General features: G+C 40.3%; 2 protein-coding genes, 1 long non-coding RNA gene and 4 other non-coding genes across 8 annotated transcripts in view; 6 read left to right on the forward strand and 1 right to left on the reverse strand.

The window, feature by feature from the left end:
- SLC18B1 (solute carrier family 18 member B1) overlaps window positions 1-842 on the reverse strand; it is a 22,656-nt gene extending 21,814 nt beyond the window's left edge. The window contains exon 1 of the mRNA XM_042016337.1: window positions 744-842. Within this exon, the coding sequence (XP_041872271.1) occupies window positions 744-759 (16 nt within the window). The 5' untranslated portion in view covers window positions 760-842. The remainder of the gene's footprint in view (window positions 1-743) is intronic.
- Window positions 843-909: 67 nt separating this feature from the next.
- Window positions 910-4,903, forward strand: RPS12 (ribosomal protein S12). Its single transcript, XM_042016341.1, has 6 exons — window positions 910-969; window positions 1,109-1,160; window positions 1,575-1,691; window positions 3,389-3,491; window positions 3,956-4,057; window positions 4,814-4,903. The coding sequence occupies exons 2-6, from the start codon at window positions 1,147-1,149 to the stop codon at window positions 4,874-4,876; spliced, it is 399 nt and encodes a 132-aa protein (XP_041872275.1). The 5' UTR covers window positions 910-969; window positions 1,109-1,146; the 3' UTR covers window positions 4,877-4,903.
- On the forward strand, window positions 2,421-2,493 carry LOC121659410. The gene has a single exon (XR_006014311.1). It is a non-coding gene; the product is annotated as a small nucleolar RNA SNORD101 (small nucleolar RNA).
- LOC121659411 lies at window positions 3,802-3,888 on the forward strand. The gene has a single exon (XR_006014312.1). It is a non-coding gene; the product is annotated as a small nucleolar RNA SNORD100 (small nucleolar RNA).
- LOC121659416 lies at window positions 4,356-4,490 on the forward strand. The gene has a single exon (XR_006014317.1). It is a non-coding gene; the product is annotated as a small nucleolar RNA SNORA33 (small nucleolar RNA).
- Window positions 4,904-5,224: 321 nt separating the features above from the next.
- On the forward strand, window positions 5,225-5,309 carry LOC121659412. Its single transcript, XR_006014313.1, has one exon. It is a non-coding gene; the product is annotated as a small nucleolar RNA SNORD100 (small nucleolar RNA).
- Window positions 5,310-12,870: 7,561 nt separating this feature from the next.
- LOC121658879 lies at window positions 12,871-68,654 on the forward strand. 2 transcript variants are annotated; one of them, XR_006014074.1, is made up of 5 exons: window positions 12,871-14,222; window positions 32,347-32,979; window positions 34,302-34,448; window positions 62,727-62,897; window positions 68,065-68,654. It is a non-coding gene; the product is annotated as an uncharacterized LOC121658879 (long non-coding RNA). The 2 variants fall into 2 exon arrangements; XR_006014073.1 differs by lacking the exon at window positions 12,871-14,222 and having other exon boundaries at window positions 24,233-32,979.
- Window positions 68,655-144,179: the final 75,525 nt, after the last annotated feature.

Consider the following 144,179-nt stretch of genomic DNA (forward strand, 5'->3'; position numbering starts at 1 on the left):
ACCTATTTCTCTTATACTTTGTCACTCTGTACTTTTTACAAAGATGGTGACATGTAGCGTCCCCAACAGTCAAGTCATCCAGTCTGAGGCAGCTGGGATGGACAGAGCCCCGTGTCAGACTGACAGCACCCACACAAGGAACACGTTTCAACGCGGTGGCTGTGATGACCTCTCAATCAGCTGAATCACCCGTGTGTGTGAGCCCCTGGCAGGAACAGGGGTGAGCAGTCGTACTTGTGAGCTTTCCGAGCTACAGCTCAGTGCTGCGACCCGCTGGCAGAGGAGGGAATTAAGGTGTGTTCCCCATGCTCCTCCCCATCTCTTGGCCATCAGCGACAGAGGAACAGTGCCAGGCGAGGCCGGACTGCTTTGGCAGCACCAGGTGTACTTCCTTCTCTAAGGAAGCAGCCCAGGTGACCCCTGTCCAGCTGTCGCAGTTAGTTTTCCCCCCGGAGGCTGCTCCCCCAAATCAAATGGATGCTTTAAGCACTTAAAAGTGGTTTTTTCATTAAAAGAACAATGTTCCTTTTTAAGGAGCCTCTTGGGTGATAGTTTTCCTTCGGAGACTTAACCTGCACCACTCTTTCCCTGCAAAATAACAAACCGACTTTCTTGCGAAGCTTTACTTAATCCTGATTGAAGATCCTGCTGTGGCTGCAGGCTGGGGTCAAGTCATTGATAACAGCAGAGGTACCTCCCATAGAGTATTTGTTTGACAAAGCCAATTTGCAGTTGTTGCTTACAGCGATTCACTTTCATCCGCTAATTGCTGTTGCACACCACTTCCCAATTCGCGGTTCCAAACGCGCACAAATCTCCCAGGCACACGGGACGAGCACGCTGATGATCAGGCACCGCGGCGGGCAGCCCCGGCGCGCGCAGGCGCGCAGGTCGGGGTCCTGTCGCAGTATAAGAGCGCGCGGCGGTGGGCACGCCCCCTCTCTGTGCAGCGGCGCGCGGCGGTGCCGGGTGAGTGTCCGCGATGGCGCCGGGGCCCGGCCGGGCGGGATCCCCCCGGCCCTCGGGCCATCGCGGCGGGAGCGGGCCGGGCGGGGGCCCCGGGGCGGCCGGCGCCACTCACCGGGGCGGCCTGTGTCTGTATTTGCAGCAGGAACCCGGGCGGGGACCGTACCCACCGAGAGCGCCATGGCCGAGGAAAGGTGAGCAGGGCCTGGGCCGTCGGGGGCGGCGGGCGGAGGGGCCGGGTCGCTCCGTTGCGCGTCGGGCTTGGGAGCTCCGGCTGTGCCATGTACACAGGCCCCGGCGTGGTGCTGCTGCATGCTTCTTGCAGGCCGGGAGATGGGCGCTGGGTCCGCCAGGCAGGGCCTCTGGGCGCCTGGCGCCCTCGTGTCCCTTAAAGGAGCATGGAGATAGCACGGCCCGGTGGTTCGCCAGGAGGATTTAATGCTTTAGCTTCTTTCCCGTTCATCCTTTGTCACTTACCCCTTTGGCTTTGTTCTTTAACTTGCTTATCTGTACTTTTTAATGGCTGGATGCTTGCGGGTGAACGGGAAGCTTTTGCTTTTAGTTGTAATGTGTTGGCGCGATCAGAACATTATGTGTCTTCTCTTTAGCATTACTGCTGGAGGTGTAATGGATGTTAACACTGCTCTGCAAGAAGTGCTGAAGACCGCACTTATCCATGATGGCCTTGCTCGCGGTATCCGTGAAGCAGCCAAAGCCTTGGACAAGTAAGTGTGGTGTCACCAGTTTCTATGCTGTGAATAGTAAAACTGTGTGAGACCTTGTGATGGGGTATATTGAACACCTGCAGTGGTGTCCAGGTGCTCAGCTTAAAACTTACTTAAGATTATAGTTTTCTGGCAGTAACTTTTGTCTTTTGTAACCTCTGTTTTGGGGTCTTAAAGTGGGATCTTAAAATATAGGAACTAAACTCGATGATTCAAGAACAGCAGCATCTGGTGTATTACATTCTGTCATTTTGTGGCCCCAGTGCCATCGAGTGTTTGTGTGGGTGTATGGGTTTTGTGAAGAAAATGGAATGGTGTTCGCTGTTTGTAGCTATGAAAATCTGGGGCTCAGGAACCTTACGTTTTAAGAAGTGATAAAGTCGTCTCAAAGCTTTGTAAAATTTGAATGGGGTTAATATGTATTTCACACTTAACCTGGAAGAGTTGATTATGTTTTTATGAAAAAGCCTTAAATTCATAGCTTTCTTATACTTTTAAAGTTTTTTTTTTAATTTTTTTTGATATGTTGCAACAGTAAGTAATTGTCAAGGTGCAGTATCGAAACAGTATTGAGCTTCTTAGGTGTCAGCCATGGGGTAATTAGTTATGGTCTTTTAAAGGGCAAAGTATATCTTTATATATATAGGCATACATGCACACCTCTGTGTGTTTATGTGCAAATCTATACTTTCCTTGAGAGAAAAAGCTACTTAAATGTAAAGCTGCAGTGTTTGGGTGATGACTTCAGTATGTCGGATACCCCTGCACTCGTCCTATGAGTGATAACTGCTGTCTGACAAACCTGTATGCAGAAACCTCTGAGACAAGGCACTAAACAAGGGCAGAGAAATACAACTTGTGTGTCTGACAACCAGTTTGTATGAGTTCTTCTGAGTTCAGCTACAGCTTCATAAGTGACATTGTGTTAAAAAGGATGATGTATGTATGAGGTTGTACACGTTTGTGTGTGATGGTTCTTGCTTGAGAACGTTTCTGGCATTCTGGTGACACTCCTGATAAAGAAGGTCTTTTTAGGGAAAACTGACTTTGCAGAGGTCACATTGCATTAGGTTAAGCATAGAAGACCTACTCAGCTCTCTCTGTTGTCAGGTATCCCTTTGGTATCTTAAGATTGTACCACAGTGTACAAAGATCCTAATTAGAATTGGGGCCCTGTCATAACAGCTTCTTTGAACGTAAGTAGAAAAGGTTGTTCTGAAGAACTTATAACACCTTGACATGGAAATTCAAGCTTTTAGTTTTTACAATTCTAATGTTAAATTACTGTAACCTGTGGTAATAAGAAAAAGCAGCTTGTAACTTGGTTGCTTTGTAGCAATGACACCAGTTCTCTAGGGGACCTGGTGTTTATCCAGTCATTAGATCTTTTTTCAGTGGCTGAGAATTTATTTAGTGGGATTTTTAGAAGCTCTCAAAATGAGAATAGAATCGGAGGATAAAGCTAACAATGTATGGATAACCTGTTAGATATGTATGACAAACATAAAAAGTGACAAATCACATCAAAAGTATATTTAGTATTTCAGAAGCTTATGGTGTCTTGTAACCAAAAATTAAAACTTAGGAAGTGGTTCTCTAGAAATGCATGTGCTGAATTCAATTATTTTCAGTTTTGATGATCAGGAAACTTCAGGTAGTATCTGAAGTAACATCTGTCAGTTCTCATTTTGTTTTAGACGCCAAGCCCATCTCTGTGTTCTGGCTTCAAATTGTGATGAACCCACATATGTAAAATTAGTTGAAGCACTCTGTGCAGAACATCAGATCAACTTAATAAAGGTGAGTGGCAACTTAAGACACAAGTTTGGAACAGTTATGCTTATTTCAGTATGTAGAGAGCTGAACCTTTAGAACACTGCTGTAATTCTGCGTATGGCTTACCTAGGCAGAATTTCCCTTAGCAGCAGATTGTTCTAGTTCTGTGTGATTGCCATTTTGGCACAGTAAAAACCTGTGGATGTAAATGGCAAGGGGTATAGACTGGTTATTTTGCACAGTTAAAAATGAATTCTGGTGTCCTGTTGAATAAGAAATAGAATTGTTGCTGGGAGTGTGGGAGGAGGGTCCCTGTGACTCCAGGGAGGCTCACGCTGTACGATGATGATACTTTGGCTCCCTCTGCTGATGCCTGTGAGGAAAGCAGCCATCCGTTACCCAATGCTTCTGACAGTACAGCAGCTGCTGGGCTGGACCCTGGTATGCCAGAAATGGCAAGTTCTCATGTGATGTGATGCCCTGCACAGGTTGATGACAACAAGAAGCTGGGCGAATGGGTGGGTCTCTGCAAGATCGACAGAGAAGGAAAGCCTCGCAAAGTGGTGGGCTGCAGCTGTGTGGTTGTCAAGGTAAGATTGCTAATTATGTCTTATTTCTTGGCTTCTGAAATACGTAGTGTACTCAAGGTTGCTTTACATAAGGAACCGTTAAATACAGCTCCTAAATCTTTTTTTTTAAACAGTTGCTTTATATTGTTGATAGTGAACATAAGCTACTTTCATGTTTTATATTCCCTGTTGTGTTTATACACTCATATACATTTTGTGAGTTAATGGTTGAGTCCTCAAAGTATCTATGCCTACCTGCCAATAATCATTAAAAGCAAAGTCCTACCTTAGAGGATAGGAAGCTTTGCTTCAGAAAAAAATGCCAGTTCAGCACGTCCGCTCAACTTGAAAATGTTTTGCGGAGCTTATTTCACAATAACACTGGCAAAATAAAGCCACAGTACGAGCCTTGAAGACTTTGTGGTCTCTGAGGTCCCAAGAGATGGCTACATCTTCACAATCAAGACTAGTGTCTTCTGCATGCATTTTCATAATTATGCTACTTTTTCACATACTTGGCTTGAGTTTCTTTAAGCCGAAAAGGTTTTGTTTGCATCCCTGTCAATGGGTGTTATATTTGAATGAAATAGAACAGTGCTTTATCTGAGTAGCCTTACTAAAGAACAAGGGAAAAACTGGCAGATTGCTTGAGCTTACTTGTGTGGAATTTTGGAAATTCCTTGTGATAAAGTGTCAGAATCCCATTTGTCCTTGTAAAAAATCAGTTGGTAAAATTTAGGATGGGTCTGTATGTTAATGGGTTATTTTGTGTTACAGGACTATGGCAAGGAATCTCAGGCCAAAGATGTCATCGAAGAGTACTTCAAGTGCAAGAAATGAATGACAAATAAATTTTGAACCAGTCTAGTGTATGTGTGATTAATGATTCGGTGTTTGTGGAACAGTTCTTTTGAGTTGCAAAGGATAGCATCAGAAGATGCAAGAACTTAGCAAATGTTGGTGTAGTTTATTAGTATTTTAACTCTGTCAGTTAGCTGAAAAGATTGTGGGGATCCCTGCCATTCTTATTTTAGGGTAATTCTGTTTGCTGTTCCTACCCCAGAAGTTACCAGCTAGAGCATGGCACAGATTCAAGTTGCAATAATGCAGGCATTTGATTACTGTCCTTGCTTGGTAATGCTTTGGTCTGTATTTCTAGGATTCTGAGTAACTTGTCTAAAGTATTGCTGCATCTGTGATAAAAATTTGGCTCCCTCTGCTGAGACAAATGAAGATAATGGCCTTAACTGTCACCCAAATCTTCTGAGATGTTGCAGGATTTCTATAAATGCTTTCTTAATTTATTTAGGGAACTTAATGGACACAGGATGTGTTCTACTTGTTCCTCTGCCTTGAACTGTGAGTGATAGCATCTTCTAACTAGTATTGTCATGTAGATTGATTCTGTAGTTCTCTGTAGGTAGGGTAGCCAAGTAGTTAAGTTCTCACTTGCTCAGATGAGGCAGCGTTGAGCTCCTAACTTGCCCAGTGTTGGTTTCTGTAGTAGTTAATTGATGTTCAAAACTTGTTTCTGTCAGTTTTTTGTTTTTTAGAAACAAGGGATTTAGACTGGAAGGTATGGTTTGTTTCTCTCCTGCAAGTTCTTTTATATGTCTTAAATTTTCTGCAGAGCAGCTCTTAAGTGAAGTGAGTCATAAGGAGTTGCTCTGTTGTGCTGATGTGTAAGATATGAATGTGAGTTATTGCGGGGCTGAGCGCCTGTGGCTGAGCAGATGGGAATGTTTATCTGTTTTCAGGCACTTCAACTTAAATTTTCATTGTGGTTTGTAACCCCTTGTGATATCCCTGGTCATAAGTGTGAGAGTGAAGACAGGCGTGTTTTCCAGCTGGGCTCAGATGCACTTCTCTTACAGCACTTCTTTAGGCTCTTGAAGGGTCTCTTAGTTTTTGCCCTGTCCCAGCTTTATAGTAACTAGATCTTGGTGACTTGGGTTGTTGGAGAGGTTTCTCTAATAACATTTTCAGGTGTACTCAATGAAAGTCACCTGTTCAAGTCTGCAAGGTCTATATCCTTTTGCTAAGCTGTGTGTTCAGTCTCATCTCTGAAATTCTCCATTAAGGTAGTTTTTACAACTAATGTCGAGCTAGTATTGCAAATTAAGAGAAGTTAGCTCAAATGTACACATGTTTCTTGAATGCTGAATCTATCTATAGTTGTTTAAATGTTTAGTTGAAGTTACAGGAGTAATCTCTAGAGAGGAGCCTTAGTTGCAGATCCTGTTTCATTAAACTACTGGAGGCTTCTCAATACTGAGAATAGGGATAATTTTAAGAATATTTCTTGACTAGAGTTAAAAGACAAATATTGAAAGAACTTTTTCAGGTGAGTTTGGTTAATAATTTTGAATATATGGTTCATATAAAGAAGCACACCAAAGCATGCTTCATCTTTTGTCTGGTCTTAAAAACTGCATCTTCCAAAGATTTTTAGATAAAATAGTTTTGCAATTTGTTCTTCATATTTTTACAATGCTTGTATCTACGTTCTGTAGAAAGAATTGTCTGAAGGTGTGGTAGGAGTCTCATGGGATTTATAGTTTGCTTTTCCTTGTCTGGCTTTTACATTCAGTTTAATTCACAAAGGGAATTGGGATCTAAAAGTGGAGCTCAGTACTTGAGTTCAGTGGCATGTGTGTTGCTGAGGTTAAAATTTGTTTACCTGAAAATGCTTCTACTAGAACATTTTTTACCTGTTGAGAGTAGTTTTAATTCCTTGCATCTCTGGATGCAGTGTAATAAATGTGTGATTCAATAAGCCTCTCCTGAATAGTGGGTAAAAAGATGCAAGCAAATGGCTTTTTGAAATGCTTGGCTTTTTGGCAAAAATATATGGCTTTTCATTGTTATTTTTGACAAAAAAAATTACCTAGTGGAATGGAGAAGGCACATCTCTTTTCTCACACACCTACTATTGATGTCTTGTAATGTGAAGCACTTCATACCAACACATAGGGGACTATTTTATGATTTGCTACTGAAAAAATTAGGATATTGGAAGGTATGTATACGTTCTGGTGAATTGTAATTCTAGGATGATGATCTTGGAGTGAAGAGACAAGGAACTGCCACTGAAATGGATGAGTAAACAGCGGATAGCCTTCAGTAAAAGTTCTGAAGAAGGTGTCTGGCTGTTAGTATTTTACTTAGAGCATGTGGAATGTTCTATGCCTACTGTAATACCTGAGGTAGTTACCTTTTTCATTTCCCCAATATTTATGGAGAAATCTGATTCAAAATACACATTTTGGTACCATTACTAGCTTTCCTATCCACCTCTTAGCGCTCTGGAGAGGCAGGATATGCTGGGTAAGCAAAAAGATGTTCTGTGAACATTCACATGAAGTTCACTTTTGGGGCCCTCAGATGACAGACCGTAAGGTGCTGGAGTGTGTCCAGAGGAGGATGGCAAATCTTGTGAAGGGTCTGGAGCCACTGAGGAAGCTGGGGTTTGGCCTGGAGGAGGCTTAGGAGACCTTGCCACTCTCTGCAACCATCTGAAATGTTGCAATGAGGTGGGGGTCTTTTCTCCTAAGTAGCAAGTTACAGTTTAAGAGAAAATGGCCAGGGAGGTTTAGACTAGGTATTAAGTATGGTCAGGCATTGGAGCTGGCTGCCCAGGGAAGTAGTGGAATAACCAGTCCTGGAGGCAGTTTAAAGACTTGAAGATGTAACACTTAGGAACATGGTTTTGTGGTGGGCTTGGCAGTGTTTGGTTTGCAGTTGACTCCATGATCTCTTTCAACCTAATTTATTCCATGATTTAATTCATGCATGTTAAGCCTGCAAGTAAATTGAGTCCAGCTCACACAAACTGTGTAGGTTTACAAAATAGCCATTTAACACATTTTAGCTTGGTGTGAGAAAAATAACATCATCAAAATGTTTTTTGTGCTTGATTTATGCCAGTGGAATGGCAATGTTCCTCTGAATTACTATGAAGTATGACCAGTTAACTCCTAGGAATTTTTCAAGTAGGGTTCAAGTAGGGAGAGCTGTAGTTTGCAAGCAAGTTTGTTAGGCAGTGTTTCTTTTGCTGCAGTGGAATGATACCTCATTAAATGTGCAGTAAATGTTCAGGAATGTTTCTTGTGTTTAAATGTCACCATTTTACATAGCAATGAATATTAATACTAGGGAATGACATCTTTTCATGCAAAGTTATTTTCATTGGAATAGAATCAACACTTCCTAAACATTTTTTGTCAGAAGGAATTAGGTTGAAATCTAAATTTTCTTATCAAAATGCTTAAGTATCAAGTTAGGGCTTTTCCAGGAAATGAAACATTACAGGAAGTGACCGTGGAACCTCTGCAGGGTAAGCATTGGAGAACTGATTAAATTTGCTTTAGGCTTTTTACTTAAGATTATCCCAAGTGTTTGATTTATTTTCAAAAACTTCCTGAGAACCAAATTCCACCCAAGCCTCGGTTCACCTTGGTATTTGGTAAAAGTTTATTTTATTTTTAAATTGGCTGAGGCAAAGGAGTGATTGCTGGTGGTTCTTCATACTGCATCACTCAGCGAATGCTTCTCTGAGGCCTCTGATTTGTAGACTAAAGAGATCCAGTACCTCCATGCTTTCTTGATCAAGGATGTTTAACTGTAGAAGACTTACTGATTTTGATATGTCCTGCAGGATTTTAGATAAGATTTTGGAGATGTAGGCTTTGGGATTCTGCTTGAGGTTGCAGCCCCCCTGCCTAAAAGGTACATTACTGATCTCCTGAGTTGGTGTGGTTAGACAGCATTAACATGGGAATGGAAATTAGAGACTTTGGAGTTAGTGGTGCAGGACTGACCCTGACTTTTCCTCTGCTGTTGATCATATTTAATGTCACTTGCATGTTTTCCTTTTGAAAGTGGGATAATACAGAATGGTTTGCTCAATGATGTATGTTTTGTGGCTTTTGGTTAGCAGAAGCATCAGAATTAGGGTTTTTTTTGAACTAAAATAGCGGGCTTGGGTGGTTTTGTATGGAAGGGTAGTTATTTTCAGACCTAAATTATGTTTCACCATGAAGTAGAATGCAAATGAAGGCTTTTGAAGAAATTCTGGGAAGTCAATTGTGAAGGTGTCAAGTAGAGACTTCCAGAGAGCATTGGAGAACATCCTATGTGATAATTTAAAAAAGTCTTGAAAACATTTAAGCTCATTTTGTTTTAGAACCACCTGTGTGTCATCTGGGCCACTGCTGGTTTTCTGTCTGTTACAGATTTTGCTGTGGGTCACAAAGCTTGAGTATCTGAACAGCAGCAGCACCACCACATTTGCACAGCTCCTACTTTGATGGAGTCATGGGCCTGACTGTGGCTCCTGTAGGGGAGTTGGTTATACCTGACCCCCCCCTCTTTCCCATGACAGTGCATATTTTACTGTGTCAGCCCCTTGGAGTCTGCTCTGTGCTGGTTCTGGTTAAAAGAGGGTGTGTTTCTGATGTGTGAGCCTGAGAGCTCACTTGAAGGTCATTTCATTTTAGGACAGCTCGCTCACAGTGGGGTCCTGTTGTAACATGCTGGTGTGTTTTGCAGTAGCACAAGTGTTGGGTGATCAGGGCTTGTCAGCAGCAAATCTCCACGCTGCACAAGCACTTTTGTGGGCTTCAGCCATTAATTTGGAGACCATTGTTTACTTTGCCTGCTTTGCTAAGAGAAGAGTATATCTTCCTGTTTTATTCAATGCATTAAGTACTTTATGAAGGGTGAGAACTAATCCCACATATAGAAAAAATACGTTTAATATTAAACCACACAATATCCTGTAAAAAGTTAGGCATAGGCCCCAATATTTTCTGTTTAATAATGTTTCTGGTTTAGGATTGCCTCTACCTGTCTGGTTTTGTTCCTTGTTTGTTTTGGAAAACCTGGCTATGTCAGCTGCACCCCAGTGTTCCTCATGTGTCTGTGTTCCTGAAGCTGGTGCAAGCATTATCCCTGAAACCTGCTCCCTTTCCTGGAGACTTTGAAAAGGTCTCTCATCCAGTGGTGTGAAGGAACTGAACATACATCAGTTTGTCAGCCTTGAAGACCTCTTTTGGAGATGTGTTTGGAATGTGAAGCCTTAGTAGGATTTGTAATTTCTGTTAGACTGTTGTCTGGAAAATAGAACTGATCTTTCCAAATGGTGTTAGAGTGATAATATAAAAGTGAACTTTTACTTGAAAGCTTTCATGTACACAATATGGTGAAAACTGCACATAGAACAGTAATTCTACAATTTTTATAAGGTTAGTTGATTAGTATACCTATCATATTATCCAATTAAAAGGTTAGTTGGTTGGGTAATAATTCCTGGGGTCCTGCCCCACTGGAAGCAGCCCGGGGGCTTCTTTTTCCCACTTTTGTTATGTCTAGTGCAGATTCTGGTTGGAAAACAGAACATCCTTGTAGTTGGTTCTCTTCTTGGAATAAGACTAAACAATATTTTAGGAATGTGTTTAGAAGGTTAGCTTACTGTTCCTAAATGTAGGGAAAGAAGATAGGAAAAGTACTAGGAGCTACAGCCATGCATTAGTAATCTACAAAGTTACAAATATATGAAAAATATAAAAAGCTAAAAATCTTAGGCATCAAGACCATTGAACCAGATAGCAGATGTTAGGTGAGCACAGATGTGGTTTGTTTTTTTTAGCCTTAAGGAAAGCAGAAGTAATGGCAAATTATTTTTTCAATGGTTTTAGACATTTAAGTAAATAGAAATGTTTTTAGCCATTGGTCAGCAAGCAAATGTTTGTTTTGAGATTCTCTTTAATAAATTGAGCAGATGGAGTGGTTAGTATGTGTTGTATGTAATGATCCCACATACCTTCATAATTTTTTGGTGCACTGGCATTATTTTTGTATGAAAGCCCACTACAAAAATCTCTAAGTGCGCATCAACTGCTTCATGTACCTGATCTAATCTAAATTATGATACAATCTTTTATGGACGTAAATCACTATACAAATATCTGATACACCAATCAGCCATTGGTTACCATGCTTCCTCTTTTTCATTCTGAAAGTGTCCAAGTTGTGTTATATGAACTAATGGAAACTAATCTGAAAATCACTTTGTCTTGAGGAGCTTTTCCCCTCTTCCAATCCAAAAGCAATTGGGGGTACTTTTTATAGTACCTAAGCAGAAGTATTTAAAATATTTTCACTGAGACCTCTGAGCAACACAATTTCCCTCCTACAAGGGGGAAAATGTTTAGGTACAAATCAACCTAGCTTGTCCTCTAGCTCAGTCAGTGTCAGGAATCTGTCTTTGCTGTAGTCTGACTAAGGCTAGTGTCTAAGATAAGCTAAGTTTTACTCTTTAAAGCAGAACGGTAGAGTTTGTATGTTGATGTTCTAAAATATACTAATGTGTAAGCAGACAGATATTATTTTTCAAAAGTGATGAAATAGGCATTTATGTCACTGCCTGGCATGCCAGGTTCCTGCCCTATAAAATTTTACAATCAAGTTGTGAAACTGAAAAAATGTATTTTATGTAGATGCGCAGAAAAATGTTTATTAAATTACCTTTTTTCATACTAAAAAAAAAAAATCGTAATTCCAGTATGCTTTTTTTTTCTTCTCACCTGAGTGGTTTGAAGACATTTTCTTCAGTGAAAAAGTTCAAATCCCTGTTAAAATAAGCTTTGTATTTCAAGGACAGAAAAAAAGCTGTGACCCCTAAATAACCTTTTGTATTGATTGTATTGTTAGCAGCCAGAGTGTTGGATAACATAATACAGATGCTTAGGACAGGTTTAGGAAGGCAAATGGGGTGGAGGGGGGGTACAAAAAGGTTTCTAGTTTTAAGACTATGTGTTTAAGGGAATTGAGGTCATGTTTTGTAGAACCTCTCCACAAAAAAATGAAACACCCTCAGATACCCATATATATAGAAGTGTACATATGTCACTAGAGCTATGGTATATATTCTTTTTCATCCATTTATTTGAATGGACAAAATTCAAGTAACACCCTTCATCTTTGCTGTTTTCAGAGCAGCAAAATAGAATGTTTGTCAGCACGTGTACAAGAACTGCCTTTACATGCATGGAACTTAGCAAGCTACTGTACTTGAAAAAAACATGTAAATTCAAATCCTGTTTCTGCAGAGACTGACTTCCACTGCTCTAAATAAAAATCTCAGCTGGTTCTGACTCTTCCCTCATGGTTATCTACCCCCTTGTTTTAAACTTGGCATGACAGCTTTTAACATTTTCTGTTAAAAACAGCATGTTTTGATCCTTTTTTGATCATTGTGAACAGCACTATCATTCTATCTGACCCCCAAGCCCATATACATGTCCTTTTCAGATAAAAGCTATTGGCAATATGTATGCCTCATCTACCTGTAATTGTGTGGAAACACCCTTAAAACTATTGTTTGGACATGAACTTTGAGTGATTTTTCTTCTATTAAGAAGAGAAGAAAAACTTTTAGTCAAACTAGCCTACAACCAAGGAACAGGGCTGAAATTGCAATGCCCTCTGGATGTCATTATGATGAATCCCATCATGCCATTGACGACTGAGCTGGTGTGGTTGTGGGTGTAGATACTGTTAGCCAGCCCTTCCCATAAGATCCCAATTACATTGTTGAGAAGTTTGCTAAGCTTTTTTTCCATGTCCTGAAATTGTTCCTTGTAGAGTGTCCATCTCAATTTTTTTTAAACTTTAGCTAAAGCAACGTAATTATTTCTGAGACTTGTTGAGGTGTTTGATAGGGGTTTATTTACTACTTTTCTTTTTTTTAAACCTTAGCCAACTTCTTGTAGTATTTTCATTGGGATGTTTGTGTGTTTCCATTCATGGACTTGTGATATAATAGGAAAGTGGTGGAAGAGAAAAAGGAGCACTTCCAGATGAAGGTGAAAGGAGAGGATTGGTTGTGTGGGAAAGTAGAGGCAGGCTGGTCACCATGGTTAATAGCAGGTAGAGGGAGAGAAACAATTGCAAGAGGCTGAGTCAGTGACACAGAGACAATCTGGTAGTGAGCCTCGAGATGACCCTCTCTCACCCTTGATTTCTTGCCAATAATAATCCATAAAATGAGTGGCAAAGTACAGGTAGAACAACTATCAAGGGACAAGAGTGGAAGAAACAAGATATATGCACTCATACACATCCATGTGCCATTTTAAAGGTAGGTTACAAAGCTCAAGATAGTATTAGGGGGAAAAGTTGTGTAGGCCATCCTATTCAAGTCTCTTGGCAAGTGTGTTTGATTTAAGCATGCAGTCATATGTTGTTGTTTCTACAGTTGTCTGAGGAAATTCAAAGGCAAACCAGCAGAACCTAAGAATATCTACAGAATGTTCTACTGGGCTGAAGCTTGCTGTGTATAAAACAAACCAAACAACCAACCCACCCTCCCCCTCAAAACAAACCCCAATAAACCAAGAGGAAGACTGTGGCTTTATAGTTAAAATTGGTGACGAAGATTTGTCTGTGCCACCAAGTTCCTGTGTGGAGGTTGGTAAGTTCCTTGGAAATGTTCACTGATGATTTGTTTTCAGTCCCTGGATGCACCACCTTGCTAGTGCTTTGCTCTTTGGGAATGATTAATGCTCTCACACATACGGACGTTTTGGTTTAGGCGTACAAAGCTACCAAGCGTGCTGTCGTCCTGAAAAATACAGTTTAGAAGGGTCTCAGATTGGCAGGACTTCATGGGTGCCTGTAGTTTATGAGCTGTAATTTCCAGAAGTGTAGAATGGGGAAATAGTCCCGTTTGGGAGTTCGGGGACCCCAAACTCCCTTCTGCTTGTCTCGGGTACCGTGCTGGGGCTGGCTGGCGTGCCGGTGTCGGGCACATTCCCAGGGAGCCGGCGGCGCTTCCCCGGCGAGGCAGGAGGTGGCAGCCGAGCCCCGGCCGGGAGCCCACGCCGGCGGCAGCAGGTGCCGCGCTGATCCCGGCGGGCTCGCAGCGCCGGAAGCAAATGTGGAATTGACTCTTTAATGCCTTTGAATGCTTTCGGTTTCTATGCCCACTTTCCAGCATTGCAGCCTTGTAAAACCCCAGCACGTCAGATGTTGGGGCTTTTACGGCGTGTAGAAATGTGTTTGCTAAACCCATGGACTTTGTTGTACAGCTGCGACACCTTTAATCTGTTTTTTTCTGGGAGCTGTATCGCACAGGGCAAGCACTCTCGTCTGCTTTCCTTCACAGAGATACTTAATGAACAAGGTAACGGGTTTGGGGATGTGGTCAAGGATCCAGTTGTTTGGAAGTTCACTTTATACGTTGTAAGTAGCGCCATCCATCAGACCAAAGAACATCGTTGTCAAACATATAAAGGATAGCACAGACTTAAGATAAGAGCCAAGATAGGTGAAGGCTTTTTTTTTTTTTCCCTCGCTGACTCAAGTCAGCGTTCAAAGCATTTCAGTATGCTTGTATTGTATTCACACATATGCAATGTATTTGAAACATTCCTACCAAGGAGATTGTGGTAAAAACTGTAATGTGCAGCTTGCTGGGTTTCATTGTAAAGTAATATAATCTCCACATGTGTGAAGGCCAATGCAATATTTTATTTTTTGCTTACCCCAGGGAATGTGATATTAAATTTATCAGCTGAAGTATTTGAACGAGAACTCATAAATATTTTCTGGGGTACATCAGTGGCATACACAGGGAGGGAGAAGACGTGTGGCACTGGGCGAAGAGGAAGTAGTTCATACTTTCCATCCTCTGCTGTCACATAACAGCTATGCCTTCCCCTTCAGACAGGACACTGGTAAATTTTCTTGGTGACTGAAAACAAGTCTTAAATTGTGGAGAATTTGTTAGTCACTTATTTTTTCTGGTAATTATTAGCTCTGTAGTACATGGGCTGCAGATGTTGTTCACATCAGATACAGAGCTTGGGGAGAGAGGACAGGGCTCCTAAAAAGAGAGGTGCTGTTCTGAAGACATTTCAAATGCACAGGAAGGCTGTTGGCCTGCCTTCTTTATCTGATGCACCATGATTGTAGGCATCCTAGATAGACAAGCTGCTGCCAAATCTAGGAGGAGTTTGCACACTGCCTTCATGTAGTTATAAATCCTCCAGGGCTTAAGCAAGCATCTCTGCATGGCATTATCCTGTGTTGTTGTGTGATCTAGCTTCTTGTTTGGAGTTAATTTAAGCATCTCCAAAACCATTATGTGGTGCTTTAGAATAGCCCAATCCATGCTGAGTTACCAGTTCTTTATCAGCACTGATTCCATGTGTACCTGCAGCTAAAATTGCCCATATGAGGAACCAAAGATGATATTTTGCCACTGTAGAAAAATCTTTGTGCCTCCACACCTTGAGTATCACATACAATTGGTCTCCGCATCTCAGGAAGAGCATATTTTTTTCTAAAAAAACCCATAAAATTATGGAAAAGGACATGTAAATTTGCTAAAAGAAGGTAAGAGTAGGCTTATGGTTTCACTTCAGTTTGGAGAGAAAGCTGAAGAGGGATGAAGCTGATTTATGGCATCAAGAAGGCAGTGCAGAAGATGAGTGCTAAACTTGTTTACCAAATCCTACAGTACTAGATCAGAGAACATGTATTGAAACTGATCAGATGTAATTTAAAACAGGTTTTTAAAAGTGCCTTTCTTCAAAGCCTGTAATAAACTCCTACAACTGGCTGTTGCAAGAAAGTGTGAAGTCAGAACACATCAAGAGTTTCAAAATGGATTAGACAAATTAATGGGTAAAAGGTGCGAACCAGATCCTATTGGGAAAGCAGTTGTATTCCCTCCAACATCTGAAATCTAACAGCAGGATGCAGGAGGAGCATGAGGATTAGATTTCAGATAGTGGCTTGTTTCATGTGTTCTCCCTAAGCCACTTCTGCAACAGCCACTGTGGGAGACAGAAGCTTGGGGGATGGGCATTGGTCTCGCCACATGGGGCATTTCTGATAGACAAAGATTAGATGGGCATGCTCTCAGGAGTGCTGAAAGAGCTCAAATTGCTGCCTAAAGCCTCTTGCTCAAGGTCACAGACTTAAAAAGGTATGAAAGAAATCAGCACTTCAAGAGAAAGCAAGTCAAGAGAAGGTAGCTGCTTCAAACCTTTGGAAGTCAGGAAGTTAGACTTTTTTAGGAATCTGGTTGATTAGCAGCCAGCTCAAAGGTGAAGACTAGCAGAGACTGAAGATGGCTCAGAAGTGAAAGAAGCAAAAAAGCTTTTTTTATTATCATTTGAGCTGAGAATATGAGAACCATGAAGATACTTATCCAGTTAGCTTTCTGGGTACTTGTAGGAAATTGTATTAAAATGTTCTTGAGGCTCTTTCTTTCTGAGGTTGCTCTGTTTTTGCAGTGGACGTACCTTCTGTGCCATTGTCGTCCTGGGAATTACGTTGCTCTTCACTTGGATCTACCTATCTACTACTGGCTGAAGTCGGTCCAGGGCTGAAGCTGGCACATGAAGCTATTGCCCTGCAAGTATATCACCTTTGTGTGCCAGGATGGGCTATTTCCAAAGGGAGCTGAAAGTTGTGTTTGTCCAGTCCATAATGTCTTTAATCACCCAGCTCTGCCCTTATTAGACACACCCTCTCTCCATAATATTTAATCCATCTGAAAAGATGAGCTGGCACTTTTTTGGTATAGGAGTGAGGAAGCTCTTGGCACTTCAGAAGGCATTTCTCCTTTTGATCTAAAATAGCCTGTGTGCACTGACTTCTCTGGCACACTGCAGTGTTCACCAGTTCTCTCAAGTTTTTCTGAGAGGAACAGAATTTTGAAGGTGGTGAAAGGGTGAATGGGGCAAGGATTTATTTTTTTTTTTTTTTCTTTTAGATGTTGTTGGCTTGAGATCTGAGGAGTGAAGCTAAATTTGTAAGGACCGTATTTTAAAATATTTGCCAGTTGTCCCAGATAATAAAATAGGGATTTTTCTCCAGAGGAGAAGAAATGAAAATAAATAAACATGGATCTTTTTCACCTAATTTATGACCTGCAAATAGGGTTCCTCCTCAACCTGCATGATTAAATCTCTCCAGTCAAAAGGGACCATTTTGATTACATCTTCTATCAATAAAAAGTCATGAAAACTCACTTTCTTTTATAAGAGAAAAGAAATCCAACAATATCAGGTGACTGTGGTTTAGATTGTTTTGCCATTTCTTCCAGGAATTTGCCCATATTACAGGTAATGTATAAATTATAGTTCCTCACCTTTAACATAGCTGTCAAATTTAGTTTAATGGACATTGCCTTTACTCATACCAACTTTAAACATGGTCGAGCTGGAAAGCTTTTTTGTATGGGCTGGATGTTACTTGTTCCAACAGATGCTGGTTATGGCACAGCCTTGGTTTTTGACCATTTAGATGTGTCAAGAGGGGTTAGAAAGATTTGTTTAGAAGTTTGTATTTGATTAACATTTTTGAAGTCCAATCTTCTTTTCAAAATAGTTTGTGACATAAGTGCTTTTGGAGGATAGTTGATTCCCAAAGGAAAAGGTGCAGCAGTTCTGTGTTAAGATCTCTGTTCAAACTTATTGTCCCAGCCTCAGAAATGTGTTTTCACTAACCTAAGAGCGTGATAAGCTGAAGGAGAAGGTGCACAGCTTAGGCATTTGGCAGTGCTTCCACTGTAGGTGCTGTGTAGGGGTAGTAATGGAGGATCGTGCAGTGAGGTGATCTTTCAAGTCTTATCATGTCTCAGCTACTTTACAATCCCTGGAGGGTCCCAGGCAGAGTTTCTACAAGCTGTGCCTTAGTGTTCACCAAATAGTACATGTACTGCAGATGTTTTAGGCTACCACCTGAAGTTTGTGATAACTACAACACATGCTGTTTTGGATGATCTCAACAGGGCATCTAGTATCTTATTTCTGAAGCATTTTTACAGCAAGAAGCAATAAATTCAGTTCTGTCATCATTAGGCAGGTGTTTATAAGTACTGCAAGATTTTAATCTCTCTCCAGGGAGAAAAATACTTCAGGGGCCCATTCTACAGCTTGGCATTTGCTTTGCATCTCTGGCATGTTCCCATTTCTCTCTATGCCAGGAGAGCAAGCATGGTTTTATGGCTAGGACACAGGTCTTGAATAGTTTCCCAGCTTTGCCAGTGACTGCTGTGAAGTGTAGAGCAAATCTGTTCCTCAAATTGCCAGCTACAAAGAGTGAGGGTAGTGTGGCTTTTTATTTCTCTGGTGTGTTTCTTCTACACAACTTAAGGACGCAGACTACATTGTGTTAGATTTATCTGTCATGGATCCAAAATTTGTACACAAACTCACCATCTACTGGTAATAATAGAGCAGAAGTTTAATCTATTTTAATCAGAATATTTGATAAAGCAACCTCCAAATGACTTTGCCATCATCCTCTACTTTGAGAGTCATATGATTTACCAACAGAGATTCATGGTTTTGATGTGACTACTGCAATTTTTGGGTTTGGGAGTGTCAGTGTGTACCAACTCTGGTTTCCTAAAACGGGTTTATGTAGAAAGTGAGCTAATTTATAACTGGATCATGAATTAATTTTCTTCAGACCTACCAAGGTTTATCCATGCAATGTCTCCCTGCTCCCTGTAGGAAGCCTTGTGGTCTTGCACATTCTCCATCTCCAAGGAGCCAGCTTTTTCTTGCTGCAGTGGTTGCTGGATCTGAAGGCAGTTTGCAGCATCTGAGAGGCCTGGAAAACCTGGAGTCCACTCACTGATAGTTGTTGAGCAACCACTAGTGAACCTTTGTGCTGAAACTTGTTGAAAATTATTTGGGTGGCTATGAAAAAACTCATAAAGAACACAGTGAAAGAAAATGCCTTGAAGAAGCTTTGCGTAGATTGCATAGAAGCCCAGTAGCTCTCATTGCTGGAAAATTACCCCAGGGAAGAAAAGAACAGCATTTTTAAAGTTTTGGGTCCTGGGAGAAAAGTCACCAAAAAATTCAGCAGGTTCTCTCAAGATAATTTTGATGTGCCACATTGACTTGGAACAGCCCACCCACAAAGACAATGTTAAAACAATTATCTCAAGGAATTGTGCTGAACTGAAAAAAATAAATAGAAGTTCCCAAGTAAACTTCCCATATTTAGAAGATAATATGGTAGGATAACATTAGGGCAAACAGGAAGACTATGAGAAATATGAACAAATCCTCAAAGCTTTAAATATGAGCTAATTTGCTGTATGCGTAAAGTCAAGACAACAGCTGCCATTTTCATCTAGCAATTAATGTTTGCTTTTAGCTGTATTTAAAAAGAAATTCCATTAGATTAAGATAATAGTCTTTGTTTTAGTCATGAAAACATTTACAAATTCATCATATTATAAAATATATTATAGCCTATCACTTCAGAAATCTGCGCTGATACAAAGAAGAAATTTCTACATTGTTATTTTGCAACTTTTAATTTGTTTATTTCAGGAAAAATACGCCATGACCTATTTTTCTTTTTTCCTGGTGAGTTTAAGAAAATAAAATTATTTCCTTTTCCAATTCCTCCACTGCATGTTTTTGCACACATATAAGTGCACATGTGTATACACAAGAAGGTAATGTACTTGCAAACATTCAGGTTATCTCTACCCATTTGTTTTTTGACTTTAATAATAATGATGTCAGAGTTTCTCACTCCCTTGTGCTTAAAAATCTGAAGTCCTTAAGAACTTTTAAATGTGGAATGCCTTAATTTGGTATATTTTTATTCTGGCAAAGAAATATCCATACTATTAGTTTTTTCCTGTGTTAGGAAGTTTCTGTAATAGTGATTTTAACCTGATTTATCTTCTGAACTAATCCAGCCTTTTCTGTTCATCTGTGTAGGCAGTGTCTCCCCAGTCCTACTGAAATTGGACCTGTGCAGCGTAAATATTGAAATCTTGAAGCAAGAAGGAGGGGAGGCAAGAAGATCTGTAGTTCAGTGTGTACAATCCTGAACTGGCAATGGGGAGAAAGAAATTTGGTCCTTTATGTCCAAGTAATTTCTTGAGACTTTGTTTGCATTTTTTTTTCAATGACTCTCTAAAGTAAAATGCAGAAGCAGTCCATGGGACAAAATACTAGGAAGGCTGTTGAGTTTTTTCTGATAAGGACCCTCATCTCTCCCTTGCTGTCTCTGTTTATGACTTCAGGACTGATTTATCAAATCTATTTGTCTACAAGGTACAGTAAGCACTCCTGACTCTCCTTATGGTCAATAGAAAACACAAATGGGATCACTTAATCTCATCATAAAGCAGATATTTAAATGATGAGTGAAATGAAGCACCTATTCCTCCAGAACTGGAAGGGGAGCCTTTGATGACTGGTCCAGGGGCCAGCATAGACCCTCATGGTACTGTGAACAAAGACACCTCAGGCCAGTGCTAAGTCAGGGTACCCCAGTTAAGTAGGCCTGACTTAACATTTTACAGGAAAAGCCTGAGTTGAACAACCTTTTGTTTCCTTGCTCCGTGGTTTTGTCTGCTGGAATCTAACTAGAAGCCACTAGTATTTGTCTGTTCTCCAAATTTGGTAAGAATAGGGAGAATCTCCCTTCCAAAAAAACTCCAAAAACCCAACAAACCAACAACAAAACCTCTGGAACTGCCACATAGAAAGAAGTGGATTGTGCTTGGTTTGTGAGCTGTATGTGGGGGAAGGCATTGGAAGGAAATCAAAGGCAAGGTCAGTGCTTAAAAATAGTGTGTACGCAGTACCAAATGGCTGCTTTAGCCTTAGCACAGACACCTAAAAACTGTCCAAAGCTGCAGTTTTGCTCTCAGTGTGCAAGCTGAATATATCCCAAAGCTCACATTGCAATCCATGAGACTGCTGTTCCACATGGCCAGTAGGTAATGCTGAAAGTCAGTTAAATAAATGTCATTAAGAGTGAGCACACTGTAGCTGCCCCTACTTTTAAAGAAAGAACTAGCAAGTAGATGTACACCGTTGGGCCCTTCATTCTTATTGGCTTCAGTGGAAGGTGATATGGAAACTCTTAAATCAGGCCTGGACATTATTTAGTCCTAGAAATAAAATTATTTGGAATGAAAGCATCTAATACAACAAAATATCCTTGCCATCTCTTCCACAGCATGTCTATTCAGAATAGTACATTTTAAAAAAGTTATTGTTTAGGTGTTTCCTTCCCTCTGAATAACTCTGAAAGACATAGAGACACACTTCTTCCCTCCTTCATAAAAAGGAATCAGAATCATATAACCAGCATTTGTAAAAACTAGCTGCTAGGAATTGGCATTGTATCTAGCCATAGCAACCTATAATATGGGCAAACACACCAATGTGTCTAACCCAAAGAAAGATGCACAATTTTGTTTTCACTAAATGTAGGTAACAAAGCGATTCTATAAAATGTCTAACAGATAAGGCCTAAACTCTTTTCACTCCAGATCAGTGCCAAGATCAGCACGGTATGGGGAAGATGCAGCTCTGATCATGAGGGAAAGGAGGAAGGAGCTAAAGGGGGTTTGCTGTACCTCTTCCAGAACACCACCTTCTAGTTGTTCTTGGCAGCTCCAGCTGCAAATTGCTCAGCAGTTCTGGTAGTGCTGTACTGTGCCTGCCCTGCCATCTGAATTACCCAGTCTTAACTTTCTGCCTCCTGATTAATTTTTTCTGAATTATTTAATTTGTGACTCCTGAAGTAAAGAAATTATTAGTAGCTTCATTACCCATAGTGATGCTACCAATAAAGTTTGGAGCATTCCTGGTTCAGCTATTGTAAAAATGCTTAGGCTTCCTCATCCTAGGATAAAACTAAGCTTCAAAAACAAATACCAAAACTCTTCTCTATAGCCTTTTCTCTAAACCCACTGAAATTAACTGCAGGGCTGTGTTCCCCCTTAGAGCAGGAAATCACTCAGCTGGCAGTATTATGAAACATTACATAGTTATTAAGTGTTTTTCCAGGATTTTTTCAGTACTCATCAGAAAATTGTATAATAACTTATATACACTAATTTTCACTATTTTATGTGTGTATGTAGTGTAACTTCCATTAATGTGTGTCGTGGTTTAACCCCAGCTGGCAACTAAGTGCCCCAATGACACTTGCTGCTCTTTGACTTAGAGTGAGCACTGCTCAGCAACAACTAAAACATCAGTGTGTTACCAACATTTTTCTCATCCTAAATCCAAAACACAGCACTGCATCAGCCACCGAGAAGAAAATTAACTCTATCCCATCCTAACCCAAGGCAAAGTGCCATTACATTTACAAAAGGGATTCTGTGAAAATGACCTGGTGGTCTCCCAAATTTCTTCTTTCAATGGCTTCAGATCAGATTTGCCTACTTTAAACATTATTTTAAAAAATTGATGGTTTTGTCCACTGATTCCACCTTGAATCACATTGTGTTCTTTCTCTGTTGCGTTTATAATGAGGATGACTTCATTATTTCACTGACAGTGTTATTAATGATGTGCAAGAGGGAAGAGAGATTGGCCCTTCAAGCCTTCTTCCCTTTCTGTCTTGCCCTCACAGGAATTGTTGTAATTGTAGAGTGTTAACAGAGGAAAAACCTGTATTGTTTAGTCAAATGAGAAGGTATACATGGATGAGAAAGACAGAATCTGGTGGGAAGGTACCATATACTGAAGCTTTTTTGATCATTAAAGTGTTTTAAGGCTAATGAGAATTTAGTACACATGTTGAGTGAAAGGATTTAGGCATCTTAAATCACTGCAAAACTAGATTCATTAGTGGCTGTCTTCTGTTTCCTTCCACCTTGGCTCCAGAGAACTTCTGTAGGAGCAGCCTGCAACCCTAAATCCCACCCCAGATACTTGTATGTTGCTGTTGGATGTTGCCCAGGATCCATGAGAATGGATCAGCATGTCATGGCTGTATTGCTTCAGCCCCCTCCACTCCCCCATCAATGCTGCAACCATTTGCTGGCCACTGTGTGGCTTCCCGAGAAGTAGTAGATTTGTCTGCATTCAGACATTTTGCATGTGCAGCTTTGTCAGCTACGAGCACCAGAAGAGAAGAAAGGAAATGTGCCACTAATTAAACCATCAGTTCTGGTCAATGTCCTCATAGCAGCAAAAAGCTGTGTTGAGAGGTATAACTTCTATAATGTGGGTAGCTGGTATAAACACTGCTAGCAAACACCTCTTGCCAGTATGCACCACATCTCCACTTGGAGAGTTTGTTGTGAATGCTGTGCCTGCAAAGATTTTGTACTATGGAGAAGGTCCTAGCCACAGGGTGGGAGTGCCATTATGTTGAATGCGAAATTTCAGTTTTCCTAGTCTATAGTGGAGTCTGAAACTGCATGAAATGGGGATAAGCAGGCAAATGCACCCCAGTATCTCCTAATACTTTAAATGGTAGCTTGGCCTTTAGAGCAGTTGCTTTGTGAATATTGCCTCTGCTTGGAAGCTTCTCATCACCTGTGGAGCCTCCAGACAATGATCCAGTGTGTAGGCTTCAGCAGAATAACTTCCACTGACTCTTTGGGCAGCTTTATCCTCTAGTTTCTTTCCCTAATTTTGCTGCCTGGAGATGGTGTGAGTGCCCCTGCTCTCTCACAGTGTTCAAGAGTTCCTGTGTGTGAACAGAGCAAACACCTGGGAGCAGCAGAGAGGCACCTGAGACTGATGTTTGGGTGCTGGGTGAGCAGCAGCTCTCTAAAGCCAGCAGTGGGAAGGGAAAGAATTATAGAATAGTTTGTGTTGGAAGGGACTTTTAAAGTTCCCCATGTCCAATAAATGTAGCTGCATTGCATCCGATGAGCCCTGTGCCTGTGGGTTACTGTGATCCATTGTACTAGTTTGAAAGCAAGCCAGTGGGAGGCACAAAGTCAGAAAAACGATTTAATAGGGAAATTAAAAAAAAGGTAGAAAACACTGGTTTAAACTGGTGGAGTCAGGATACAACCTGACACCCCAATAAAATGGTGGCTGCAGTCCTCCTGAAGTGGTGGATGTGGTTCTGTTGAAGCACTGATCCTGTAGAAAGGGTCTGCTCTTCCTTGGAAGGTCCAGTGGTGGCTATGTACCTCCTGCCCTCTGGGAATCCAGTGGAAAGGGCGTTGGTGGTGTTTGGAATCTCAGATTATATCCAGGATGGAATGCTTGGTTCCTCCTTCTGGGTGGAGCATCTCACAATGGGATGATGAGTCATGAGGCCAGGCGCTGATCAGGCTCATTAACAGAAGATAGTCTGGAGGGAAGAGGCAAGGAAACACTGCCCCACCTGGTTCCAATAGCTCATGAGGATGGTAGTAGAATACAGTGCAACCCAGGACACCATCTCTGTGATTTTCCTGCTGCTGGTGCTTGGTGTAAAAAGCAAAATCTGAAAATCCAGTACAGCAGGTGTTACACATGCTGTTACACATTTCCACAGAGAACAGTGGGCAGAGCCACACAGCAGGACATCAGATGTAACAGTGCCTCCAGTTATCTGTCAGGCAGTGTTGCCCATTCCAGTGGTTTGTGTAAGTGGAAGAGTTCATATCAGAAATATTTCCCTTCCATCCAACCTAGAACATCTGGGCTTTGCTGAATTCATTAAGTGCAGTTATTATAACTAAATGCAATTAGCAGAGTGCTGAATTCATTAAGTGCAGTTATTATAACTAAATGCAATTAGCAGAGTGAAGCCATGCTAGAAACAGTCTGCATGACTGAAATTTTTAAAACCCATGGTGATCTAGACAAACTGGGAGTAAAGTGCAGAAGAATGAAAGCTCTTGTTCACACAGGTTTCACACATTTAGTTGTGGACAAGAGGGAAATGTGTCTTAACATAAGCTTCATTTTCAGGCAAATGCATACATGGATTGGCCGATCTATTAATTATAATCGAATTGGAGGGAAATGTTACTACAGATTTTAAACCACCCTTAGCACTGCCACTGCTATCACTGCTAGTGACTGAAAATTATAGAAAAAAGTAATCCTGCAGTTTTCTCTATTTGTATCTGTTTGACTCGGTTTAAACTATGAAATTACTAGACTTGTCTGGTTCACTTTTCTTCATGGGCAGTGCAGTGTTCTGGCTTTCATATCCTATGAAACTAGTGATGCCACAGAATTGCAAGGGAAATGCTTTGGTCCCGCAGCATAGATATAATTAAATCCAAATAAAGTATTTTCATTGCCTGAGATGAAGAATCTTAGAAAAAAAAACTAAACCAGCCACTCAGGTAATAACATGAATATAATTTTTAATGCCATATTATCAGACCATTGATGAGAATTTTCAATTGCATTTTTAAATTCTTTCTTTAATAAAACATATAATCATTATCATATGGTATAATGCCTATAACCAGCTATATCTAACAGGATTGTAATCCTGTTGAGCTGCTGTAATGGCATGAACCACAAAAGCAAAACCCAAGTGGTTTATCAATGTCAACAAACTCCCAGATGGAATTACAGTCTTATACGCACCATTTAGCTGTATGCTATTCATTACAACATATGACAAAAATTATGCTTCTATTAAAAATGCACAGATGAGAATATGTGTTGTTGAAGAGGGATTGTTTAAAGAGCAGAAGGCATCTTTTGCTGAAAAGCAGTCTCATTTTCCGTGCACTGCCTTTTCAGGCATATTTGCAGAATGATGGGGAATTAGGTTCAAATCCTGAAAGAAATACAGTGCCTTGGGGTCAGCAGAATATTTCTGGTTTTGTCTTTTCATATGCACTTTTCTTGTGCAGTCCACATTTGGGGAAATGTGGCCACCTTCAGAGAAAGCATGGGCTGGATGGAGCATGGCAATGAGAATCTTTGAGAAATAAACCACGAGGTTCTGGCCTTGGAAGTCCTTTGGAACCCACTGGGACTTTGTAACAGAGAGGGGGCAGTCCCTGGACATTATTTTGTAAAAGTTCAAAACTAGTCAAACAGTACAGATTCCAAAGTTCAATGTGCGGTTTTGTGCAGTGATGTTTGTCATTTTTTTAGAAAAGCCTCAGTATAAAAAAAAAAAATTCCCAGCTTAAAATGAAATTGCAACTGGAAAGCAGTGCAATGAGACAAAAATGAAGCTAAATTATACCAAGTAAAAGTGTTTTCTGACTTGGAGCTAGCTTGGAAACCCCCAAAGTATTTGAAGAGATCCTCAGTGCTTCAAGCAACACAAGGTTCTCTCATCTATAATTGAAGTAGATGGACTCTCCAGTATTTACCACTATAATGGCTGTGTGGGCAAAGAGGAGAGGTAAAAGCAGAAAAGGCTGAACTGAAGCAGTGGTTTGCTATGTCCCAGGACCCTCCAGAGAGATGCTAACACTGTGGTTGACCAATCCACCAAGAGAGATGGCAGCTCTGGGGCTGACCAGGAGAGTTCAGTGGGTCACTCCTGGGAAGCAAGAAGGCAGGCTCTGTGAGAACAATGGGCTCTTGTGGGTTTAATTCCCTGCTGCAATACCAGAAGTAGGATGATAGCATTGTAGGATGGTGCCTTCTGTAGCTCTGAGTTATTTAATTCCCCCATCCTAGGGAACTGAGACACTTATGCCTGCATGGAGCTGGCTTCTCCAGGTGTGCTTTATGCAGGAACAACAATGGTGAAAAAACAGGATACATGTGTAGGCTGGAGAAGGAAAACACATCTGCTAGCTGAGGCATGGAAAAAATTCCATGCCTCAGCTAGCAGATGCTCAGTGCAGATTTCTGCAGCATGCTTAGTGTGGAAGACGTGTGTCTGGGGACATAAATCCTGTCCCCATGGCCCGTGTGACACATGCATGGTGTGGTTTAAACCCAGATGACAACTAGACACCGCCCAGCTTCTCACTCGATCCCCTGCCAGTGGAATAGGGGAAAGTAAAAGTGAGAAAACTTGTGGGTTGAGATAAAGACAGTTTAAGAAGAGAAAAAAGGAAGAATGTAATAACAATAACAGTAGTAAAAAATACAAAGCAAGTGATGCACAATGCAATAGATGCTCAGCCAGTTCCTAAGCAGCAGCCCCTGCCCAGTTTCCCCCCAGTTTATGTACCAAGCTTGATGCCATATGGTATGGAATATCCCTTTGGCCAGTTGGGGTCAGCTGTCCTGTTTGTATCCCCTCACACCTTCTTGTGCCCCTCCAGCATTATTGCTGGCAGAGCATAGGAAGCTGGAAAGTCCTTGACTTAGCATAAACAGTACTTAGAAACAAGTAAAAATATTAGTTTATTATCAACATTATTCTTATGCTAAATCCAAAACACATCTCTGTACCAGCTACTAGGAAAAGAATAACTCCATCCCAGCCCAAACCAGGATAATGCACATTTCCAGCTTGCCATGAATGTATGTCCACAAATGCAAGGAGTTGCCATCATTGGCCAGGGCAGCTTCTCTGAATTGTTGACAGAGCATCAGCCTCATAATTTACTTTTCTTCTGAGCTGGGCATGCATGGAGGTTTCTTTCAAACATACTGAACCTGGCTTAGCAGAGGGAAAGCAGTGAATGCCTTGGGTTGCCACTTATGGGTGACAGCAGCTGGGTAGCATCAGCCACATCAAGGACAAGCTCCAGATGCCTACAAATGGACAGGGTGGAAATTAAGTTTGTTTGCAAGATAGCAAGAGATTTTAAGGGCAAAGACTAGGAAATTAGCTTGAGCTGGGCAGAAATATTTTCTTTAGTTTAATCTTGGGTTTTCTTTGTTTTAGTAAAGCAGATTTCATCCCAGTGTCTCCTCAGGGCTACACCCCTGCATCATTCATGTTTTCCTCATGTACAAATCCAAATTTAAAGCTTTGTTTTCAGAAAAAAAAATTAGAAATGGGAAAGTTTTCCTGTAAGGTTTATATTTTGTATTTTTCATTGTTGTTTGTATTCTGTAATTCCATGAGGTGTCAATAGAAACATGTTTCAAGATAGTTGAAATACCACCATAACATGTAATCGTTGAAATATTTCACATTCTGTTTTCATAATAGAAAGAGCCTGCTTTGTACTGACTGTCGTATCAAATCTGCTTTTCCATAACAAAATGCCTCTTCATCTTCTAATGAAACCATTCTATACCCTTTCATAACAGGCATGCTTATGGCTAAGAGGAACAAGCACAAAAATATAAAACCACAAATGAAGTTTAGAATGAAATCTCAATTTGCTGAACAACATTACCTGCTTTTCAAGACAAATGCCAGAAAAGCTGAGAATTTTTAGAGAATTGTTGTTACTAAATTCGGAAACCAATTGGTGGAAAAGAGAGAACTTTAAAATCTTTGTGCAGACTTCATTTTGCTGTCCTTAACAATTTTCACAAGGGGACTAAAAGCAAGAAAAAACAGGCATGACACAACCCCTGACGCCTTCCCAAATCTCTTGATGCTGCAACTCCTGCAATCTCCTCTCTGTCTGCAACGGGGTGGTGGGGATTCCTGAGTGAGCTAGAAGTAGCAGGTGAGAGGGTTAAATAAGCTCCTTAAACAATTTCCATCCTGCCAGTGCCCTGTCTTAAAATCCCTGAATTACTCACCAGCACAACTGTTTATTTCATTATTAAAATGAGGCTACAGGGCTCTCCCTTCTCCCACCCACACATGATGTTCACGGAAGGAGAACTACTCCCACACGATTACAAGGTCTACTATTAAGTGTGAACTTCATATTTAATTGTAATTGCTAGCAAAATATAATTTAACAGCAAAATATGCTGAATTTGTAACAAAGTAACCCTTTTATTTGAGCAGGAATATGGATGCTGCCCAAATGTGTCCGCATGGTTCCAATTAAGTTGGGGAATGTTTAATGTAAAACTCAACTTGATGAAAATAACCAAAGTTTCTGACAAACCAATAAATTTGAGTCTAGAAAGCCCTGCATATACAGTACAGTCAGGGAGGGGCAACACCCACTGGGTCATCAATTTTGGTGCAGTCTTCCTGTTCGTTTATGCTAAAATAATACTATGTAGTTAATTCAATTTCTTCCCAGCTGTAAACATAGAGAGGAATGCTGGATGCAGATCTAGCTGAGGATGGAGGGGGGCCTGGGCTGATTCATCAGCCTCTGTGCAATTTCCAGGCTGAAATGTTAAGAAACTTTAAACTCAGCATTGCTTTTCCTTCTTTTCCTTCTTTTCCTTCTTTTCCTTCTTTTTTTCCCTTCCCTTGTTTTCCTTCCTTTTTTTTCTTCTCCTCCTCCTCCTCCTCCTCCTCCTCCTCTTTGGTGGCTACCTCACCAACAATTCAGAAAATCTAAGTGTTTGTTGATGGAAATCTGAGCACATGGTTACCTGCAGGGACATTTTCAGCAGATCTCTCAGTGAGTTCTGTTCTTCTCAGCCCTCTTGTTACTGGCAGGTCCCACCTCAAGGTTTTTTGAAGCTCATGTGTTGAAATCACAGTTTGATATTGGACACAGCTATGTAAAACCATCTGAGTTCAGAGTCTGACCTACATTACACAGGTTTTGTGTTGGGTTGTTTGTTTTTTTTCTTTTCAGCAGAATTTCTGAATTATAAAAATAAAGCTGCTGTGGTTAATGAGTTTGCAAACATGCAGGAGGAAATTGCTGGTGGACTGCTTTATCAGTGTTGATGCTGGGTATAAGACATGCAGTTCTTGGGAGTCCTGCCTTCTGAAAGAGGAGAGCTTCAGGGCTCTGAAGCAGCACAAATCCCCAGAGAACTGGAGTCAAGGGATGCTGGTTATATCCCTGCAATGAGAGCTGCTGTGTGTGGTGAACAAAATAATCATAAGTTATTTAGCTATCACATATAAATCTTCCTCAAGAACCAGGGAAGGTCGTTTAGCTGGGGTGAGTTCAAAAATAAGGCAATAGATAAGAAATGTTTACCTTTTCACTGCTGCTGTCACTAGGCTGTACCTCATTTTCTTCACAGCTGCATCTGCAGACAGCACAGGCTCAGGTTTCCAGAGGTGGCTGCATGCCCAGAGGGTTTCACCAGTGACTAGAACAGGGTCTGATACCCCAGGTGACCCCATTGTGCCCAAACAATGCGAGAGGAAAATGTGCTGGGAAACCACCTGTACCTGTGTCTCATCATCCTCTGAACCACCCATCTCTGTTCTGCCTAATCCTCTATTTTTCATTGCAAAATTCATCTTATATACTCACTTCCTTCCTCATTCTCTGTCTTTCTACTGAAACTCTAACCTCCTCAGCAGTGTTTTCAATGCCTACCAGGATACTGCCTGTTCCATGTTCTAAACCAGGCCATGACATGCTCCTCTGAAATGCTTTCAAAATTATCTCAGTTAACATGAATTGCTCTCTAATTCTGCTCAGTATTTGTGTGCAGACTACTTCTCTGAATTCATCTGGCATCTTTTCTTACTCAGGTGTGTTTCTAAAGGATCTTATGCAAGGGAAGTTTTGTTTCTCCATCCCCTTCCTCCTCCCCACCAACTTTGTAGGACAAAAGAAAAGCTGGCTAATTAATTTGCCCTTTCCTCTCTAGCTACTGAGAAATCTGTTTACACTTTAAATGGGGTGGGCCAAGTTGCTCTTGCCCTCCCAAGGCCAAAATAAGAGCACACTTCAAAAGAAGACTTTGTAAGTACCTGTGTTTGCTAGAAATATTTACCTTCTGAGTCTTGTGACCAAAGCAAATCATTCATTTGAGCAGAATACAATGGACTTTTATTTCCTGTTATGGGAAATACATTCACTGAGATCCTGAGAGCATCATTTGGTAGCTGAGGCTTGAGGGTCAGTTCAAAGTTATCACTAGCTGTCTCCTGCTCCTGCTTTCCCTTTTCTGCCTGGTCTCCTGATGAGAGACTGCTTCAGTCAGCATTTAGCTATCTTTTTAAAGGCTAAGAAAGTTATTTTTGTCATTTTTTCTCCTAACTTTACAAATTCAGAATGCTCCCTCTAAGGTAATTTTGAAGTACAGAGACAGAAATATGGGCTAAATAATCAGCAGTGACTCAGAGGATCTAATAAGTATTTAAAATTATCAAGATATATTGTTCTATTTTCCCAGAAGTGTAATAATGAATAACCATAAGCCTGGCATGCTTATATTAATCTCTCTAGGATATTACAGTTTGCATTCAAGACCTGAAGTATTTTTTCAGTGACAGCACCAGTTGGTTTGCATCTTCTCCATTTCTTCTATGCTAGACAGGTCCATGCATAAGCCATGTGCTATTTTCTTATTGTACAAAGACAACAACTAGAGGATAATGCAGAGGGAGAATAAACCACATTTTTATTTTCTACTTTTCAAAAAAAATTCTGTTTGCATAAGATATTCCTACACTTTGGAAGATACTTTTTGTTGATATAGAAGAACTTTAAATTGGTACTTAAGAAATAGCTTGATCTTTTTATGTGTTTGTCTTTATCTCAGAATATAAACTTCCTCATGACACTGGGCAAAAGGAATTTGATAACCAGGAGCAACTTCAGACTTCAACATCTGTGCTTAGACACATCAGCAAAGATACTGAAGGGGAATGGTTGTGTTTGGGTCTTGTGGGTCTTTAACTTGTGGGACAGGGATTTTAACTCCCTGTGGGTGTCCTTTATGGTGGGTACCTGATCCAGGTTATGACATTATCATTTATGTTTCTGCAACAAGCAGGCAGTGCTTTGTTCTCTTCAGGATTTCCAAATGTCTGGAATATTGGAGCAGGAGAAACCATATCTTTCTAGAGCTTATTTTTATGGAATGCATTATGAAAAGAGATCCTTAGGAAATAACAAGTCACCAGTATTCTTATTAAAATGACCTTAAGGTCAGATTCTGCCACTGTTAATCAGAAGAGTTGTACCTTATTCCTTGAGCTTTCCTATTGGATTCAGTGGGATTACATAAGGAATTCAGGTACTACCTGATGGGACCAAAGTGACAGTGAGGCTGGCTCCAAATAAGCAAGCAGCTGTAATGCAACAGGTCTTCATTTTTACCTTCTATTTTAGCTAGGTAAAAATATTTCATACGCAAGTTATTTTCTTTTGAAAATCCGCTCTTCACAGAGATGAAATTTTATGTAGCAAGTATTAATATATTTTTATTAATATTTTAATATATTTATTGTTGTAATGTGAAGTCATCTTTGTTGAGAATGTAATTCTAGATTAGAAGCTCTCTAGTTTTTTATTTTCAAAAAATATACAATAGAAAGCAAATAATTTTGTTGTGAAGTTTCCTTGAAATTCTGCAAGTTTCACAGAGATCTTTTCCAGGGTTTGTTTGTATTTCTTTTTTATTTTACTTTTACCAGGCAAAATAGTTTGATTTTAGAACTGGGCAGTATTTCCTGGTCTTTCTGAAATGACGTTTAGTGAACCATGACTTGATTCAATATTGTAACAGTGGCATGAAACAGAATGGAGCTGTGTTGTGGTTTAGGAATGGTACTCCCCAATTTAGTGCTCCCACTGATTCTCCCACTGATTCTCCATGTGTGCCCTCCTTCCCTTGCAGCTGGATGGAGAGAAGAATTGGAGGTACAAAACCTGAAGATCACTGGCTGAGATAAGAACAATTTACTGGAAACAGCAATAAGATAAGAAAAAGATGAGTAACAGCAACAATACTAATGACAGAGGGTACAAGAGAGAGAAGAATGATTCACACAGGAAACCCCCAACAATACCTGACTGCTCCCTCATCACGCTATGCCAACTCGGAAGAGAGCCCTTCTCTCATCCTCAGAAAATGATATGAAGTAGTGAAGAATAACTTTTGGGTCCTGGTCATGTCCACTCCTGCCTAATGCAAAAATTGCCCCTGTTCTGGCCAGAACCCGGACAGGCTTCTATGCAATGCTGAACATAAATGAACTCACCTATGAAGAATTATTTGTACTTCTGCAAAATTAAGTGATGAGAACTTATTTGCACACTTTTATACACTGGGAGAAAGGAATGCCAGAATTATTTTTTTCTTCTCCTTTATGGAGAAGAAAACAAATCTGGCTTAGGTTTCACTCTAATAAATAGGTTCTTTTCAGCCAGACACAAACCACTTCTTTGGGTACTTGCAAGAACATTCTTAGCTTTGAGTGTTAGTTCAGGTTGTTGGACTTGAACTCCAGGACTCGAGCACTGCAAGAAGGTATTTTACTAATAAAAGCTTTCATTTTTCAAAGTAATAAAGGGTAGTTGTTTGTGGAGCTTTGGGGTTTTTTGTTGTGGTTTTTTTTTGCGTTTTTTTTAATAAGCCATCAAATTTAAAAATGCTTGGATACAAAGAAATTCTGTGATACACAGCTTGCTGTGCAGACGTGCAGCCCTTTCTGAGTATTTCAGAGCCTGGAAAGGATTTATGCTCTGTGCTAGTCCTGTGCTCAGAGGCAAGCTTAATGCTCTCTAATCTAATGGTGAAATTGTTCACATGGATCACCAAAACTAGATTTTAAAAGGAGCTGAATAATGATTTAACTGCATTGAGGTGTGCACTATGTAAATTTAATTCAGAAGAATCAAATGTCAGTATTCAAGTCAGAAAATACATGATTTAATGTATTTTCCGATGTCCTGTTTTCCTGTGTTCTGCTGGTGTGACTGCAGATATTGAGATGCTTCTTTTTAACTTCTCTGTGATGAAAGCAATCATGATTATAGAAACTAAAACTTAGCACTTAAAATAAATGTAGGTCTGAATGATTCATAAGAAAAGACAGGACTTTTTGCTTCTTTCCTTGAGCCAAACTGTGCCTTAAAAGTATGAATGTAAATGTCAGTGATTCTTGCAAATTTCCTGGATATAAGGGTAAAAAAACTGGTGGACTGTTTAGGTAACCAAGAATAATTTTTTCATGTTAAAGAATAAATATTATTTGTTTTTTTTCCTAAGTGCAAAATATTCCCCTCAAATAGAAGTAGAGGCAAAGAAATTTCTTGTTATGTTTTTGAGCATAGTCAATGCGAGCCGTTAACAGGTAACTTTAATGCTGAAAATATATCTGGACTCTTTAGACAATATTTCTGAATAATTAGTAGCTTCAAAGGAGGGTGAGATTCATATCATGTTATACATAAAAGGAAAAAAGACATAGCTGTTTACATTCATCAAATCCCGAGGAGGAAAATTCTGCATTGTCTATTATTTTTTTTTGACAATATAAAATTGTTTGGTTTTGTGTATCTAGAAATGGTTTTATCCAATAAAATTTGAACATAGTACTGAAGGCAATATTATTTCCCTAGAAAATAATTTTTTACAGTACTACCTCAACCTCTTGAGATGTATTTTTTCTCCAATTTTAACTCTTGGTGTTTCTGATCCACTGGTATAATGTTGTGTATCATTTTGTATAATTTCTCTCTGTTGGAGACATGGCAGATCTTTTAAATGCTTGTAATTTATGTTTTCCTCTGAAGTAGCCAGTATTCAAGTTATACTGATGTTGTTCCTTATGTTCCTTGCCTACACAGGGCAGCAGTACTACACTTGCAGACTTCACTTTCCAATCTTATGGCAGCATCTGGAGAGCGGGCTCATAGGTTGTGGTCCCGAAGCGCCAGTGCGATGCCAGCATAAACCAAGGTGCCGTGGAGACTTTGCAGACAGAGCACAAAATGGTGAGACAGACACTAATGGGGGGAATATCAGAAGAGCAGGGGAAATACTGAGGTCAGGCCTCAGGGGTTACAAACTAAGTGCTTAGGAACGGCTCCTCCTGGGCCAAGCATTGAGTAGAAGTTTTCTGCATTGTCTGAGGGTGTGCTTTCCTTCACTTGGGTCGTCTGTGATGGGCTTCAGAACAAGAATAATTGCTTTGAACCCATTGCAGAAAGCTTTTCCTGGTGTAAGGGGTTAAGCCTCAAAACATTCCCCAGGATGGAGAAATCTCTTGCCTTCCATTTTGTCTAAGTGTATATAATCTTTTTTTCCTCAGGCAGACTGTCCCTGAGTTTCTCATTTCATAGTTTGTGTTGGCTGGAAGCAAGAGGAGTCTGTTATATTTAAATTTATTTATGTTATACTTGTGACTATTATATTTCTTAATATTTTAAAATGTCATAAACATTTCCAGTGCTGAGGGCACATGAGCACATAAGCCCACATTAGCCTACCGTCCTGGTGAGACATGGTCACAGTTTGGGACTGTCTTCTGCTCCCTATCCCCTTGTACCTTCTGCTTTGGTGGCTTCATCTGCTCTTTTAATTTGCTTTTTTAATCGCCATGTTATACTTCACCCCCATATTCACTCCTTTTGCTATAAAATCAGCCTGAGGGCTCATGCTGTGTCTCCAAGGACCACACAGAGTTGTGTTCAGAGTTGTCAATTGCGCTGGAAAGAATCACATCTTTTTAAAATACAGAAGAAATTTTTTTTTTTTGCTTTTTCAGCATTTTTTTTGCATACTCTAAAGCTCTGCCATCTCATTCTACATTATGTTTGCTTTTGTGCTTATTATGATTCTTTAAAAAAAATTTTTATTGCTACTCCAGTCAGGTGAACATCTTACGTTTTCTCTATCAATTTTCCATGCTTTGTAGTGTGTATTGCTTCTTGTATCTCTGTCTTGGATTTGCTACATGTGACTCTGTTTCTGTGATTTTCCTCTTCTCTTTTCTATGGAGTGAAAAAAGCATTTGCAGTCTTGTTGTTGTCATCCTTGGTTGTACAATAGTGTTCTTGAGCCTTTCTCTTATAGTATAATAGAACATTTTAAGAAGCACTTGTGAAAACTATTCTTTTCTGGTTGATCAACCCTATTTGTGAAATGTAAACTTATTCTGAGACAACTTCTCATTTTTAGTTTGGTAACCAATTTAATTTTATTCACCAGAACAAAACTTAAAATTGAGGTTTACACTATTGCTGAACTTTAAGGCTGTAGAAAAACTTTAAAATAACCCTAATGCTTCAATGAAAAAATTTCTTACATGGGAAAGAAAGAAAAATTTTGCACCTTGGGATTCCAGTAAAATTTAGATAGATAATGATTTTCCTTTTTAGGTAGCACTGTTAGCAGGTATAATGGTTCTTTCTTCTCACCAACCAAGAGAGTGATGCTTCTGGAGAGGAATTCAAACCCCTAATTCATTGACATTAAACAGGCTTTGGTGTGGGTTTGGATGAGTCCATGTTTCAAGGAATGTGTATGAAGTTTGATGAGCACATCATCTGTCACTGAAATCCATTGTTTTGCTTGCATTTCTTCTACCCAGTGCTAAAAGAATGAATACAACCAGGAATTAATAAACCAGAAACAGAAGAGGTCATGAATTTGTTTTTCTGTCTGGTAACTGGGTGCCTAAACTCAAATTCAGGAAAGCATTTCTATGGAAAAGCAAGCTTACAGTGTGCTTAATGTCAGTCACAGGTCTGCACTACATTAAGGCACATTTCAAAGAAAAAAAATTACACATGGGCATAGGTGTTTTTGAAAATGGGGACTTCAAACATAAATATGGGAAGGGGATTTTGCAACAAATCAGGAAAAGATCTGTGTGCTGGTACCCAGGATGTCTTTGGTGAAGGGCAGTTCCCTTGTTTTCCTGGGATTTTTTCACTGTGCAGTCCCACAGATACCACTCAGGCAGCACTGTCATGAGAGAGTCAATTAGGAATATGGCAAGCAAAAGGGAAGAAACATAAAGCAAAAAGTTTTCTTACCAATCAGCTAGGGTATGCTTCACAGAATGTAACACAGTTGTTCGTCTAACTGGGCAGACAAGCTAGAGATACAGTCTGTGATACCTTAATTTCTAACAAGGGGTTTTTCTTTTTTTTTTTTTTTTTCAGTTGAGTTGCCGTTGAGAAGATTTTGATTAGTTAGTCATCAAACTTATTTACAGTATTCTATGTCTGTAGTTAATTTATGAGTAGTTCTTGGCACACTTCAAACAGCTGTAATGGCTGTGCAGTGTATATGGTGTATTTCTGTTTCCTGACTGAATGAGAGGAATGAGATTTCCCCTGCAAATATTTTTTTGTAGGGCTTCAAAATTTGCTTTTCCTGAGTATTTAAAAATATTTTTAATACTGTTTCCATGAGCATGCCTGTTTCTGTGAGCACAAAGTCAACATGGTTGAAATGAAGAGTTTAAAATTTTAAAAGAAAAATAAAGCGCTTCTTTTTTAGCACAATCATCCGGCTTGACCTGAAAGTCACTTTAATCCTAGTTCTAAGGTTTCATAGGGAAGTACACAGCCACAGGCACGTTCACACATTACTTGTGTTCATGGAAGCATTAATTGAATTTCCAAAGTTCTGTCTCAGCACATGCTACATGCAGTGGGAAGAATTCTTTAAAAGTCTCTCTCACTGTTGGATCCCCAGTCCTTGTGGTTTCATGTCAAGACTCATGAAGGAAGAAGGGAGTACCTAAAGTTCAGGTGGATAAGCAGTTATGGCAATGACACTGTAATGCAAGAATAATTTCATCAGACCTGAGGAAACAAAGCAGGGTTGGGGCTGACTACAAAATTACAGTTTTTCAAATTGTGGGAAGTTGAAATGCAGTGGTTGTCAAATTTCTGAAAGTGGAAACACCTATACCATAAATAATGCTACCAGCAAGAGATAGCCCCTAAACATTTCTGAATGACACAAAACCAGGACCAACAACTTCACCTTTGGCACAGGAATCTCTTAAAAATACACAGGAAGACACCACCCTACAGCTCTTTCATTACAGATAGTTTTTCTAAAATGCCTCTGACACAGATATCCCTACCCAGCTAAACACAAACTGCCCCTGCGGCAGAGCGGGGTGGATACGCTGGATGGAGATCAGATTAGATCAACTATGTCATGCTCCTGTCAGTCACTGTGTGTCCTGAAACTGAAAGAAAGCTGCATCATTTCAGTGAAGTAAACCAGTGTCTCCCCTGGCTGCTTGCTAGCAGTGGTCAAGACTGCCTTTCTCTCAGGCCAGTTTATTTGGGTCTTGGCATTTGTCCGACTCTGTAAGTGATGAACTAGACCAAAAGGATCTAAAGTTCAGGCCCAGCTTGGCTAGATTTTTAGGGATTTTACAACTGAATTTTTTTATTTTACTTGTGCAACATTTCCAAGAAATACTTTACTATATATATATATATATATATATATAATATATATTTAGCATAGCTGTCTGTCAATTTTCATGGCAAAGAAGTATTTGGAAACTGGAGAACAGTAATAGTAGAGTTGTTTTTAAAGGAATCACCCTACACCATTCTAGGCCAAACCCTTTTATTAAAGTTTTATGAAAATCCTCCCTGTTTTTTACATTCCAGTTGAGTCTATTAGCTTTTCAGGTTTTGATGATCTAGCAGGTATAAGCACTTCTCACATTAAATGCAGTGTTGACAAAGGAAATTCACTAGCAAAGGTTTCATTAACTGGGGATTATACTGAAACCTTTTCCCAGAATTGCCAATAAATGGAGCCCTAATCAAAATTTGGCTTTAAGTTGAAGTGCAACTAATACAATTTTGTGATTGGTTTGAAACTACCTGTGGTTATTTTCTCATTTTTTGAATATTCAGCATTATGCCATCTGAACTCTCAAACAGCATTGTTTCTATGGTGAAAAAGCAAACTTAAATCTCGTGTATGAATGAAACTTGAGTTTAACTTCTGCTTCCAATGTGTGCTGTGGAAAGAGAGCCCATTCCTGAAAAATAGGAGAATTAACAAGTTCCCTCAAGTGATGCTGTAGGTATTGGACACCCTGCTCAGCCAGGACTTGTTCCTGGGGTGAAGGTCCTGAGTTGGCACATCTACAGTGCGTCAGCACAGCTCAGCAGTGAGGAGCTGTCTCCCCTGAGTTGGTCAGAGTTTATGGTGGGTCACAGCCTTGAGGTGCTTCTGGTGCCTGGGGGTTTGCAGTTCCCTGCAACGCTCAGACACGCTGGCCTGGGACAATCCAGCACCATGGAAGGCAATAGAAGTTTTGCCATTGATGCAAGCAGTTTGGCAGTCTTGCTGACCTCAGTATAAAATAGTGTAATACCCTCTCCTGGGTCTCTTTTCCAGCATTGAAGTTATCTGGCAAAATCTCCTTATTTTCTCTCTCCAGGTATGTGAAGAGGCTACAGCATCTGCTGGCTTCATCATTCAAGAAAATCTGCAAATTTACAGACCCTTTAGGTGGCTGCTGGAGTCTTTCCAAGCTTGCTTGTGCACTACAGTGGCCTTTTTCACTCTGTTTCTAGGAAGAAAAAGTTCCAATGACTGATTAGGGGATTGAAGGGAGGCATCTGGGGCCCTGTCACTGTGCTGCAGACCCTGATGCCTGCCCAAGAAGGAGAACCATGTTCTGGAAAGGCAATAGGAGCATGATCTAACTCTCCTAAACTCAGTGGGAATCTCTCCAAGGATCTAATAGGTTTAGGGTTTATAACACAGTCTGTTAAGATGAAGTTTTTGAAACTACCTGAGGGAGCTGAGTATAGTTTTCTACTAAAATTATTAGAAATTGGATATTTAAATTCCTTAGATGTCTTTGAAAGCCTTACCTCTAAGTAGCATATAAAGACCTACTGTAACTTCCATTGCACCTAATTTACAATTTATAGTTAAGATGATGTAAACTCTGCAGTTTGTTTCAAAATGCAGTTCATTTATTTACAGCTCCCTAAGCTAAGCCACTGTTTAGTGTTCTATGAGAAGAAACCAAATATTTTGTAGTAGTCACAATTGGTGTTTAATCCTAGTTAAGAAGAATATCGTATCTCATGAGGAGAACTGAGACAGGATCATAAATCTGAAGTTGTTTTGCTTTTGTTTTTGAAAAAGAGTTTGAACTCGTATCACCCCCAGCCTCCCTAATGGTTTTGCATAAATAATGAAGTGCCTCAGGAAAATCACCAGTGGCTCCTCTGTCAACAGAGAGCTTCATTTTCTCTCCCAGATTAGGGTGGTCTGGAGCTATCAGCAGCTGATCTGACAGAGTAAATCTGAAACAAATTGCTGTTGCTATAATCTTTCCTTGACATGAGGTGCTGTAGAGGAGAGAAACCAAGTATTGTTGCATAACTAAACTGGCTTGGCTGGTGGTTCATTAGTGTATTGAAAAGTGTTAGGTTCTCTGAAAATCCTAACTTATCTATCTATCTATCTGTAAAAATTTGGTTGGTGTATACTTTTTCACCCCAGAATAATGTGAGAGAAACCATCTCTCAGTGCTTTCTGATTTTAAAGTTGATCCATAGGTGTAAAATTAAGTCATCTGAAGATTACGTTTTTATTTAGGTTTGAGAAATGTGACAAACTTTGTGGGGTTGGTTGGTTGGTTGGTTGGGTTTTTTTCCTAGGGCTACTATTTTGATTGAGCTTAAAATACTGTTGGAAAACGTTGTTAGTCATACTGCAGTTTAGTAGCATGGTAAAGGTGATACTCAAATGTTTCAATTCCTGGAAAGGCTGTAGCTGAGGTGACTGGCTGAGAATTGCTGATTTCCTTGGTATTGGTGGAGACTCTTGGTTTGGTAAGCAGAAAGCAGCTCTACATTACTCCCAGACTTCACTGGAGAGTTGTGGTTCACATGCTGTGGCTGTTGCCCTAACTGGGACTGGACATTGAAGATTGATTGGCTCCATCTCAGGAAATCCCCAAACACTGCTGGGTTTCATTTTTCTTTTCTTAAGGAAAGAGTGTTGTTTCTCTGTTTGAAGAAAGCACCACTTTGTCCTAAATTTAAGCTGCCAAGGGAAGTGCCAGCAAGGCAGATCCCAGCACCCCAAGGCAGCACTGTGCTCTGGCTGGGGGTAGAAGAGGGAGTGGTGGGAGGGGTGGTGGGTTTCTGCCCTCTCCATAAAAATACCCTGCAGAGGGTGTCATCCTTGAGGGTCCTTTTCTCCTCTTCTTGGTATCTGTCCTCTTCTCTTTCCCCTCTGTGTGCACACTTACCTACATGGCTGACAAACTAGTTGAATTGGTTTGGATTTTTTCATTCTGTTGGAGGAAATGCCACCAGTGGGAGAGAGGGTTCACCTCTTACACCTTGTGTGATATCAAAAGGAGCTGCAGGAATTAGATTGGTGTTTTTCTTCTAGCGAAAAAAAGAGTTGAAATATTTTAAAACCTAATTGCATCAAAGGATGAAAATTAAAATATCCTTTCAGGAATTCAGATTGCTGAAAAAGTCAGGTCCAGCTCAGACACAAGTATGTTTTCTATTAAAACCTAAGCAACCAGCCAGTATAATATTTCCTGAAGTTTCACCCATCATGCTACTCGTTTCTGCAGGGAGAGAAACATAACCTTCCCATGCTATGTCTCAGGAAAAGTAAATAGTATTGTTAAGAAGCTTGTCATGTCACAAGTTCCTAATTAGAGAGGCTTGAGGAGCTGGCAAGTTTGCAGACTTCATTAAACATGTTGCAAAGCCCCAAGGAAGAAGAATGTTGAGGGACATCCACAAATTATATGGATGCAGACTGTCCTGTGTTCTTGGACTACTGGACTGCAGAATGGTATCTCAAGGGGGGCAGAGAAAGTAGCACACAGCTGCATGGACTGAGACCCAGAGCTGTCAGGAGTGTGGCTGAAGGAGCTGCAGCATGACTAGGTTCACTCTCCTGCTTGCTGAAGGTGGTGAAAACCAGGAGAATTGTTTATCAGTAGATAACCTGCTGGATCTGGGAAAATGGAGTGGTGGCGTGTGGTGAGAGCAGCCTCACCACACAGTGAGTGAGGCTGGGGCTCCACCAGGAGCGAACGTGGTCTTTCTGAAGATACTTCCTCTCTCAAGGGCTTTTGTCCTCTCTGCTGTGTGTGGATTGTATATCTGCCTCTGCTCCTTGCTTGAGAGTATCAGCTGGTTGCTGGGAAGTAATGACAACAAAAGGAAGGAGAATCCCCTCCATCCTAGCCTTCAGCTGGCAGAGGAGTACATATAAACACGAATTTCCCTCCACCTTAACAAACTCTCCAAATGCTAAACCCCAATGGCATTTTGATTGGGATCTCTTGTAATTGCTCCCGTTGAAGCTGTTGTGTTTGTAATGCAATAATTACAGCACCTAATGGTGGTGATCATCAGTCAGGTCAAGTCCCTAGAGGTCTCCCTTTCCCAACTCTTTGTCCCAACAACTGATATTGAAGCTAGGGCTTTGATGGTTCCTTTCTTCAATGGCCAGTTAATTACTTCATGCAATGAAAATGTCAAGTGCAGCCTGGGGAGGACAGACAGGAGGACCATAACCCTGGATAATGTAGAGCCTGGTAGAAACACCTAGAACAACTTTCCCATACCACACACTTTTTAACCAGAAGCGATGAGTGGTGAGGCAGCAGCTGCACCAGGTTATCTGTGCTGTGCAGGTACTAACCTGAGATGTGCTCTGAGACCTAGCTGGTCAGATCCTGCAGAGTGGTCCAGCTGGGGATGGGTCATGTTCAGGAGTGAAACTACCCAGATTTAGATTAAGAGCTGAATGTAATTTTGACTATAACAAGAGAATTCAGAAGTTTGGCTATTAGTTAGACAAACTATTGCTTTATATTAATTTTATTTTGTTAAAGTACTGGAAAGGACTACATTTTCAGTTGAAAAACATGACCTGAAACTGAGCTAATCCAGTTAACACCTATTTCACAGAACTGCCACCCACCAAGAGTTTTACTGAACAAGATCAAGAATTAATTTTTCAGTGAACACATTAACTGTAATGGCAGGTTCTTAGCAATTTTACTCTCTTTCAATGATTACTTAACTTTGATTGCGTACTGAATGCCCTGAAAACCTCAGATGTGGCTCAACCATCTGGCATTATATTATAAGTTTTAAAAGGTGTATTTAAGACCTTCTGTGGCTGGAATAACACTTCTGTGGAGCTAGTACTCTCATCTGTGTTCCAAATCCATCACATTATTTTCTTATGAGGCCAGAGCTACCATCACTAATTAGGCCTTTTATTTTGTTTTACTAGATTATCTGGTTTTTAACTTTAAGATCTCCTTGGCCAAAAAACAACTTGGATGAAGTTATCTGAGTAAATCCATGCCAGCTCTCAGACAAACTAGCAGAGTTGAATTAAAATTACCCCCTTTCCAAAATGTCAAAAGCAAAGTTTTCCTTCTTTCCCAAGAGCCATGAACACCAGTTTGAATGCTGAAAACCAGACCTTACCATAGCTGTGTTTTGCTCTTTTGCCAGTTTTTTTTGTGTTACTGTAAAAGGAAACTATTACACTATGAATGTTTGATTACATGCAATTTCCAGACTTTGACATTGTGTTAGGATGGTGTGATCTTGCAGGGAGCACAAGGAGAACATGATGTTCAGTTTCCTCCTTTTGTATATGAGTGAAAAGGTAGATATTCGTCTGAATCAATGCCTTTGTATTCTCATATCCTTACATTTTAGGGAAATATATATGTTTCTTGGTGTACTCTGTGAAGGAGGCAAGTGAAAATACAAATGTAATATGAAAATAACGAGTTAGAAAAACACATACACAGGAGGAAGATAATAGGGTGAAAACAAGTTATTGTAAATAATGAGTTACAAGACTTTTTTTTTCTATCCTGGATGTTAATAAGAGCAGCAGGTAAAGTTCGACAGGTTTGAGAATTGCATTTGGTTCAGCTTGTTCTGACTTCCCTGCAATCTACTTAAAACAATGAAGAGAATCTTTATGTCAAGTCTCGTGTAAAATTTCTTCATCACTATCTGCTTAGGCCTGAATTGATGGTCAACCCATGCTCCCTCCTGGGTTTAGAATCTCTCCACCAGAATTTCATTTATACTTTCACACCAAAGGGTATGAAAGTTTGTTTGAAGAGATATCTCAAATACTAGAATATGAACATTAGAATTTTTGTATCACAGCTGCATATTTGCTAATATTCTCACCACTGGAGGTGCCTGCTGGAGGTCACTTCCATCCTTCTGGTGGAATGTCCACCATACATATGGTAGGGAAGATGGGGCACCCACTGAGCTTGCTCGTTGCTCTGTCCTGGATCCTTTTTACTTTGGAACACTTCTGGAGGCAACAGAGAAGGTAGAGATCTAGTTCTTCTCTCTGAGTGTCCTGGTTTTGAGAATCCTTTTTTTGCTAGTGTTTATCTTGGCCTGACATTCCCCGCTGATGCTGAACAATGACTGGATCCTAAGGTTGCTTTGAAATGACAACTTCTACAATATTTTAAAATTCTAGGCATGGATTAGCACTGTTAACATTTTTCTTTTGTGATTTTGAACAAAAGTAACAATGCCTGCTTTGCTTTGTACTGTGCTTCTTGCTGTTCAAGTGCATGAGTTTTGCCACCTACCAAGTAGTCAGGACAAGGCTGGGTTGAGACCCCAACTCAGACTCAAGCAGTGATGTTGCTTGCACAGAGGCCAAGCTTTCCATGTCATCCATTGAAAAGTGCTTTTGTGCGTGCCTGGGACCTTGATTGCAGGCACCAGGAACTGTGGGTTCCAAAATGAGCTGAATTTTCTGAGTGTTGGTACCACCTGTCCTGGAGGGTTGTTGGAGACTATTGAACCATTACCTCAGATTTTGGAAGGATTAAAAGTTTTTGGTCCTGATTTGCACACTGTAGGAAACAGCCTGAATCCTCTTCACTCTTTCATCAAACTCTAGTTTGTGAATTTACAGATTTGTGCATGGCAGAGAAATAAAAATAAATTATTTTAAAGATTTTTTTCCATGCGCAGTGTAGCTGAACAGTATTATGAACCACAGCTCAACCACCACATCTCCAAAACAATGGTGTAGCTCACATTCCTTTGCAGCAGTGGTTTGGCCTTCAAATTTTGGATGACTTTTGAGATATATTGAAATCTCCCATTTTTACTACGGAAGCAAACAGGAGAGAATGCAGGTCTGTGAACATCACTATCTCTATGCTGAAATAAAAATACTACTCTGACAATATGTTAAGTGTATTTTTTTCTTTCATCAGATGCATGATATCAGTTTTGTTTTGCTTGACGCAGCACGGGGTCTTATGCTGCATTTTTATAGAAAGAAAATTCTCTTTTTTTACAGTATAAGGTACCTCCTAGCAAATAATACATTTGCCATTCCAGCTCAGCATTATGTAATTATCCTCTTAAATAAAAGCCTGTCTTTGGTTGAACTTGTAAATATCCTTAAAAAAAAGAAAAAGTTGCTTTTCAGAATTCCATTTGCTTCAGCATCCAAATGTACCCTAGAGAAAGACCATTGTTCTTAAAAAAAATAAAAAGAAAGAAAGCAAACCTCTGCCAAATACTTCTTTACCATGCAAAAAGCCTCCAAGAGAAAGAAAGAGAGAGGTCAGGATGTTACACTTGCCCCAGTAAGAAAGCTGAAAACAAACAAACAAACAAACAAACCTGCAATTATAGCACAGTTTTCAGCAACAAAGATTCCTTGTATGAAGTACGGGCAAGATTTCTTTTCCATATAAACCTGTCCAGGTCTGAAGCAGCTCTATTGATTTCAGTAGTTTCCACAGAACTGTATCAGTTTTTTGTCCCATGGGACCTACAGGTATTGGACAAGTTACTAGTACATGTCAATGAAAAAGTTCAGAAAAGGAGTAAATAGTAATGGCTAAATGCGCTCCCTTTAAAGTGGAACTGGTGACTGCAAAAAGATTTGTGCTGTGAGAAAGGTCTGCTTTCACGTTGCCGTGCAAGGCCTAGTTTTTAACATATTCAATAATTTTGTTCATCTTGGTTCTTGATTTTAAGGTCTTTGGAGCCCAGCAGTCTAGGCCTGAAAAGCTCTTAGAAGAAGAATGTGAGAAAGGGCCCATCCCACACAGGGACTTTGAGCTCCCTTCCAGGCATGGAGGCTGAGTTACCTGGGAGCTGAGGCCACGAGGGACTGAGCCGGCCGTGCTTCTCCATTAAGGGCATGTCTGGCAGAAACTGGTAGTGGGAAGGAGTCATCATGCCATAAGATACCACTCTAAATTGCCTCTGAAGCTGATGGGCTCTTTGGATGCAAATCTCAAGGAAAATCTGTTTGGAACTATATAGAAGGATTTATGTTTTTCTGTCATAGGTAATTTATACATCATCTTTAACATTTGCACAATATGTTTGTAATTTTCTTAGCTAACGGTCTGACAAACATTTTAAACAAGTCTCTAGAACTTCCCTAATCTTTTTGTTTTGTTTTGTTTCCAAGTTCTATCAGAGATCAATAAATAAGCAGAGTAGCTTAAAAATTAAATAAAACCCGTACCCATACCTTAAGTACTACAACACACAGAATTAAAACCACATAGCAAATTATAAACATAAAGCTGTGTCAAATGCAAAGTAAAAACCTCTTTAAAAATGCCCATGTCACAGAAGACTGCATTGTTTTAGAGAAAGTTCCTTTCCTGTCCATTTTTGCAATTTTAATATTCTTGAGGCTTTATGTTAAGCTTCGTTTGATTCTGTATCTTTAATTAGTTGAAATATCTATTAAAGATATGCATACAAAACCTTTCAGTTGAGAAATTTGAATCACCATATCTTGTTGCTTAGGCTTTTTGTTATTTTAATATACAGTTAAGAAAACATAGCAAGTCTTTGTTTCTAGAGAATATTATATTGCATTGCAGCAGGCATAGTTTCACCTATTTTGAGAGTAAAATGACCATGAATATATTAGTTCTTCAAAGAAAAACCTATCAAATATGCTTTCTTTACCCTCTTAAGCATGTGTGCCTATACATATGGGGTCCTACTGAATATTTTGGGGGAACATCCTCGGCTGCTTTGAGCTGCCATAATTCCCTGACATATTTTTGTCAAAAGAAGTCAAATTATTTCACTGAAAAAATTAATCACAACAAAATATTTACTTTTCTTAAATGTAAATGTGATAGCAAAGGGGACATGCCAGCCAGCTACTCCTCTAACTAGTCTTAATAAGCAGTTAGGAAAAAGGAAGCAGGAGTTGTATGAGGACTGAGCTAGTAGTGGCACTGATCACTAAATCTGATGGACTGAATAAAAGATCTTTTTTACTTTTTTGCATCATGTTGTCCCAACACCTGACAATATTGGAGCTGATGGTTATTTTTTTCCACTGATTCTTACCTTAGAGAGTACAAATGTACTTACTAGAGTAAGTACACGAAAGACTTTTGAAGCACTGTGGTCAGGCTTATTATCCTGACTATACAGTCTCAGCTTCATACTTTTACATTTCTAACACAGATTTCAACAACAAAGGCGGAAAATATTTAATGTGGTTTGGGAGAGCCATTAAATGTGGAATTATGGAAATGGCATCCACTGACTACAGAAAGTTTGGAAAGCAGAATAAGGAGAGATCACACTTCAGTAAAACATCACTGAGGAAAGAGGCTCCTAGGTAAGACAAGCTCAGCAGGCCTAAATTGGAAAATATCATGAAGCTTATGACCTGCATTTGTTAGCTTCTATCTGGAAATTTTGGAGGCCTGTTTTCCTGTTGTTAGCTCTATTATGATTTCGGGTTTTTTTGTTTTTTTCCATGCAAAGAACATTCTGAAAAGTCTAGAAAGAGGCAACTGCAGCATTATGGAAACCATCTCATGGAACAAGATTGATCTTTGTCTTCTGCCCTTTTTTTCCCACCTCCTTTTTCTTCCTCAGATGAGGAACTGTAATGGAGCTATTGCCTGACTGGCATGGAAATGGGTAGATTTGAGATTAATGAATAAAACCCCTCATCTTTAAATAGGGTTATTATGTGCTAACTCTGAGATTTAGTCATTGAATAATCAGTCTTCACCAACACACACCATTTCATGCTCATGGCAAAGCAATCTAAGAGCCTTGCCTCAGCAAAGAGAGAGAGAACTAAACTCATAGCTGCCTTTGCAGCTAAAAATACTGTGCTGCCACATGACATTTTCTGGCAGGGAGCTGGAAAATTTTCATTCTGCAAGGCAAGCTGGTGGCACTGTATTTGTCTGGCCCAAAACCACTTTGCAGAGACCACCCTCTCTTTCTCTCCACAGACTCCCTCTCTGCACCAGCCTTTGCCAAGGCATCTGGAATTCTTCCCCAGAGAGTCTTTGAGCAGAGATTTCTTCTAGTGGGACCACTGGCCCTTCCCATAAGGATAAGCTAGCTGAAATTTTCCTCCAAGAGTGGCTTCCAATGGAAGAAGCCTTTCTAAGAACAGTAAACACACCAAGTTCTTGCCCATTGCATCAAGAATCCTGTTTCAGAAAGCACTGTGACAGTGAGGCTGATTTCAGTGTGTCACATGTGATTGCACAGCATAACACAGTGCAAAGATGTGAGACAAGCAAACAACAAAATGCTGGCTCTGAATCAAACATGTAAAGCACTTATTTTCAGCTCCACCATCTGCTATTGGTTTGCGCACTGTCTTTCCCAGCTGAAAATACAAGGCAGATTGGCACAAAAGGAGAATTCCTCTGGCTGGTCACATGCTGCAAGATACAATTTTTTTTCTTCTTGTGACTAGCACATATCTCTTTTTATTTTTTTTCATAATGAAATAGGCTGGTTTGTTCAAGTAAATCATGATCAGCTAAAAAACAATCCTCTAGGAAAAATAATCTCTAGCATCCTATCAGGAAAATAATGGTATTGCACTCCCTCCTTCAAAATAGGCATGCAAAAATTAACAACTGAATTACATAGATTGACTGAAACTTTGAAACTTTCCTGCTGAAAGTTTTTCAGTGGTGACCCTTTTTCAATTGCTGAATAACCTCTGCGACCATTAACTCTACTGTCGTTAAGTGATAAACAGCGAAATGTCAGAATAAGTAAGAAATTCTTTTAGTTAGAAAATAACTATGAAAAAAACAGTCACTTTGGGGGATTTAATGTGGAAAACAGCAAAGGAAAACAAACCAGACCAAACCAAATAACCTCTAAGTTTTTCTGTGGAGGCAATGTGCCCCCCAATGTGGAGGCATTTGCTAGTTGAGGTTCATATCACTCTTTAGAATAAACTGATTATTCCTTTAGAGCCCTGATTTGGAGAGAGGAAACTGATCTGAAATTCTTTCCTTTTCAATAAAGATGAAAACCACTTGGACATTTGCTGCTTTCTTCCCTGAATAAGATGTTTTTGAGTTAAAACCCTGTCTCTGTTGAGTTCACTGGGACCATGATTTCACCCCAGCAATTATTCTAAAAGCATTACTCATTTAATAAGCATACCACACTAATTCTCTACTGTTTCCGTATGAGCATCTCCCAATGCCAATGTAAACCCACTGCACAAAGCTACATTAAAGCAATATTTATGGTTGAGATCTTAACACAAAAGTCAGGAAACTCAGAGTTATGGTTCTCCCAGCCAACTATAACCAGAGGTAGCTTTAGTGTTTTGCATTACTATGTCTATACTCCACAATGTATGTCCAAATACCGTGACTGAGTTATAGCTGCTGTGGGAGTTATAGCTTTGGATTTCAGTATATTTTTGCACTTAAATTCTCAACCCAGGTTATGAACAATTGTGAAAATTATGGTTGCAGCACAGTTTAGTGCCTCCAGTTGGCTGTTCTTGGTTACTGCTGATACTGCCACAGGAGAATGGTCAGCTCTCCCTGTGGTGTGGATGATGGGAAGTCTGAAGGTCTCTTTTACTTTGACAAACAAAATACTTTGGCTGCACTCATAAGGTATATAAGGATTAGGTTTTCTGCAAGCTTTGTATCATTCAGCAGATACTCTGGAAGAGAACAAGGGAGCTAATAGGATTTGACAGAGATTACTTAACATGATTCTAATGTTAATATCCAATTAACTTGGTCATAGGGAATAATAACCTGCTTTTCTGTACATTTTATACTGTGTTAGGAAAATGCTGTATCATCACTTCAAGGGAAATGGGACAGTTTTCACCAAGTGTCCTCAGCAACAAACAGCCTGAGATGTGGAAAAGAGAAAGTTTGTACAGCAGGCAGCCCTAACCAAAATTACTCACAGTGGTGTGAGATATTCTGCCCTGTGTAACAAAACCTCTCTAGCTCACATCTGCTGCTGTTCTAGGGCAACTTTCCCTGTAAACTACTGCGTAGTTACTGCACAGATTATTTAAATAATTCCTTTAGACATAAATATTCTGCAGTGAGGACTAAAAATAGGTTTAATAGGTTGACAATAATTGGAATTTGATGGAGAGGTTTACGGTAAATTGCAGATAATTTTTATAATGTTTCTCAAGGATCATGGAATTGAACTCAGTTTACTAAGCTAGCTGACTCAGGAGTGGGTCATGGCTTGAATGCCAAAGAGGAGCAGCAGAGGCCAAACCCCTCTCCCCTCAGACTGTGCCAGTGATGGGCTGGAACTGACTAGTCCAGACACACAGAGAACCGAATAGCCGAAGGGTGCTGGCATTTGTCTATCATAAACCCAGGAGGAACAGGAATTACTTAGGCATGTATTTCCTCAAGTTAGAAGTCCACAAACAGAACTATGCTAAGCTGTATTTCTTGGGGTGTTGTAGCCTCATCTACACTTGGACTGTGATCACAATTTGCAATTCTTAGTGGACATGACCACTTTTCTAAGGCAAGTTATAATCTTGTCTGTTGGGAAACATCCAAGCAAAGCAGAGCAGGATAAGTGGAAAGAGAACTGCGTGCCTACTAGCAGCCACGCCAAATCATCACCTTTGTTTGCTTTCAGATGCTATCAGCATCCAACTGCAAGGATGAATGAAGTGATACATCTGGCTCACTGACCAAAACATGAGGAGTGTTTTCCCGTGCTCTTAACAGATGCCAGCAGCAGCATACAGCTGAACTGGCCCTTCCATAACCTAATCCCTTTTGAACATGGCTGCTGATATGTTCATACCTCATGCTTATATGTCTTGGCTTTTCATTTTATGTATTGAATTGTTTGGATAAGGTCAATATATACAGCAACAACATTCCTTCTGACTACACAAGCCCAGCTGCTTCTGGCCCATATTTCAACCAGCTTCCCACTCCATCTGAATATAGCAATGATATAATTGGATTACACAGGAGGAAAACTGACCATTTTGAGGTCAGACAGTAGAAATCATTTGCTTTGTGAACATATACTTCTTCAGTGTATTTTGCAGCAATTCTAAACAGGTCTCAGGCCAAGTCTCTTTGCAGAGGGCTTTTGCACAACCAGCAGTACCTTACTGCAGATGAGTTTACCATTGTTGTTCCCTTGTACACCTCAGTGTGGTGTGTGTGGTGCAATGTCTCAATGAACATTCATGGAGACAAATCTTTTGTTTCCATGTAATCAATAGCTTGGAAAAAAAGCAAAACTAAGCAAAGCTTACCAAAAACCTGGAGACAGGAAAAACCCCAAAGAAAGCTTTTTTTAGCTCTGTATAAGCAACATTTCAATTGTTCTAAAAAAATGTTTATTGGAAAGAGCTTGAAATATAAACACATGGACATTATAGTACTTTGCAAAAGGTCTGCCTGTGCTTGGTTGAACTGTTGTATAAGCTGAGAAACAGTAATTTTATACTTTTGAGAATGATGAAAATGAATTAAAATTGCCTACCAAGCTATAAATTAATTCAGGGGTACTGTATAGCTCTTGCAAACTGCTTGGTATCCCATTCTTACCACTTCACAGGTATGCTACTTTGCAAAGCCAAAATACTAGTATGTATCACAACTTTTAGAGCAAGTTGGAATCAGGCGTAAACACATTTTCAGTGTTAGTTCTGTTGTTGAAAAGAGATGTTTTTTGTTGCTATGGGAGCATGTTATTGGGCTTTGGGGTAAAACTGATTTATCTAACAGACTGCTTATTTAGATTACAGTATTTAAGTAATTTCCTACAGGTTCTTTGAATTCTGGATATCTCCTGATGCTAGTTTATGTGGACCACTGATTCTGGGTTTGGAATTTTAAGAAAAAGGAACTGTTTTTGGTCATATCTGTCATGAAGTGGGGTTAGGTAATGAGGACTAAAATCAGGATTAAGAAAGGCATGGATCAGCTAGTACATAAAGATTAGCTTGACGTAACCAAGAGCAAGATTCAAGTCTCTGCCCCATCATTTTCCATGATTTTCATTTACATGTATGGAGTGTTTTACATATTGTGACCTCTCAATTAACATTATTTATGTCTCAGTAAACTACCATGCTACTTTTCCAGATGTCCTAATCCTTTATGTAAATGCACTTATTAAACCCAGCCACCAGGCTCAGTGAAACCTGCCAAATCCACTGTGTCTGGACTCACACGCTCCATAGACTAAGCTTTATTTGCATAAACTTGTTCTGTAAGTGTAATCTTACTTATCATCTGAAGAGTTAAAGTTTCACTAATGTAAATCCCTGACAAATCAAGCACAGATGTAACTGTTTGCCCCCAGGCTCAGCTTGCCGATTCACTGCCACCCTTGTATCTTTTCCCTGCTCTTTCCTCCAACCTCTCCACCACCCTTCCCACCTTGCAAGTGGTTTTTTTTAGTACTAGTAATTGTTTAGAACTGTTTATGTAGATACATTGCAGGTACTAAACAGGACACTGGAAATTAGTCATTTGGGCTTTTCCCTTTAGATGAAACTGTGTCACAAAATAGTGTTGGCCTGTAATTCTGGGTGTCTGTTTGTACCACCTGGAAAAATTTGCCCTGTCAATCCCCAGGTGCCAGACAGATTGTTGCAGTTTGCCAGGCGATGTTGGAGATAAGGAGCTGAGCTCAAGAAATGCTTAATGTAAGCTGGCAAATTCCACAAAGCAGCCAAGGAAAATTCAATCAGACAGCAGCAGGGAGGTGGTGGTGGTGTGGTAACTCCCAAAACACACCAGAAGGAAGTAGACAATGGGGTGAGGAGATGATTCTTCATATTCCACTGTCTGTGAGAAATGAAAGTTCCCTTCCAGTCATAAAAACACTAGATTGAAAAAGAAAATAAAATCTACCAGCCCTTGAACCTTTTATGAAAAGGAGGAAAATGTTACTTTTGAATTCAGGGGGTGTTGGCATACACTGGGTTTGTTTCTGATTACTTTAAGTTCTAAATATGTTTCCTTTGCTGGTACCCAGTTGCTATTTATTTGGCTTTAGTCTTTGATCTCCCTTATGCTGGCACATCATAAAAAACATATTCCTGTTTGAATTCTGTATTATGCAGTTAGTCTTTGCTCGTTATGTACGCCTGGCTGGTTGTACGTATAGAATAAGACTCTCTTTGTTTTTGATAGACTCCAGGTGTTTATCACTCTAACTTACTAATGGATTTGACCACAGAATATGCATGCAAGAAGCAAACTGAAAAACTAATGGCAAAATTACTGGTTTGATAATTCAATGGCCTCCTATACCATAACCACAGGAACCACACACATGCATGTGTGCGTGCATGCACACAGAGTGTGTTTTGTAAAAGCAAGGATCTTTCTCTTATGTGGTTTTCTTGAGGTGAACTTTTTGTTCTGGAAATTAAGTTTTGTTTCAGATTTATTTGCCACTCTGAGTTTTCTTTGAAAGTGTTCCGAATTTAGGCCCTGCTTATTCAATTCCACATGATAGTGCATTTGAGGAATGTCCTGTATCTAGCTGAGGTGCTGCAGTTCCTACAACTTTCCTACTCCTCCCTTGCAATTCCAAGGAAAGGGAGCATTCCCACCAGCCTGTCAGGCACTGACAGCTCCAGCTAACATGTTTAATCTGCATTGCAATAGCTTGGGAACTGCCAATATTAACTTAGTATCTCAGGTGAGGAACCAAAACTTTCTATCCCTTATTAACTGCACTGTTTTATAGTAACCAAAGATTACTCTTTTTTTTTTTTTTTCCCATTTCTAGTTAAACCAAACTTTTGTAGCGGGAAATTATAAAAATTCCACTTATTTCTGTACATACTACCAAATGATAATTACCTGTTTAAGTGCAAAGCTCTGTGAAGGAACTTGGCTTTAACTCTTACCTGAGGTCTGTTACAACTGCAGCAAAATACACTACAGAGAAAGCTGATTTGAATTTATCTTTGGAAAAGGTTGCACAAAAGTCATATTCCTTTAGTGCTCAGAATCTTTCCCCTTGTATGCGTTATTTGATTATTTGATATTTTAAAAGTAAATCTCAGATTAGCTCATCATTAAGTTTAATGTCTTTATTTAAGACATGTAAAATTTATCTTGGTTTCACTTAAACACAGATAGTTTGAAAAAATGAATGTGCATAGATATATTCTGTATGTGCCTATACACACAGGTGAAACCACATACACGTGAACCTTGTTTTAGTTAGAATTACAGGTAGATCGTGTCAATAAAAAGTGATATCACTGTGATAGCAGAGGTAACCCAAGCACTCCTCACAGCTGAATTTTCATATTTTGTTATATTGTTTGCTGATTTCGGTACTTTAAATTTTTTCATTCTAAATGTGATGCTGTAGTTACGCATAATTAAATAATTATTATAAAAAAAATTAAACTTTTAATTCCAGTATGTACCTAAATACTTTGAATTTTGCATTGAGCTTAGCATAGTTTTCTAAGAACCATCGCAGTGCTGAAGTTTAAAAGCATATAGAAAATAATCTGAGGACAGATTTATTGCACTGAGGTTCAGAATTACCCCATTTACACCTGCTAAATATTAAACACTGGTGTTTTGTTAATTTTATCTTTGGCTGCAGGAGAGGTTTCTCTCAGAGGTCAAACATGCTTGCTGTGTTGGTTACTTGCTCTGTCACCATGCTAATGCAGGGGTTTAGCTAACATCCATGGGCTTGTCAAGCTTTGTCCATTGGGACAAGGAAGTGATGTGGCAATTCAGCATATTAACAAGGAATGCATGCAAACCTTGCTTTGAGGAGTGCAAGGAAAGTAAACGGCAGCGGTTTTCTTGCAAATAGTTTGTAGGACTCTCTCTACTGGATCCCAAGTATTTGACTGTCACAAATGCTCCTCTGCCTACCAAAACAGCCATTTTGCTGAAAAGTAGACTCTTGGTTCCCAAATTATGATCTGATTCCAAGTCTGAGCCCAAGTTTGAGTCCAAGTCCCAGGCCCCTCCTGGGGTATTGCTTTGGTTTTGGACAGGTCCTGGTGATCTTGTCTCAAACAGTGACTGCCATTATTTCTAGCAACTCATATAGAAAATGAGTTTAATTCCCCAGACACAAAAGAACTCAGATTACCCTCTGGCTCTTCTGCTCTCTGTAGATCAAGTACAGCTGAAGGCAGCTACTGTCATTTGCAAAAGAGCGGAAAAGGGAGGGGCAAGAACCAGGTCAGTGAAAGAAAAGGGAACAAGAAGATATAGCAGCTTGAGGGAATGGAGCAGTGACAACAGTTCTTAGGTCCATGTGATCCAAAACCAAATAATGCATAGAAGAAGGCAGAGCTATGAGACACAAAAGGAAAATAAAAAGGAGTACTTACTTGTCTGCTTTTATATTGCTTTAAAATACTTTTTTTTGTTGCTCTTGGGAAGGTAAAGTTCTACCCAGAAATGAAAAAACAACAATAGCAGTTGCTTTTATACAATATACTGCAGAGCACTATCAATTCCTGTTTATGTTCCTTCCTACCATGACAGTTTAATTTAAAGGGGAAAATCTAATTTCCTGTGACGATTATATATCCAGTTAATTCCAAATTCTCATGTAACGGTTAAAATTCCTGACAATTAATAGTGGAGGCACAGTTCTGCTGATATAACTTAGATGTATTCTCACTGAATCGCTGATTAATTTAGGTTGGAAGGGACCTCCAGGGATCTCCTGGTCCAGATCCCCATCTTAAAGCAAGGCCAACCTAGACTGTGTTGCTCAGAACTTTATCCAGCCAAGCTTTGGTATCACCAGGATCAGAAATCCCATACCTTCTCTGGGCCCCTGTTTCAGTGTTTAATCACCCTCCTGGAAAAACTATTTTCCAACTATCTAATTAGATTTTTTTTCGTATTATAACAAGTGCTGTTTGTCCCCTGCCTTACTGATGAGCTCGTCTGGGGATAGCCTAGCTCTGTCCTCTCTACACCCGGTCCCATTAGGCAGCTGAAGCCAGCAGTAAATGTCCCATGGCCATCTCCAGGCTGAAAAAGCCCAGCTCCCTGCGCTTCCTCTCACTGCAGGGTCTCCAGCCCTGGCCATCCCAGGGGTCATCCCAGCTCTTCACTGGCCTTACTGCAGTATGTCACTGTCTTTCTCATACATGGGAGCCCGGGGCTGAACACAGGACTTCGTTGTAGGCTATAATGATGTGAATTTTTCAGTGGAAGGACTACTGCTGATATATAAATTTCCTTGCTCAGAGATCGGGTGTGAACACTCTGCTGTGTCCCTACAGAGGACATAATGTATTACACTGTGCACCAGTTTCCCCAGGAAGGAAACTCAGGTCTTATAGATTTTATAGATTTGTGGATCATTCCTGTAGATATATCATCTGCTGGTGTTTAACCTGGACAGTTCTTCCTCACATCAGAGTGTGCCAGCAAAGAGGTCAGTCTCTGCTAATCAGTGGTGTACACACCTTATCCTCTCAAATTATAAAACAAATCCCCCCAAAATTCTGAAGTTTAAGCTAGGCTCCAGAAAATTTTATTTTTTTGAGGGGCGGCATCATAAGTGACAGAGAAACCTAAGTAAATAACTTCCCCTTCATTTAACAGCCCAGAACAAATATCTTGTTCCTATACAGACAGTATTGTCTGGGAAAATCAACAAAATGTGTCTCCCAAGCTCATTATCATTAGCATCATACCTGTATTTAAAGGATATCATCAACTGAGTCAGATATGAAGACAATATTTCATTGCATTAATTGGTGCCAAGTTTTGTAAGCCTACCCAAAATGCCCTATCCAAAGGGATCTTCTCCAATATTATAGGTTAAATTTACTGAAAATGTGCTATTTATTTGCCAAATATATGTCTTCTTTTTGAACCTCTAGTTGAACTGCAGATGCAAATGAATGCTGCTGAAAATTTGGAATACTTGTGAATAAATTTTCCTTATGGGTATGCATTTTATAAATACCAATGGGGACAGTTTTTGAAAATGCACTGCTAAGTTTGATTAAGGTAGACATCAGCTAGTCTGTTAAAGACTTAATAGGTATTTCCCTGAACCAATTCTCATTTTTAAGTTCCTTTTTAGTTGCTGGGTTCTCTTCACTATGAGGGTGGTGCATCATTGGAACAGGTTGCCCAAAGAAGTGGTGGTTCCCCATTATCAGAGGGGTTCAAGGCCAGGCTGGAGGGCTTTGAACAACCTGGTGTAGTGGAAGCTGTCCCTCCCCATGGCAGGGAAGTTGGAACTAGATGGTCCTTAGGCCCTTTCCAACCCCAACCATTCTATGACTCTTTAGAGGTAGACCAGAGAAATCATCAGCTCTAAGTATTATTGCAATAACTATTTAAATGAGGAAAAAGCCTTCTGCTTTGTTTGCAAGGAAGAGAAAAATGCCATATATATCAAGTTTTACATATAACAGGCATCATTTACAAGGGAGTATTTACTGCTAGCTATCGCATACACTTAGTTCCTTCTCCAAAGCTGCGTGACCCTGGGTAATGGCTGTATTTACACTGTTAAGTGGTGTGTGCCCTGCATGATCTGATACGTTCCAGGGTTTCCAACAGTGTCAGGTGCTCACCATTCTTGCTCCTCCTGTCATTTGGAGAGGTGGTTCTGGGGAACCTGGGGGCAAATTAGGAAATAACAGATTAACACTTGCATCAGTGATACAATCAAAGTGAATGATTTACGTGTCCCGAACAAGTAGAACCCACCCAACTCCCTATGCAGCACTGATAGAAAAATGTATTTTAGTTATGAACTTTAAGACAAAAAATTTTTGGATAGTCTTTTCAAGAGCAAAGTCTCAGCAGCTCAAGAAGTCTCAGGAGCTCAAAACTGTGTCAAAAGCCATAAAACCAAACATGTATTGTTTTTTAAATTCCAATAGTTATGCAGGTTTGCCCCTTGCCTATCTTCAGAGTCAACTCTTTTAGATGTTGTTGAAGATGGGACTTCAGAGAAGAAAGTCCATATGGTAAAATTTTAGCTGCAAGACCTCAAAGAGTAGAAATCCCAACCTTGGAATAAAAGTATGGCCTTTATAAACTCTGGTGGTCTATTTTGGCTAAACATTGATTTTTGGGTGCCCTTTTAACTTGTGACTCTAGGAACGCACCTCTTGTACCCCCGCTGCTGGTGGGCAGCTCAGGAGCTGAACCTGGATTGACAACGGGCAGACTTTGCTCACATCTCATGGAGAGGTCACCCACAGTTTGGTTTAATGTTTACTGTTTCTGTAATTAGCCTTTAAACCTCAAAGCACTTCTAAGACTGATAATTGAATGGACACGTGAGCAACTCAGTTCTTGGGCTGAAAATGGCGTCTTGGTATGGATGGCAATTGTGACATGCAAACCTGAAATACCTCAAGAAGTATAAAAGCCAAGGGAATAGTTTTCATGAGCGTAACTAGTGGACTGAGCTTGTTGAGCTAGACAAAAGGGTGTGAGGTCCTTATTTCACAGAACTAGAAGCTTGTGTGGTCATGGAAAATAAACAGCAGAAAACCAAGATACTTTTAAGGGGAGCAGGAAGCTCATTAGCTAGTTGTGAGCCTAACCATGGTGACCTAGACTGCCTATCCACAGCCTGGTGGCTGTCAGTCCTGCCTGTCTCACCCCTTCCCAGCAGAAACTGTTACTGGCTGCAGCATCAAAGTACCCTTGGAATTGCTGTCCTTCCCTGCTGCCCACTGCTCCCCTTATGGCTGGTCTGAAGAGTGCTCAAGAGAGCTCTGGGATCTCTGGTCCCAGGTTAACCTCCACCCAAGAGTGGCCCTTGGGACTGGTGGGAGCCCCATCCTGCCAGGTACTCTAGTGCCAAGCACATTTCAGGCTTCTGTAGGTTCTCCTCTGAAAAAACCATGCCTCTGCTGTGCTGGCTGTCAAATATCTGCAAAGTATCCTGGTCTCTTCTGTAGGGTCTTCTGAGCAGCAAGCGGGGAGCAGTGAGAGGATGTTTGTTTTGAAAAGGGAAGGGGAAGCAATATTTGGCTGTAAGCGTACCTGGGGGTGGTCAGACTGGTAAAGCATGCAGGTTGTATTTCTCAGGGTTGAATGGTAACAAGACAGCAGTGGAAACAAAGCATTCTTTAAGGAACTAGAGAAGTAAAACTGAAAGAGTCCTTAGTGTAGCATTTTGAGTTTATGAGGCATTTCCTCTTGCTGGTGAATATGGATAGCTTAAATTTTCTGCACATTGTTGTTAAAAATGGCTAGAGTAGAACTACAAATAGATGTCTGTTCTCCTGTCTGCAAATTCTAAACACAAAAATGCAAAATTTAGCATTGGGTTCAGTGTCACATCCCCTGTGATGCCAATGGAAATGGTATAGTTTACACGGACATAAAATGTTACCCACAGTCTGGATTGCTAAACCGCTAGGGTAAGCAGTGAGAAAACCTATTTATAGACATTTCAATGACATCTAGAAACCTTTTCCCATGGCTTCATTTCCAAGCATCTTCATTTGCTTAATGTGCACTTCTCTGCAAATGTATATTGTGGTTGCACAAATCTTTCAGAGGGTCAGTTCTAGCAGAGTTGCAAACCTGCTTCTTTTGCATAGCAACATGTATTTGTCAACTGAATGAAAATATTTCATGGAAAAAAAAGATTAAGGATGGTTAAGTCACCTAATCCAAGAACTGGGGCAGCACAGTGGAACTGGAGTGACCAGTTGTTCTCCTGAAACCACAAGTTCATGATCATTGAATAAACCTTTGAATGCGTGCCAAGAATAAATCTTAATTAATTTGTTTGCCATCTTAATTAATTTGTTTGTTCAATACCAACCACCCAAATAAGCTTGGAAATAGTAATGTCTCATTGACACAAAGTCAGGATTAATTTGAGAGGTAATTTGATTCAGGAGAAGTATCAGAGAAAAGTCACAGAATATTCTGAGTTGGAAGGGACCCACAAGGATCACTGAGTCTAAGGCCTAAGTGAATGGCCCATATTGGGGGTTGAACCCACAACCTTGGCATTATTTGCACCAAGCCATCACCAGCTGAGCTAATCTTAGGGCTGCCAGGCAAGGTCATCTAAAAATCTATTCTGTCTTCAACCCCCACATCAGTGCCTCATCTTACAAGAGTCACCCTTAATATTCTTTTTGATGACAACAGAATCTGTTCTCTGTGTATCTTATTTTAAAGCATATTTTTTAGCCCTTCTGCTGTTTATATGACTCCTTTCCTAAATTGCTTAGGAGAGGCAGATCTTAGGATGAGGTGCAGGGGCTGCTTCAGTGCTGCCTCAGAGGATCTGGGCAGCCAAGCTCCTAGGATGGGCTCTTCCCTCCTCTGTTAGGCCCTAGTGGGTCTATGCAGATATTGCAGAGGAAAAAGCCCATGAGCATCTCATGCTTGGAGGGCTCCCCGGGCAGACTTGCCTACTTTTAGAACAGGCCCCAGTTTAGGAGCAGCCATTCAGATCTTCTTCAGCTTAGGGGAAAATACTTTTCAAACTTAAAATTGATTTTAAAATATGATCATGTGTTCATAAGGCCAAGGGAGTGGAGGCAAGACCAGGCTAACACAAGCTGGAAATATCAAACAAAGTGTGCATTGGACTGCACTGTTGGATCGCTTGCCTATTTAATCCCCAGTTATGGGGCAAGAAATCCCTACGCAACATGCAGGAGGTTTTGACAGGAAGTGAGACAGGAGAAAATGAATTGTTGTGTCTTGTGATATGCTGTATGCAAAAGTGAGCCGGGGTGAAAGGGTATGATGACAAAGCTGTTGGCAATTTAAATCTTGGCTCAGGCATAAAATAAATACATTATTCCTGATGGTGAAATTGGATGGTGCTGTCATGGATTCATTCTGTCTTCCTGGTGTTTTTCTAGCCCCTTCTCTTTCGTCTAACCGATGGCATTCATATCTGCACACCAATGTGTCAAAATATTCTTTGAATGTGTCAGGTTTGAGTGCACTTTAATTGCAACCCAGGCTGCTTGTGTTTTATCTGAACTCCATATCCAGATACCATTAAAATATCTGCATTTTGGAGGGTTGTACCAGGCCTTCTAAAGATGGCATTGACTGGGGCAGCTCTGCTTTGGGGCACAGTACCACTCTTGCCCCAGCTTTTGTACTGCCTTTGAGTGTGCAGGGCTGACCAGCGTTGCCAGGAGGGTGGTACAGGATTTCATACAGCTAGGAACAGGGTCCTTAAACTTCACAAGAGGTAACATGAGATCATAGAGTTAAAACTAAACCAAACCAAAGCAAAGCAGAAATATTGTGGCAGTAACTGGGTGTATTGGGAACATTACCTTTCCATTTGTGTCACCTATATTTTTTCACTTTCATGATTTTCTTTTTCATGTGGTTTGCTTTCTCTTCTTTAAAAACCCTTATGGCTTTTAATCTTCTAAAAATGACAACTTTTGCCATGCTGTAGATATTAGTGCAGGGGGTCTCTGACTGCTGGCCTGGCTGCTACTGCAGTGATGAAGGTGGGGATTTCCTCTGGATGAAGGAGGGTAACCTCTTTGCATGTGACTGACTCTGCTTGCTCCTAGCAACCTCCCTGCTTTTTCCAATACATTTCCTTTTCAGTTTGCACCAGTGGATGGGGATAGAATAAAAGGAGCAGGAGCAGGTTGATACTTGATATCCACTTGTGTTTGGATATCTTCCTCCTGCCTCCCCCATTTACTTATCTAAGGCTTATCTGAAACTTTATGGGCTGGAAAGTCACAAAATCAGATGTTCTTGGGAGTGCTTTATTGCTTTCTAGGCTTGGTGTGGCTGGACATACCACAGGCATAGCTTGTCAGTGTTTTGGTAGCTCTAGCTCCTTACAGCTGCCTAGAGCTTGGCTACATATGAAAAATTAAGCAAATGAAATATTGGTGGAATTTGGTAAGCACTCTGGAGCACAGCCTGCAGCTTTGTTCTTGGCTTACTGCTGCTTTTACAGGGGAAGGTGAGCCACCCCTTGCCAGCCACCTGGGCCCTCACGGCTGCTCCCAGGACCTGTGCCCTGAACCCACCATTTTGAAGCCCAAGTGTAAAACAATTTCAACCCCACGCCTTATTTGTATTTAAATTCCTTATAGGATGTTTGGTGCCAAGATTGTGGCTGTGTCTTGGTTTTCTATGGAACTTAATGGAGAGAAAAAAACCCTTTCAGCCATTTAACTAAAAATATGTGAAATAGGATTAGGCTGTACCTTGTAAAATTTTATTTTAAGAAACTAAGGCCCTGATCCAATCACAATGAGGTCAGTGGGACACTTTCCACTGATTCAGTGGGGCTTGGATATGGTCCTAAGACATTATTTTCAGAAACAAGGACTGTGAGAAATGTATCTAATATTAGAAATTTATTGTTTATATTCTTTCTATAATTAAAATGGCCAGCTGCTGTTAAAAGGCTTCCTCTGAGCTGAATGTCTGCATATTAAATTTGAGTCTGAAGCAAAATGAGAGATGTTGGCTCTTGACAACAAAGGCTTTCTGCACAGGGATCCAAGTGGGCTGGTGTCTCAGCTATCCTGTTCCACAAGGCACTGCTGCAAGACATTTGTCCAAGTTCTCCACGGCCTCCTCCACAAACATGACAGAAGACTGCAGTCAATGAGTAGATTTGAACAAGCTGTTTACATATGACACCATCATGACAGGAATGTATGTAGCTGATCGGATCCACACCTCATTTGTGTTGTTCTTGGACAGACAAAACTGAGCCTGCCCTGAAAGTAGTTTCTATTTCTTTGGAGTCCTTAATGGCCTGAAACCTTGAAAGACTGAGACACTTGCTGTCAGCACTAGGTGTGAGGACAGCCCAGACCTCCAGATGGATGGAGACTTGCTGGATGGGGAAGCGGCTCTTTGCCAATATCTTTAGTAAATAAAAGGAACTGCGTGGGTAAGCTGGGGCCATTTGTATGCAGGCAATTGGCTGAGGTAATTTTTCCTTTTACAGCTGCTAAATAATGGGGTGAAATTACCATCTGTGTCCACCATCTGTTTCACCCATGCATGGGATGGATGTTGCCTCCAGGCAGGAAGTGCAGCTTTTGGGACTGAAGTACAAGATCCAAACTGGAAGACATAGAAGAAATGGAAAAACACAGAAAAAAGGAAAAAGGAACTGGTGAGGGATGACCTTCATTTTGGAATATGAATACTGTCTGTGAGTGCTCAGGGTCACCCACTCCTCTGCAGGGAGCCAAAGCACACCCAGGGCAGTTCTCAAGAGAAGCTCAACATGGTTGAGCATCCAAACCCACCCAAATGCTGAGCCCTGGTGATAAGGAGTGATGGCTGGGCCACCTCAGATATGCTTGGGCAGGGCATGGCCCCATCTCTCATGCAGGCTGACAGGTACTGTCCCGAGAAGCCGGGTGAGGTTTCCTTTCCCAGCCATGGCCACCCAACACTGGCTTTGTCTGGGACATCAGCAGGGGCAAAAAAAGGCTCTGCTGGTGACCTCATCAGCCAGCCAGGGGAGCACTGAGCCGAGAGCTGCCCCAGGAGGTGGTGATCTCCTCTCCTACTGAGCGTTCACCCCTTCCAAACCGCTACTTAACTGTGTCCCCCATCTCCCCTTTCCCTCCCGTAGAATCATGTCTGTGTAGACCCCTTTGTTTAAATCCTGGAACTTTCCTGGTGAGGTTACTCATTTTTGGGTGCTCCTGGAGAGTTATGTACCTTCCTAAGTTCCTTCATGGGAGGCCCCAACAAGTGTCATTTAAGCAATTTTCACAAGAATGCTGGGAAGATGAATCAGTCGTTCTTGCTGCCCAAGAGAGACAAAACATTTCAAACACCAACCTTTTTAAAAAGTTACATTTCCTCCCATCTCAGAACAGTCTGGCTGATGTTGGGCAGGAATCAGATCCTCCACTTGTCAGATCCACAGCAAAAACTCCAATAGCCACAGCTGTTGCCTTGCCAGCCAACATAATAGAACATCTCACAGAACGCCAGCATCCTTTATTGCATTTGTTCCTTGCACCCAGCTGCACGCTACAGTCAATACTTCTGTTACCACTCCTGTTAACATACTGGCTGAAGCCAAATTTTTGATCTCACTCCAGCTTCACACCTGAATGACTGCATCTGCTGCAGTTTTATTGAAAGATATGGGACCTGTTGGACACCCATTGGTATTGGTGAGCAGTCACTCACACATAACCAGCCCTGCTGGAGTTAGTAATGGCTCACAGATTTGAATGAACTTCAACATTTGGCCATTAAGCATGGCTTTATTCTCTTTACCTTTTGAACTTATGTCAGTTAAGTAATGCTTTGGATATTCAGAGAGCTGGCTTCAGTTTTAATAGATTTTCGTATAAAATGGGCCATCTTTTATATTTGCTTGCTTTGGATAATATAGTAAATAATTGATATTTAGAGGTTTTTTAAAACTGAATTATTATTATTCTGGTGACATCCAATGCTTTCTCAGTGCTCCACCATGACATCAAAACACACAATCATAGTGAAGTAGACTGCCTGATAACTATGTATATTTTACTCATATAAAATTAACAAATGTAAAAGTTTACACTAAAAAAAGAGAAAATTTAATTTGATATCACCAAATTGGTCTTTCCCAATAGATATGCTAAGCCATGTTGCACATAACTGATTCAACACCACATACACCAATAAATAGGAATATATTTCCACTTAAGTTTCCCCTTATTGATTGTGCATCAGTGTGTGTTGTTGACACTTCAGACATAGAAATAGAATATTTAAATATAATTTTTTTAAATAAGGACCTTGTTTATATTCAAGGAAAACCTGCAGAGTGTTTAAACACCACTCGTCTTAGAACAGTTCTTGAGTGAGACTGATACTAACCTACTATCCTTAGATTTAGGCCAAAGTTGCATGATTGCTTCAGCCAGTGTTGTGTAGAGGGGCTGTGAGGAAAATGCCAGCTCCTTTTTCCTGTTAATCTGGTCACATATCCACATCTTTTCCTTGTGCTCACATTGCTGCTCATCCAGAAGTGCTGGAGGAGCAAGGCACAGTGGAGGGCTGGGTGAGGGAAAGCAGACTTTTAGCTGGATCTATTCCGTGGTCCAGCTCCCTGCAGAACCAAAAAAATTACTCACATCTGCAAGGGCACAAGTAGCTTTGGGTAGATGAAAAAGGGGGAAGGGACCACCCTACCCACCTTCTTTCAACATGGCTCAGACTGGAATAAAATAATCATGGAACTTCAGCCACAGGCAAGAAAGCAGAATTACCTGCTGAGGCTTGGTTTGTGGGGAAACAGAAACAATAAATGTTGTAAGGAAGCTATAGGGTTTGATGAGGTTTGTCTCTGTTTGGCAAAGACTTTTTCCTTTCTAAGGGGTTCTTGGAAATGCCTTCAAAACATTCCAGGCTTGGTTTTGCTCCTTAAATACTCTTCAGTGTTTTATTTTAACTGTGAAGAGCCAAATTCTTCCCTCAGATATGCATGCAAATACTCCCACATTAATCAGAAGAATTGTCTGCACATACCCTCAGTGCGGGAGGTTTCTCATTTGATATGTGCTTTGCTTCCTAAGGAGAAGTCAATAATGAGCACAAACTTCCTCCTATTCACACAAATTCATGCAAATGTTGTGCTTTTCCAGCATGGATTGAGGACCAGTTGCTCTCACCCTACAGGGAGCACTAACATACTTCACGAGAAGCCCCAGTGGCTGCAGAAAGATTGCCCACAAAGCACAGGGTATATCAGGACAGTTAAAATGGGGAATCTTATCCTCTGATTTATGAGAAAGGATGAAGAGGTAGGAAGAGCTGCACGTAAGAATGGGATAAGACATTAATTCATGGAAAAGAAATTGGTACATCATATTTGATTTAAAATACGAGGACTGAAACAGTAATGTAGGTCTTTATACTCCTTGATAAAACACTAGTGGACTTAAAAATAGGTTTTAAAAACTGAGCTGCTGTTTTGATTTGTAAAACAAGTTAAACCAAACTTGACAATAAGGCATGTGCTTTAGATTTCCCTGGTTTGAGGCACTGTTTACTCTGGCAGATGTATCCTTAAGTGAAGCTTTTTTTTCCCCCCTCAAAGCTGTTACATGGTAGACTGATGTTGGCTGACCCTGAAGCAAAAATTTGAAAACAGCACATTTATTTTCCTGCTAATGCTAAACACACATGCCATGCAGCATTTTTTTGGTCTAGATGGAAAATCTTCAAATCTGGACTATTTGTCCCTTTTACCCTGACTTTAATGTTTTCATGAACATAAAAATAACATAACAAGCTTGGGGGATGGGAGCATGTGTGTTTTGCAGTGGGAGAGCAGCCTGTAATTTGCAGGCTGCAGGCTGGAAGGGGCAGATGGGAAGAGCCAAAGGGTCAGCCTGGTCCCAAGCTGTGCCAGTGACAATGGGCTTTCCCACGTGCCTCAGCACCCAGCAAAGCTCACAGAGTGCTGCTGCCCAACCAGGCAAAACATTAGCAGACCTATAAATTCCCTTCTCTTTCTTTCCTTATAACACAGGCAAAACACCAGGGTGACAGTCATCTTTTCTACTATTTGAGCAATTGATTGGGAAAAAACCCGCAATAAAATCCTGCAATATTGGTGATATTTATGGACAGCTCTGAAGGAAGATGACTTTTTGGAATGGTGGTGTTGCTGTGCTGTGCAGGCCCTATGCTACAGAGATTTTGTGGAGGCCACTTGTGATTGCCTCTATTTTAACAGCTTTCATGTAGGTATAAGTAAAGGCGGCATACCTGTAGAGCCACAGTCAACCTCTGAGACACTGAGTTTTCTCTCACTGTAAACCAACTTAAAAGACCCCCTAAGTCATCCCAGAGTCAGCTGAGGGTGTCAGGGTGTGTTAGCAGCAAAAGGAGCAACCTGAGCTCGTTGACTGAAGTTGCTAGTGGAGCAGTGGTTTGGGTAAAACACTGAGGGTCTGTTCCATGCAATTCTTGAAAGGATTTGACTGGATTGGACTTCAGCTAAATGGATTAAATTGTTAAACCAATTTAAGGAAGCCCATGTTCAGAGATGAAAGAAGTTGCTTAAATTGGTGCCAATCCTCACATCAGTAAAGAGGGAAAAAAGATTTAAGAAAGAAGGACTTATAAGAGATCATTCCTCTTGATGAAATTTCTAAATCTTTGCCAATGCTAACTGAAAGGAATGAAAAAAAATCTTCTGGAGAGCTTTTAGCAATTAGTTCCTGTTTGCAAAGAATCTGGGTCTGTGTTGCTCTAGGGCGCACAGCCCAACAATTTTTAGGTTTTTTTAATAAACTGGACTGCACCTCATTAGAGATGCCCAGCTGTATTTTTCTCTCTCTTTCACAACCATACACATCACTTTTCATCCTGCCCTTTTCATCACCTACTGCTTCTATAGCAAGTAAAGCAAGTGAAAATAGAGCACGAAGAAATCTCACCCACATTTATCAGTTTTCTCCTGCTGTCTAGCAGCTGGGGACACAGACGTAAAGCAGCACCTTGTGACGCAATGCTGTGGCCATCACCCTTGCAGATACTCTGCAGCCATCAGTTGTGTGTGGACCACAGATCTAGCAGAAGTTACAAGGTACCCAGGGACTGTGGATCTGGTACACACAATCTATTATTGTATCTTTGAGGGCCAGACTGACCATTCCTCCCTTTGAGCTGGCAAATAAGCTTCCTCTAGCCTACAAATTAAATGTCTGTTTCATTGCAAGCAGCTAAGTTGCAGTGAATCACATACTACCATGCTGCTACAGCTTCTAGATTGAGTTGTGCTACTGTGTCAGAGTGAGATCCACTAATCCTCATCTATGCAGATTATTCCCAGTAAATTAGGGGTGAAATCTGGAAGAACCCTATACATTGTTGTGGCTCTCTGTGATGCAGACACTAAAACCTATAGGGCTGTTCACATAATCATTCTGCAAGGACTGTAGCTGAGATTTACTTTTAAAACCACAGGTATGTCATGTTTTTCTTCTATGGGGCTGGCTAATAGTGATGCTAATAGGCTAGAAGTGCACTTCTGGTTCCCCTCAGAAGAGGTAGCAGGAGTCAAAGCTACAGGTCACTGGGTCAGCCATTCCCTAGGTGTGAACCATTGCAGAAATGCTCTAGGGAAATGAAAAGAGCAGGACCAGTGTGACAGAACCAGGGTGCCAGCCTGTGTAGAAAAAAAAATAAAACAACTGCAAAAGACACTTTTGTTTTTCTACTGTTGCATTTTGGAATGATAGAATTAGGTTATAGCCAGTATACAATATAGATTGTGAATAAAATATTTTTTCTTTTTTTTTTTTATTTTTTAATAGCAAAATTCCCCCTGCTTGAATAGGATTTCAAGATCTCCAGTAAACGACTGGCTCTCAAAGGTAAAAACTAAACCAATATTTGCTGGTGTCCTTGGATAAGAGGTGTGGCCTCTGAAAACAAGATGTGCATAACAGTACCCTTCTGTTCTGTAACTTAGCAACTTGGGGTGTAAATGGATACTCTTCAAAAGAAGATTTCTCATTTTAATTGGCAAGAAGAGAGATCCATGTTAGAAAGTAGATTTTGTATTCAAAGCTGTCCAGTGTAGATGCAATTATATTTGTATTAAAGTGCATTTGTTAAGGTTCAGTAAGAATTCCCTGTCTTCTCAATATTTTATATATTTCTGCAGTCATGTGTATGTATGTATGTATGTATATATATATCTATATATCTATATATATCTATATATCTATATCTATATCTATATATGCATATATGCATCCTTTGGATATGTTTGTGCATATATGCTTATGCACATAAAAGATATGTTGCTATATAAAACTCCTTTTATATTTTACTGTATTATGGGAAGTATTTCCACACTGAATTTAACTCCTGTCCAAATAAAATAACTTGATTAATTTTAGTGTTGAGCTTACTTTGTGTTTTCATTCACTACATTTAAAAATCAAATGTGCCATACTGAAGATATTTCACATCCATATAATCAGAATGGAGCCACCGCTTCATTTGGGGCCAATGTAAAATGAGCTATTTCTACTGTCTAGTTGACTGATGTCTACACAGCACAAGCAATAATTCTACTGACTTGTGCTCTTAATAAGTCTTCCAGTGAGAACTAATAAAAAAAAATTTTAAGTTGCTTTCCCACTGTATTATAGTCATGATTCCTTGAAACAAGAAACAAAATAAAATCTCACACTCTGTGCCAGCTTTTTAAAACACTTTTCTCATGTCACACTAACACTGTGAGAGGGGCAGAGGAGATGGAAAAGAGGGGAAGCCTGGACAGCATAGGCTGTTGGAAAAAGGACAGAGGAGAGTGTGGATCCACCAACCTACTGCCAGGTGAGTCACACTGTGCTTGCCTCAGCAGCTGCCTCCAAAAACAACTCCTTGGCCCTTCCAGGATGCACTAAACACACTGGAGTTAGTATCACTTGCAACAGATGTGTAACAAATACAGCTCAGATAGTGGCTCATACTTGATGGTACCCACCTGAAGAGACCATCTCACAACACCTTTGGACATGCTGCTGTCTCGGGCAGGGTCTCCTTTTGCTAGCAATAAACCAGAAAAGGGTGTTTGTCACTCTGCTGCTATTAATCTGAGTTTGCTAAACTGCCTTATTTGAACAAGTTCATTGGTATCCAGCTTCATGGTACCAATGTTTGGAAAAGTGGTGATTTTTGGAGCAGTCTCCCTTGGTTATGGCGAGTTCCACCACACTGTGCCTATACACATCAGGGAAATGATGATGTTCCCATTCCTTCAGCAAAGGGCAGGAATCGAGTCTGAGATGCTCAGAGTGAGGGCACCCATATTTTTCCCTTGGGATGACAACTTCACCAAAATAATTCTTCCTAATATACTTCAGTATGGAAGATGCTCCCTTAATTTCTATGGAACTAAACAAAAAAGAAAAAGGCATGTTTATACATGGTGCCAAAACATTGCCTTTTATTTCAAATGCCCTGTTTCTGTTCAAAAGAACTAAACTGTAATGGAAATATTTTCAGTTTTTCAATTTCGCAGGAATCTCCTAAAAATCAATTTCATTTGGAGGAAAATATTGTCCTTTCTCACTCTCCTCCCCTTTTTGGCAGTGCTTTAATTAGGAGTTCAGACAAACAAAAATTCAGTTATTCACTCAGCTCTGTTGAGTAGCAGAAAAACTCTTCTACCAAGCAGCACATCTCTGTCAGTCCTTTCTTTGGCTGGTTATCTAAGGTAAGTGTCACCATATTACCAATACTTCATATATAGTGCTGGCATTGTTTATGTTATTCCAAAGGATTTTCTTTTCCAAAGTAAATGACCAAATTTAGTTGTATTAAAAATGTTACATTAAAAAATTTTAGTTATCCTAAAAATCAGTGCTCAGGCTGGCTCTGAGGTGGAGCCTGGCAGCCCCCTAAGGATGAAGACCAGCATGGCAGCTTAGGGGGACACACAGGTTGTACCCGGAGCTGCTGGCAGCCCTGAGTACTGATCACTGTTTAGCATCCCGACTGGGAGAGTGGCTTCTTCCCTCCTGAGGGAGGGGAAGGCAGAGCGTGCATGAATGTGTGCATGTACATGTGTGTGTGCAAGTGCCCGTGTGTGTAAGGAGATAACATCAGCTTTGTCCCTACCCATCTGTTTTGATAGGATTGTGTTTGACAGTGATGATTCCCCCTTAGCTGCTCCACTTTTTCATGCAGCTTATGGATTTGGGAGGATTTTGGTCACATCTTTCCTGTCTCTGTTATTAACAGTGGAACAACTTGAAACAGCCACTTTCATGCTCCCTTTCTACTCAGGGAGGAGTGATCCTGCCTTGTTTACTAAGGAGTGTGTTTGCAAGGGACCAGACCATTTCTTTTCCTCTCCTGCTTAAGAGTGGTTCACTTATTTATTGTGGTTTTTATAACGTGTTCCTGGCTTCTACCTTCCTCCTTCTGTAAGAATACCCTCAAAACACTGTGCTAAAACCTTGCACATCATACATCTTAGTGAGACATAATCACATCTGGTTTAGAGCCATGGCTGGAGTCAGCTATTCTTCTTACTCACTTTAGAAGCTAAACATTCATCAGGGATTAAGACACTGTGAAGGGGGAACCATCAGCTCTCTAGCACCTGGAAATTTCTAGGTAGCCTCCTGACACAGGTGCAGTAAGGTTTGGGACACAGCAGTATCTTGGCTGCTTTACACTGCAAAGCTCTAACAGGAGTCATTGCATCTCCTTGAAGTGTAAAGTCGGGAACATTTAAGGACACAACTTTATGAGGACTGACTTCATCTTCTCAAAGGTAGAAAAAACCTTGGTAATAAAAAGTGCAACCTAAAATTAGAGAACAATATTCTTATTTTTCAGGAGAGTTATGGACTCATCCAAAGGTATTAGAAAGTACACATCTGTTATAAAGTAAAACAATGTTGTTGATGATATTCCCTGATATTCCCTGATATTGTTTATAGGAGTAAGCCTTTCATCAATGTGTAGTTATGAAACATTAGTTTTGATTGTTAAAGTGTATTTTGATGGAATGGATAAGAGAAAAAGGAGATTTGTGCACGATTACTTAGCACTCAGTTTTCTGGGGAAAGAGCCTGAGCCACAATCTTCATCCACATCCAAAAACTTTCCATGTGGTTGTTGTTCAGTGGCTTTGATTCAGTCAAGGGAACAGATTCTAAGTTCAGACTTTAATTTCCCTAATAGTTAAGAAAAGGAGAAATAGGTCAGCTCTTGAATCCAGCCTCACTTCTAATATTAATCTGCAGAAGAAAAATGTTTACAAAGTGGAAATTTTGCATGCAGCTTCCGTGGCAGTGAAGCTAAGTTTGAAGATTATCATTTGGAGGCTGTCAGAGGTTATGAGAGACAGCAGATCAGCCTTTCCTTGGCCTGCTAACGAAACTTTTGTGAAACCATACTGGAATTAAGATTGTCTCTCTGAGCTAGGTTAACACAATGAAAAACTACGAAAAAAAGCCCATATGAGAGAGTTACTTGCTATTATCTCTTGTCCCGAGTTTTTACATGTGTGGTCAAGTCACTTTTGTGCAGCAAGAACTCACAGGGAATCATTTGCCATTTCCAGCTATGTTTTGTGCTATAACAATAAAACTACCTTGGATCATATGCCCTCTCAGTATCTTCAGTCTCAGCAGGTTAAGATCCTATCAGAAGTCCATTTGCAGTAGATAAATCTTTGGTCTCCTTCATGCAAAATAAAATCCATCTAAGTGGAAAATTAACTGGATTCTGTTAGCATAAATTAATAGGACAATATTTCTCTTTTGTTTGTCTACAGTTTCTGTTAGTCTCTTCTGAAAATAAAAAAGCAGTTTGATACTTCCTGTCAGAGAATTTCAGTGCTAGAGATTTCCTTTGTCTATTCCACAGGTTGTGTCAGATAAAAATCAAGTGAAAAGTGTCATACTGACAGTGAGACCAACAGAGATAATTCTGGCAGAGCCTTTAGTTACACTTGACTTTTTCTAAGCCTGTCATAAATTGTGACAGCTGGACGAGGTTAATAAAAGAGAAATAAAATAAGAAAAAACAACAAATAAGAACCTCAGAGAATTAAAGCTTCTCAGTTCTGATTTCATCAAGAAAGGAGAGCTGCTAACAGTGTCTTACTTTTATCAGCATGATAATTTACCTTTTGCTTTTACTACAGAATAAAGACTACAAAAGCGCTATTTATAGGTTCTTGGTGTGAATACTTGATTATTGGTATTGATTTTACCGTGCTTTACATAAGATATTTTACCTAAGATACATAAGATCATAATGATCAATCTTCTTACTGTGGTGCTGGCTACTGTAACACCAATCTTAAACATATTTATGACTGAAAATAGTTAAGTGCAGTGCACTTAAACACATGTGGCCAGCTCCTTGAGAGCACATGATTTGCAGCATTGGCTATGGTGAGCAAGATTTTCAAAAGCACTTCTGAAAGTCTGACTTTTCCCATGTTGAACCCATCAGACTTCTGCCATTCAAGCCCTCCCAAATCCTCTCTTTCTGTGTTGTCTCTATTGCTTTGGTTAAGATCCCGAGGCTGCTGTAGGAGAAACAGAGACAGAATAAGCATATTAACAGTAATCCTATACCAGTGAGCTGCACGAGAGATGCCTGTAGCAGCATGGCACTCGGCTCTTCAGCAGTGTGCCCTAGACAAAGCTTGCCAACTATTCCCCCTGCAAACCACCCTGCCTGGATGTGGCTGTGCCACTGAGAGACGAAGGCCCCCGTGGAATGAGTTTGAAAGGCGTGCGGTTGCGTTTTGTTTGACATGCTGACAAATCCCAGCTGCACAGCCCGCTGTAGGCTTACACCGAAGGTAGAGACTTTCCTTGTCTCTGGCATTGCAAGGCTGCTGGGGAGGGCTACAGTAACATAACTCTACTTTGCTCCATATTTTTCCCATATTTAAAAGAAAATAAACCATATGAAAAAGTGCCCTTCCCACATGCATAAGGACTTCTGAACTCCTCCTGTGCTCTGGATAATTGTTCTCAACTTACATTTAATTTTATAGCTTGCTGCTTCTATTTCAGACCAAAGAGGGGCTTGTCAGCCATTTCCGATTACAGTAGTTTGCCTAAGGAAAGACACATTTCAACTTACAAACCTCGTACTGCCTGTGTGTCTGTACCCATCCAAGCACACCTAGAGCTGAGAACAAGCAGATAATGGCACTGTAGGATTATAAAAAATAACCTTAGCCGAGCCTGCTGTGATAGGATAAGAGACAATGGTTTTAAAGTAAAAGAAGGTAGGAACAAGAGGAGATTTTTAAGGAAGGTGGGGATTGACCACTGAAAGAAGCTATTAAGGGAAGAAAGAGTTTGTTTCTTGCCAACTTCAGATTAGGCATGGATCTTTATTTTCTGGAAAATGTATAATAGTCATATTCATTTTACTGAGTTCAAGCCAGATGTAGGCAGTAAAATTTTCAGGTCTTCTATAGTCAAGAAGTCAAGTAGACATCTAATGACCCCTTTTAGTCTTAAGTTCAAGAGATCAGTGAGGAAACATCAAAGTGCTTGGACAGAAACTGCAAAAGTTGCACAGTGTGAGAGAACTGAGACAAGAAAGAGGCCCTGATCCTACACCAGTTTGTGAGCATGAATATCCATCTCCAGAATTGATGCTCATCTCTGCAATGGACTTATAATCTCTGCTTAACTCAGGGAGTCATAAAAAGAAGTGATCAGAGGAACAGGTGTTTTGCTATAAAGAACCAGTTTTGATAAAGCCCTGCTCTTTTTCATGGGATCTTTGAAAAATTGACAATATGTTTCCATACATAAGACTCTTTAAATCTTATAATCTTTCTGGCCGCTACTGGGACATGTTTTTTCCCTCAGTGAGCTTCAGTTTTGCATTTGCCACTAACTCATGGTTCCAAGATGTGAGGGACTACCACTGGGGAAGTTTAGAGTAGTTTTCCTTTGTAAAACAAAGCTCCTGGGTAGTCACTTTGTGCCTGAGCCAATTCCTTGTCCAACTGTTCATCCCTGAGAGTAACAGAATGATACAGCCTCTTTCTCCTCATCCTGGCCTTCTTCAGAAGTCGTCTCATAGATGAAAGAGCCAAGACACCTTGGTAGGCTGTGAAATAACCTCCAGCACCATGCGCCCATTCCTGTTCCAGACACCCTTTGGTGCTGGCACTGCCTGTGCTGCCCCAGCTGGGCACTGGGAGCTGGCTGGGCACACTCCAGCACGCAGTGCCACGGCATGGTGACACGGATGGGCATGTCACCCTTCAGCCACATTGCATCACAAGAGAGCTGGGCTTGGCTTTAGAAAACCATGACTAAATACTCCCAAGTAGTTGATCATTTTCCAGATCTGCCCATGGGTGTCTGGATTGAAAGTGCTGCTTTTTGGACTGCTGTAGTGGCCAGCAGCGGGGACCTGCCCTACAAAGCAAACATTTGTTTAAGCGGTGCATTTAGTGGTAGATTACATCTCAGCAGAGCCATGAGTACTGATTCTGGCTGCATGAAGGCCTCCCTTGTAGCAATATATCTATTCTGAGTGTAGACGTTTCAGTAACATTAATAAATTGGCAGTGAGGGGTTTCTATAATATCTCAGTTTCCCACAGCCAGTTCAGCTTCAGACGGGGCTCTCTGAGTTTTTAAAGGGGCAGACTGGATAAAAATCAAAAGGAGGCAGAAGAGGAGCAGGGCTCAATGTAGGCATGACAGGGAAAGGAAGGATGTCTTTTTGCTGTCTCAGCCTCATTTTCCACTTTTTAGATAAACATGTGACTCTTTCTGAGTGCCTGGGGGACATTATCCTGCCTCTCTCTAGCTATGTGTGTAGCAGGTGGCAAGGGGAAGGATGTGCAGGTGCTGCTCATTGCTGTTTATATTCCCACAGTTTCCTCTCATCTAACCTAGAGCTGCCCCTGCCCATAGCACATCTGGCTCTCACACTGGGTAACTCTCTGCTCCTGGTCCTCATCTCCATTGCATGCAGCTCCCTTCACTCCCTGAGTTTGCTCTGGTTCCTCTTTTAAGGGCTCACATGCTCTTTCCCACTCCTCTACAGTTCCGTTTGTTTACCCAGTAACAGAGAACCTTTCATTTTTCTACAGTGTGGCTGTGATCTTAAATTGTCCCTCCCTTCCTTCTTTCTTTCACCATGCAAACAACTCTTGACCTTTCCCTTAAGTGCCCAAGATTCTAAACTCCTGCGACTCACTCTTCTCAATGCACAATATGGTTATCCCTCCCAAGTTCTGTAGTAGGGATTTGAAAACCCTGTCTGTGTTTATGCAGCAACAAGACAGCCTTATGCTTTTGGTCACACTAGCATGGAATGGCATATCTCTGACAGTCATTTCTTAACAGGGAAAGCTGTGAAAATCAGATGGGTGGTGCACCCTTTCCCAAGTTAGAAAATATGAGATGCATTAGTTGCATCCATATCAGCACTTCTGTCTCTCATTGTTTGGAGTTGCATCTGATCCCTAATACAGTACTCATCCTGGGTGGGAAAAGGAAAAATAAAACCCTGCAATTTCTCATTTTCTCTGGCTACTGATATCATACCTTATACTTCTGCTAGTAATAATTTTTAAACTTACCCAGTTGCAGGACAGTGTTCTGGCAAGTTCCTGTTGTTGTTCTTCACAGCGTCATTCAAGCACCTTGGCAATAGCCAGCCTAACAGATTTCTCTTTGGAGCTCAGTCCAGATTAGCAGCCCAGATTAGCACAGAGGCAGAGTAATACAATAAAGAATAAACCACACCAAGATCTGTATTTGGAGTGGAAAACCAGTTAGGTTAACAAGCTGGAAGTGTCAAGCAGGGAACTGTCGGGAGCTAAGTGCATTTCTCCACTCAGTTTGCATGGAAAGCAACCTTGTGTAAATAACACCAAAACACCTCATCTTTTACAGAAAGAATGGAGGTACAATGGGAAACCCTTTCACAAAAGAACATTACACGGAAGGTGAATGGGATCTTGACATCTGGAGATGGGATTTGAATCCAGGCACTTCCTATGTCAGGAGAGCAGTTCAGCCCCTGGCTTTGACATTCATGATGTTGGGTGGATGTCCTTGTGGTTTGGTTAAGCCACTGTATTAGCCAGTTGGGCTGCAGAGAACATCAAGACAACACTGGGCACTAAGGATGAAGGGCAGAGTATTTGTCTGCCAGTAGCAGTGCAGGCATCAAAGGGTTTAAAATTTGAGACTCAGCCTTCCAGAATGAGAAGGCAGCTGAATGTGACTTAAAGACGCTCCGCCATGAATTTAGTTACTTTAAAATTCATGAGGATTTTGAAACATAACGTAAACAGTTTAGAAGGATTAAAAAAAAAGGAAATCAGATTTCTAGAGTTAATGGGAACATTCAGTTTGAATAGGAAATATTAATGCAGGAACTTTGGAAACTTTATATATGCTTTGAAGTTTCATCTGTGCAGCCAACTCCTGGAACTGGAAGCAATTCCTCCATTAGGTGGGTCACCCCACAGATGCCCACCCAAGCTGGTACTGGTCAGTACCATGGGAAAGACAGGAGACAGGATTTGTAACAATTTGAATAACACCAAAAAGTTAATATATTTTCTGCCAATTCTTTTCCTCTATCCAAAGTAGAAACCAACTAGGAAAATATGTTTGACATCAGACATACTTTTTCCCCTTCATATGAAGAAATCCAGAAGATGAGTGTTTCATTATAAAAATATTTCATGCTTAAGAGATACTGTCGCTGTGTCCCTGGTTGGGTAGCAGAGTAAACAGTTGCATGAATGTGAAAGGATTTAAGATGTGTTAAAAGGGAGTTCATTTTAGCTGCACTGTAACTACAATAACATACCTATTTTTTTTCGTAGCCATGCCAATCTTGTATGAACACTCTCCATTCCTGTTACTCTTTCACATTGCCTGGATAGGAAATCAAATGCAATGGAGATGGGTGAGACCAGAAAAGTTTCAGATTTTATTGAACTTTGAGGGTTTTTGGAGCTAGTGGTTTGCAGAGGTAGCACTCTGTGGAGGGTTTCATCTGTAGCTCGGTGATTGGCAATTGAAGGATGAACCATGTAAACAGACATGAATGAAAAAGAACATCTATACTTGACCCCAGTTTTGTCTGTTGCAATGCAGGAATATGCAGCTTGAACCATATTTGTTTGATTTGTGTGTAGAGAAAATGGCATTTTTTGAAAGAAACTCAGCTTTGCTGACTCCTGTGTTTGGAAATTACCTTTTCAGTTACTCAAACAGGAAAGGATAAACGCTGGAAACGTTATTAATAAAACATTAAGCCCCCTCCCTCTCTCCCTCCCCAAAACCCCAGCTCCTAATTCAGCAGAGGTCAAACAATAAAATTTACAATCACGCACTCCACACTGCTCAGCACTCCGAGCCAGCACACCAGTGACTGGCCAGATTAGTTAATCTTCCCCAGCTTCGTCTTGGGCCCTATAACTACTGCGGCAGGTCATTAACCAGCTGGTGAAGCCCCGGCACATTGTACATTTATTCCCAAACCTTAGCAGCCGTTGTTGAGTCTAGGAGCCTTAAAGAGGTACTTCTGATGTTAGCTGACAGAATGTTAATTTATGCTCGCTGTAATTCAAAGGGATTCCAAGGCAACTGTAAACTAATGAAACCTGAATAACTTTCCTGGAGAAGGTTCCTTATTTAATCAGTTGAACTAAAATGGAAATATGTAAAATGAGCAGTCATTCTTTCTTTTAAAATATAAGGCCTTTTTGTGAAAAGGGAGATAAACGAGAACATGCTGTGTTAGAGGAATGAGATGTAGAAAAATGTTTGATTAATGCAAAATATTTATTCTCCCCAAGTTCCTCGATTTTTTTTAAACTCTGCTGTTCATCACTGCCAAAAGTAAAAAGCAAAGAACGCAATGTCTACTAAGTTTGGTAACCCAGCAGAGGTATTGCTTTCAGCCAGGATTTTCTTTTTCTTTCATTTTCCTTTTTTTTTCCCTTTCTTTTTTTTTTTCTTCTTTTCTTTTTAATCTCAAATGAAAGGCTCTCTTTAATCAGATAATTGACCGGCTGGTAATTTTAGCCGTTTGTGACACACCAGTTGGCAGGTACAGTGGTACATAACCATGAGTCTTTTCCTATTAGCCTTCCCTCCCTCTGGGACACTCACAGACGTGTCTCTGTCTTATCAGTCCCAGGGGACCATTCCCAAACATTTTGCAATGAAAATGCAAAGAAGGGGCCTTTTCCCTCCCGAAAAGGAGGGCCAGCTGTCAGAGGTAATAATTGCCGGTGGATGTGCAGATGGCACTGGAGGTGTTCCCTCAGCCCACTGACCACCTGGAGAAAGGGGGTGTCCTGCAGGGGCCACGCTCCGCCCAGGTCCTGGGGCGCAGGGCCCTTGCCTGTTTGGTGGGGAGCTTGGTAGCAGCAGATACAGATGTCCCCAGAACGTGCCACACTGGCAAGGAAGGCATAGTCCTGAGGGATCACCCTTTTCATTTACTGTGGGCTTCTTGCTCTTATCCCTTCTCTGCTCTTCACTTTCAGTGGTGGCTGGAAGTGAAACGCAGCTTGCTGCATGACTGAGAGACCTTCAAGCTCCTCGGCAAACCTTGGGCCTTATTTTGAAAGGCCCCTGAAAGAAAAAGGATTGTGCGCTCTCTGAATGCAGGGCTGCTGAACCGCTGCCAACCCCAGGCTGCTCCATTCAAAGGGCTGAGTGAATAAATGAGAATAACATCCTTGGGGACCTCAGGGATCGGTTTACTCTGAAAATCCTCAGCCTTACAAAGGGTCAGAGTCACAAGGTAAATGAAAATGGCTGGGAGGGGACTTTGATGGCCAAAACACTGTAACTGTAGAGGACTTGAAAGAAAACTATATTTTTTAAAAAGTGAGAGAAGAGAGGAAGCAAACAGAGGAGAATGTGGCTAGCAGGGGGACTTCAGCCTGCAGCCTCACCAGAAGGGAGAGGGGGAATGAGAACAGGAGAAGAGAAAGAAATATCTCCTCTGTCTTAATCCATGGCGATCTTTGAAATACTACTGTGGGCAGTGGCTGTAGCAAGGGAGAGCCTCTCCCCTGCCTGATGCCTCACTGCAATGAAGGTATTTCCTTTGGGTAATGATAAGCACAGTAAAACAGAGCAGTGTTTCACTCTCTTGGTAAGTAACCAACAGATCTCAGGGCATGGAGAGCTGAGCAAATGGCTTTAGGGACACGACTGCATCCTGTCCTGAAAGAAACTGAAGAAAATTGCACACAAGTATTCAAGTATTTTTGGTGCTTCAGTTAAAAAATTACCATATAAGCTAATGCAGAGACATTTAGAAAGGACATTTTAGAAATGACTTTGCACTGTTATGGAAGACAAGGATGTGAATGTGTGCACTGACTTTGAGTCTGTTTAGATTTGTTAATGTCAGTAAGTCATATAAGGCCAGATGCACATTAACATCTTGAGACCATTGGGAATTAGACACCTAAACACTTCAGTCTCTAAATCTCTGGCTCTTGTTGGTCTCTTCTCTTTACCTTTAGTTCTTGGAGCAACTCCATTAATACTGACAGTAGTAAAGTTACACACAGTCCTAAACATTTGCAGGATCAGGATGTATGTGACTTAGAGCAGCCGCAATTTCTTATTAGGTGTTTGTATAGTGCCTGGCCTCTGGGCCCCATCTCAGCTGGGGTTACTGCAATTCAAGTCATAGTAATTTAAAAAATAGGTTAAATGCTGAATTATAACAACCTTCTGACACATTATCTTCTGCTGGTAAAATATTTTTTCAAGTCCTTAAGGTCAAGCTGACAAGTGCACAGCTTTGGTCAGACTGCTGCTTTCTAAATGATCATTGCACCTTAACTAAGGGAGAAGTTTTATGTGCAGCTGAACACATCTATGCTCTCACATGTCAAATGGGATACCTGTCAGCTACTAAGAGAGTTACAGGCATTTCTCCCTCCTTAGCTTTTAGTAATGACTCTGCTATCTATAGATAGTTTCCTTTTGCAAACAGTTATTAATTTCTGTAACAGAAGAGGGAAAATACAATATCCTACTGAAAACAGAGAAATTCAAGCGTGTTGCATTTAGACACCCAGATCAAGGTCCAAACCCCATGAAAAAGAGTCTTACCATGCTTCATGTTGTAGTATAAGTTCCATGACTTGTAACTGCTGTTTATGACACGCCTTTGTTGATAGGAGTATTAGTACCCCATACTAGTCCACAAAACAACAGTGGGAAGAGAAAATGCAGGATCCTATTTTGTGTTTCCTACACACCAGCTCCAATATTGTTCCTCTGATCAAATCTCCCCTGCCTTGAGATCCAGGTGGGGAAGGACCCGTCAGCCCCAGAGAGCATCTTAAACTGTAGTGTTTTTTAGGGTTAAAACAAGAGGGTTTAGCTCACCAGTAGTGTAGACCGGTGAGTAGCTAGACCCTTCATCTGAAATTATACATAAAACCTACTTCAAACTGTTCAATTTTGTGTAGTGGGTTGCTATCAGAGCTGATGGGACTAGAGAGGAAGTAAAATTACATCCACATGGGCAAAAGTTAATAGGAGATTTTTTTCAAACCAGAAACATTTGCGGTTTTCTAAAGCATTACTTTTTCCCCATCAGGTTCAGAAGACAGCATTTAGGCTTAAATCGTTGTACTAGGCAGAAGAGACATCACTGTCTTGGGATCCAGCTTCTAATGTTGTTTTTAATGGTGTCAACCATTAGAAACTTCAAGGGGGCACATTTAATCTCTCTGCACCTTAGTATCATCTACATAGTGCAGAAACGGAAGCACTAGTTTAATCCTACATGCTGTGCAAAGGAGGTGCAAGTAAACTGTAGAAATCTTATTTTGGCAGATAAATTAATGGAGAGAAAAAAAGGCTTTGTCACAGAGAACACCAGAAGATAGTTGATAATTTATTTTGAAACAAAAGCAGGTAGTTCGCAAAACTCAGGGTGGGTTTTCCAATAGACTGGGTGCCTAACCCAGGATTTGGGCTCCCTCGTGGATGCTCTGAAGTCTAATATGCAGCAAGGTCATGCTTCAGCATACCCAGGATGAGGGTATTAATAGGTTTTCCTTTTAGCCTGCTACCTGTTATCCCACACCAGTGGGAACTTTGCTACCTTTGAGATCTCTATCACCTTTGTCAAATTTTGCTGAAGTAGGCTGAAGGGTTCAGAAGTTACTGAAGTATCTCATGTTGATATAAGACTCATTTCCTTAGGAAATCAGGCTGAGAAAGCAGTTGGGTTCAGAGTACACTCGAGGCTGCAATATGCTATAATTCACTGTAGCTGTGAGCATCATTGCATAAATGAACACACATGCACACACCTTTCCTAATGTCTACTGGAAGCAATAAGCAGAACCAATAATGTATATGTAATTGTGTTTATTTTTCACAAATGTCTTTTAAGAAAGGATTCTCTTAAACCAAAAATTTGAGAAATGGTCCAAACTGGGATTTATCTCAATTATGTTGTGAACAGTTATATGATAGACATTTTCTTCTAGGAAAAAAAACCTCAAGTTGCACATGGAGTTCATTAAAATTGGACTAATGGTTTCAGTCATGTTTCTAATAGCGTAGAATAGCTGGTCAGCAATGTGGGCTGAGGATAAGCCGTGTGATATCTACTGAAACATATGTGCTTTTGTTTTCATGATGAGCAGACTGTTGCTGAAATGGTTTATTTTTACAAATGTGAATAAGGAGAAACATGAATGGAAAAAAGGATGAATGAACACGGTAAGTGTATGCAAAGCCTTCCTATAGATGAGTTCAGGTAGGTAGGGACAAAGAGGCCTGCACCTGCTGTAGGGTGGACAGTTGATGTTCCTCTGCAGTGCAGTCATAGGCAAGGACAGCGTCAGGGCAATACAGGTCAGATTTTCTTATAAAGTGCCAACTTGTCTTAGCCTCAAGCAGACAAAAAACAGAATGGCACACTTTAGCTTACTAATAAAGTGCCAACATTTTCTATAAAGTAACCCTTGTTTTCACAATCTCTACAATCACTTTTTAAAAAGTGTATGTCAGACAAACAGTTTTTGATATTTCAGTTTTCTTTGGAGTCACAGAGTTTTGTTAATGTAGGGGCAGAGAGCAGCTGTCCCACATACAGTCCCCCTCAGGCTTTTTTTTTCTTGAAAACCTTTGCAAATGACACTCTCTTTGTTTTGTTTGTCCAGTGTTCCCCAGCAGCAAAACTTTGGAGTTTCATTCCAAGTAATGTGCTCAGGGCCAGACCAAAGCTTTTCATCCAGGGCTGTGGATTCAACTTCAGCCTTCAGAGGGCAGCCCAGGGCAGCAGACAGCACACTTAAACCTCCTCTTGGGTGAGGTTTGGACCTCGTAATATTTTATTCTGAGCTCTTTCCTGGATGACATTATTGATTAATGGCATTATTCCCCACCTGGTGTGCCTCTGCAAGGCGATACCTGAGTGTGGCTCTCCCTCTGTGGGCACAACAGAACGACCAAAATGCAAGGTGATGGCTGTGGCTGTGCTGGACAGGTTGTAGTGGGAGATCTGTAGAAGAGAAAAAGGAAGCACCTTTGCTGCATTGTGTTTCTGTGCAACAGAAATTTATCTATAAACGTGAGTATGACACTTCCATTTTCAGAAGGGAAAACTGCGTGTCATTTCTCCAAGAATTAATATGAGACCGTATCTCATGTTTAAATTTTAATTATGATTAATTCTGCTGGTATGATGGAGACAGTGAGTTCAGTGTGCCTTCCCCAAAACAAAACATGGCTTGTTTAATTTCATTCAAAAATCCAATAAAAATGGTTTAGATAAATGTTGAAAGACCCATTGGCTTCCACCAGGCATGCCACATAAACAGTTGGCATCCTATCTACTTCCCTCATCTTGCTTTTAATTTTCTCTTTTCCCTTGCTTTCTAATATCAACTTTCACATAACTCTGCATTGCCCCAGGCCTACATGTTCTATAGATCAAGTCACTTCTAATAAGAAAAAATAGTTGATTTATAAAAACATTTCCCTGATGGGCACTGGAGGAGGGAGGGTGGGGGTGGGTGAAAATTCTTTAGAATTTTCTCAGAATAGCATAGAATCATAGACACTTTAAGGCTGGAAAGGACCTCCAAGATCACTGAGCACAACCTTTGACTAAGAACCACCATCTCAACTAAACTACGTCGCATCCAGTCTTTCTTGAACACTTCCAGCGATGGTGACTCCACCACCTCTCTGGACAGCCTGTTCCAATGCTTAATCACCCTTTTAGTGAAGCAATTGTTCCTGACGTCCAACCTGAACCTCCCCTGGTGCAGCTTGAGACCATTTTCTCTCATCCCATCACTTCTTACCCGGGAGAAGAGGCCAACTCCCATCTGGCTACAGCCTCCTTTCAGGCAGTTGTAGAGAGCAATAAGGCCTCCCCCGAGCCTCCTTTTCTCCAGGCTAAACAACCCCAGCTCCCTCAGATTCTCCTTTTAAGACCTTATAAGATCTCTAGATCCTTCACCAGGCTTCACTGTCATTCTCTGGGCATGCTCCAGCACCTCAATGTCTTCCTTGTAGTGAGGGGCCCAAAGCTGGACGCAGCACTTGAGGATTGGCCTCAGCAGTGCCGAGCACAGAAGGACAATCATTGCCCAGATCCTGCTGGCCACAGTATTACTGATACAAACCAGGATGCCTTTGGCCTTCTTGGCCTCCCAGGCCCACAGCAGGCTCATGTTCAGCCACTGTCAACCAGCACCCCCAGGTCTTTTTGTACTTGACCACCCTCCAGCCATTCTGCTCCAGTCTATAGCTCTGCCTAGGATTGTTGGGATCCAAGTGCAGACACTTTGCCACCTTACTCTTTATGATCTGTTTAATTTTCTTGTCATTATGCCTACAAGATAACCTTCACCAAAATTCCTGAAGAAAATGCCCCTCTAACCTAACTGAGGGATTTCACCTCCAGTTGAAATGTTGGCTTTCTTCCTGCTCAGTCCCTCTCTGCAATTTGCAGTGATCTTGGAGCCTGCCTCTGGTGGAAAAACTCAAAATTCTGGATTTTTTTCTGGCTGGCCATGGCATGCCGTGCAGAGAAAATGCTGGAATGAAAAGATGCTTTTATATCACTGTTTTCCTTATGTATTGTGAAATCATGGCAGAGCCAGGAGGGAAAAGGAAGGTTTTATAATTGCAAGAGTGCAGTTCGGGGAAGAAAAACAAGTGTCCTTGAAAATATCTCCTGGGTTTTATTACATGTGTTCATAGATGCCAGCAACCGGGAATGGAACAGCACCAGGGAAACAGGATAGATTTCAAAATATAAAAATGCAGAAGTTCTGTAATACAGTGCTAGGGAAAAATGATAAAAATGCCTGACTGCACACCTAGCTGTAGCACAGAAGAATGTGGACAATTCTCTGAGGAACAGGGAGACTGCCTTTTCAGAACAGCCTTGCACTACTCTCTGGGCTGAAATCTGGCTGCAGGGCTGACCTCCTCCAGATGCTCCGCAAGAAGGAAAAAAAGGCCCTCCAAAAAACAAAAGCCTCAAGGAAGACATTAAGGGAAGAGTTTGCCAATAAAAGAGAATTCTTCATAATTGCCTTCAGTTTGTTACTGTCTTAACACTCAAAGCAGGAAAGCTTAGCTCATTTCTAAACCACTTTTAATAGGCAAGACACACAAGAATGCATGGATTTTTAAGTTAACTGCTCAATGCATGCATGTAAAGAGCATATATTGCACTTAAAAGCACACATATGCAGAAACAAGTTACATACCTTTAAAAGCTGCTGCAGCTCTGTGTTAGAAAAGCAAAAATGAGCAAGTATGTATTGCCCTCATATTTTACACTGATTCCCATTCCCATCTTGCTGCATTATGTTCCCTTTGACATCCTTTACCACTTTTTAAACTGCAGAAGTGTGCCTGCAGAGGCAAGTATCTGTGTCAGACTTGCCCAGCAGTAGGCCAATTATTGGTAGACTAAGATTACAGTGTTAAACTACTCTGCATGACAGTCCAACACTCGACCTTGGCATGCAATGATGATTCCTCTGTGCTTGCCCACTCCAGGAGCAGCCAATCTGCTGGGATGCTCCAGGAGCCATCCCCACACATGATCAGCAAGCATCAGCAAAATGAAGAAAACTTTTTTTCTACCTACATGTCTGCAATACAGTTTGTCTACTTTGCTGGCAGGGAAGCCAAATGATACCTTTCCTTTTTGGATAGAAAAATGAATCGTACTTTCTGTCCTAAGAGTAATGTTTTTGTGTCTCTGGGAATGTGATCCTTATTCTCTCTGCTATAGACATGACCCAGATGCTTTCCTGACATTCAGATATATGCAAGATACCCTTAATTTCGCTTTTTCTTTCTTTACCTCGTTCCCTCTCTCCCACCTTCTTCCTTTCTTCTTTCCTTTTCCTTTCTTCTTCTCACTCTTTTTCTTTTGGAGCATGCATGTATGCAGTCTTTCCCAAGCAAAACGAGTTTGCTTCTTTTTGTAGAACAGTGGAGAAAATTGTTGCATGAGCGGAAAGTTCCACAGTTCATTTCAAAGCTTTCCATTCTACAATATGGAGTGTGGATTGTTTCCATGCCAGTGTCTCAAAATGTTGTCTAAATGCCATTGCCCTCTCAAGGGAATGCATCATGCTTTGGGACCTACAGATAGGGCTACCTGAAAGAGATCTGGCTTGTAGGGGGTTGTAGGCTCCTACTGCCTGGGAAGCTACTACAAGTGGGAAACTACATTGTTTGACTGATCTGGAGCCCATTCCTGCTTAAGTCTGGGGTAAAGCAGGAGCACCCTTGGTTGGCTTTGTCACCAATGTTAAGACTGTTTTATCAAGTCTAAGAACCACAGAATAAAGACACTGTAGAGGGAGCACAAGTGGAGGCAGGGTCTGCCAGACAGATGAGCAGAGGTCTCAGACCGTCAGAAGTCTCACTGGTTTCTGCCATAAGCACAAGGGCAAAGGAGTTTTACGAAAAAGTCTGGAAAACAGCTGACTTTGTGGATGTTTACAGCAAACTCTTCCCAATGTCAGGTGTCACACAGATGTGGTTGGTTACAAATGAAAAAATTCAAAACCGAGGAATTAGGGGAGAGTTGAGCTCTCACTGCTGACTCCACGACAAGAGTGGGCTGTGAAATGAAGCCTGCTAGCTTATGTCTGGTGAGGCAGAGAGGAAAAGAGAGGCAACTGTAACATGATCAAAACACTGAGGTTGGCAAATGATCTTTGGAGCAGCATTCTCATTCACTGTGAGCAGGGAAAACTGTCAGGAAGAGCGGAAAGGCTGTGGCTTCCATGGTCTGCTGTGCTTCTTCCAGACCAGGACTGGACAAGCTTTTTAATCTATGAGGTACTTGCTTTACTGGAGAGAATTATATACTGTATATGTGTTAGAGAAAGGTTCCTGAGCCAGTATTTGTTGTAAATCCTTTTCTTTTCATATTGTCTTTACTGTGCCCACAAATGCCCATTAAAATCAGGATCTCACAGATCTAATAGATATACAAATATTACTGCCACCTTGTTTCCACTACAGAGGATGTGAGAAAGCAGCAGACTCCTCATTCAGTTGGGTTCCCATTAGCTCATTCCTGTTGCTGCTGAGCACCAAGGACACCCTGGCAGGGAAACGTGTCCCCATGAATGGTTCCTTTGGCTGTTTGTGTAGGTGCTCCCTTCATGCTGTCCTCAGAGGCTGGGTGGTCTTTGTGTGAGCCAAGGTAGGCTGCCGGTCTGCCTAAATCCTTTGTAAGCAGCCATTCATGGAGCGGTAACATGGGCACAAGGAATGAGGTGGGAAGAGATGATGGGATGATGGAGTTATCCCTTTATCCCTTTATCCCTTTAGCTGGGTCTGTGTTGTGTGACCTTTCTTCACCCTGATGTTTATCTGCTTTAAATATTTCTGATAGTTTTAAATAGTAACGTTGAGATCCCAGAAAACTTTTTGGGATGAATTACAGTGACATTCAAAATAAATTAAAATAATTAAAAAATGAACAGTTTCCTAAGTTAAACCTTACAGTAACCATACCTGAGACTTTGTGTGGATGTGATTTTTGTAACCATGTGAATTATAGGTTCTTGGTTTGTTTTGAAATTTTACACTATGTTATACCATAAGCTGTTGCCTAATTTTCTCTCCACCAGTACTGCATGAGCATCACTGCTTTTCAAGACTGCTTTCTCCTGTTGTTAAATAGCCATGCTTACTGACAGTCCTACTTCTGCAGATGGGTTAGAAATCTTTACAGAAATGCACTATTTCTACAACACCAATATGTCTAAGAATAAATTAATATACCATTCAACCTAAGAAAGATAGTAATGATCTTGTTGAAAGACAAATAGGTACAAAGACATGTCCAGAGATCAACACTGTGCCTGATCTATGCAATATTTTTATTAATGTTACGAAATGAGTTATACAGAAGAGGGGTTAATAGTACTCAATAACTCATAGGTGAAAGACATAGTATAAAAGACTTAGGCAGGTTGCAAAGAAACACTGGGCTGGGCAGTAATAATTTAATATGTAAGACAGAAAAAAGGGGAGTCTGGTTGTTGTACAGGAGAGGATATTGATTTAAGATCATCATCACTTTGGCTGAGTAACTCAGTCCTTCTAAAGAAAAACTACATTTTTTTTCATAGGGGAGCTAATTAATTTTTGCCTCTTGTGCCTGTCTGAACCAGACATGACTGGTTGGAAGCTTGATTTGAGAACTCAGGTTGAGTTTCACTAGATCTTCTCAGGTCTAGAAGAGCCTGTCTGATCTGTGCTGCATGTGACTCGAAGCCAAATTAAGATAGTGAAACAAATACGCAAGACAAAGGAACAAAGAGAATGCATTTATTCTATGGGGCTATGTGCATTTTTGAGAAATAGTTCCTCATTTGTTACATTTTAGATGAGAAAGAGAAGTATTTTTAAAATTTTATGTGCCTTCAGATAGAGCTGGTAAACACACATTTTGTGGAGTGTTCCTGTTGTTTGGAGCTCATGGGCCTCTTATTGCACTCATTTGTTCTGCATGGTGAAGGCTGAGTTCCACAGTTTGCTCTTGGCAGCTGAGAGCTATTATTGGGCTGCAACATCTGTTTCAACAACAGTGGGTCCCTGGTCAGCAAAACTAATTAAAAAAGAAGTGCAAAGTCAAATACCATGACCTATCTGCTGTGTCTACATGTAAACATGGAAACTACTGGAATAATGAAAACCTAGGATAATTTACAAAAATCTGACAAGTGATGAAATGTCTCAGAACTGTTCTTCCTATCAGACACTTACAAACAGCACAGGCAAAGATTAAGATTCTTACAAGCGCTTAAGCACGTAGGGAACTTTTAATGCACGTGGGTATTGGCAGTAAACTCACTGAGGCCACTCTGCTGTGCAACCCTTCCCACGTGGGTGAGTATTTACAGAATTGGATCGCAAGTTACCTCAGTACTCTGCCAGGATTTTCTTAATTGGTAATAGTAGATATGAAGGTGCCTGGGTGTACATTTAATGACTCCAAACATTCACAAGATTCCTCCATTTCTCTCTGCTGTCAAAATTATTGTTTTCATGAATAAAGTAATTAGTGCTGGTAAGTTCCAGCAAGTTAAATACTTCCCTCTGACCTAAGAAGGAGGAGAGGAGTCATGTTTATATTGGACTAATGAAATGAGATGACTTTTTTGAGCAAAATGCAGTAGATAAAGTATTTAGGACAGAAGGCATAGGAAGCTGTCAGAGCAGGCACTAATTCATTGTCAAAGTGATGACTGAGTTAGCTCCAAAGCATCCTAATTTTGCTTTTCCCCAGGTTTGCTGATTAATTCCGAACTTTAAAAAACTGAACAGGAACTGAAAAGTGGCCAAAAACTCCCTACTGCATACACTCAGATAAAAAAAAAAAAAAAAAATTTAACTATGGGCAGATTACATGCTAAAATTGGGCTTAAAAGGAGTCCCTTCATACTCCCTGCATGAGCTATATGAGATGTGGATGCTGATGAGTGAGTGGAGACAGGAGTGCAGTAGATAATTCATTATGAAGCTGCTGCTTTTGCTTTAACACAGCAAATGGGCAGGAGGTGACAGGCAGTCCTTCTCCATCCCATTTTCAAAATATGGACCACAAGCAAGTAACTGTGAGGTTCTTTTTTTGCAGCAAATGAAAAGCACACAGAAAAAACTGTAACTCTCGGGGTGACAATTTTTCATCCATATAGCTCCTAATGCTGCACAACATCTCTCCAGGTATAAAGTGCAGCTGCAGTCCAACCCATCATGAAGATATCAGTGATTAATAGTGTCTCAGAGTGTGTTTGTCTATTCACAGTTCTCTTCTCCGTCAAATTTGTTCTGAACATTTTCAGCCAACATGAAAACTTCTAATGTATTTTTGTGTCTGGTTTTAAAATACAAAATTTTAGTTGTATTTTTCTCTTTCCTGACCAAACCTACGCTTGTCTATGACTTCCCTTATTGTGGAACAACAAACTTCATTCTTTTCAGGGGCAACAGTGAAATAGTGTACTGAAGATGGTACACCTGTGTAACCAGTTGTTCTCTGTAATCCCTTGTTTCTTTAAAAATGATGGGAAATCAATGTTTCTCTAGAGATTTTTATTGCCACTCTGTTTATCTGCTAGAACCTTTTCAGTACCCATCTTAGATGGCTGAGAATTATCTTTACAGGGTGTCAAGATGAATGGTTTGTCAAACCTTCTGTCGGATGATTTTTACATTCCTTTCTAATCTCTCCATTGAATTGTAGGTTAACAAAAAAGTAAAATATATGTAATATAATGTTCTGGACTGCCAAACTTGCTGCAAAACCAAATTCAGTCATGATAGTATATCCTTACAAGCAGTTAGAAAACTGCTCGTAATTATTAATGCCACCCATGTGCCATTAATATTAACGTCATAAATATCCAAAATAATGTATGGATTATATTTTGGTTGCATTCAGATTATTTGTCAAGAAGTATATCTTCCCCACAGGCAAACACTGGTTTTGGTGAGAAAAAAAATACTGTATTGTTGGTTTTCTTAACGTCAATGGCAAAATTTGGATTATCCACTGCTAATTCTGTTTATTTAAACTACAAATCCTGGTCTTACCTTTCTAACTAATTTAACTTGACATCATGCCATGTAGTGGGTTAGATGGCAAGGAGATCCACACTTCCATATGTCTTTGAGCTTTTCTAGATTTCTTCATTGGTCCATGCACTTATCTTGATGTTTCTTAGTTGTGCTTCAGATACAGCACCATTATCTGAAAAACAAGTAAATGCATTCTTTATCTTTCTAACATTCTGCCAGAAAATGCATCCACCAAATGCATTTGCATGGATTCTTCAGAAAACTGAAAGAGCTCAGAAAGGAGACAAAGGAGTAGAGAAATCATCAGCATTTATTTTGCTAGAAAAAATTAGCAAAATTGATGCCTTGCATGTAACACCAGGAGCCTGCTTCACCATTTTGTCTCAGTTATAAAGACAGCCCAGAAAACCCCGCATGGGGCAAAGGCACCTCTATGATGTTAATGTGCTCATCCAGTTGGTGCTGGTCTACAGATAATGGGAGTGATGTTTTGGAGAGACTGCCTGGGCTCACACCCTTTATTCCTTCAGTTGCTGCAAGGGCAGCAGGAAGCCCAGCTCCCTCATCTCTCCATCTTAAACATGCCATTCTTTTCCTAATGCCTCCATTGGCAGAAGGAGCCTGTTCCTAGACCCTTGTCCACAGGAGAGTGACATCCAGTTTCTGATATGCTGCTGAAAAACTTGGAGCCAGCCGTGACCATGTTGATCTACTTAGTTTTACTGGATGAAAACAGTTATTATAATAGCACTGATGCAGTGCAGAGCAAGACTTTCAGCTGTTGCAATCATCACAGCTCTGCCAACTTTGAAGGAAATAATCTGTTCATGCCAGTTCAGAACCTGGCCTTCTTCTAAAGAAATCAAATAACACTGAATTAACACCACCCCTCCTGAACAATATTGTATGCACATAGTCACCTTTTCTTGCAAGAACAACTTGAATCTCTTTGCCCACATTTTAATCAAATTCTAACTGAAAATATATTTGATCTTTCTCTTTGCAATCAGTTGTATAAAGGAACATAATTTTCTTTCCACTGCTTTATTCCCATTGCTTGGATTATGCTATTCAGAATTCTGAGTAGCCGCCAATTTCAAATTCTTTCACGCACTGATTGCAGAGCTAATCAGCTAGGTGAAACGGGACTAGAATACTGTTATTTTCTCTGATTTCTAGGAATACAAATAGTGACTGCAGCTTTAGGTCTTGAGCTAACTATTCTCAGGACACCTGTTTACATTCACCTGAGAGCCAGTGGGCATCTGGCTGCAAGACTTCATGGACTTGCTGCTAAAAATTGGAAACAAAGCAAAGAGGAAAAGAACAAGGCAGCCCTACAGGATCTCTCCTAAATTAGAGTTTTCACCATGGGAGACTGAGCAGCTCAGGGGAATTGGTAATGGAAAATTGGAGCCATGCACCTCAAGGCCGCCAAAATGTATCTGATCCAGGCTAGTATTGGCTGGAAGCCTTTAGCATCCAACAGCTCTTTAGCTTTTTTCTTGTCTTTGTGAAGCTGTTAGCAGCCTCGCACCAATTCCTGGGGGAAATATATCCATAGCCCAAGGCTACCTGCACAGCTGGCATAAAGCTGCACCCTTGTTCACATTTGCAGCAGAGAGGTGAGGTGAGGACAAGGTGGAGACATAGCTCCTTCCTGCCCTTTGAAGGGTCCCCATGGTCAGGGAGCACGTGCGTAGCCAAAGAGTCATGGGCAAGATATTACTGCTGTTCCAGGTACACTCAGGAAAGGAGTTTAGGTCAGAAGGACCTTGGGCTAGAGGGGTGCATGGGGAGGCATGGCAAAGGGTTGATCAGGAATCACTGGATGGGGCAGGAAAAGAATAAAAGGTGCAAAAGTGTTGCCTGAGCAAGGAAGCCATCAGCATACAGTGCATGCCAATGTCAGTCATCCTCTGTCTCTATCCAATATTTCCTGTGTGAGAACTAAATGTGTTTCTGATACACGACTGCTGAATTTCTGTGAAATCAGTGGGAAGACAGGAGATGTGCAGTTTGTGTATCTTTAAAAAGCCTAGCATCCACCTGAAAAGTGCACACCCAGCTGCTTGTGCCCAGAGTTTCTCAGGGTGAAAAACTGCTCAGCCCTAAAAATGCACACTGCTCCTTCCCAGATCTCCAAATAAATGGAGGAACAAAAAAAGCAGCGTCAGAAGTAACAACAGCTCCAAGGTCATCACAACATAGACAATGCTCTTGGGCTAAAAGTGCCAAAAAGGCTGAACTGCAAAAGGGAGATTGCATGCAGCAGCATGAGGAAAAGTAAGTCATTGCGGCAGAGCCAAATTTCCCAGAAAAAACTGATACATTCAATTAAACCCTCACTTGCTACTGGTGATGAGCTTTACCTGCACCTTGGGGCTGGCCATCCACATGCAGGCAGGTAATCAGGTAATGTGAGCAACTTGATACCTACCTGAAAAAAAAAGTATGGGCTGAGTGTGCAGTACCTAAACTAATTACTCCAAAATGATTGCCTGGATTTGGGCCAAGTATTATCTCACTTGTCCTCAGCACTACTGCAATGGCATGAGGGGAACAGAAAATGCAGTAACCTGAGAGGGAGATAAGAACAAGAGAGAGGGAGAATTGAGAATGGTCTTTAGCTGTGAAGGAGCTGTTCTGTCTCTGTACTGCTCTTTTGTCCAACCTCAACAACAGTAAAGCAGCCTTTCTATCTTGTCTCCTCCTTTTAAAATGTATTGGCAGCCAGAAGCATTATCCACACATACATAGTCTAAACACTGTGAATTAACCTGGCCTTTTTACCATGATCTCCATAGAGCTAGACTCATCCTACTGAAGAATAAAATGTCAAGATTTGAGAGTAATTTTATATAGAAAACCACAAATCCCTGATTATAAAATCCTGTCATCTTAATTTTCTAAGTAGATCATTGCTTATACCGTGAATATAATTTTAAATCACGCTGAGTAAAACAGCAAAGTTCTGATCCAATCTAATCCAGGATTATTTGGTTTATTGAAAATAGTTCCCTTTCCTTTAGTAGGTTTAAAGCAGATAATATTGTTTTATTATCACTGGATAAAATTAGTAATATATTTTCTGATACAGTGAACTAATATACAGGACCTGCTTAGGAATTTAGTACAAAAAATTAAGGTAAAAGTCAAACTTAGAGAACAAAGAAAAATACAGCAGCACAACATGCTTTGTCTTTTGCATCTGTCACCTGGAGAAAATAATATTATTTATGTCAGAGTTGGGAAATCCTGCATTGCTTTTCCTGCAATGTGACAGAAAAGTGTGGGCTTGGGAACTACCACAGGCATATTTATGGGGAAGGATGGTGTCTTAGACTTACCCTGCTAAGGACTGCGCTTCAGGTTGTTCAGCTGATGCAGAGCTTACTGTGTTAAACGCATGACAGACATCAAGCAGGAGGTGAAACAATACTGAAATGCTATAGCTTTTCTTTCTGATTGCTGTTCTCTTTACAGGGTCATTTACTGCATATATGAACATATAATAAATGAGTGGTTTAGTATGAATGAAACATCAGAAATGAATAGGCAAAAATGTAAAATCGGTAAGTTTGCTAGCCTTTACAAAAAAGGACAAGTCAGATTCTCGTTAGTGGATCTAACAATCCATCCCTAATTCACTTAGTCAGTGCTCAGAAAGTCAGTAAATGCTCATTTTCAGCGCTTGCTCCATACGGATGTACTCATTCAATATGATGTAGATTTGTTTAAACTTGCTGATGAGTACAGACCTGGGGCATAGTGCTTCTTGCTCCATCAGAACCTGCAAGCCACATGTATCCAAAGAACAGATTGATGCCATGAAGATTTTTTGCCTTTTCTTTTGTGCCCCTTTTATATCTTTTTTACAACTTCTGTATTCTTAGTGCTTTTTGCCTACGTTTTTGGACTTGTTTGTTCAGCTAGGAGACTAAACATCATAGAAGCTTCGTAGGTAGAGGATAGTGTGCCCCAGACCCCAAGGTCCTCTCCAGAACAGATTCTGTAAACTAAGATAGAACCATCCAGGGGAAGGCTCCTTGGGGAGGGGGGCTCATTGGAGTCTCTCATTGGGGAATTTTTGATAGATATGCTAATTAGTAAAACCTATAATGTTATACCCGATCTTTTGGGGGTGTGCATTGTGGTGTGCATTGAGGTGCATTTGACCTGGACGTGTGCACCTAAGGATCCTTAAAATAAATACCAAGGTAAAATCCCTTTTCCCCTTCTAACTGTGTTTGACTCTTGATTTTAAGACCAGGAAAAGGCATCAAGATAAACCGTGACCATTTATGCGTAGCTGCCTGGCCTTCTGCATTGTGTTGAGTGTGAGCTGGGCACAGTGTTCACCATGGTTCCCTGCCCGGGGAAGAAAGGGGAGGTTCAACTTTGACCAGAAAAACACCAGAAAAGCTAAGGGTTAGAGGACAGGGCAGTTTCTATCTTTGAAATTCAACTTAGCACTACCTAGGAGCTATAACTGACATTTGTGCTAAAATAGAAGATCATGTAGTTCCTCAATCAATTTCATCATTCATTTTCCATTTCCTTTTTAATTTTTTCCTTTTTCTTTTTTCCTTTTCCCTTTTTGTTTTTTTCCTTTCCCCTTTTTCCTTTTCCTTTTTTCCTTTTTCCTCTTTCTTTTTTCTTTTTCCTTTTCTTCCATTTTTTTCTCATCTATTCCTTCTTTTCCTTGTTTTTTCTTTCTTCATTTTTTCCCATTTCTTTTCCTTTTCCTCCTCTTAATTTTATTCTTACTCCTCTCCTCTCCTCTCCTCTCCTCTCCTCTCCTCTCCTCTCCTCTCACAATTTATAGTCAGTATTTTGGCTTTGTGATTCCCAGTCTCCTTTGGTGGCCAGCTGTGTTTGTAGACAAAGGGCCCCAATGTGCTGTACATGCTTGCTTCTTTCAAGGGAACCTGCAACAAAAATTGCCTCTGACCTTTCCCATGAGTATGGGTAGAAGCCTCTTCTTGACTGAGATAAAGAAATTAGAACTTCATTCTTCCATGGTTTACTCCTAGGAATGCATTTTGGCAAGATGCTAAGAATAAACCAGTTATTGAAAGGGGGATCTGGGAAGCTGACAAGCATGGCTAACCTCAGCAGAGAAATTTGACAAGGAAATAAGATGCTTTGTAGATCAGTGTGTAGTGATTAGTCTTTTGAATGCTAGGATTATTATATAAGAAAAAAAGGAGGGGGGCACTTATTGTATATCTGACAGCTACCACTTACCCAGGTATTCCTCAAACTAATGAGGAACATAATGGTGTATTTGTTTATAAATCTTGAGCGGGACTCCTGCAGTTTGCACAAGCCAATTAACTGTGATGGAAAAGTAAAGACAACTTTTCTTTTTCTCCTCTCACAAATTAGAATTACTACAGAAAGAACAGGTAAAAAAATCTAGTGCCCTATCACTGAAATGCTGCCTTTGGTCTTGGAGTCTATGCTCATCTTCAAACGAATAGTGTATTATATATTTAAAACGCCATGTTTTGCACACTGTACACACACACTGAGGGTAACCAAAGGTCCAGAAATCAGTGCCTACTGCTATGACAGATATTACTTGTCATCATACTGTACAAAAGCAGACAGGTTAGAAAGGTAAGTAGCAGGAAAATCAATGAAATAAACTTCTGAAACCATAAAAAATAAATTAAAAATTCTAAAACGTCTTATTAAAAATAAAGGAATAGAAAATTAACAGTTCTATTAATTTCTTTCTTCTTCATAAGTAATAACTTCTTGTTTTGAAGATCATGATCACCATATTATTAAAAAATAGGGCAATCACCCATAGATATTATTTCCCCCACTTGTATCTTCCTCTCCCATCACCATATACATACACAAAAGTGAAGTTTACCCTGAATTTTGCACACAGATTCTACTAATAAGGATTATTAGTGGAATCTGTGTGTACATGTGTAAAAAGAGGAAAATGTGAAGCAGATTCAACTTCAGATAAAACTTTGCAGTATTTTACAAAAGTTTGTCTTCCCACATGACACATAACACGACAATATTCACACAGGATATGCTCAGAGAAACAGACAGAGAAATTTACAAACTTATCTGAAAGCCTTGGAGGTTTGATTCAAAATAACCTGTTTGCATCATTATTTGGTTATCCTGGACATTGTTACATGTTTTTGTTTAGTCTTCTGCAAGGTAGCTACTAAGTTGGCTGAGACCACCCGGGCCTAGCTAGAGTTCAGAGTGTTTCCAGTCCTGTCTGCAATGCCCTTTCCTTTCCATACAGACCAATTTGTGTGTAAGCAAGATTTATCATCAGCCTATGCCTCTGCCTCTCACTGGGACATTATCTTTGGAAGTGTTATTCCAAGTAGCAATTCCCCAGTTTAAGTGAAAACACTTAGAGAGTCAGCTTATTGAAGGGAAGACTGAAGGATATTTATGAATGTTTACACCTAACATATGCACATAGTTCTACATGCTATGGGATATAACACCACCTGGACCGAGGCCAGATCTCACTGTTTATGTGCACGGAATGTATGGTCTCATTTTGTTCCACTTTTTCTGAATTGCAGGGATAATCTAAGTGTAAATGAGTCCCTGCCTGAGAGAGAGATTTACTGAATTAGTTCCAGGAGCAAGTACTTAGTTATGATAACATTTTATAGGTGGAAGTTCCAACCAGAAAAGAAAGGGGACCTTTTTGCAAAAATGTTGCTGTTGCATTCATTCATATATTAAGTAAACTGTTCTAGTGAACCCCATTTTGAAGAGAATTCTCAATACTAGATGTCCCCAGTGACCTACTACTGCTCCTTAAACTGCAGTGGACTGACTGCTACTAAGGAAGTCCCTGAGTTTTGGAGTCTCACAAGAATCCTTGTCATAGGCCTAGCTTAGTCCTGCTAGCAGAACTTCACATATTTTTACTTTGCATGATGACAAATGACTCTAGATAAATTTTAGGAGCATGGAGAACATGTTGATCACCTATGTGAAATCTTCATGGAAGCCCTGTCTTTCCATTTCTTCTGCAATTTCTCTTCACCTCTAGTCTACTCTAAGCTTATTAGAAACAGTCTTGTATAAAGATTCACATGTACTCTGTTTTCCTCAAACAAATACCTGTATATTATTAGAGGATTCCTGGAAACTTTTAGAGTTCTTGCCATTATCTATTTTTCCACAGGGTGATTTTAGGTAAACATAAATCCAGTTACAGAGGTATTCTACAGATTGCTGTCATCTTGAACAGATGACTTCTTGTCCCTATCTGCACAGCAATTTTTCGATCATTTTGATTCTGACTGAGAAGTCATATCTGTGAAGGATTTTAGGTGGAATCCACAATTTATAGTCAGTATTTTGGCTTTGTGATTCCCAGTGCAGACTGCAAAGAGCGTCTTTGGATTTGGTTCTGTCATCATTTCAATTCTATTGTTTTTTTTTTCTTACAGTGACTGCTGGAAAACCTGGAGGTTGCCTAGATCCAAGACTTTTTATAAACATCTTTGATATGAATCTTTTACAAATTTTCTCCACTTGTCTGTGTTATGCTTAGCAGTGAATGCAAAGACTATCTCTTCAGATAGTGACTCACAGGAATGCAACATGCAATCCACACAAAGGAAATATAATACCCTAGCAGCTAATTAAAAAAGCATTACCTTCCACCAGTGCTGACCTCCAGCCATGCAGAGGATAAAGATGGGTGTCTGTCAATCAAGTTTACCTAAGAAACCTTTGCACAATATTATGATGAATGGACAAACCCAAAAAAGGGTGATATTGCTCAGACTTCTAAGGTACTTTTAACACCACATTTAAAGAAGCAGAACGCCTCATCAGTAATTTGAAACCTCAGCCTGCATACTGGGAATATACCAGTGCTAAATCTGCCAAGTACTACAGATACTAGACATGGACTGTGTAGAACCATTATAGAGGTCCATGGGATTTTGATACACTTAGCACCAGGGTGTTCAAATCACAACAGTACCTACAGACATCCTAAATTCTGCATGTTTGTATTTCACAGTCTTTCATCATTCGAAAAGCAGAACAAGCACCGAATTTTAAGTGGGTTTTTTGTTAAAAAAAAAAAAAAATTATTGTATGCTTAGGAACTTCGCAACTGATGTTGGCTCAATCCTCAGTTCTAATTTATCATTAATTAAGGCAAATTCACCTGCTACATTTTCTGTAGAAATAGCATTTATCCACATTGTTCTTGCAATGCATTTGATTCCTCTATCCTGCTGCCCATATATTTTTTCATCTAGATTTGTATCATGCAGTGTGTTACTCCAGAGTTCTGTGACAACCAGGCACAGAGCCCTTTCAGTGAGAAATGGCTTTTAAAAAATATGGGGTTTTTTTGCCCTTGAACTAGTTAAGAGGTGAGAGGGTAAGATCCTAGTCATTTAAAACATGGTACTTATCTGAATAGACATATAAGAGTCTGGGCTGTTATAAAATGTGATTTAACTAGGCTTTAGTGAAGATATAAGGAGCAATCACCTGAATTCTGTTCCCAAGAAATTTCTTTTCTCTGCACAAGTATATTCACTCCACATGCAGGATGGCATAAAGGGATCCTACTGTAACTGAGAGCAGGACATTTTGCATTTGGCGATGGCTCATCATCTTTTTATGGATCCCCTTTCCTGAGTTTCCTTTTGCGTTACTCCATTCAGACTGGAAGAAAAAAATGGCATCAAAACAATTGTCTTTATACTATTAGGACACCAAAATATTTGAATCACACAAGTCTAGCAGTGTGTTTTGAGGAAAGAACTACAGTAAGAAGGGAGAGAGTAGTTGGGGAGCAGAGTCCCTCTCCCTGCCTTGGTCCTACCATGCCTTCTAGGTCAGCCATGGCCAATATCTGTTAAAATCCTGAAAAAGTGCCAAATTCCTCTTTCCTTCCCTTGAGCTGTGAGTCCAGTTCAGTGTTTCTTCACTTAAAGGGTTGTCAAGCATTGATACAGGCTGTCCAGGGAGGTGGCTGAGTCATCATCCCTGGAGGGACGTAAAAGACTTGCATTTGTGGCACTTGGTGACACGGCTTGTTCATGGACTTGGTGCTGTTAGGTTTGCAGTTGGACTCAGTGACCTTAAAGGATTTTTCCCAACCTAAACATTCTATGGTTCTATGATTCCATCACTATGGATCTACATGGTCACAATCAAATAATATTAGACTGGTGCCTTAGAAGATGATGAACTGAGAAGAAAGATGAGGAAAAATGGAATTGCCATAAATGTAAAGCCTGACAAAAGCTGATTTTCTGTGAGTCTTGGTTCATTGTCTGAAGGGGAAGGGAAGGACTTGTCAGGGTAGCATGCTATTCCCATTGAGGTTCTTGGCCTCCAGGAGCTCGAGAATCCTGAGCCAGTGGTAACCAGAAACCACAGCAGATGGGGCAGGTGGCATCTGAAACCTGGACGCAGGTAGACAAGCCACCACTTCTCTCTCTACAGCCTTCTGTTGCCTAAACTGAATTGTGCCAGATAAAATTTTCAATGTAAGAGATAACATCATGATGAGAATTCCTAGGAAGCTACAGTGAAAAAAATCAGTTTTATTTCAGCTATTCTTTAGGCAAAATATCTATTTCTTTTTGACCAATATATTGTCCCATGCTTTGGAAGAAGAGTTTGAAACATGATAGAGAGAAAGTTGTTTGCCTTAGTGGTTTGCTTAATTTTGGCTTCCTCAGGAAATCCTCCCAAAGTGTTACCAATTTTCAGACCTTTGACTCACTTCACTTTACACATGCTCAGCTGTGAACTCCTGAATTTTCCCTGTTACATTTCCAGAATATTCCAGTTGCTCTGCGCATGCTCCAGGACTCTCTCTGCAATTGCAGCTGCGGGTTCCTGTCTAAGGATACAGTTTCATGATCAGCATAATTTGATCTAACTATGGGCTGCTACCCAAAAGGAATGGCCCCACTTTTTCTGGGATCCCCAGCTGCATTTTCCAAAATTCCCCTTTGCATCTGATCTAGCAACTGCACAACTATGGAACAGTTTCTGGGAGTGAGAAAAGAAATCTTTCTATTTTTTCCTTTCCTCTGTTTTCCAAGGTCAGTGCCAGTTTGAAGTACATGGACCAAGGGCAATATGCCTGACCCTTGTTCCCTCTCACTGACTGCACTGCTTGGGTATGCACTGCATGGGAGGAAAGAGCATGGGCCAGAGCTGTGCATAAGGCAGTTGTATAAAATGAATTTATGAAATAATACATGAAAAAACTTGGGCCAACTAAATGAGAGTAGTAAACAATGTCCAGGGTATTGGATCTGCAGATATTTATTTAATATGTAAACCATCAGGTACACAGTATCATACCTGTCTGTATGGAAGCATTTGGTTGCCAGAAGTAAGGAGAAGGAAATCAAAATGACTACTGTTAATTCACCAGCATGTACTGGAAGAAAATCAGATACTTTACAGATATCTCAGAAAAACAAGCCTTCCATGATGAGCTTGCTTATTCAGTGTAAGAAGTATGGGCAACATGTCTGCTGTGCTATGACGGCTAAGAGGAACACAGCTCAAGGTGCTGAAGGACACAATCTTTCCCTGGGATAGTTTTACCTTTAACACTCATCAGCTAGGCAAGACAAAAAAAGTCAGATATCTTTCTCTGAAGCTAAAGCAAGTTGTATCTGTAGTCTCCTGTGCATTTGGAGAGGTGCAATGTTTCCCGTGCTGCCCTCTCCTCAGCAGCTCAGAGCAGCGTGAGGGCTGGTGGCTGTCCGTAGTGTCTTCCCAGTGGGAGAGAAGAGTTATCACAAAGCTTTCATTTAACGTGGAGCCATGCTCCGCCTGCTGACTGCTTACTTAGTGCTGTCTGTTGCATCAAAATAAAATGGTAACATATCTCTTCCATAATACTCCTAGATTTTTACACATAAATTTGTCTATTCATCACAAACCTTTACAGTAAATGACTCTCAGGGGATGATCTTGCTTTCTAGCAAAGTGACTGGGAGAAACATAGTTTAATTGTTTTCTGCATGTACAAAAACACAATCACAGGGGAATATTGTACACACACACACACAAAACCCAAAGGCAGTTCAAGGAATACAGCTTTCAATATATTACCTAATACAATTCAGAGGAACTCTCTGAGTACAAAGGCTGGGCTGGTGTGATATGATTCAAGCATATGGATATAAAGAAATGCTAAAACAAATGGAATTAAGTAGCTTATTTATGTTTTCCTCTTCCCAGTGCACAGCATCGTTATCATTTTATCAGGATCCCCTGACACTCCTGATGAAGTGTGAGCAGATTGGTTCACCAAAGCCACAGCTCAAATGAGCCTTTACTCTCTGATGTTCATGGACAGCTTGTGGAACTTTCCAGTTGATGCTGAGGTGTTCTCTGGGAATATTATGAGGAGTTCAGGAAACCTTTTTTTCTTTCTTTCTTTTCCTCTTTCTTTACCATGGTATCTTATTTTGTAGCGGAAGGACTAAATCTCACCATGGGAAATATGAACTTGTGATAAACGCAAAGGCAAAAAACAAAACAAAAATCTTTCAGAGTTTTTCCAAACCTAGCTTGTCATTAATAGCAGTGAATTTGGGTTCATTTAAATTTCATGCTTGTCTTTGGGAAGGGGGAGATGAGACACTTCAAAGGGTTAAATCCTTTTTCACAACAGAGCTTGCCTCTGATCCACACTTCTGTTAGAAATGACCTGTTTCAGTGCTATTTGATGGCTCAACTGCACACTTGTCAGCCTCGCCAGATGATTGTATCCTTTGTAACAGTTCTTAATATCTGCTAATAAGGAGTCATTTATTGAATTTCAGCAGTAGTGAGGAAAAGAAAAAGAAGTATATATATATATGGTATTAGTTTACCTTCAGGCTGAGTTCAGTGTCTCACTATTGCTCCTCTGTGTTCCTTCAAAAACTAACTCCCACTGAAAACAACTGCAAATATATACCACCAGCATCAAATATTGTCATTTATTTGAATATATATTTTATATAAATATATATCTATCTGACACAAGCTGTAGGCTTGTGTTACCAAAAATTGCATTTCATCTAGCACATGAATCGAACCTGTTTGGTCTTTAAACAACAACACCCACATACGTTAATGCAGCTGCTATTTCCATAGTATGAATAGTTCAGTATTTTACTGTAGAAAAGATCTTCAATTATAGCCTCAAAGCTGCAACCAGGTTAGCTCTAGTCCATGCTGTGGTGCAAAGCCATGTTTAAACAGTTACGAAAAAAAATGTTGTAACCAGATCACTCAATATTTTTGGCTTTTCTGTCACTCCTTTTTTCAATGCAGATAAGTCCTAAAGTACAAATGCAGATGATGAACAGTGAACCAAGGTTGGTATACAACAGTAGAGAGAAACCATTCCCTTTGTAAAGACCTGTAAACAGATCTTGAACTTGAAGTTGAAGGCTTATTTTTTACCCCCAACTACCAGGGTGACTTAATTTGTTAGCTGTTCATTTCCATCAGTAATTCATGAACAAAACGAAAGAAAACACTCTTCAGGGGTACTTTGCTGCCCAGATAATGAGCCATTATTTTAACTCAGAAGGCTCTCAGGAAGGACAGGGGAAAATAAGTCCCTAAATCTGTAAAATGCTGCAAAACATTTGAATAACGAATGTTGTTTCTCACATCCAAGATGTGCTGAGGTTGTGATGAAAGATTTTTGTGTGTGTGTGCACTATTTCCCTATGATTGAAACCACAAGAATGGGCTTTTTTCTTCTGAGGACCAAACCCTTCTTTCTGGATTTCTGCTGTAGTTATGGATATTATTCCTAGCTAGAAAATATAGGCATTTTCCTTCCTTTTCTGCTTCTGGTGCAAGTGATTTTTAAGAAGAAAACTCAATTAATCTTCAGTATCTTCCCCTCTTTACAAAAAAAATCCTTGGTTTTAAGTCTTTGTTAAAAAAGCAAGTGACAAAATAGTCATCAACACTTTGTGCATATTTTTTTAAAGTCACAACTCCAGCAACTAACAGAAACTGAGGAACAGATAAAGCATCCATTAAACCATCCACACAGCCTATTGAGGAGTGCTATTATCTGTCCTTACACAGCCTTGTCCCTTTTATCTCAGCCTTTTGTAAAGCTGAACTATGAAGCATTTCCATGTACCATTACCTAAGCCTGCTCTCCACAGTCTGACTTAGCTGCCCCTCAGAGACCAGAACAATTTCTGTCTCTCTCTCTCGGGAACTGGTGAGGGGCAGAGGAGTGAGGGTCCTGCAGGCTGGTGCTGGCTCCCTGCCACCCACCTCAGACCAGAGCTGTGACTCCCACTGCCCTGGCCAACTTGACTCAGCAGCCCCTTTGCCTCCTCCCATGAGAGATACAATTTGAGCTGGAGCTAATCCTTCCCCCCTATTTGAATCAATGAGGTCACTGCAGGATTTGGGGCACATAAATGACTGCAGAGATGCAAGAGATTTCCAGTCCCAGCTGTAGCATTTTGCCTGGAAATTCAGGGTGGTTCTCGGCGCAGAGGACAGCGTGGAGTTCATGTGTCAGGACAGAGGGAGACTGGGAAGCTCATGCTTTTCCTGTTCCTGGTCCCATGCTGGCAGTAAATCAGAGCACTCAGCACTTCCCTCTGCAGAAGAGGAGGTCCCTGCTGCTCATTCACAAGAATGCCACGAGTCCTGTGAGTATGAGCAAAGCCACCTTCCTCCATCATCTGGCATCCCGGACTGGTGGTGGGTTGGTCTCATGCTCGCAAGGAAGGCTGTAAGAGAAGTTCATCTGCTGCACCTGTCAGAAAAAGGTCCTGAAGGCAAGCAAAGATGTTGGAATGATCCCTCATGTCACAGGCAGTGGCACTTCAGGAATGATTTCATATGCCAGCCAGACTCCAGCTTCCCTGATTCCTCAGAGTCTTGTCATGGCTTGCATACACCATGTGGCACCAAACATGAAAAACTGGAGATCACTGATCAACCTACTCAAGAGAGAAGATTTAGGGCATTGCATGTTAACTTGTTTTTACTTTGGTAGGCTTAATGGCTTGTTTATCTTTTTGTTTATTTAGGGCTTGTTCCATTCGCTCCAATATCCTTCTCCACACCTTCCCTATTTACAGGCAACTTGATGGAGACTGGGGCACACTGAAAATCCTAATTAATTTTTGGTTGGACTGCAGCCTTGATTTAGGTAGCTTGTGAACGTAGGGAACTCTGGGGACCCTTATTCCATCTCAACATTGTGAATAAATCGTGTTTTCCACAGTTATTCCACAGTTTTCCACTGTTTTTCATAAAGAACTGGCCTACAATCTAGCTTACATGCATATCTTTTGTAACAGTGGAATTCAGCTCTCCCTCTCTCTAACACCTTTTCATGAAGTGTACTTTAACTTATGTGTATTGGCATAGAGGACATAATTCCATCTTGGGGTGAATCCTTCTGTCCATATCTATTTTACTCCTTCTTACTCTTTTAACCTGAAATTCACTCAAAATTTCTCCCTCATGTTTTTGCTTCTGTTTTAAAGGGGGCTTGAATGAGCCACAGAATCGTGCTGTGTAAGAAAAGCAGAATTCCCTGTGGTGGTGGCGTGAGAGGTGTAGAGGACAAGGAGGTATCTGAATCCAGCCTTCCTCCATTGTTCTGCTCTTCCTCACAGGCTTTCTTGAGAGGCATCTTTTAATGTCCTACCCCCAGGTAGCTTTTCAGCACATCAGCTCTCCTGTGCTGGGAGTGCTTCCTAACATCTGTTTCAGATTTGTTGTTCCTTTGTTTCCATTTATGTCCCTTCTCAACCCTTATTTTTTTTAGGCTGAAAATATTAAATTGTATAGAAAATATCCGAATAGGCTATGACTGGGATATGTGTGAGGTAAATTTTATTTTAATTGTTGTTTTCTGTCATATTAAGTACAGGCAGTTCAGCTGCTTTGTGGAAAGGGGAGAAAATATTTTTATCTGTCTTCATTTAACAAAGCAAAGTCTGTAGAGAGTATCTGTCTTTTTACAGACCAGTTATTGCAGCCAGAAAAACACCACAAGGCTTTGAGCTCAGAGTCCTCATCCCATCACACTTTTACCATCAAATCAGCTCTACTACAACAAAATGAACTGATTTAGAAATGTAGCAATTTCTTGTTCTGATGAGTCTCTTGATGTTTACAATCCTCACAGGATAACAGTGCCTTGGGAGCTGCACCTTAAGGAGGTCCTGGTATGCATCTTGGGCTCTGGTTTTTAGATTATTGGGACTCCCATTAGTGCTGGGGTGATCAATGGGTACCCATGTGCTGAATGAAAACACTGGAATTTTTTGCAGATCCTCATGATTACCAGACAGCAGAACTATTCTGGTGTTAAGAAAATAAGAAAATAAGATGGGAATACAAGTGCTTACTCGTTACAGTTTATGGAAGCAATCCAGCCAGTGCAAAATGAGAGCTTAATCTTGAGCAAGTATGACAAACAATTAAAAAGTAAGGATTTGCATTCTGAACATAAGAGGTAAACGTTGTACTAAGTAGCCAATATAATGCACAGCAGGACAACAAAGTAAAGGTATGTGTACAAACAACAGATATCTTCAATTTCTATTCATTTTCACACTTTATTGTTGATGATAATTTCTTTTTGTCTTTTCCCATTCTCTAACCTTCATGCATTTATTTCTAGCTCAGTCACCTATACCTGCCCAAGATGAGAGGGAGGCAGCAGAAGTTAGAAGTGGACTGGCTCTCTTGCCATTTCCCAGTCTAAAATATTTAATATACGCTAGGATGGTGCATGAAAGTTAAGAATGTGGCTTATGCTTTGGGGACCAGAAGTCATCTGGCAACCAAGCAGAGTAAGCACCTCGCTGTTTGCCAGACTGTACTGTCTTTTTCCAGTATAGCATGTCTAGTATTAAAGCTTTACCCCAATTCCATGCATTGGTCCAAGCCACATCCTGTCCAATGGAGTTAGCAGAACCTCTGCATAACTTCTCTGTGGGGCCATTTTTAAGTTCCACGCTGGTAGGACATCAATAGCTCTGTACCACAAACATGGTTTTGGCTGGGGTGTGGAGGCAGCCTCCGAAGCAACTTGCTGCATTCTTTGGCAGTCAAACTACAGAAGCATATGGCACTGACTTACTTACTGGATAATATTAAAAATAGTATAAGGCTCTGCATTTAAACTGAGGAACTATATTGCTGCTCATTAAACACTTCAGAAATGTCGATCTTCATAAATATAAAATACAAAATTACATATGCCAAAGAAAGGCATTATTACAGTTCCTTAAAATGAAATCTTCCAGGTTTTAAAATGCTTAGTAATACTGGCTCACTGACATCCTTCTTGTGACCTTAAAACAATTTTTTGTTGTTTCCTTTAAATAATTTAGTGAGTGATTGGTCAGTGATGATGTTTAAATAAAAACACAATGTGATAGTTAATCTGCGAGACAGATGCTATTAATATTGGATGGATGTAGTTTCAGAAGCATTCTGCCTGAATCCAAAGTACTAAGCTGGATATAAATAGTGGTGGATTTCCCTTATGTGGAAAATGTAATAGCCCCATTAAGCATGTCTTCGCTGCAGAGTCAGGCTGTATATTGACCCTCAGCTTTGAGTACCAGCTTTTACTGAGATGAGGTGCAAGGAGCCAGACTGCCAAGCTATTTTGGGCTAATGAATCCTCATTAGCTTGGTGCTCCCTTGGGTGTTTCTGTTGGCCTTCACAGGGTATCTCACTTAGTCCTTTCTCTCTGCAGTGCATGGAGTTGTCTCAAATCTAAGTCATTTTGTCTCAGACCCTGAGCACCTTTCGAATAGCTGAATTACATAGCCCAACCATAATCATTTCAAGGAAATTATCAGTTAAATAATAATGAAATAATCAGTGACATTATCTGGATCTGTAGCAACAAAGAGTGGGTAGTAATGACCATGGCATAGCATTGGAGAGGGCTCCTATAGCTTAAGGTCACTTGCCAACAACCAAAGAACAAATGTGACGCCTCTACGAGGTCTAGCTGTTTCTGAAAAACCTCTGTTCCTTTGAGCTAGGTCCTCATCAGTAAACAGGGAAAAGGAGAACACTGAATGAATGTGAAAAGCTGTCTCTAACTTCTCTTTCCAATTTCATCATCCTTCAGAGACTGACAGCATCAGAGTTTGTGTGTGGGCATGAGAAATGAAGTAAAACGCAGAGCTGAAATAAGAGTCAAAAAATAACTCCACTCCGAAGACATACTGTTACAGGAGGCTGTTATATGGCCAAGTCACTCTTCCCAAATGCCCACAGTTTCAGGATAAGATGGAAAAGATGTTTCTGTATATGTATGTGCCAACAAAATGCTGGCAGGTACATACTGCCTTCACTCCAGCCCACCCTTCTATCTTCCCTAGAGGGAAGAAATATTATAACTGCTGCTACTTTACATTGTAGGCTATACTCACAGCTACATGTTCAATTATTTTTAAACTGTTCCAGTGACAATTCCTATAATGAGCTCTATTTTCCCCTTTGTCCTTTGGGTTTTTGCGTTTTTTTATTATTTTTACAAACAAAAGATGGATCAGCTAAAGGTCCTTTTTAAAATATTATTGGCATAGAGTAAATTCAGTAATACAAGAGTTAGCCCTGGAAGGATGTTAATAAGATTACTCATATTACCTATGCACTTAATAAATTTTTGCTGGCTACTGCTGCATGCTTTGTAGCTCTAGAAACTTATACTTTATGTTAGGGTAATTCCCAGCTCAGCACTGAAGGGAAGGCTAATGCAGCCATTAGTTACTGCCTGAAGTTTGGGACCTGCAGCTGCAGCTTCCTTGCTTTACCAGAGTCATCTTTGCACAAAGCACACTGGAGTCTCACCCAGGATTTAACACAGGATTTTCTTTTTCTGTGCTAAGGAGGTCCAGAGCTGCCACCAAAAGCAGCAATTCAGTCAGCAGAGGTGCTACACCAGGACACAAGGCAGGGGGTGCAAGTGCTAGGTCTCTTTCAGCTGTCTCCCCCACTACAAAAGAAGAAAAAAATTCATTTTTAACACAGGAACATCTCCATTTCAGGATTTGATTGATGGTGGCTTCTGGTGGCACACAGAGAAGGGCAACAATGGTGTGGGATGAGAGGAAGGAAGGACTGATGCTTTTCCATCACTGGCAGAGTTTGTGAACCAGGAGCCACTGTGTTCTCTGCCCCACCATCCCTTCTGTAAAAAGGGGCAGTAATACTCCTCTTCCTCACAGGAACTTTGAAGATCAACACATTCCTGCTTCTGAGGCATTCAGATGCAAGAGATATACACATAGACACTAGATCAGGTCTCCTTTGGGAACTTAGGGACTGTAACTCAGCTATTTAGATAAGAAACCTTAAAAGTTTTCTTCAGCTCACTTCTGTATCATTACCAGGATAATGCATTTTTTTTCTTCTTCTTCCTTGATGGTTGTTATAAATATTGGTGGAATTCAGAAAAAAAAAAAATACCGTGCATAGAGCTTTTCAGTGCTTTAACACGCTGTATTTTTCCCAATATTTTGGCCAAAAGCAGTCTCATAATTGGACACTAAACTTCTCACTGTACAAAAAAACCTCACTGAATTTATTTATTTATTTATATAAATGAAATTTATTTCACTGAATTTATTGTCTGCTGAAATATATTGTCAGAGGCATGTAATTTGGAGGCCAGTCTGAAACATCTCTGTTTCAAGACTTCAATCTTTTATCATTATGAACAATGATGGTGGTATTTACAATCGGTATTTGCGCTGCTGAAATACTGAAATATTTACAGTAAGTATTTGCACTTCTGAAAGCTGTGACAAGGCAAGAGGATTTGGAAGCCAAACCCAGAGTTAACGCCTGAAGTTTTTTTCTTGGTGAACGAAGCTGGGAGTATTCCTACAGTGAGAAATTTTGGACACTCCTAAAATACTACCAGCATTTTACGTCTAGGTAATGATTAACCAGGGGACACGATAATATACTGCAAATGCTGAAAAAGAGATGACAGTGAAGAAAGTGGAGATACTGTGATAATGGAAGAGAGAACTAAGAGAAAGAATAAGATGAAAATAAGAAAAGTATAGTCCAGTTTGGGAGGAAAGTGTGTTTGAAAGTACTTGGAAAAAAATCACCACTGTTCTGTGGTGAAACTATCCATCTTGAGTTTCTCAAATCAATCTTACTTTTTCATGATAAACAGCACTATGATCTGGATATGTTTTCTGTCTTACTGATACAGTAATAGCAATCATTGTTTTCTGATATTTGGATCTTTTCTCAAAATCTTCTAATACAGAATTTATGCACAGTAAAATTAGTTCATCTGCCATTACATTTACTTTTCTTAGGTACTTTTTACAGTCTCACAAATCTGGTTGGAATATCACTACTGTTGGGAAATGGGCTGAAATAATCCAAATATTTCTAGCAAAGAGTTGGAGCTTAAAATGAGTGAATCACATTTAGTAATTTGACAAAGAAAACGGAACAGCAAATGTTCTATAAAACTTCATTTTCCCCAGAGTACACCTCATTGCTACATGTACACATTAGTGATACATGCTAACATTGAATATGTACAGGGTACAGCTGGTTGAATGATCCTTTGAATAGAATACCCACAAATGTAGCCCATCTTTCCTCCAGTAAGACAGTCTAATTTCTACAAATATATTTCTTGTTTATAGTCTTTACCAAAGAGCTTCCAGCAATTGATTCTACATGGTATTTACAAGGTACTTGGTATGACTAATGCCTTATGTTTTATTGTCATTCATTCATTCAAATGGAGGACCTGAAACTTCTAACATGTTGATGTTGGTAAAGTACTTGGCATTTCTCTTTCCTGTAGCAGGAAAACATTAGTGGGGTAACAGTGTTCATTTATTGATTTATGCAGCTTCTAAACTGAATACTCTGATAAAGATGCACATTTTTCTTATTAAAAATTTAGTTCATCATATACACCTCTACCTCCACACAGTCTTCTATCTCCATTTTGTAGCAGAAATATTTTCCCCAAAAAATATGTACTTTTTGTGGAGGTTTGTATTTTGTCATTCATGCAACAAAAATTCAGATTCATGGTTGGTTTTTTCGTAACTTGTTTGCCAACAATACCAGACTAACATAAGAAACAAGTCAGTCTCTTGAAATGCTCTTTTTTTTTTTTTCACTCTTATGATACATTTCAAAGCCATTAGAAGCTAATCTGACAACATTTTTATGTGACATGGTTGTCAGTAGGGAAAAAAAAGAAAGGCATGGGAAAGCAGTTGGAAAAACCTGAAAATAAGAGACTTCAATATAGTTGGGAACAGCTGCTAGTGAGATACATGTGTGTGTACAGAAAATGCACTGCCCTAAAGGATCGGGATTTTAATAGAGGTTGCATAACACTTTAAGGTATGCTGTTCAGTCTCTTTACTGTATTTGCAAGAAGAAACTCAGAAAACAACAGCTTGGTGAAGCAGATTGCAAATTGAGAAATTCAAGCCCCATTTCAAATGGGTGATTTAGGGCATAAGTAACAGCACCCATTCTGAAACAATGGTTAATGTATAGCAAAAATTAAATTGCAAAGTCTTACACAGAACTCTGAAAAGTCGTCTTGGAGTTCCAGCACCCACATGGAGTACTTCCCTCAGTGAAGATGAATGGCTGACATGATTGTATGATTGGCCAGTGGCAAGACCCTAAAAACCTTTCTGGTTCTGGCCTAATTAATGCATTTACTATCTATTTACACACCTAATTTTCATTGAACTCTCCACTCTGCTATAATTATTATGGCTATTACTACACTGAATCGTTAAGTATTAAGGAGGAATTTTCTTAATTTGGTTGCATGGGGTTTGTATGTTCGATCAAAATAGTTTGCAAATGCATCACAAATTGTCACACACTTTGGGTAAACTAGCAGAGAGATGTTGGCTGAGTGTGTTACAGTATGAAAGTGGCAGAAGTAGTACAGAATTCTGAATAGTTTGGAGACAGTGCTTAGTATGACCTGAAAAGCACAGAGAATTTGTATACCAGCGTTCAGTTACTTACCAAGCTGAAAGTATCAAAAACTTCCTACAAAAGTTGCCATTTTTAAATGAAGAGACTTAACTAAGAATGTTGTGTGCGTCTTGCTGCTGCAAGGTATGTTTTCAAAAGCCGCTGAAGGAATTTAGTTGCTTCGCTCTCCGACGTCGATGACAGCACAGACCTCTTTGAAAAATCACTCTCTGTGCTCTGCTGATGTTAGAGCTCTCCAGCTCCATAATCTCCCAGAGAGTACTGTTATTGCATTTTTGACAGCTGGTTCGCATACCAAAAGTGATGTAACCCAGATGACCTTATATCCTTTGCAGGTCATGCATGTTCTTGTATTCACAGTTTAATAAAACTAGGAAACAAGACTTGCAGAGAAATACATCCTTCCCTGGGCAAAGGGGGTTGCAGCAGCTCTAAATTGATTTAATGATATAATGGAAACAACAAGTATCTGTCTGTGTCAATTTTTTTTTTTTTTTTTTTTTTTTTTTTTTTTTTTTTTTTTGCCATGGTAAACCACCCTGTGGATCTTGATTCCTTCTAAGAAGAGCATATCTAGGAAATTACTATGGACATGGCAGGTAGAAGTCTCTTTTCAAGACTTGCTCACTTATTTTTACATAATTTTAAGCACATGATTTTGTCATTTCTTCTGCTTCCTATCTCCCAAAGCACAGTAACTCTCCAAGTCTAAAAATTACCAAACAGAATTGTTTTTGCTGCTGTTAAATGAGTCCAGAGTGACCGAAAATTCCTTTAGTTAAGATTCCTCCTAATTTTTTTTTTTTAAATCTTGGTGCTCTATTTTCTGTTGGCTTTTTCTCAAAATTTTCTGTGTTAATTTTAATTAGCTCCTTAGAATTCTCTACAAGGGAATTAGGTAAAGTCACGTGCAAATGTGTTGTTTTTCTTTGCTCCAAATAAAAAAAAAAATTAAGATTGTGTTGGTAGAGATAGTAGATCTGTGCCTTTGTGCATTACAAAATACCATAGGAGGCTATGCCTGCTCTAGACCAAGTCCTGACTAAATGAGAATTATGGACAGCATGCAAGTTCTTTGTCCCTGTCAGATGCACAAACCTTCCAAGAGGTTTTCCCTTTCTTCTCTTTGCTGTATGATCATGTTTTTATTCATCCAGTTCAATGTCTGGGATGATGGAAGATGGTAAACCTCTCAGTAGCACAGCTGGAGTCTCTGAAACAGCCTTTACCTTGAGTTGCCCTGATCATCAGAGTGGAAAGGAAACTGGAGAACATGAAGGAACAGTGACAAAGGAAACAGAGAGGAGCAAGAGACAGCAGACAGCATTTTGACAGCTTAGTGCATTGCACTGACACAAGACTGATGACTTCATTACTGACTAACTTTCTTCAGAGTGGAACTGATATGCCTGCAGTGCCAGTGCTGGAAAGTAGCTTAAATGCCAAAATAATTCATCAGGCTTTGCCTGTTTCAGTTTTCCTTAGCTATCTAGTTGTGAAGGTGTAAATATTGCAACCCCAGGGGGATTTTAGGGATCTTTAGTGGCGTAGAAGGCTGAAGATGTGAGTGACACTTGGCCTAAAGCCTGTGACTGATTGGTAGTCACAAATGTGGTTTTCAGCTACAGAAAAGGAGTGAGATCATCATCATCAGAAAGAAAAAGAAAGATGGAAACAAGATGTCCTTCTTCAGAGTGAATTCAAAGTTCTGTTCATGTGCCTTCAGCTTGTGTTGCTGTAAGATTTAAATATAAGGTAAAGAAAATCGCAATACCCACAATGAAATTAGAGGAAACCCAAAGACTAGAAAGATTGACAGAACCATGGGTAACACAGTGAAACTTCACTGACCTTCAGTTAATTTGTTCTTATGTTCCTATTAATGAAGCCAAAAATATGTTATTTCTACAGTATTAATTTCACTAAACTTATAAAGAAAATATAAATGAGAGCAGGAGGAAGAAATTACCTAGTAGTTGACTTCTAGAAATAATTTCCAGTCACAATGCAGTCATTTTATGAACTGTTTCAAAAAAATAACCTCCCACCAAAGTCACAGTATATAAAATACTTGTCTGTGTACTGAAAAGATCCTCACATTTCATTCTGCAGGGTAAGCTGCTTAAGTCCAACTGCAACCTTCAAAGTGTGACAAACAGGACAAACAGCTGTCCTTTAAAAAAGATAATCAAAAGCACTCCAAAGTAGGAACAAGGAAGAAAGAAATAAATTCTTTTATTTGACAAAACAAGAAAAAATGTGGAGTGGGGGAGAAAATGAAGCTTTGTGGGGTCATGTAAGAGTTTCCGTTATCAGTTTGCTCAATCTACATCTTCATTCACTCTGTTTTCACATATTTCATTGGTGAAACTTTAGAGGAAATACAAAAGAGCAACTCCTTTTTCCTAAAATAATAAGATGGAGATCCACTACAGCCTCTAACAAAATTAAAAGGATCCAAACAAAACAGATGAGGTCCATAGGTCACCTATCAAGCCCCCCAAAGGCAAGCTGCTGCAGTTTGCCCTGCCCTGCTTAGCTGGTCCAGGTACAGGGAGGACAGTGAAACCAGCGACAGAGGCAGTGAGGGGCTTATAGGGACATGAGGAGGGGAAAGAATGTTTTCTACACCTAAGATCTTAATTTTTTTTTGAGAGGAAATTATGGGATCTTTTGATGTGCAATTGGAAGCTGAGATGAGGGTCTATTCAGATGAGAAAATGGCTTTTGTATTTGACTTTCAATATTTTTTATATTTGACTTTCGATATTGTCCAGAACTTCAAATGAAAGCACAGAATTCTAAACCATTCTAAAACTTACTAATGAAATTCATAACTGTTCTGAATTAGGGAAGGATGTGTCCCCTTTATGTCTTTGTCTTGTAATTTAATTAAATTAGCCTCCTTTGGAAGCACTAATTAGGGCATGACATAAGTAATTTACTGTGTTCGTTCACCATAACACATGAAGACAATATCACAATTCCAGAGACGTGGGATAATAAGGAAAGTAGCAATACCGGCTGACCTTTTTGACTTCTTTCTTTTCCAGTTTGAGTCAATGAACTCATTGGGAATCACCATCACAAGCCCAAGATCTTCCTCCTGTTCATCCCTACCTGGATGTTGCTGCAGGCTCTCTTGTCTCATTTGCCCTCTGCGTCACGCTGGAGTGACACTGGTGACATGACTGCTCCCCTGAACTGTACACAGAGTTGTTTCACTTGCAAGCACTGGGCAGGAATTCAGAGCAATTTAAGAAACCTCTAGTATAGATGAGATTGAAGCCGATGATAGCTAAATTGTTTCATCCCTCTAACTGATGCGTTTTGTGGTTTGCCTGAAAACCCAACCTCTAAAAATGAGACACAAAGAGATGTCCATACAGTTCCCACACCTTTGCATAACCTTCCTGCCAAAACTTCATGACTCAGGCAAGACAAAGACATTCATCCTGGCAAAATGGGTTGTCAGAATGGGCTAAACTTTAGTTCTTTGTGCCCTGCTGAAAGAAAACCTCCTAGGAATAATTTGCATCATTGCCTCGGATGACCGTAGGCACAGAACTTCCCCAAAGCCATTCTCAAACATAACACAGAATATAGATTCTATAGAATTTGATTCTATGAAATCATAGACTGGTTTGGGCTCTAAGGGCCTTAGAGATCATCCTGTTCCAGCCCCGCTCAGCCGCATGCAGGGACATCTTCCACTAAATCAGGTTGGTCAAAGCCCCATCCAACCCTGCCTTGGACTCAAGGTCTCATTGTAGTAAAATAGCAGGGTTACATGCTTCATTGTCAGCTAACAAATTTGTAACCTCTCTGGCCAGTAATGAAAAAAAGGACTAAAAGTCTTTTAAACCTGACTGTGATTTTGTCTAATGTAGAAGGAAAGTTAATGACAGGCAAAGCAGCAGGAATTAATAGAGTGAGGGCTAAAGGAAAAGGCTGTATAATAAGGGGAAGGCCACACTGAGATGGCAGAAAGTTAACATTTTTGGGAGATGTCTTGGTCAAAAACTCAAACATACAAATAATAAATGAAGACTGCAGGTGGGAGTGCTGATGCTCTGATATCATAAAATTTTATCATGTCCAGAGCTGCCATTGTCAGCACATCGAGTGAAGAGATTGATTTACATCCAATGAATGCACTGGCAACCTAATAATAATGTATGTTTTCCAAAGAGGCCACTCTGCAAAACCTGGCTTTATTATAATTACGTGTGCTTGTTGGATCTACCAGCATCTCGGATCACAAGCTGTACTCATAAATCATGTTGTATTGCTGATTTTATACATATATTGTGATTGTAATTTATGTGTCAGTTTATACTTATTCCCCTGCTTGACGTTATCCTTCATTATGAGAAAGATTTATATTTTTTTTCCAGGGCTACTTTGACCTTAATAAAAATTGTCTTACTACAAAGAAAATTATTAGTATATGGACCTCTTGGGCAAAGGTTGTGTTCAGAGAAATATGACCCAAATTTTTCAGGTGTCCCCATCTTTTGGATTCTTTGCTTTCTGAGTTCAACACATAGGGAAAACCATACAGCTCAGATCTCATGGCCAAAGCAGTGTCAAAAAAGACACCTTTGAGTAACTTAAGTGTTTGTGGAATTGCCATCCCCAGAGGTTCAGGACATAGCCCTTTCTGGATTTGTCCTCTAGACCAAAGCAATGCCCACCCCAGCCTTGCTTCCACAAACCCATGTACCTCCAATTTGTTTCTGACGGTGTTTCCAGCAAGAAGGTCTACAGCTCCTTACAGAAATCCTCCTCTCTCTGGTATCCTAGGATTTCAGGACCTCGTTTACTGTTACTGGCACTTAAGGGAATTGAGAAACTTGGTCACTGATGATGATACTTCTCATTAACTTAATCCATTGAAAAGCCTCTGTTTTCGTGCGAGGGAGTTTTCATGTCTGACTGTTGAAGATGACTTAATTCAGGCAAGACCCTCAGAGCCTGCATTTTGGAGGTGTTGAGTGCTACAATCTGAAGCCAGTGGAAAATTCCGCAAGGTCAATTAACTTAAACAAGGTCTATGAAAATTAGCTTTAAGTGTGACACAACAGTCTGAAACTAAAGAAAAAAACAGATCTGAAAAAAAGGGAAAAGTATATTTTGTTAGGGTATTTTTAAATTTAATTCCAGCAGGGACATAATACATAGAGAAATAAATTCCACAGATAGTCAAGTCTACTTAGCTACTTAAGTTACAAGTCTACTACGTTACTTAAGAATTTCTAATTTCTCTCTTGTCCTAGCGAGCAAATACACATTCAGCCATGCACAGTAGGAAACCCTGCTGTTATCCTAAAGCGTTAAATGAAAACCACAAAAATTATTGCATAAAATATTTTTGTCTATTTTGTGTTTAAAATGGATTTTTGTATTTTTGTTTTGAATTATGTTTACTACATAACTCACAGTAAATAAATCAGTTTATTTATACACATATTTAAGGAAACCTTAAAAAGGCAGAAAATATCCAAAAGTATTACAGTAGGCCTTCCAATGACATAACATGGTCCAGCTATGCAGTGATTTTTTAATATACATCTTCACTGTGTTAACCCTTTCTCAGCTTTCTCTCAACTTGGTCATTCCTTTCTGGATGATTGTAGATTGCAAATGTTCTGCATCGTGTCTTGCTGGTTGCCTGTGTAATGTGGGAAACAACTTTTTCAGTACAGCAAAGAATATGACAAAAGAATTTGAAAATATGTTGTACTATTCTCTATGCAATCTTCAGGAACAATATGAAACTTTGGGTATTGGCAATAAATTTCTTGATATTATTCTAGAATCCAAATGTGATATCTGAGCTGGAAGCTTGAACCTATAAATCTTCTCATGTATTAATCATTATAAGAGATTGCATCTAATGTCTCAGACCTTTCTTTCGTCTTAAAATTGCCTAGATAGATGTTTATGAACCTTGTTTTTTCAGTGGGTCAATTTTTTCCACAGTTGTGCCAATAAAGCAAGTCCATTAATTTCAAAGACTTTAATCCAGATTTATACAATAATTATTGAAAGCATTGGAATTTGACCTCATAGGTCCTCGTGTTGAGAGATTTCCATCTTTACAATGTGAGGGTTTTTTAGCTTTCATTAAGACTCAAGGTTTTTCTAAAGTTCAAGTTATTTAATATTTCTTCATCGAAACACCACACTGCAAATCTTCATTCCATACAGGTTTAATTCCTCATACTATGCATATCCTGCCTAAAACCTCTGCTAAGATTTGGTTTTTTTCTATCAGATTCACACCTTTCAATTTGACATGACTACCTATATGAGATTAAGGCCAAAACCTGCTGATCCAGAATAAAGAATAGCAAGCTACCAAATTGTTGGAAGCAGAAGTTGAGGCTAAGCCTCTTGCAAACAAGAACCTAAATTCATCTTGTTCTTGATTTTGGACTTTATATGCAACACTGATCTGCAGAGTCATAAAGCAGGAGCTTTATGTGGGGGTTCATCTCCACTCCAGAAGTGTGAGAGGACTCAGGATACATAATACTACTTCCATTTTGGTAGACTGCAGCTGTAGGCAAGGGAACGGCTGCAAGGTGAGAAATGTGGTGCAGTTTCGCACCAGGAAATGTCAACTCCTCAGTACAAGCCTAAGGGCTGTTCTGACTTTCACATCAGCTTTTTAGCTTTGATCAGATAAGCACAGATTCCCTGTTCAAAGCACTGTCGAGGATGGTTCAGTTTTAGACTGGGAAAGTGGTACCAAAGAAATAAACCTAAGCAGTCAATATGAAAGCTTTTCCTGATATAGGGCCTACAGTCTTACTCTTTGCATAAATCCAATATTTACCATTTTATGGATATTTTATGATGTTAACTTTAATTCTGCTGATTCTTTTATAAGTTGTAGCATCTGTAGCAATCCCAGTACAACTAAAGGGCAAGAGTTTTCCTACCTGTAGTAGAAAGTAGCTTTCAGAGATACATATACAAGTTTAAGTATTTCAAAGAGTTAGACACATAGCTTCCATGTTCCTGGTCCTAGGTTTTGTACTTGGATCTAGGTGTCTGGATGAAGTTGAGGAAAAATATAAGTCAATACATTAATGAAAAAATCTGTATTGGAAGTACTTGTGGGAACTGCAACAACTTCCCAGAGTAAATTTGGTCTCAAAAGTGTCCATACATATTTAGGAAGAAGGAGTGATTTCTTTCTGATGGGTACTTCAGCATTAATACCCATTAAGCTTTCTGATGTAAGTATGCTCACAAGTGAGAATGAAGCAAGTCAGAGTTTTTCTAGACTTTGGAAATACTAGAAACTGCATATGAATCTGGAAACGTGCATTTTTTATTGGGACAACATCATCCAGTGAAATCCTTATCCGTAAGCACTAAGTACTTGAACATTTAAGTATCACTTCTAATTAGTGTTAGTTGTATAAAATTGAAGCAATATTCTTCAGAAAACTAGCTTACTTCTCAGCTAATGTCTTCTCCAGCATCTTTCCTACTTTGTGAGACTATCTGTCCAATTACCTAAACAGCATCAGAAAAGTCACATTAAAACATACTAAAATGAGTGGGAAAAAAAACCCCAAACATTTTGACACAAAATAAAACTGTTCAATTATCCCTTCCTACCCTGAAAAAAGAAAAAGTTGCCTGAACCTAGTTGCTACCTGAGTAAAACTCAGCAGGGGACAAGTGTTATAGAAGCATAATATGGTCACTGCGAGCAGCAACACAGTCTGCTTATCACTCTCTGTCCCTCTGTGGGATTCAAAACAAGGTGGATGTTGGCTGAAAAAACCATTTAAAAATCCTTATTCTTGTTAAAAATAAAAGTGTCATGAGGGAAAGAGGAAAGATGACATTGCCATAGTTTGGTTGCTGCAGCTCAGTGGTTTCCTGTGTGAGACATTGAATTTGCCGCTCCAAACAGCTGCACGCAAAAGTTAGTGGGCAACCTGATTTTGCACTTTTGGGAATAGCCGTGTGTTGTACCATTACCTTTTGCCCTGTCCTGTGGCAAAATATGCCAGGAAGAAAGCTCAAACTTGATTTACTGCTTGGTATCTTAAAACCTAGGCATCCTTCCCTGACCCTGAGTGTGAGCTCTTCCAGCATGAGCTCACCCAAGCTATGATGGACTAACATCCACAGACCTGGGTCTTGTAAGTGAAATTCAGAGTAGGAGGAGACTGGTCCAAGGCATCATCAACCTCTCTGGATTCTTGAAATTCTGTGGTTTCTGTGTGAGATTTGACTGTAGACACTTATGATGACGTAAGCGTGGAAGTGGCATATTAAATTCTACTTATGGTCCAGCCTACCGATTGTCTTTAGCTGGGAGTTACATCTTATTTTGTGGTAAATTGTCAGTGCTTATCTTAAAATATTAGACCTGATAGCTATCTCAGGGCTTACCAAAGATTCTTTGCCTGAGCATATAACCTATTTTCTGTGAATACCAACACCACAGCTCAAAGAAGGCAAGGTGATTGCTTTGTTCCCTCATCCAGAGTAGGCCACAATCTTAGGAAAGTATTGTGGATATACAGCTAAGCAGATGAGAAGAAGCACAGTCAAGAAAGTTAAATAACTGGACAAAAAATTGGATTCTAAGTTTTTTGCAGCTGAAAGATGTAGGAGAGCTATTTGGCAGCAAGGTTTTCCTTGGCTCTATTAGTTATTAAGTGCACTTTTCGTTGAGGTTTTGCACTAATATCTCATTGGTTTGAGCAGTTACTAGGATGTATAGGGCCGATAAGGATGCAGCAAAGATCTGGGGATATTTAATGTTTTCCAGGGAGAAGGGGGAGAGAGAGGACCTGTTCACACACTGGCTGTAACCAATCAAGTTTTGCATGATGCCAAAAAATTAAACACAGTAAAACCAGACCCTGTTAGCAACGAGTTGATTGCTTTAAATAAGGGAGATTTCCTGAATGTTTAAATTGAAACTTCTACTATGATTAAAGCAAAGAGAAGTACCAGGATGCTTCCTAACCATTTAGTTCCTAAAATTCTTGTGAGGTCTGGAGATGACAAATTCAATTCTGATGTGCTGTGTTTTACACTCTGCAGGCTATACTAAAAGGTAAAACTAATCAAGCTTGGGTTTCCCATGGGCTGTGTTTTAAGATGTTTTCTTATTTAAAGTCATGGAAATACGTTAAAACCCACGTAGACTGGGTGAAGTTTATACAAGGCAAAATGTATTTGACCATGCTTTGGCAGAATGTGTAGATTTTCACTTTTCATTATTTTTTTGTTTGTTTAATCCTTCATCCTGCTCAAAACTATATTCCAACCACATTTGCAGATGGAAGATGGGGAAGGACAGCTTATAGTTCTCTCAAAGTGTTACTTAAGACTATTTTGGTAGTGAATTGAATTTCTCTTGTAAGATTTTAAATGCAGTAGGAGAGAGAATAGGATCATACTCAACAGCAAGCTTTTAATTGCAGGGGACGAAATATTCATTCTGCTTGTACTCTTTTTTAGGTAAAACCCCAGAATTTTATCCCCAACTCTGTATTCTAAGGGAAAGTTTAAGTCCACCCACAACAATCCTTCCTCACTATTTCAAGCTCCACAAAATGAATAGTCAGATGGAATGTAGCTAATTAATTGTCATATGTAGATACTGAACTCTTTACATAGCAGAAAAATGATTGAAATGGGTCTTTTCAGAAGATCTGTCTCCATCAGAAATTACTTCTGAACTGATTATGAATGTATTCCTCAAACATATATTTGAAATGATAACTTTTAAATTTTCTAACTGAAAATGATGTTTCCCATTGTGAATAAATGAAGCAATATTTCTGTGCAATCACATACTTGACCATATAAAATGATCTCATCAAGACTTCTGTATCCCACCAAAAGAAATATTCGTTTTTAAACCTTCTGCATCTCAGAAGTTTTAAGGCTGGTTTGAATTGCTATATTGTTTACTTTTCTGAAGTTTAGCACTTGTCATTATGCTGATTAATTGGAGATATTCTTTTCTGTTCATAATTAAAATCTCTCAATGCAACATATCTTATATGGTTTCCAAGTTTAGGTTGGAGAGAAAGAAAGCAGAAATGTGTTATGAAGATTTATTATACCATAAGTTCTGTAGTGCTCATTTACCTAATGAATGACAGATGGTTTATGAGTATTATTTAACTGCCTGTGTCATCATTTTGCATTTGTCTTGAAAGCATGAAGTATGTTCATAGCAAATTGAAAATACAGACACAGAAAATTCATGCTTAGACAGTCTTTCGGGTTGTATTTCAGTACACATTTGGGTTTGGTGGTCCTGCAGGAACCTCTACTTCTATTAGTAGACATCTCTATGGAAACTAGAAGAATATTTTAAAGGCAGAAAATGCTAATCTAAGTGCAATGCTTTTCTAAAATGCATTTTCTAATTGCAATGGTTTGAACACAAGTACTCATGCAGTTGGAGTCGAGGTTTATATTTTCTCATTCTTGCTAGCTTTCACTGAGTGATTTTGCAATTGCTGAAAAACTGTGCCATTATTATTGCAGCCTACATGTTGGTTTTAAATAACATTTTACATAAACAGGGTTGTTTTGATTGGTACACCCTAAAGAACACCTGTTGACAAGTGAGCATTGGAAACCCTTTAAATTACACTCCAATTAGTCTATATAATAAGTGACAGTGGGGTACTGCTGCAAGCTCCTCCCTCATGGGCCTGCCTTACACGGCCAAGTGCAGGAGCTGGGATCACACAACTTGATGGTCTTTATGTATGGATGCATTTAAGATTAGGATGTCGGGTTTAATCCCATGTAATCAGATTGTGCTCCTGTGGAAGCAAATGATGAAAACCTCTTCTGTCCAAAACAAACAGATATGTGTGATTAGTGAAGTAGAAAATGGGTTTAAGACTCTTTCATGTGAGCCTGCTTGCTCACAAGGAAATTAAATTTTTCATAACCCAGTAAAAACAGCCATCAGTATCTATGGTGAAATGCAAACTGGTATCAAAGGAACATTTGAAAGAGGAAGGGTTGAAGCCTGCTGTGCTCTGTGGCCTGGACATGATGGTAAGAGGACCCCAGTGAAGCGGCTGGCTAGAAATCTCCTTGTGCCTCTCTGCGCAGGGTCAGGGCACTGCAAGGTTAAAGCCCAGCAGACCTTTTTGCCCAACGATAAGACAGAGGTTGACGGAGGTCTGTAGGGCGAAGAAGCCTTCCCCGCAGCCTTGCATACGCAGGGTACCTGCACTCAAAGCAGTAGCAAGCTGGGCTTGCCAGTGGCAGCCCCAGCCACTCAGGCTGGCTGTCCACTGCTGGACTCTACCAGCATCCTGGTGAGCATCAGCGAGCTAAGAAACCCCAGGATGCCTCCGTGGACCCACTGCGGCTCTACCTCCGGAGCTATCCAAGGCAAGCGAGGAAGCAGGAGCTGCAGCTGCAGACAATTACTGCCTCCACCCAGACTAAACAAAGGGCAGCCGAGCAGCCAGATCCCAGAGATAGAGACAGGAGACACTTATCCCTTCAGCCTGGACCACTCACACAGGCGGGTGTTGCGCACGGCCAAGTGTGCGAAGCCAGCAAGTCTTGGATAATTGTGAATGACAGGGAAAGGCAAGGAAGGGGGAAAGAGCAAGTTTAGCTTTGTAAAGGCATGAAAGCATCTCTCCCTTGTGCAGTATTGTTTTATTCCCCACTCAGAGGAAGGTCTGACTCTACCCACATGGATTTTAGGCACTCCTTTTGGGGAGAAGAAAGAGGTTTCTGTGCTCTTTGAAGCCTGTGTATGCTGGTCAGACAGGAAGCCAGAGCTTCTGTCAGTCAACAGCACATGCAAAATTTATCAAGTATATTATTTGACAGAGGTTACTCTGTCATTACTAGCTAGCAGGTCTCTGCCAGAGAATTTTTTTTACGGAGGCATGTGCTGTCAAAGGCAAAGTGTCCATTGATTGATTGCCACAGCTGACCTAAACATACAGGGATCACTGTGTAATAACCCCTTTATCATATATAAACTGCCATATGCTAAGTTCAATAACACTAATGGTCTCACTTAAAGCCCCAAAGAGAGGAAAATGCAAAGAAGGAGAGAAAAATGCTATCTTTTCTGTACCCAGTGCAGCGAGGTTGCCACTCAGGATGGAGAGGGGGGACTGTGGAGTAGGAACACCAAATCCTGCTGCCTGCAGTGGGCTTGAGGGAAAACACCATCCAGTCTACGAGATGAGCTTTGCACACCAAAAAATGTACTTATACATATGTATTGTTCAGATCTATGTTTTCTACTAAACAGCATGCTATGTTTATCATAGAAATACTGCGCAACAGTCAAGTCTGGTAGATCCTAGACCTGAAAACTGCTTGAACTTCCTCAAAGAACGGTAGGCCACTTCTTGAAGGGGTTTCCTGGCTCCTTATTAAAAGGATTATTATTATTATTTCGAAAATAATCCAAACCAAACAACAAAAGAAGCACAAAACCAAACCACGATCAACAAAACACAACCCCACAACCACGAAAACAACAACATAACGAAACAAAAAGCCACACCAAAACCCCAGAAATAAAGTAGCATTTACAAAAGCTGAAGAAGTAGGCTTTCTGAAGCTATAGACTACACTTGAAGATCTCTATCAGCTGTTTAAATGTATCATTGCAATTGTCTTCAGAGACAGAAATGTAGGTAGTGAAAACAAGGCATGAATATTCCTTGTGTTGTGGTTTTCTTAGGGAAGACAAAAAAGTCCTGAATGAGGGAGGGGAAGAGAACTGAATATAATGTTTGTATTGCAGACTATTATGATACTAAGAGTTTGAGAAATACACGCTCTGAGGGGGAGGCTGAACTTTTACCTGTTGCTGTTCTCAAAAACAGAAATGGCAGTTTTTCTTTAAATGCTACTATGAGTTCTCCCTTAAGTTGTTCCACGGCTGGTGATATCTTCTGCCTAGCTGTAAATGCTGCATCTATTTAGACAGAGATCAGTGGTAATTTCAATAGCCAGGATCCAAACCCTTGTCCCCCTGGGGTCAATGACATAACTTACTATAATAAACACATGGCATCGGCCTGAAAGTCATTTCTGGTGGGGAGGTCTAAGCTCTTGTGGGTCCCTCCGTCACAGTGTGTCCTGGAAGACTATGATAGGACTGCAGCTGGGGATGCACAGGAGGATTCCACATGAAGAAGAAGCCCTGCAAACAATTTCAGACAGAAACTACTTGGCACTGGGATTAGGTTTATGCACAGTATATAATACTTTTTTTTTTTTTTTTTTTTTTTGGTTAAGCAGTCCAACTTTGGTTCTGCTTAAGCAAAGTATTTGTGTAAGCTGAAACAAATAGCCCTTGTCCCTCTCAATATATGCACAAGGCTAGATCACACTCACCATATTACAAATCATCTTTTGGAAATCAAATGAAAGGAAACAACAACAGCTCAATGTTATTAATAAGTATTTTATAATAACCAAAAAACCCAGCAGAAAATATCCAGGGCAGATGCCCTCTGGATGCTGCACCTGTCACTCTCTTGCCTGTTTAAGGGCAGTGCAGAGTAAGCGCTGCTGTGAGCAGAGCCAAGGAGCAGAGCAGCATGCACTCTAGGGATACTCTAGACTGGAGTGAGTTGAAAGTGAAATTGGCAGGGCACTTTACTTCAGAGCCACCTTATACCTGTATAATGTAAGCAAAGAACATCCCAGCTCTGCAGGAGAGCCCTTATGGTAACGCTGTACTACAGTGGGATTTGTAGGGCATGAATGAGGTGCCCTGGAGAGCCAAGCCAATCTTTCCAGCAGGGCCAGGCATGCAGAAATGTCACAGCTGTAAATCTGGGTTAACGTCACCTGGGCAAAATGTCCAGTGAACTGGAAAGCATTTGCTCCTTCTGGTTGAAACCACATACAAATAGATTTCCATGAAAGTGGTTTCCTAGAGTTTCAAGTTGAAAACAAAATTTAGTCAATGTATTTGGGTAAAATTTTTTTGGCGTGTGAGATTCATTTAAACCTGAAGTGAAATGCAGTAGTCAGAGATCCATATGCAGTTTCCCCAAACCCTTCCTAGTCAGTCAATAACCCATCAACTCCACAGGTTGTCCTGCTACTTAGTACCAAGAGCAGATATTACCTGCTTTACCCTGCCTTGTGGATAATGTCTCTGCCAGTTGATGTTGGTAGTCACAAAAGAGGGATTCAAATATCTAAGGTTTCTTTTAAAAGCCTAGACCTAGATCTAGCTACATAGATCTGCCAGATTTTACCTGATTCTCTTGCCATTAAAAGGCAATGCCAACTTTCTCACATGTAGAGTTCAAAGTATAAACCAGCAAAATACTTTACTAGGGGGTACAGTGACAAAGCATCAGTAACTCAACAATCAGGGGAACATAGTACAAATAATAAGGCTCTCATAGAACAGGGACTTCAGCTGCAATGAATCACAACCACTGCAAAGCAATAACATTAATTTACAATATTTGTATGAGGAAATGCTTCAGTGGGATCTGAATTAAAGGCCAATGTGCACTGGGAAAATGTTGAAACATTGGAGGACACTATTCCTTATGACAATAAGAAACCTGCAGTCCTCTTGGTCAGATCTATGGGGTTTTTTCATTTGCTTTCCATGTCCCATATCCTGTTTTAAGTGTAGTACTTAATATACTTCATCACACAGGCTTGTTTGTTTTTATTCACCAGTTCCTTACAGGATGATTTATCCTACAGCCTTAAAAGAAGAGCTCAAGTTGAAATCACTTCCCTTCTCAACAAAGCCAGCCATTTCACTCCTGCTGGAAGTCTTGGAGCACCTGGAAGGTTGGGCAGGAGTGGCCTGTGATAACTAGCTCTCACCTGTCACCTTTCTTAAAAGAGTCAGCCTTTCTCATGACTTCCCACTGGTGTTTGGTAACATTGTAAGTAAGCAGTGAGTGATTCTGATGATGACCTGCAAATTCTGGCAGTGTCCAAGGAGAAACCCATCCATCCGGTCATAGTGATTGATGCTCTCCATCTCATCTTTTATATTCAAACAACACATTGTTGATAGGCTGTAGTCCTACATGCATGCATGGTCCCAGTTCCTTCATAGGAGTGTTACCCACAGATAACACATATGGGAGACTCCTGACTTGGGTATTTGCCCAAAATTCCACAGGGAAGCAGATGAATGTATTATACAGCATGACTGAGAAATGGTGAGATATGGACCTGTATTAAATGACTCAGCCTGTCACTTTCTTCCTCTCTCATGCCCCTTTTTGTGAGAGTGCACATTGAAAAAGATTCAGTCTCTTGTGATCGACCTCTTAAACCCAAAAAAGAGACAATGAAGACCTTCCCACATGGCTTTTGCCACTGGATCCTTCATTGCATTGAGCAACATCTCAGCCCCAGTGGTGTCAAATGCTGACTAGAGGAGTTAGAAACCAGGCATAAGCAGCCTTCCAGGTGTGGGGAGAGAGCCTCAGTGGGAAAGGATGCATAACACACACTTGGAGAAGAGTCAGCCACTCTGAGTCAGTGAGCAGCTGAGGGAAACAAAATGATGAAGGAGGCCTACATTTGGAAGCAGAATGGTGTTTCAGGATCCAAAGTGCTGTGTATCAACATCATCACCATAAAGCAAAAGAAAAAGGGAGGCCACAGAGACCTAATAAGCAGATGAAAAGCTGGCTCACAGAGGTACCTGGCTCTGCTGCAGGTATTACAGTCAATTTGCACATCTCTCTGAAGAGAGTTTTCAAAAATATCTTTCTGAGAGGTGAGCTTGCCAAAAATAACATTTTAGCAGCAGCACAGCTTGTCAAACCCAGCATTTTAGCTAGGGCAAGTACTCAGTGTGCAAATAATGTTTTTCCAGGAGCAAAGCTTCCCATATTGGAAGGTAGAAGCTGTTAGCACACCACTTTCACTAAATCCATCCCTCCCTGCTTCTTTTTGATAAAACATTATTTTCATCCATCACCTCCCCCTAAAAAAACCATTATTTCTTGAAAGTTCCTACCCGTCATGCAACACTATTTTCCTCAAGCAAAACTCCTGATAAAACTCCACTTTCAGCAAGCCTTTCTCCTTAAATTGCCATGGTCCTCATGCCTGATAAAAAGGCATTTTCTGTTAAGGCTCCAATTCTGATAAAATGTTACTTTTTCCAAACTTCTGCTCCTGATAAAACATTCGTTTTGCCAAGATTGGCTCCTGAGAAAATGTTATGTTTGGCAAGGGCTATTCCTGATAAAACATTTATTTTTGCCAAACCTCCACTTCTATTAATTTTTTTCCCCTCAAAATTATTATTATTTCCCTTAAAGCCTCCTTAATGTAAGATATTGGATATGACACAACAGTGGGTGACAGAGTATTACTTGCCAACAAGTCTTTTATCCACAGCCGTGATCATTACCAGTGAACCTCCTGGAACATTGATGTTAAATGTCTCTTGTACAGTGTGGAGGCCTTGGAAAGAACAATGAGAAAGATGTTTGCACTCTTGTGCTGAAAACGGGTTTAGTTATCAAATTAGTTCCTCGTACAAGACAAACCTGGCCTTATTTGAAAATTAATCAAATCAGACTCACCAACAGGTTAAAGGCAAAAATCTTATGAGGATGTTCAGGATTTTCCAATTCTATAATATTTAATGTCCCATTGGGGTTAAAAGAGGTTATTGACAGGGGATCAGGAGATCACTGCTTGTTCACAGCAAAACCTTTAGACTGCCAGCAGTTCTGTGTCTATTCTGTCTCATTCTGCCCAAATTCACATCAGTATCTGCCACACTGAGCCCCATATTTCTCAAAAAATGCTTCTTCCATGATCACATGCACAAATCTGTTCCTGCCATTGTGAGCTGCTGTGGGGAGAGGTGACAACAGCAAAGGGCACAGGCATCGTGTTGGCAGAAGACAAGAGAACTGGGGTAAAATATTCTGGAGCACACTATCCCTTTGCATTATCACATGTCCCTCTGTCTGGCAGTGCTCAACCTGCATCCAAAGCTATTTGTCTACTTCCATGTCAACTGTCACTCAAGAGCTAGAAACAAACCATCTGGTATTTTTTCACGTGTTTGGAGGTGATCACAGGTGTGATTAGTGGATTTTGGCACACAATGTGTGAGGAGAGGGTGAAGACCTGAGGCAGTCTAGCTTGGTGAAGGCTCAGGTCTCTAAATGATGCCTGAAGTTGCCTGAAGGGCAGTACAGAGATGGATCCAGACTGTTCTCAGAAGAGCACCACCACGAGGTCAAGAGGCAATGGGCACAAGCTGCAGAAAGGGGTATTAGATGAAAGGAAGAATAAATATCACCATGAGGGTGTCCAGACACTGGGACAGATGCCCAGAGAGGCTGTGGAGACTGTTTTTGGAAATACTCAGAACAGAGCTGGACACAGCCACAAGCAGGACAACTTTTAACACAGTTCTTCTTTTAGAAGAGGTTAGACCAGATTAGCAGAGGTCCCTTCTGACCTAAATATATGATTTTCAGCATGTAGAAATTTATGTGTTCAAGCTGGAACCCAGACAACAGAGAGCATTTTCTTCACAGTGAATAAAAACTTTACCTTGTGCTGAGTTGAATGTTAGACTGTAGCTGGTACCTTTTGTTTCTTCTAACTAGTTAATGTCTCTATAATGTTAATATTCTTCAGTGTATTAGCCGCCTGAATATTAGATGGAAGACAGTAGATAATTCATGGGATTAAGCATTAAAATTAGTAATTTTGATTAAATATATAATTTATGAATCTTCAAAGGCATGGTTAAGAATTAGAGACGTTAAATCTCAGTGCAGTCTCACATGGCAAAACTTGAAGAAAGACTTGCATGGAAGCTATGGAAGAATGTGGGCAGAGGCAGGAAAAATAGCAGTAACACCCTTTTCAGCAGCAAAACACACTTTGATCATTTTAAGCCAATTGAGAAACTGCATTTTCAGGAAGTGCCCACTGGTTCTGAGCTGAAGTTTCAGTAGCAATACTGGTTGCTCTTTCTTACCTCTGTACCTGTGTTTCTAGCCAAAAAACTGTTCTGGTCTGGGGTTTTTTTTGGCTTGTGATATATAAATTCATTCACCTCAGTGCTTGTACTGTGAGAGCTGATTTGGGGTGAGGCTGGCCAGCCAAAAATATTGCAGTCACTTTCCAGTCTGTCCTTGCAGTACCTGTTCCCAGGCTTAGGGGTACCCAAACCTAGAGCCAGTGACAGGCAATTGTGTGATGATCTCTTTGTCTCATAGCTTAATTTAGACACTAATAACACAAGGCTGCAGATGGGAGTGTTATCTGCAATGCTGAGCTCAGACAGCCCATCTTCCACAAAGAGCAGAGCAGTGGGGGAATGCTGCATCCCAGGAGTGCCTTTGAATTGTAACCCTCTGCATCAGTAAAGTCTGGTGTTTGTTCTGGACAAGACAGCTGGCAGAGCAGCTAGAAGAGTAGCATATGAGCAAGCACTCATGAACCGGCCTTGATCTCATCTCAGTTTGCCAACTGCTGGGCTCAGTACCTGGCTAGTCCCAGTAGTAATGAGCATGTGACAGAGAGCTGGCTCAACATATTTCACTGCTTCCTTGCTCAGCAGGGAGAGAAGGACCCCTTTTCCTTACAATTAGCTTTATATTTATAAATAAAAAGTTAGAACCAAAGCCTTGTCTAATTACAAAGAATACGAAATAATGAGTCCTCTCTTGTTTTCTTGTACTGTCATATTAACAGAGTGTCAGAGGAAAAGATCTAGTGACATGCAACTCTTTAAATTGTTAAGCTGCCAAACATGACAGTACTACCTATATTTCATAAGAGAAACTGGAAAATCAGTGTTGATCCTTTCCCTCTCTCCATACCTCAGCAGTTGCAGATGTTCTTCTGAAAATGGAGCAAAATCCTGCATTTTTGAGAACTAGTTCAGAATTCAACATTAATCTCTCACTTCAGATTAGCAAATGTAATGATCCTTGACTGGTTTCATTTGTGTTATCTTTTCATCCCAGAACAGGAGTATTTTCTTGCCAAGAGAAGAAAAAAAGGTAAAATGTTTTCCAGGTTATGTCATACTAATAAACCTTAGACCCATTACAGAGAGAAATGTTAACAAGTCAGTAATAATGATGAACAGGACTACAATCTAGCAGCCCCTATGTTGCAATGAATTTTGTGAACAAAGAATAAGAACAAGATTCAAATGCAGTTGCTGATTTCAGATGCCACACGCCACAACGCTAAACTTTGGGTACCAAGGGAATGCTCTGAATATACCCCAAACCAATATCCTCTTCTGAAAAGGTCAGCCATGGATTTTACTACACTGACATTTAAGTTAAGGTCATGCTGACTTTAGAGAAAGTTGGCTCTTGCATCCTATTCATATTGGGCTTTTAGGGGAGTAATTTTATTCGTATTAGTCTTTTGTAAATATTTTTAGTTTTCCTTTTGTAAGACCTGGCTTCTGGATAGGCAGCTTCCTATTACGTTCTTGCAACATTTCCAAAATATAAGCATGTGCTTAAAGCATTTTTGAGATTCCTCAAATATCAGGTTTTTTCAATGTCCACAATTCCACACAAAACAAAACTGTTGAAATAGAGGATAGTTTCTTTGGCTGTTCAGGATTTGTTCTCCCAAACGTGAGGCATGTGAAATAAGATGTATCTACTGTATCTACACAAGTATTTTCATACACTCTAAGAAAGCACAGCAATGTGTAAACCCACTGGCAGCCTATTCCACTGACTTTTTTCAATACTCGCAACCTTGCTGTTTTCTGGATTCAGCCTTGGGATTAGCCTTTCACTATCTAACAGTAGGAGTTAGAGTTTCCCTGAAATCTCTTTATGACTCATGTTGTTGGTCTATTTTAAGAAAGCCATCCCATTTCCAAAATTCAGTCACTTCTAATATCCCCTGCCATGTTCACCTGCCACTCCTGGCTGCTTTTCAGCAGCTAATCTGCACACCACATAAGCATTTAAAATTTGCAGTTAAACTAGGAATAAGATATCAATCCTTGGCATAGTTGATGACCTTTCTGATTATGACATAAACAGATTAAGAGGTATTTTTTAAAAAAGAAGGCCTCCCCCGCCCCAAAACACCAACAAGACTTTGCTTGTAGGAGTCAGGCATCAGGTCCTGACTCATTTGCTATTCTAAATGGCTGGCACAATTATGTTATGCTTAAAGTATTAGTGCTGTAAATAAAGCCATTAATAACGACGTAAATAAAGCTTATGTGGTTTTCTAGGAAGGCTTTACTGAGAGATTTCATTTTTCTGTCAATCCTTGTAGTACACACAAGTCTAGAGGCCCAATCTCTGTCTAGATGTTATCCTCTTAATATCATACACATAAAGTCTGTAATGCATTTCTCCACAATAATCTATCCAGTCCACAAACAACATGGCACTAGTAAGAAGATATGAAATGTCTAGCTCCACACCTCAGGTCAAATCTTTTCAATTTGGCACAAAGATAAATAAAAGAAGGTTAATGTTAAAACCAACTAGACACAACAAGAATCTGTTGATTTTCTCTGTAGTAAATAACCATAGGTCAGGAGTAATGTTGGAAGTGTTTTTGAACAGTGTAGGCTGTGAATTCTCCACAATATGAAGCCAGTTACCAAGTCATTTCTCTTGCTGCGAGGAAATGAAACATTGACACAGGAAAACAGCCTTCTGTCACCTCTCCTGCCTTTTAACGAAGGGACCAGGTAAAAAGAATTTGGACTGATACGTACTGACTGGAGCTATTTAAAAATGAAAATCATGCTTTGCTTTCCTGTGGAAAGCTGGGGAAAAAAACTCTGCCTCTGGACATGCAAGCAACGAACAGAAGGCAACTGATGATTGGAGCCATGAAGCATAAACATCAGTGCAGATGCTTGGGCGTCTGTGGGCTTGGCCTTAGCCACTGACTCAGATCACCTTGCTCACAGCGTAGCTGGCTGCCTCCACGCTCTCAGGTCAGCTTGGCTCCAAGCTTCCTCGAGCATGAATTTCCATGACTTACAAGCTGTTGGTTTAGGAAAGACTTAAGATTGTATGGGTTGACAGTACTCTATTTTGACTACTCCCTGCAACTGTTATTGCTATGAAATTTGAAGCATTGGAAAGGGCTTCCAGAATACAGGGGACATGCTTGCGGAAAACATATTTTAACAGTATCAAAAATATATTCCCAAACAGGAGTGAGTATTAGGTTGCTTTAGGAAATCCTGAGTTCCTTTCCTTAATGCTCCTTATGTTTTCCAGTGTACCACTGCAAAAGAGAGGTTGTAATAATTTTATTTTTAGCTGGTGGTAGCCGTTGAAAGCAGTTCTAGGCTAGAGAGGAAGAAGACGAGGTGCACTGTCCAACAGGAAAAATGTCCAAGGGCTGCAGTAAAGCACAGATACTGATAATGAGTATTAATATCTTTTTATTGCAACAGTACTATGGCTGGAGAAAGACAGCCGTGATATCTATCCTGGTAAGATGACAGCTGTATTCCACTCTAAAGCTTGAACCCACCTAAATTATGTCATAGGAAAAGGTACAGACACCAGTCTGTAAGGTGCATGTGTCCAGAGGAGACATGCATGCTGTAAAAGTACTTTATTGTAAAGCACGCAGCAGGAAAATCCACTGTTGCCCTGAAGCTATAAATTCTGTTCAGCAGACATGCTATCAGAGAATTATTTTGAAAACTAACTTTGGCAAAAACTCTCAATGGTTGGCTAAAACCTCTGGTCAACCTAAAGAAATAGAAACCATGGGAACCTTGGTCTTACTAGAAGTGCTGAGGTAAACTTCCTCACAGCCTGAAGCCTCACAGATAGGATTGACTGGAATCTCTACTGGTAAATATTAATAAAACCTCACAGTAACTGATGTCAGCACTGAGACATTCACATACCGCACAGGAGAGATGTCAGTAGATCTAGAAAAAGGATGGGAAGAGTGAGGGAAGAGTATTTTCTGAGGAGCGTGATAATAGCAGTTCATCCAGTCTGGTCAAGGAGAAGTGGTTCCCTTTTTTTACATCCTCTCTCCTTATGCTCAGAATGTATCTCAGAGTATATCTGGAGATAATGAAAAAAAATTTCTTATTATTATATGCTTTTTGTTTTCCTTCCTTTCTTTGGAAGTTCTTTCACCTGTCCTATCTTTTATAGAAATTTCTGTTGCATGGTGGCTTGTCTGCAACTTCTCATTCTGCCACTCATCTGAAATTTTAAAATCAGCCTTGTTTACCACTAAACCTCCCTGGGCAATGTGAAGAAGGTGTTTGCAGCCTTCAAGAAATCCTTTATTCATGTTGCACCTGCAACAGTCACAAAAGGAAATAATGAGCAATTTGTTCACATGAATTTCTACAAAAATGCCATCCATCAGTGTGCTTCTAAGAGAGCAGACTTTTCTAACAGCTTTAATTGCACAGCATAAAGAATTTACTGCAAAGAAAAAGGGACTCTCAGAAGGTTGTTTTTTCACCACAGGGTATTCAAGTTCTTCTGAGCACCGCGTATAACTTACTAGAAAGCTCAGAAATACTTTATTATTTTCTTTTCAGAAGTGTAAAAAAATATTCTAAAGTACATATATGGACTGAACATAGATTTACTGCCACTGGCTCTTTGTAAGGCAGCCGGAATGAGGCTACTCATGTACATAAATGAGTCCAGCTGGTACATTTACTGGCAACTTTATAAGAACACCTCCAGAACTGCTGAATGCTTGTGAAAGGTAGGGTATCAAACAAACTGGACTGGACATGTGGGCCAGTTGATGGGCAAGGCACTATAAACCTATCCATAACTAGTGCAGCTGTGACCATAAAACTTTTCAGAAAACCCCCCAAAAATCAGACACACAAACGTTTAATGAATTTCAAATGAAAAACCTGGAATGCTTAGAGGGACCACGTAATGATTTTGGGGGAGTCCATTATAGGTCACACTTAAAACAAGAAGTGAGGTTTAGTAGTCAATATATTTTGTTGCTTCCTTTAATCAGCTTCAATTAAAATTTCCCAGCAACAATTAACTTTCTATTTTTAAAATCACATTTCAGAGTGCAGCCTGTTATTAATATCCAACGAAACAAGGGCACCTCTTTAATATTGCTGCCAAGAGAGTGGTAGCATTGTGGTTCAAAGGCAAGCTTTGCGTATTTGTGTTAAACAGAGAAAGTGAAGCCATTTGCCTCATGTGTAATAAAAGCCTATCTGAAATTTATTCTTCCTCTAGCAGTGAAGTGCCTACATCTGGTCACTGCAGTGCCCCTCAATGAAAGTTTATGTCCCCAGGATCAATTGTTTAATTTATTTACTTTTTTTTCCCCTCCAAGCATCTGCCATTGGTAGTCTGAGGACTGATTGCAATATCTTACCATCTACACCTTTCCTTTACATAATCAGGCAAATAGGAACTCGTTATTTTATAGACATAGAAAGGTATTTGTAGAGATGCCTGTCGTGAGCGTACAGTAATAGTATCTCTTCAAGTTCTGAAAGAACCAAGTAAACATTACAAACCTGGTCCAAGATGTGTGACCACAGACCAGGTTGGCTCAAAGATAGTGAGAAAAATGGGAAATATTTCCCATCAAAAGTCCAGACAAAATATTTCAGTATAGTAGCAGTGGACAAAGCAGGCCTTCATAGCAGTATTTGCACACAAGATTTATTTCTAGCAGTTCTTGGGCAATGGCTCTTGAAGAATATCACAGTGATTACATCCTGCACAGAACCCTTGCTTAGCTTCACACACCTTCTTTAGGATGGAGATTTTTTGCATCCCCTTTTGGTCCATGGGATGCTAAACACCCCAGTCAGGCCCCATATGCAGGGGCAGCTCAGGGGCCATCATGTCCCTGATCATGAGATCCAGTCCTCCATACATAGCCTGAGCCATGAAAAGCACTAGTTGTGCAGCCAGATACATGGTATGTTTGTAGCTCTTTGGAAAACTGCCAGAGCCCATGTTTCTGAGGGACTCATAGCCTAAGTCTCCATAGAATTTGGAAGCTACTTCACAGTTCCTGAGATGATACTGCTGAGACAGATGAAATTACTCTGGGGACTGTCATTAAGATAAAAATGTCCTGCAAATGGAACCTAGATAATGCAGACAGGCCAAGCCTCTATAAAAAAAGGGAGATAAAAACTGTTTTGAAGGATCTTTCTGACTGTGTTACTTTATGGGAAATGGCCATGTTTTATTCTGATCTGAGCTGCTGTCTTGATACAGCCTCAGGCACATCTGTGTGTGGACAACGAAGACAGAGCATCTCCACTAGCAGCACACTGGTGTTCAGGCACCATGCAGGGCATCTTCTCCATGCACAGTTCAGCTGCTCACACCTGTTACAAGGCAGACAATTTTCACACAATAAAACTGTCCAGAGACAAAAATTTTGAGACTATCAAATCATATTAAGAATATCTTCTTCAGCAAGAATAAAGTGCTTACTTTTTATTACACTGACACTTTACAGTCATCAGCTTCCTAGCCAGGATAGCAAAGCCAGGGGATTAAAAGTAGCCGAGATGGCTGCAGTTTCCCTGTTCTGTGCAGATCCATTGGAATGAGTGAAATATAAAATGGTTGTCAGTTTTTTTTCTAAATAAACCCTTTGCTAAACTACTCCCTGAAATACAGTCATAGACCAATTGATCCCATGCTGCAGCTTCTCAACTACTCAACTATGGCCTACAAGGCTTCTTCTGTAACAAGCAAGTGCTGAGAAAATACACAAACTTCATAAGCAACCCTTTCTATTTGCCTGGACTTTTTAACCCTAATTTTCTTCTATTCCTGGCAATCAGGAGTCTCTATTTTTACTCTTCTCCTATTCTTGTTGAATTGGATCAGCAGCAAAACAAAACAATGCAACTCTGAGGGGGCTATATTTATTGATGCTGGCTGTGTGGCTGGCCTCAAAGCATACAATACTAAGAGATTTCACTCAGTAATAAATATTACTGCTAAGATACTTCCCCTTCCTTGGGGTATTTCACCCTGGCAGAAGCAAAAGAAAGGGAGGAAAGTGCATTGTTTACCTCAAACTGCAGGCCAAATCTCAAATGTTCATTTCCTGTTGCTGAAGCGTAAATTGTGGGGAAAGAACAGTTTACCATAGGCTTGAAAATGCTATCTCCAGCAGAACCCTTGCTCGGGCACTGTCAGAGTCAGGCCATGTTAGTTACCTCCCTTTAGCATTTTGAATTTGGATTGCAATTTCTTCTGCTTCAGCTGGACAGACCATCTCAAAGTCCCATGCTGGATTGGTAGTGATAATCTTTCCTTCTTTGGCTGAAGTCCACAACGGTGGAAACATGGCCAAGCTCTTATCTCACACAGTCCCTGTCTAATTCACCCTCACTGCAGACATCTATTTATTGCTCTCAAAACCAGGAGTCGAAAGCTGTGACTGGTCTTAAATACAGGACATGTTAGTTTGGAACTGCAAACCATCGGGACAGTTTTAAAGACTATGTATAAACTCGATGATGTGGCTTCAGATGGATTGGCATCATATCCTGCTTATTCACCCAGGTAACCTACCAACTTCCAAATATCTGCTTGTGATCTTTGTTCTGATAATTTCTTCCGTCAATGACTTAGTTCGCTCCTGTAAAACTTTTATTCAAACAGACAAAATTGAAAGTAGCAACCCACTGATACAATAGCCTTCTGACTACTGGACAACTGGTGACTCTGTCAGCATGAGCTCTCTGATTTCTTTGATCGACTTTAGAATTAAAATATTCTATATAATTTCCAAACACTATGAAACCAGCACACAGTGCATCTGCTTCCCTCCTTCCTGCTATCTTTTCACTGCCTTAAGATGGTAAATATGAAACACTGTTGCTTGGTTTAACACAAGCTATAATAAAAGTAGTAGTATTATTTTGAAAGATATCTACTCCATCACTTAGTATCTTTGATAATGTTCTCTCTCTAGGTATGATGTCCTTTATAAAAATTTACTCACTCCAATTTTCCATTATTATATTTGATTTTGGGTGCAGAAAGGCCTTCAGTCTGCACCCTTGCTGTTTGCACACTTCTGTAGAGATGCAGGGATTTAATAAAGATACTGCAGTGTGGGCAACAGGAGCTGCAGTGTGAAGAACTAGCACAGTGCTGTACAGAAATGCTTCCTGATGAACAATACCCCAGATGCTGAGTTGACCATATAGTGATGTGGAGCATGGCCAAGCTTCAAACAAGTCTGGTTATATACTGTGGAGTCTGATAGGACTTTCACTGGTCTCTGCATCTTACACCATTTCTGTGAAACTCTACATTTCAAGGAGATCTTTTTTTCTATTCCTCCTTTCCTGGCACCAGAATACCTCTATGGCATATTGGTAGCAGTTTTTTCTTCAAGTGAAATTTCAGAGGTCACTGGGCTGGCCAGTCTCAGACACCAGTCCAAGAATCTGTTCCAAGATAACTTTCCAATTTATAACCTGGCTGCATTTGTTTTGCACACATGAAAAAATTTAGATGCATGTCTATTTGTATCACTCTGTAACAAGAGTAACTTGCTTAAGACTGACATTGATTGTGTTGGTATCATAAATATCTCAGCAAAATGACATTGCAAGCCACACTACTACAATGTGGTTTGCTAATCCAGAAGTGTGTTTTTCTAACTCTGTGATTTATGTCAAGGCTGTATCAATCAAGGATTGTAAATGCATAAATCTAATTGGTTTTGTGATTTGTTTTTGGAGAGTGCACTGAATACTAGCTGCAATAACACACTCCAGGCTACACATTTCCAGAGGATTACTGAACTTATTACTCTTCTTGGGTGGTTAAAGTCAGTCAGTCAGACAAATACCTTTATAGCACTGCATGTAGAGGGCAATATTTTTATGGTATAGTATATGAAAGAGATAATTTCAACAGATAGCTGCCTGCCACCACTTCATAAATGCTGAGGCAAAATCAGGACTTTATTGAAAAAGGAAATTGATCTCAAGACAATATTCTATTGCAGTTGCTGAAGATCACATCTATGTTATTACAACCTACTATAAGTTCAACCTACTATATGGCAGATGAAGGGGAGCTAGTTCTTGTGGACTTAAATCTGCAGAAAGAAGCCTAGAAGATTGTACGTGCAAGTTGTCAGAGACTGAAAATAGTTCATGCCTCAAACACTGATATAAAGTTTTGTTCATTATAAAGAAGTTACAACCGAAGAAGCTTCCCTGAAGAGTGGGACTTTGAACTGAAAGTCAAACTGATGATTAGATAAAGGGAAACACATTGTTCAGTCATCTCAGGCTGAGGGAAAGATGTGCATCCACAAAAGGCCAAAGCCACCAGCTGCAACTATCCCCGGTTGAGTTTGGGGTGGGGGAGAGCACAGCTCACACAAGCCAGGTTTACACAGACTACCCCCAACCGAGGGGGGAGGAGGAGGTTTTGGGTGCATGGTGCAGCCTCTGGTGAGAGGCACTAAACACCCATCCTCTGATTACACAAACTGGCCCCGCTGTGGAACCCCCAGCCCCACAGGGCACATCCACGGGACTTTCACATGAGAGACTCGGCCCTACAGGGCTGCACGTGGTGCAACAGACCCAGAGTCTGCTGTGAGAGACTGACCCCCACCCCAGGGGGACATGGCTGGACATGCCCACCCAGACTGAGCATGTACACCCATGGGACTCTGTGCCTTCCGGGGGGACCTTCACCACCGAGAGACCAGCTGGAGAGGATCAACGAACATTGCTGGGATACATGGAGTGGTGAGATTTTCCTTATTCTGTCCCTGTCACTCTTTCTGTCCCCCCCACCTATTTTCTACTTCTTTCTTTCTTTCTTTCTTTCTTTCTTTTTCTTTCTTTCTTTCTTTTTCTTTCTTTCTTTCTTTCTTTCTTTCTTTCTTTCTTTCTTTCTTTTTCTTTCTTTCTTTCTCTTTCTTTCTTTCTTTCTTTCTTTCTTTCTTTCCTTCTTTCTTTTTCTTTCTTTTTCTTTCTCTCCTTCTCTCCTTCTCTCCTTCTCTCTCTCTCATATTTACCATCAAATAAAACCCTTACTATCGTCACTGGCATATGGTCTCATTTGCACCTTAATTCAGGCAGAGGCATTTCTAAGAACCTTAAAACTGGATCATAACACAAGTGAAACCAAAATTCTCAGTGTGGATGGGAAGATGAAGGACACTGGTTCTGTGTTAATGAAAGCCATGGTACTACTGCCCTACTCCTGTGTGCAGCTGAAGGAGGAAAGGCTAACAGGGCATTCTTTTGAATGGGACAGGCAGTATGGAGATAATAGATAAAGTCTGGGATCTAGTGAAAAAATGGATCTTAACTACATCCTTTGCTAGTTTCAACCCCTGCAGATGCTTGTTCATGCCATTTCTCAGAGATAATGACTGCACATCAGGCAAATGCAAAAGCCTGTTTACGCTCTGTGCAAACACCCTCGCACAGACATTCATAGTTGTGCAGCACAGCTGGACCAAGGCTTTGCACCTCTGACAGCCCCAGTCCTGCGTGTGGGCTGCAGGAGCCAGGCACACTTTTGCTAACTTACTGTCTTCAGCTGAACTGCTGTGCATGCCATGCAATTAGGGGCCAATCTGTCTTAGAAATACATATCTGATGATGTCCTGCCACTTGAGCAAGAGGAAGGAGTATAGCAATTGTTGCATTAGATCCGTGGGTTGGGTCTGACCATGACCCCTGACAGGTGCTCAGCAGATGCCGTCGTACCACAGTTGGCAGATGTTGGATAATCTCTACTCCACACGCATTAGGCCCCATCCTGATCTCAGGCTTAAACTCTGAATCAAGGGGTTTAATGGCTGGATTGCTTCCAATGGGCCAGTATTATTTATGTAACTGAATCGGGGTTTGTCCACACAGCAAGATAAAAGCAGGAGGGCATCACGTTTTGGAAGCACTGGGCTAGAACAGTGACTGCAGCCAGGTCAAGGGAGTGACCCCATTATACCAAACAGACTAGATGGCCAAGTCAGGCCCTGACCCTGCAAAATAATGTGTTTAAAGCAGTCCCGCTGAGTTTTCCCAAGGAATTGCAGTGTGTCCATGATATTTCCAGTGTTTTAGCACTCTGGCCAGCTAAGCCCATGACGCCTGCAAATGACAGGACCCCTTCCGGCACCTGGTGCCAGGCATCTCTCTGGGCTCATGCCCCTGCTCCCCAGCAGGACAGCAGCTGTGCCCCAACAGCCTTACATCCACTGGTGCACTTCCTGCTGGAGCCAGATCACAGGGAGGGACAGGAACTGCCGGCTTTCCTTGACACAAAGGCCATGTCTGGAGTTTGCAGGGTCTCCAGCAGAGGTTTTGGAACAGATTCAGTCTAACACTGCAATGCATACAGTGATAGGGCTTAGCAGGTTGTTTTGCCACGTTTAGGTGATTAATTATCTTGTTGGGAGAAGTCCAGCAGGTACAGTAACACCAGAGAGGTGTTTATTAATACTAGAACCATACTTCCTCATGGTATTTGATATCATCAGATCCTGATGTTGCCTCCTTAGCAGAGACAATTGCCAGCTGACATCCTTTGTTTGGCATATGAATCTCTTGTATTTCACCTCCCTGCTCACAGGTCCTAAAATAAAACAGAAAGGGAAAAGTGGGGTTTACAAGGTTGTCCATGCTGGGCAGTGGGAAAACTGAGTGAGGTTGGCCTGATTTTACATTCCAAGCACTCAGAGCCATGACTGGGATGGGTACCTGGGGTGGCAGATACTACAGGGAACATAGATGAGGGGATCCCTGACTTCTAGGTGGCATAGCAGGACTACAGGCCTTGGAGGCTCGTTTTCAACCTTGTTGGATTTGATAGAACTGTCATTTTAAGATGATGTCTGGAAAGGCCCCTGAAAAGAGCTTAAAGCTGCAAGATACGGGGTGGAACAGAAAGTGTAGCCACTTGCAGCCCAAAGTGGCAAAGATTTATCCGTGCGTTTGATTTTACACATGTGATCCAGAGGCTGGGGAGAGACTAGTGGACTTAGAGGATTTTGAATCAGATGCATGAATGTTTCAATCACCCAAATGTGACAGGCATGGAGTCATGAATATACGCCTTCTTTTTTTTTTTATTATTTTTTCAGAACTTGGAATGAACAAATAAAATTCTCATTCCTGTATCTACTTTAGCCAAATAACCCTTTACGGATTGGTTTGTTTTTTTTTATGGTTGCTGTTCTCCAGCAATAAAACTGTCCTGCTATCAATATGTATTCAAAACCAACTCCCTTCAGGGTACCCAAATTGTTTGGGGTTTTTTGAAACATGCCACAGTGCTAAGATGCAATTCTTAACATACATGCTATATATTAAACATAGGGATCCTTGAGGAATCTGTCCTTATGTCTTCCTTCCTGTCTAGTTGAGGTTTTATTGAATGCTTACAGCCCATTTGTTGTTGTAATTAAGTGGAATTTAATGTAAGCCCTGGTGGTGATTAATGGTAGAAGTAGACGTTTTGGCAGTACAAAGGAGAGTACTGGAATAGTTTGGTGGTTTGGGTTTTTTTATCATTATGGCATTCAGTTTTGCAAAATTTAAAAGTTATTTCCAGAGAGATGGAATGGAGGGAAGAATATGTTTGTGTCTTTGGAGGAAAAATATATTTTATTCATAATGCAATAGCTTAGTGAAACTTCATCATAGGTGAAAGTTTAAGGAGAGCTCTTAAAGCATAAAAGAATTTCAGGCAGTGTGCATCCTGGAGCCCTACTGAAGGGATACCAGTCATCTCAGCTGCTCACTTCCAGTGCAAAGCCCACCTAGGCTTGGTGAAGTCAGAGGTTTTACTATGGGGTGGTTACTTGGTGTGTGACATTAGATGACCAGCAATGTTGGTTCCTTGCAGTAGGTATGTGACTCACCAAGCTGATATGTTTGGTAAAGGCCTGAGCCCCATGGGCTTTAAGCTAGACCCTAATGGATGGAGGAAGTGAGCCCCTCTTCCTCCAAAGAGCAGCCAGTGTGAGAGTTAAGGTGTAAGAGGTGGGAAATGAAGTAAATTAACCTAAACAAAAACAAACAAACAAAAACCAAAGAAAGAAAAAAAATCACTGTAAATGCCTTGATCCATGCACGGAGCCTCTTACTTCCCCAAGGCTGATCCTGAATGGACAACCGTATACCTGCATTACAACACAAGAAGTCCCTTCTTTCAAGTACACAGCCTTCAAGAGGAGACTAGCTCTGTAACCTAGAAGTCTGCAGCCATGAAACTATTCTGCAAATCTTAGGAGAAGGATGTGAAATTCTCCCCCTTTCACTGGCTGCAAAGAGAGCAGATATTTGTATCTCTGTGTAAAAATCTTTTGGACCTCTTTATGTATGTAATGCAAAACATAAGTATGCACCACTGTCAGGACCTTAACATGGTATATTTTTCCAGGAATGACGTGTTTCAAAACCCACTGTTCTGGGTATCATCACAAAGTAATTGGCTTACCTTAGTTTTTCTTAATCAGTATTAGTGATCTACAGACTATCAAAAAATGAAACATATTTTTTCCTTTTAATACAAACTTTACAGTTATGGGATGCTAAATAATCAGTACCCCATTTCAATAAGATATTTTCTTAGTGACAGCTCTATTGCACTCTCTTTTAGAGGAATGCTCTGCTATTTATCATGCTCCAATAAGGTGACATTTTTAGTTTCTGAAGCCTCAAAAGTGAAAGGAAGTCATGCATAGCATCCATAAGAACAGGAATGACTGAGATTGCAATTCACAGAATAATTCAGAGCCTGCAGAGTCTTTATTCCACAAGGAACAATGTCAATAAAGGAATGAAAATTATAGGTGTAATCATCCGTTCCTTGTGTTATTATTATTCTCATTTCTACTAGACCTCAACTCAGAAATGATGTCTGGCTCACCTACTTGACAAATCTGCTTTTCTAGCTCCTTTTTTTAATGTGTTGCCTATGTGATAATATTTTTTCTATATAAATCTCATACAAATTAACTCCATTGTATTATCAGGAAAAATGTCTGAAACTCTTTCATTGACACAGGAACCTTCCAAAAGACCTTTCATAAACAAATAAATTAGCTGTAATTTTTAGGTATGGGCTTGTTGTGGGTTTACTTTTTTCCTGACTTCATTCTGACGCTGCTTCTAACATATCTCATTTATCACTAACCAGGTAGATGTACTCTTTTTGTGTGTGTGACTTTAAGATTATATATGTATAGACATAAATAATTTCAGGAGCCAAAAAAAATACCAGGAAAATTATTACTTCCAGTGCTAGTGTTGAAATAGTGCCAAGCCTAAAGTTTTGTAAATTAGGCTGTAAGTGTGAAATCCCTCCAGCTGTTAAAAGTATTCCATATCTAATTATATGCACAGTTTTTCAGACTATTCTCTCCATTTGGAGAATCCTGAAATTACATACTGTATGCCTGGAAGTGAGGGCCACATGTGCTCTGTGAAAACATCCAAAAATGCAAAGAAAGCAAATAGTCAAAATAGATAAGCCACATTTTTGTATGGTTATGTATGGTTTCGTCAGTGTTTTCGCATGTGGCTTTCTTTGTTTTCAAAACATTTCTTTCTAAACACCATTTACTGTAATGCGCCCACCCTGTCATTCCAGATGCCGCGAACAGTTACATGTAAGGAAGTGACTCTTTTTTAAACCTGTTTGTACAGGAGGCTAAAACAACAGCTGCATGAGAGCAGTGAAGCACCAAAAGAAGAGGAACTTTTTTCTCGTCACCACTCCAGCCTTCAGAAACCA

The sequence above is a fragment of the Corvus kubaryi genome, unplaced genomic scaffold (genome assembly GCF_017639235.1).
Source record: "Corvus kubaryi isolate FWS band 111438036 unplaced genomic scaffold, C.kubaryi_AGA036_p1.0 split3-73, whole genome shotgun sequence".
Lineage (NCBI taxonomy): Eukaryota > Metazoa > Chordata > Aves > Passeriformes > Corvidae > Corvus > Corvus kubaryi.

Excerpts from the sequence above, each read along its gene's own strand:
- RPS12 (XM_042016341.1), top strand. Across the intron at positions 1,692-3,388 it reads GCAGCCAAAGCCTTGGACAA|ACGCCAAGCCCATCTCTGTG; the intron begins GTAAGTGTGGTG and ends ATTTTGTTTTAG. Across the intron at positions 3,492-3,955 it reads ATCAGATCAACTTAATAAAG|GTTGATGACAACAAGAAGCT; the intron begins GTGAGTGGCAAC and ends TGCCCTGCACAG.